Here is a 119,999-nt window from a genome sequence, read left to right on the forward strand (position 1 = left end):
ACCCAACTATCCCGCCATTTGTTCACGTCGCTCCCTCCCCCTCTTGTTCCCTCCATTACAGCCCAAAACCTCCAACTAGCAGTACACAGCTGTCAGTACTGAGTGAAGCATAAGCAGCGCAGAAACACAACGGAGGAACATCCCAAAAGTAAACAAAAAATTTAAGAAAGAATTGGAAAAAGGGAATGGCCACAAGGGGGAGGGCACCAGGAGTTCTGGGAGAGTTGGGAGAGTTCAGGCCCCCGCACAATGTGAAAACATGCGAAACATTGGGAGGATACGTATCGTTCAACACAGAAACCGTAGCCAAGCGTTTTCCAATTGCACATGCCCCTGCTCATGGGAGGAGGCTGTGTGAGTATTCTGAGGACCTGATTGGCACAGGTGTGAGCATTTTCCCAATTAGCACAGGTGTGGAGGGTTCCTAAACATCCATCCATCCATTATCTGAACCCGCTTATCCTGATCAGGGTCGCAGGGGGACGGAGGAACATCCCAAAAGTAAACAAAAAATTTAAGAAAGAATTGGAAAAAGGGAATGGCACCAGGAGTTCTGGGAGAGTTGGGAGAGTTCAGGCCCCCGCACAATGTGAAAACATGCGAAACATTGGGAGGATACGTATCCCAGCAGCCTATCCCAGCATACATTGGGCGAAAGGCAGGAATACACCCTGGACAGGTCGCCAGTCCATCGCAGGGCACACACACCATTCACTCACACACTCATACCTACAGGCAATTTAGACTCTCCAATCAGCCTAACGTGCATGTCTTTGGACTGTGGGAGGAAACCGGAATACCCGGAGGAAACCCACGCAGACACAGGGAGAACATGCAAACTCTGCACAGAGAGGCCCCAGCCGACGGGGATTCGAACCCAGGACCTCCTTGCTGTGAGGCGGCAGTGCTACCCACTGCACCATCCGTGCCGCCTGGTTCCTAAACAGCTCAGGAGAAAGGAAACATTACATGACATTTTATCCAAAGCGACGTACTGAAAAGTGAATATCAAGGTCATAGAACAAACACAACAGGTCCGATAAGGTACAATTCACAGATGATCGGTTGTAAAGCCAAGGACGTAAGTCTAGTACACACTCACATGTCAGGTGGAGGGGATTTATATATTTATTTATATACTGTTTATATATATGAATATTTAGCAGAGTCTAACACTCCGCTTAAGCTCTCTCTCTCATTTTATCTCTCCTTGCTTTTCTTGATTTAATGGCTTAATGGCCTCCCTCCCTTTCTCTTCCCCTCTCTCTCCCCCCCCTCTCTCCCCCTCTGCCCATAAACAGTAAACTGAATTGTTCCAACATCTTGAAAAATAAGTTGTATTTAAGAGTGTTTCAGTACATTCCATATCCTTGATGATTGTCCCTGATTCTCTTCCTCTCTTTTTCCTCCCCCTTTTCCTTGTTCCACTCCTCCCCTGAGGTCCCTTCTTTTCCCCTCTGCTGTCCTCCCTCTCTCTGTGCAGTTCAATGTGTAATTGATTTGCCGGTACATTAACCCTCCCCACTGGGAATGCCATTTCTCTCCCCTCTCTCTCCCTCTCTCTCTTTCTTACTCTCTCTCTTGCTGTATTCTGCCCTCTCTCTGTCTATCTATCTATATATCTATCTATTCCATTTCTCTCCTGGTAATATACAAAACAATTAGTACTGCATTGTAAATTAACTGGAATAGAATCCTATCAATCTGTTCAGATTTCTGATTGCATATCAGGTTTGGTTACTTGGCAACATCACCAAAACCACTTAGCCAGTGAAATCTCTAAGCACTAAATTACTTTACTGAATAATGCACTAATTATATTAAGTGCAAGTTTGGGAATATCATTCATTGAGTGGGGTGTAAGTGCATTATTTGCATTTCTTATGTTTCATTCATTAGTGATTTATCATGCTCTATGTGTGTGTGTGTTTGTGTAGTGGTACATGGCTGTGTGTGTGTGTGTGTGTATGTTTGTGTAGTGGTACATGGCTGTGTGTACGTGTGTGTGATTGTGTTGTGGTACATGGCTGTGTGTGTGTGTGTGTGTGTGTGTGTGTGTGTGTGTGTGTGTGTGTGTGTGTGTGTGTTTGTGTTGTGGTACATGGCTGTGTGTGTGTTAACTAGACTCAGGAGGGGGAGTCTAATTAACACACACAGATGCAGAATTGCTTGTGATGTCACTGACATCACAGCAGGAGGACGATGAAGAGGAGGAAGGCGGGAAGTAATGTTGAACCACAGGCACCACAGAAACAGAATACTCTTCTTTCCCACATTCTTTCAAATATAAAATTCCGTAAAGTAAATATTTTATTCCTTTTCATATGAGGACGGAATGTAGGACAAGGAGAGGAACATAAATGAATGATGTGTAAATGGACCTTGTTTCAGTGGGAACACTCAGTGCTAAAGATAGAGGCTCGGCATGTTCAGCCCACAGCTAGGGAACTCCAATCCACTCACAGTACACCACTCTCAAAGGGGTTTACCGCAGGGCTGGAATTGACCTACACCAGGGCTGCTCAACCCTGTTCCTGGACATCTACCGTCCTGTAGGTTTCCACTCCAACCCAAAAAAACCACTCCTCATTCAATAGCTATTGATGTTGTTGTGCTGCAAATGAGTAGAATTGGGTGAGCCACATTAGGGCCGAAATGAAAAACTACAGGATGGTAGAGCTCTAGGAACAGGGTTGGGTGGCCCTGACACAGAGAACCCTGTTTCAGGACGGCCGTACCTGTTTCAGGATTCCATTCCTACTCCTGCACTTAATTGTGTAATTAACCAGATAATTTAAGGATCTGACATGTTATTCTTATTATGCTGGAAAGTATACTCGTGTCCCCATGTGAAGTGATTTACTGCAGTCTAATCCACAAGTGAACCGGGATTGGCGCATTCGGCTAATTAGCTAATTAAGCCACGATAATTAGTGGAAACAAAAACCAGGTGTGGCACTGCGGGAACAGCATTCCCGACCCCTGTCCAAATTAGCCAGAACAGGACAGAGAAAACAGGCAACTGAAGTCAGCCATTCTATTAGTCACTACGTCTTATATTGCATTATTTAAAAGGCTTGTCTTTGTCTTGCTGAAGCTGGACAGGGCAGTGGTCCTCACTCACTCCTGGTCCTGGAGAACCGCAGGCTATACTGGTTTTTGTTTTCGCCTTAATATCAGCAATCAATTCAGACCCAAGAAACAAGGTGAGATGAGACAAAATGGCTTTAATTGATTAATTAAACACCGAGTAACAACAGAAACCAGCCCTGTGGCTCTCCAGGATCGGGAGTGAGGACCTGTTAATCAGCCCAGCCAGGACGTGCTCCTAGTATTGGATGACATCATCCAGTTTCTCTATTTGCGACATCATCAGTCTTTGCTGGGCTTCTCGCTGGCCGCAGTGAGGCATTGTGGGTAGAGAACTGGGCTTGCAACTCAAATTTGGGGGGTTTGATTCCCAGTAGGAGTCTGCCATTGAACCCTTCAGTGAGGTGCTTAGCCTGACTGGCTGCACTAAATAACCCAGCTACTTACAGTAAGTGGATTGTATGTAAAATGATAAGAGCGAATATGAGGGACATCCTGACATGTTCCAAATGTGTTTAATGTCCTCATACAGAAATGTAATAATCAGATATTGTTTTATAACCACAGTTATAAACAGGAGTGTCTTCGTCCAGATCTGTATATGCAGCAATGTGCTTCTGTGTACTCTAGATGTTAGGTTAATCTATTGAATACTAACACCAGAGTGATGTTATATTAAAAGGTTCATCTATTGAATGCTAACACCAGAGTGATGGTACATTATAAGGTTCATCTATTGAATGCTAACACCAGAGAGACGTCATATCATAATCTTAATGTTTTGAATGCAAACACCACAGTGCTTGTTTGCGCAGCTCGTAGTGAACAGACAGCATGTTTGTGTCGACCACAAGGACTGCAGAATACTCCAAGAACAGTGGAATTAGTTGGCTGGCAGCAACAGGGATGTTTGTTTGTGAGACAGCCCCGGGGTAAATCTGTTTTTCAGAGAATGGGTTCTGTGGAAGTGTCAGGGCTGCAGAATCCTCCTCAGACACCTGCTTCTTGGTTGTGGAAGCCAAGCATGGAGTCAGGTCCTTTTCACTGAGCTCTTGAGAACAGCAACCTCAGGCATTCACAGTACTAGAAAGGTTTGCCTCTGTTTACTGATCTGACATTTGCAGTTCATTATTTTTCATCAGTTGGTTTCACACTGGATGAATTTCGCTGAACTATAGTGCTTTTGCTTTATACTGTGTGTTTTGACATGATCTATATGCCAAATGTGTCCTTAATTGGTTAGCATAACATGTCATTAGTGAAGTCATCAACTCATACTTGTCCTGATTACTTAGATCCACCACCTTCAGGGGAAATTTGATATATATTGCCCCACGTTGGGTTAAAAGAAAACTCCAGATCTTACTTCCTGGAATAACAGTGGAACAGGGCAGAATTCTCTCTCATTAATTGTGAGGCAGAACCGGTTTATCACATACATCAACAGCCACTGGCTGTTCATCAATCATAATCATAACAACACTCATCAGCTGCCAATTACCCTTTACCGCGAGTGTCATGGTGTCCAATTAAAAACAAAAGCAAAAGCAGGACACAATTCCATGGAATAATTGTTGATGCCAGACAGGGTGGTTTGAATATCTCAGAAACTACTGATTACTGATTTATATGCACAACAGTCTCTAGATTTTGCAGAGTATTCTGCGAAAAACATGACATCCAGTGAGCAGGTTAATGATAGAGATCTGAGGAGGTCCAGACTGGTTAAAGCTGACAGGAAGGTGACAGTAATGTAAATAACCACACATTACTACAGCGGTTGATGTGTCAAACATCAAAGTGGATAGGCTACAGCAGCAGACCACTTAATTAGTCAAAAAAATAAGTCCTAATAATACCTAATAAAGTGCTCACTGAGTGTATGCTGTGGATGGATTGATGTCCTACGACATGGTATGGGCTTCTGGGCGGCTCAGGCTGTAAAGGCTCTCGTTTTGAGTTTTCTGTGACTGGATGTTTGAGTCTTGGTCGTGCCATTTCCGGTGAGGCCACAGTTCCGCGTTGGTGAGTCAACAATTGTCTCAGTCTCGCCGGGGAATGATTAGAGACACACAGACACCTGCACACACACAGACATTGAATATTCTTTGGGAAGATAGGCAGTATGTGATTGGTGTTTGCAGTGTGAAAAATAGTGAGAATAGGCTATGGATATGTGTCTACAGGTTTATCTGCAGCCCTGGAGGGCCATGTTTCTTGTTTCTTGTGCTTTCCTAACCACCAGTGGCCAATTTAAGCCTTGGTAACAGTGTTTTAGCCAATCAATGGCTTTATTCGATCCCCTGAGCTAGGATATGGACTAGGTAAAAAGAATGCATTGAGAGAGACACTTTGGGTGTGCCAAACCAGCAGGAGTAAAGGTATCGACAGGTGGAGCAAATTATGTAGACAGCCACATGCATGCATATTTAATTCCAGATTTTAAATTTTAAACATTTTCAATTTGAATGTGTGCATTAAAATATAAACCAAATTAGCTCAATGTTGCAATGACTCCATTTCACCTATGTTTATCAGGAGACAACCAGGCAGAAGATTGTGTCTACCTTGTTCACTATCACAGAGCAAATAAAGGCCTGGTTAACAGAGTATTTTTATATACCACCCCATCCCCCCCTTTTGTTTAATAGCGTAAGTGTGAAGTGGGCTTATGTGTGATGATGACTCATCGTCTGTCAGCGGAGTGGGTAACAGTCCATGAAATGCAGCGCGCACACACAGAGCGGCTACACACTGGCTCCACACACCCACCTACACCCCCAGGCTACACCTCCCTTCCCGCAGGGGATGACATAGCAGCAGGTGACGAAAACCAGCGATCATCAACGGCCAATTCCTATAAAATGGAAATTATATGTATTTCCGGACCAGAATAATCAGATTAACCATATGTAATTGTTGTCTTACAGTACACATATGTGGTGGTGTTTGTTAAGTTGCGTAATCGTGTTAATTGTGAAAATACTCTTAATCAAGCTGAAGAGGGTGCAGTAATGATGGAACTCCTCAGATCTTTAATGAATAATCATTCATCAATAAGAAAGAAATGTTATGTATATGTATACAGTACTGTGCAAAAGTCTTAGGCACCTGCATAACATTCTGTAGAGACAAGATTCTTTCAAAAATAATTCATTGAAAGGTCCTAAATAAACATACTATACATTTTATATTACATTTGAGTATTTTAGCAGAATAGTTAAAAACTGAATCAAATCAATATTTTTTGTGACCACCCTTCGGTGTTAAAACTGCATCACTATGATAGCCAACGCTGTCCTGCAGTTCTATAAGACAAGCATGTTGGAGAACTTGCCACAGTTCTTCTGCAGGCTCCTTGCTTCTGATCTCAGACAGCCTTGATCAAGTTTTTATGTAAAAAGTAGTCAATTGCTTACAGTAATATGTTATTTTTTTAAATTAAATACAAAAATTCAATCTTTTGGAAAATGAATATTTGGAAATCTCAACTGTGTTATTTTATACTAACATAAATGAAAATAAACATACATATAATAAAGTCTAGGGAACCTTAGACTTCTGCACAGTACTGTGTATATATACAGTACAACAGATGAGGTATTGTGAGAAATGCTGTTTGAAGCACAGGCTGCTTGTGAAGTGGAGCAGGCAGGAAAAGAACAGTGCATGAGACAGCAGGGTAGTGTGCCCTTTCTGCGTCTGGCTATTTTTGAACATGAATCTTAATTCCGGTAAAGTGACAGGGTCACAGGGTCAAGCCGACAAGAAAGGGCTTTAGGGGAGCCATGTTTGTAGCACAGCTCCACAATGTACTGAGAGTATCAGCCTTCACCTCATCTACCAAACCTCTTTCACTTTCCTTCTCCCTCTCTCAGCCTCATGATGTTTCTCTTATTCCTTCGCTTTTCTCCTCATGCTGTTTCCCTCCCTCTCCTTTGCATTCTCACTCTCTCTCTCCTTCTCTCATCCTCTGTTTTGCTCTCTCTCTCTCTCTCTCTCTCTCTCTTTCTTTCTTCCATGACTGAAATCATGCGTGCATGATTCAAAGCTGATTTATTGGGAGGACAACCATACCAGTATTGCCAAAGCATGTATAAATAATACAAGTTCTGAAATGCATTTCAGATGTATTTACTACATAGATATTCGCTGTCTCACTCTCTCAGTACGCTTTCTTACAGATCAGAGAGTGATCCTGGAGTGTCCATTGGCACCAGTGTCTGTGGTTCTATCCAGGGTTAGCCGTAGCGTCAGTACTAATGGAGTTAGGCTGTGTGAAAATCACAGTGAGTGGGCAGTGGGCCCCCATTCTGTCTGTGTGATAAGCGCCAGGCTAAGCCCCAGGCTTTAGGACCCTGTGAGCCAGTCCTGACACCGTAGTGTTGCTGAGAAAAGGGGAAAAGGAGAGGGAGAGAGATAGAGAGAGGGAGAGAGAGACAGGGAGCAAGAGAGTGACAGAGAGATGGAGGAGAGAGAGAGAGTCGCTGTCCCTTCTCAGTACTTGTGACTGAAAGTGACTGAAAGCTTAGCCTCCACAGGAGAGACTTAAAGCACCAGAAGCCACATACATACCCTGCTTTAGTGGGATTATAGCGTGCGGATTCCATCTGCGGCAGAGAGATAGAGAGAGGGAGAGAGGAACACCAGGAAAAAATGCTGGGCGGGTGGAAAAGGTGAGAAGAAAGAGGAGACAAATGCACAAATATATACAGTGCTGTGTTCCTATTGGAATACCCTTCTACACATGCAGATACATCTGTAAGAATGTTTTTCAAAATGTTGTCAAACCACACACAGCAATACAACTGACAGGTCCCTTCTGTGTGTTACTGTGTAAAACTTAAAACCAATACGGAGCGTACACAGCACACACTCACAGAAATGTACACAGATACAGTCACACAACCACGTGTACGGTTGTCTCCCCCTCACCTCTCTCTCTGTCCTCCCCTCTCTCTCTATCCCTCTCCCTCCCTCCCTCTGTCCCTCTTTCTCTGTCCCTCTCTCTCTCTCTCTCTCTCTCCCTCACTCTCGACCGCCCGGAGGATGTGGTCTTGCATCACACCGCGTGTGGAGCCGAACTCGCTGGATGGTTCAGTCTGGGACGCAGGATTCTACGTCTCTCTCTCTTTCTCTTTCTCTCTCTTGTGACCCACCGTTCCCCTCCTCCCTCTCCACAGTACTTCACTCGTTCAGTGGATGGGCAGAAGACAAAGAAATATCCAGCCGCACTGAGGTAGGTCTCACCTATCTTCCATTTATTGGAAATTTTCTTTTTTTTACAGTCAACCAAATGCAGGCTCAGCTCGAGAGTCTCTTGCAGGTAAAAATTGTAATTGTGTAGAATTCAGCGGTTTCCTGTTCTTCTGCTGCTATGGGAACGGAGACCTCAGATGGAATGTTCACTAATGAATTGTTATCGTGGGCGCCCATCATCTGGAAAGTGGCGACAATTAGCATTTATATGAGAAACGGTGTCATCGCGTGATTTACAGCGCGCGTCTCCTGGAGCGAAGGCACGCGTGTGTGTGGTTTTGCCGTTGCCAGTACTAGTATAGCGGTCTGGTGTTGTTTGGGTCTTAATTGGGGATCTCTGTGTAGTTCTGGAATAAACTGGATACAACACAAACAGTGGGAACACAAAAGGATGTTGCGGAGATCGTAAACAATAATGCCTTTATTACCTGTGGTTTAATGGTTTTCTGTTTTTTCCTTGGGTGCTTTCGTGTGAATTCATATGAATTCATGACACAGATAGAGCAGTGTAATGTATGTGTTTGTCATGTGTAATTCCATACTGGGCGGCTGAGGGGTTGTTCTGTGGCTGTTGGGCGATTGCACTGGATCCGTGGGGAGGAAGGTATTACTGCTGCAGTGAAGGAACACTGGCTTTCCTGCTGATGAGCCTCAAAACACACTGTTTACTGCAGCCAATATACAGAGGAACACACACACACACACACACACTGTTTACTGCAGCCAATATACAGAGAAACACACACACACATCCTCACACACACACATACACACACACACTGTTTACTGCAGCCAATATACAGAGAAACACACACACACATCCTCACACACACACACACACACACACACTGTTTACTGCAGCCAATATACAGAGAAACACACACACACATCCTCACACATACACATACACACGGTTTACTGCAGCCAATATTCAGAGAAACAAACACACCCTCTCACACACACTCATACACACAGCTTACTGCAGCCAATATAGAGAAACACACACACACATCCTCACGCACACACACATACACCCTCACACACACACACACACACACTGTTTACTGCAGTCAATATACAGAGAAATACACACACATCCTCTCTCTCACACACACAGACATAAACACACACACACTAAAATACACACACACACACTGTTTACTGCAGTCAATATGTAGAGAAACAGTGTGATCGTAGAAAAATGTGGGCATTCACACACACATATATACACACACATACACATGCACATAAGCACACACATTCACAAATAAACACACACACACACACACAGACATAAACACACAGGCACACACACATAAACAGGCACCCACAACCACACAAACAGACATAAACATGTACACACACAAACATGAGCTCTCACATGCACACAGACATAAACATGCACACATACAGACATAAACACATGCACACACATGCACCCACACACAAACACAAACTCTCACACGAACACAGACATAAACGCGCACACACACACACACACACACACACACACGTATACACACATTCTCTGAGCCGTGCTCAGTGTCAGGGGCTGTAGATGGCTGTAGATAGATAGATAAAGCCCTACATTGGTGCTCTGTAGTAGTACAGTAGCGTAGCTCTGTGACACAGGGAGGACTCATTACAGCGGAGCGGCACTGCAGGAGAGGTGTGATTGTTCATGTCGCTCACGCCGTGGAGGGGCCCCAGCCCTGACTCTGCTGGGCACAGCGGGTAACGCAGCCTCCAGAGTGGACCTGGGACATTTGGAATCAAACCTAGGGGTGATAGTGACACGGGCTTGGTTGTAAGCTGTTTTTATCTAATACGCTCAAACTCTTCCCAGTCAGTAGCAGAAAAAAAAATGGCTTCAGGATTTCACAGAGATCAGGAATGAGAGTCAGAGATGGGTGGAGTCACAGCGGAACCCTCACAGTCACTGAGTCAGAGAGGGGTGGAGTCACAGCGGAACCCTCACAGTCACTGAGTCAGAGAGGGGTGGAGTCACAGCGGAACCCTCACAGTCACTGAGTCAGAGAGGGGTGGAGTCACAGCAGACCTCTCATAGTCACTGCACAAGCAGAAAAAAAAGAAAAAAAAAGGAACAAATCAATATTTCTGACAAAAGGATTGCCCTGGAGCAGGGAAGAAAAAACACACAGCTTAGTCTTAACTGAATTGATAGAGAGAAAAAATGAACAACAATAAACGTGGGTACAAACTTGTATGCATATCTACAATTAGGAAACACTAATTGCATGTCTGACCTACACAAACACCACAGAGTAAGAACTGGCCGATGCTGCTACCACAGCCACAGTGGAGTGGGCAGCCATCTGTTAACCAGGAAACAAAATGGCAGCCATCACAATGCAAAATGTGAATTACTCCTCCATTTTATACTTATCGCTACCTCATGTGCTGGCCGCGATTATGACTCTGCTTTGCTCACACTGCAGTGCTTATTTTGTGGGTTTGTGGGGATTGGCTGTGACTGATATTTTATTACTGTCACATGCAGATACACACACATAAACGCACACACAGTTCAATGCAAGGCCAAATTTGCATATAAATGTAAGCGCATGCAAACATGCACAAGCACACGCACACGCACACACACATATGCGCGCAAGCCTTGCCCCAGGCAAAGAAAAGCAGAAAATGAACATCTCCACTTTAACAGTACGTTGGTTCCAAGCTCCCCTCCATTTCCCATAATTCCCTCCGCGGTGTGTACAATAGCACAGCCGGCGCTGAGTGGAATGAGCCTGGGGCGGGTGTGGGGAAATCACCCATCTAGAATGTGTACAAAGGGAGCAGTGCATTATGGGAAGGGGGGGTCGACTGATTTATGAGTTAATTTCTCCACACACACACTCACACACACTCACTCAGAAAGCCTGATACAACTATGACGCAATTCCCCCCCAAAAAAGCTGCGTGTACATGCTTACACCCCTACAAATAAACACAAGTTCAAAAACCACATGTGAACATCCAACATGTGAGGAGTACTATAAAAATAAGAGTATTTTTTCAATATAAGTATAAGGTGAAAGCAGAAAAGGGTAACCAATGTGATTTCAATGTAAAGTCACGTTTCGTTTTATTACATGTGATAATTGTAGTTCTTTTTTCAGGGAAAATGTGAGGATGCAAATTACTCACTGTGGCCTATTCTCATTTTTCATTCAGATGTGTGTTCCCATGTTGCTTTTTCCAGAGGTGAATATTTTAGTTCAGATGTGAAAATGTTCACATGTGAAAGCATGATTTTTTCATGAGGGTATATTTACAATTTACATTGGGCCTTTGGGTATTCCTACAATTCAATCATTTTGAAATATAATTCCCTCTATTTCCCCTGTTCCCCGGTACAGGCTAATAATCCAAATCCCAGTTATAGCATACTGGAGCAGTGGATAGCCTCCGGTTCCGTGACTCAGCTGTGTGAACATTCACAGAATTACAATTTACTTATTCATAAAGTCATAATAAGAACACGTTGAGTAAACATTATAAATATAATTCGCAGGATGAAAAAAGCCTCCCAGCAGGCGATATTACTCAGTGGCGCGTATTAGCCGGTCGCCCCGAGCAATTCTCTCTCCCGCGCGTTTGATAGCGGCTGCAGCGAGGACCGCTGAGGGCTGTGCCCACGTTTTCGGAAACGACGCGTCGCACCCCACCCCCGATCGCTGCTATTCCCGCTCCCGGCTCAGCGCGTTATACGTCACGTCCACTACGCGGAGACTCTGTGGGTGTGAGTGAGAGAGCGTCGTAACCACGGTGATGGAGTCTCCTGTCACCCCTCCTTTCACACTGCTGAGGTGGGGGCGAGCTGACTCTGTCCCCGGGGTTTTAGCCCCCGAGGTCCGGGAGCACGTTAGCCTCCGGGGTCCAGGAGCACGTTAGCCACCGGGGTCCAGGAGCACGTTAGTCCCCTTGGTCCAGGAACACGTTAGCCCTTGGCGTGCAGGAGCACATTCGCCACCGGAGTCCAGGAGCACGTTAGTTCCCTTGGTCTAGGAACACGTTAGCCCCCTTGGTCCAGGAACACGTTAGCCCTTGGCGTGCAGGAGCACGTTAGCAACTGGGGTCCAGGAGCACGTTAGCCCCCTTGGTCTAGGAACACGTTAGTCCCCTTGGTCTAGGAACACGTTAGTCCCCCTGGTCCAGGAACACGTTAGCCCTTGGCGTGCAGGAGCACGTTAGCCCGGGGGTCCAGGAGCACGTTAGCCCCCGGGATCCAGGAACACGTTACCAGGTGAAGTCAAAACCAAGTGGGAGCTGGAGGTGGGGATGGAGTTGAGAAGATCAGTCAGGAGTGTAGGGAGAAAGTGAAAAAGTAAAGGGGCATGTGTGAAAGAGAAAGGGAGAGAGAAAAAGTCTGTGTGTGTCCATGTGTGTGTGTGAGTTTATATGTGTGAGTGAGAGTAAGAGAGAGAGCGTGTGTATGTGTGAGAAAGAGTGTGAGAGAGAGAGAGTGTGTGTGAGAGAGTGAGATTCTGTGTGTGAGAGAGTATGTATGTGTCCATGTGTGTGTATGAGAGAGTGTGTGTGTGTGTGCGTTTGTATGCGTGAGTGAGAGAGTGTGTGTGTGCATTTGTGTGTGTTTGAGAGTAAGAGAGAGAGCGTGTGTATGTGTGAGAAAGAGTGTGTGAGAGAGAGGGAGAGTAAGAGTGTGTGTGTGAGAGAGAGTATGTGTGTGCGTGTGTGTGCGTGTGTGTGTATGTGTGAGAGAGAGTGTGTGTGTGAGAGAGTGAGAGTGTGTGTGTGTGAGAGAGAGTGTGTGTGCGTGTGTGTGTATGTGTGAGAGAGAGAGAGTGAGTGAGAGAGCGAGAGAGAGAGAGGAGTGCTCTACAACAATGCTGGTGATGTTCCCTGCTGTCCTTGCTGGGTGACTGGATGCTTTATTGACAGTGCAGGACACATACAGAGCAGCAGCACAGAGCACAGCTGACCTAGGCCTGTATGGTGGGTAGTGAGAGTGGGGGGGTTGTAATAAAGCTAAGTGCATCTCTTCTGGAGAACAGCACTGGAGCATTTTAAGAGGTATGATAAATGTAATATAACGTTAACCATGAACGCTGTGTGTGCCTGTCTGTGTGTGTGTGTGTGTGTATGTGTGTGAGCGCGTGTGTGTGCATATTAATATATGTATGTATGTGTGTGAATGGGTGTTTGTGTGTGCGTGTCTGCATGCACGGGAGTGTGTGCGTGCGTATGTGTGTGCATGTGTATGTTAATATATGTATGTGTGTGTGTGTATGTGTGCATGCGTGGGAGTGTGAATGTGTGTGTGCATTCATGTTAATAGATGTATGTGTGTGCGTGTGTGTATATGTGTGTGTGTGTGCATGTGCATGCAGGGATGGGAGTGTGAGTGTGTGTATGCGTATGTGTGTGCATGTCAATATATGTATGTATGTGTGTGCGTGTGTATGTGTATGTGTGTGTATGTTAATATATGTATGTATGTGTGTATGTATGCGTGTGTGTGTGTGCACGGGAGTGTGTGCATGCGTATGTGTGTGCGTGTGTGAGTATGTGTATGTGTGTGTATGTTAATATATGTATGTATGTGTGTGTGTGTGTGTGTGTGTGTGTGTGTGCACGGGAGTGTGTGCATGCGTATGTATGTGCGCGTGTGAGTATGTGACCATTGCAGATGTAAATCAGTGCCGTACACTCCTGAGGCTTTGTATTCGTACCCAGAGCTGTGAGAGAGAGAGATAGTGTCTCTGAGGCAGAGCGGGGCTGTTTACATCTGAAAGCTCAGACACTTGAATTATCACTCCAGATACCATGGCTCCGTTCCATTACAGCCCAGCCAGAGGACCGCACGGCAAAGACACAACAAAGAGACACCTACAGAGGCAATACCGCACACAGTCTGCCATAAATCAGCACTTTCTTTCACCAGGGCTGTGATATCTAGGCAGTATATTTAATGTAGGACGCCCCCCTCCACACACACACACACACACAAACACTCACATACACACACTCATTCTCACTCACTCACTCACGGACCTGTTATTGGATGCGAGACGCTGTACCGAATACTGATCTGTTTCATGTTTCCGTGATTACTTTTTGTGTGTGTGTGTGTCTTCTAGTTGTGTAATAACGGAAAAGAAAATTACAAATGGTACGGTGGGCTTGTGATTTCGTTAGCGGTAATGGCGTGTTTGTTGACAAGCCTGCTCTCCACATGAATGAGATTTGCCCCGCATGTTATTAATGATCTGTCAGCGCGCTATTAACATCGCTGAATGGCAAAGTGAACCACTGACATGTTCATATTGTCCCTACCATCAACTTGCATCTGATTAGCATTTTCTCCCCCGGTTATTATTATTCATTGAATTGATTTCCAGGCTTCCATTAGTATTTGTCGCCTGGATTCATTTGTTTAAAGATGAAATGTTTAAAAATATACATTTAGAAATCCTGGGCTAATTCTGTGTTCTTTTTTTGTTGCTACTTGGTGTCTGCTTTTGAAAGACTGACTGGTTTTTGGAGGCTTAAATTCTCTATCAAGCTCTTCCTTTAGACTGCAGCCATACAGATTCCTTTTGCATCAGAGGATTAGTATGTTCACATAATACTACACTGCCACCTCAGTGGAGTATCGCTTCATGCCCCAACTGAAAATTCCAGCTAAGGTATCCAGGTATTCTAGGCAGGTTAAAAGCTGGTTTCAGCTCTGTTTCCTACACTTCTAGCTGGTCATAGCTGGTCTGTGGCTGGTCAAGGCTGGTCTCTAGCTGGTCAAAGCTGTTAAGAGTAAGCAGGCGCTCAAACTGGTGCACTACCTGTCTTTATAGGCTGGTTAGCGTCCAAAACACCTCCTAGACTGGTTTAAGCCAGAATTTCCAGCAGGAGCAGTAAATTAAGAGGGCTCTAATGCCGAGGCTGGGGTCAGTGTGACCTCTGGAGGCTGGTGGACAGGGCAATGGAAGGTTCCATTAAGGGACTTTAATAAATCATTTAGACAAGACTTAATTTGTCCACATTTGTAAAAAAAAAATGCAGAATATGCTTTCTGCCTATACTTCTGGGATTCTTATGGGAATGACCAGATCCCCCAGCTAGTACAGAATACTCTCGCAATGTTACTGGAATGTTTTGTCAATGCTATAATATTGCCAGTACAGGTAGCAATGTTGTAAGAATATTTTGTGGTAGCGGTAGCCAGAAAAAATCAACCAATCGTGGTTCAGTTTGTCAACTTTCAACATAGTCCCTGATTGGTGGTGCTCCTCTTTTTTCTCCAAGTGAGGCGGACAGGCTCATTTGTGAGTATGAGGCTGTGGTACAGAGTCCCCGGAAATAAACACAGTATCCTTACCCAAGGCCACAGACCAGACCTGGGTCAAATACGTAATTGTTTTTTTGGGATTCAAATACTTTCCTACACTATACTGACCTGCTGAAAAAAACACAGCTCAAGCTAGGTTTTGAAACAGCTGGTAGCTGGTTGACCAGTTCAGACCGGCTCTATACTCAACATGGTTTAGCTGGTTGACCAGTTCAGACCAGCTCTATACTCAACATGGTTTAGCTGGTTGACCAGTTCAGACCGGCTCTATACTCAACATGGTTTAGCTGGTTGACCAGTTCAGACTGGCTCTATACTCAACATGGTTTAGCTGGTTGACCAGTTCAGACTGGCTCTATACTCAACATGGTTTAGCTGGTTGACCAGTTCAGACTGGCTCTATACTCAACATGGTTTAGCTGGTTGACCAGTTCAGACCGGCTCTACACTCAACATGGTTTGACCAGCTCAAGCTATTTTGAAACATAGCTGGTCATTTCAAGATGGTCATAGCAGGATTTCACACCTTGCCTGGTGTTTTGGAACCTAGGAAGTACTCAACCAAGAAGGACAAAACCCTGCCTTCTTGGTTGGCTCAATTGCACCAGGCAAGATCAACTGAGCACAGATCAAAGTATTTGAATCAAAAATGATTACTTGCAGGTGTCGGGGTGTCAGAACACTACGGAGAGGACCGGACACCATTGGGAGTGTTTGAGAGTTGAGTTGGTGCGTGAGCGTCTCCTGATAATGACAGGGCCAGAGTTCCAAACGCCTGGTTCTATCCATCACACCAGGAGTCAATCTGGTTAGGAGAGGACGTCTGGTGACCGACACACAGGAACTGCCCGCAGGCCCTTAATGGGCAATCTAATAGACAAGAGGGAAATGTCAGAGAGATGGAGTAATGAAGGGGTCAGTGGGAGAACAGAGTTAAAGAGTGGCTGGGAATGGAGAAAATGCACCATCAATTTATTTACAGTTATTTAGCCGATGCTTTTATCCAAAGCGACTTACAGTTGATTTGACTAAGCAGGGGCCAATCCTCCCCTGGAGCAACGCAGGGTTAAGGGCCTTGCTCAAGGGCCCAACAGCCGCATGGATTGTATCGTGGCTACACCTGGGCTTGAACCACCAACCTTCCGGGTCCCAGTCACTAGGCTTCAGGCTGCCCCTCTATGTTAGCTGCAAGGGTTCTCAGGTTCGGCAGCGCTAACGGTTTGGGAACCTGTTCATGTTATCATCAGGCAGGTCACCTACACCAGCCATTTTTGAAATAAGATTGGACACCCCTGATTTCGAGCAGCAGAACCCATCCCCTTTAACTGCTGTGACAGGTGCTCCTCCTCAGCTTCACCCTCAGCTGTCCCGCCTGCTGTTTCTCTGGGGCTCTGCGCTGTCAGACAGCATCCCAGAATAGACTCCACATCATCGCCGGGGGCAACAGCTCCCCCACCCCACCCTTCGCCCAATACACCTCACACGCCCCCTTCGCCTGGCACACCTGACTATGATTTCATGATATACTGCAAATCAATCGTGGAAGTAGAAACATGATATTCCAATTATTTCTGACAGCATTTCTCTTGATTTTTTTTCCCAACAGCATCACGGAACTGAAGAGGCAGTGGGGACCATCAGACAGAACTGCGGCGGACACATCCTCCCCCGTCCTGAGCCCTTCCCGAGCCACGCTCTGGGCGCAATAAAACTACAAGTCCCAGAGGAGCATTCGGATCAGAAACGCAGGCCTGCAAATCAATACCGGATCTCTTAAACACAGGCCTGTGAATCAATACCAGAGATTGCTGATTTGTTCATCAACATTACTTCCCCTCAAAGAACAAACAAACACTGTGTACCTGAAAACACAACAGAGGAGTCTGTTACTCTGCTTTTTCTTGAAATCTGTTGAAGGAGAGAAAAGAGCTAGTTGGAGAGGTGTGGGGTGGGTGGCTGTACCCCAAAACACCTTCCTGCTTCAGGTGATTCCCTCAGCACCATTTTCAGTGCCTTCATTCTGAGCGCTTACCCCAGCCAAGGTTCTTGTGTCTGTAAATGTTTCTGCGACTTGTTGTCTGACAGAGGAGTCAACCTGATATCAAAGGACAGGAAGTCTTTCCTTTTGGGCTTCTATTTTTTCTATCTTCATGAAATGACAGGTTTTAAATAATGCAGTTACATTTCTCAAGGTGAACCTTGCTTTTCACATCAAGGGCTGTGACCATAATTCTAAATCAAAGTAGGTGTCTGAGAGAAGTTTGCCCTTTTTGATCTTTATTGGGGTTTACACTACTGTCCTATTTCTGTTAAATTGGATATTTTGGATATTTTATCATTCAAATATACATTTCCGATTAAAGTCATAAAGTCCTCGGGCTTGACTCAAGAATATGTCTTGATATGTGGAGAAAAAGGAATCCTGTGATAACTGTTCAAGCTTTTTCACAGCAGTGAACTGTCTGTAAATGCAGTCTGATTGAGACCGTAGATACCTGCCATTGCAAGAAAAAACATATTCCCTTTGGGCATATTCCTTCCGAGCTTGTGCAGTATCTGTATTTGTATCTGGTTTAAGAACAACAGTCAATCATTATTGCATTATTGCCATTACCCATGGATTGTATCCAGCCCTGGCGCTGAACTCAGCTGGCAGCTCGCGTATTGAGGAGTACGGAGGGCAGGGGCAAACTCACCGGTTGATGACGTCATATCCGCTGGAGCCGCCATTCCCAGAGCAGAATGGAGAGTCTAGATGAGCTGGAGCACCCCCTGCTGGCCGCCAGCCCCACACACTGCGGCGGAAATGGCGGCGGTGGTGGCGGCGGGCTGTTCAAGGGCATCCTGATGAGGTGCGAGGAGGAAAATACGCTGCCCCCAGTGGCCTGGAGGAGTTACTGTGGCCCCACCGAGGTCCATCAACAGCAGTTCCTGGACCCGTGTTCCCTGCCCAAGACGCTGGAGTCCTTCTACCCGCCCGCTTCAATATGGGGCAACCCTCAGTCCCTGGGTCTGCACAGTAAGGACTACCTGGAGACGACCTTCGTTGACCTGGGGCCCGCTTCCCCTCTGGACAGGAAGCTGCTCAGGGAGATGAGGGACGTCCACAGTGTGTCCTACAACATGGATGACGAGGACGACCTGCTGCAGGATTATGAGGTAGTGCTTCGAGCGTATTTGCGTAACACACACAAGCATGTATCCTCAAGCATGTCGTTATCAAGTCAAGCAAAGTGATCGTCATTTTTCATCATGGAAATTCTTATGGTGACAGGTTCCGGGCCTTAACAACAAGCAACCAAGTCATAACATGACAGGCATTTCCCAAATGACAATGAGGTTTGGGCTGACAGGTTTTGTTAGACGTTTGAACAAAAATATATAACTTATGTAGGAATAAAAAATCAAACAAAATATAAATATTTGCACAATATAGTCTATACTGTATATAGTATATGCATAGTCAATCCTGTTCAGTAAAGAAAAGAATGAATGAATCTCTTTAAAAAGTGCTTGAATGAACAGGTCCCCGTAGCTTCTTATGCCTGTTCCAGTTCCAGGCAGCCAGTTCCTAAATATTTGGGTAGTGATGTCTCCTCTCTGCTTCCTGGGACTGTGAGTCCAGTGCCCTCATGTGATAGGGGTGGCTTTGGGAACAAACAAATACACAAATACAATGTTAACATGAAAGTTTGAAACAGCAACTTAATACCGGTTGTAGTGTGATAAAGACTTGGACAGCGCACTGGAAAATTTAATTACAAGGCGGATCAAATGTATTTTATCAGACTAAATTATACCTTATCAGAGGCCATTTTATGCCAAGAATTTTGCTGTGAACCTCAAGTAAGAGAATTACCTTGAATGCCTATGGGATTTAAATAGATATCTCTCCCGAATTAGCACGGAAGACTCAAGCAATTCTCTCTGCTGTTGCGAATTCGAAGCCAAGATGGATGCTCAGTGTTTTTTGATATGGGCATCAGTCCAATATAACAGCTTAACTAAATTACAATAGTTCAGTAGATGAATCAAATACACAAATGGTCTGTTACATAATTTTTATGACGTCCAAAAAATATGCTCATTTTGTAAAGAAATAGGGCGAAATGTTCTGAATATCTAATATTCTGAATCTAATATTCTGATATCTGAACTAGATTATATGAGTACTTTATTAGGTATTTATTAGACCTCTCTCATTAACAACACATTTCTGCCCACATAACTGCTACTCACTGGATGTTTTTTCACACCGTTCTCTGCAAATTCTAGAGACTGTTGTGCATGAAAATCTCAGCAGATCAGCAGTTTCTGAGATACTCAAAGCACCCTGTCTGGTTTGAATACCACAGTCAAAGTCACTTAGATCACATTTCTTCCCCATTCTGACATTTGGTCTGAAAAACAACTGAACATCTTCACCACATCTGCATGCTTTTATGCATTTAGTTGCTGCCACATGATTGGCTGATTACATATTTGCATTAACAAGCTGGTTGATAAATAATAATTGGTCACTACTAAACATCAGTATTTTACAGATACATACACAGCAAAATGTCCAGTGTTAATTCAACTCAAATGTTAATTTCAGTGAAATAGGGACCATACTGTATGTACTCCACTGAGTTGATTTAACACAGAACCATTCACTGTGTAGTGAGTTCCGCTCAATTAAAAGATTAGAGGGCAGTAGTCGTGTACAGCAATGCAAATGGACACGCAGCTGTGTGTAATTAGAGGTCGTTTAGCAGCTAATGGAGATGACTCAGGTGCAGCCCTGGAGTGATTGCTAATGGCAGATAAACATGAGGAATCATGGGAAGGGTAGTGACATCACACTCATGACTGGGTAAAAGGATGAAAAGCCACACTCAGTCCGTAAGTACAGTGTACAGATGATAAATCATCAATCTAAAACACAGCAAGGGGCGACATTGGCTCAGGCGGTAAGAACAGTCGTCTGGCAGTCAGAGGGTATGTGTGTGAGTGCGTGTATGAATGGGTGAATGAGGAGCATCAGTTGTAAAACGCTTTGGATAAAGGCGCCATATATATATCCGAACCATTTCACATTTACAGCAGCAATACAAGAATGCACCCATAATGGAGCATTTAATAATGCACGGTTACTGATCTGTCAGATATTTTTAGAAAAGGTCTATAAATGTGTAATTAAGATGAAGTTAACAAATTGAGAATACTGCACCGAGGCTTTGTTACATTTCAGTATTGTTGCATTTCCAAAATGTGGATTTTGGAACTCTAGCAACCCTGCCATCGAATGTATGCATTTGTTGACTGTGTTTGACGGCTCATCATCCCTAGTTAACTTGTGCATAATGCTGTTATTGATGCTTCATTACAGGTGTATAGCATTGCAGTGTGGTGGAAACTAGCGTAGTTCACTTCCTTTGACACATTGCCCATACACAGCGTTGGATATCTGCTCAAGCAATCATGTTAAGTGCATCACTTTGCCTGAGAGCCGTATGCATTGTGTTTTTGAAACAATGCACCGCCATTAGCCCAATTGTGTAGCTCTTTAGCCAATCAGTTAACTTCAGAAATTTAAGTAATAAAACGCAAAAAAACAGTAAACAATGAAACCCCTCTAGCCATCATTTTGACACCCCTCCGCTTTGCATTCAAGAGAGTGGTACACAGTAAGATAATTTTTACTGGGTACATGTGAGGCTCTGTGAGAGTTCACACTGGACATTTTAATGTGTAACAATGCAGAATACTAGATCCAAAAAGATACAAACGATTTCTCTGCTATTATTCAGGAAGAGCAGGCAGGCTCACCCCTTCATTGTAAAAACCAGAAACATAAATTCCCTATTACTGTCCCCATGGTAACCTGGAGTAGCAGAGCTAATAAGATCGATAATGCGAAGAGTGACACCCGCTGGAGTGGTCTGAGCGACCCTGGGTTATTACCCAAGCTGACTTGACGCTCGTCAATAAATAATTTTTCCCCTGAAGACCGTGGTCTCCACTTCATCATCGCTGTCTGCCGGTAAAGTGCACCTGATAGCAAACCGACACGAATGGCAACAGCGGCGATCGATTCGGGAGGCAGGAAGCGTTTTTGGAGAATGACTAAAAGACCGCACCGAGTGAAACTCCCATCTACCCGCCCAAAAATCCCTGCGAGCTGCTCTTTCAAATCCATTATGAGACGGCACAAATTTAATTCCCTCTCCGCTGCTTTCTTTTTAATCTTAATAGCTGACATGGAAAGCCGTAGGCAGGATTGGAAGGTTCTGGAGGGGGTTTGGGGGTTTTGTTCAGCATACGGCTAAATGAGGTGAATAATTCATAAACCACATCTGATAAAGGCCATAAAAAAAGCATAAAAACAAAACCAAGAGACAAGAGAATGTGTGTTTTTGAAAATATGTGAAATATACCCGGTACAAACACAGCCCAATGTCTGTGGCTTCTTCCTGCCTTGTCAGGACTCTTCGAGTGAAGACTTCAGCGACACGGACAGCGAGAGTGACTTCCCACTGATGATCCCTCAGGACTACCTGGGACTGGCCTTTTTCTCCATGCTCTGCTGCTTCTGGCCCCTGGGGATTGCTGCATTCTACCTTTCCCAAAAGGTAACACACAATACAGCCAGCTTCGCTACCCGGTCGGTCTAACCTTTCAGACCCATACCCCTCAACAACCTTTTTTCTATCCATTCATCCATCCATCCATTATCTTAACCCACTTATCCCACAGGGGGGCTGGAGCCTATCCCACCATACATTGGGCGAAAGGCAGGAATACACCCTGGGCAGGTCGCCAGTCCATCACAGGGCACATACACCATTCACTCACACACTCATACCCACAGGCAATTTAGACTCTCCAATCAGCCTAACGTGCATGTCTTTGGACTGTGGGAGGAAACCGGAGTACCTGGAGGAAACCCACACGAACACGGGGAGAACATGCAAACTCCACACAGAGAGGCCCCGGCCGACTGGGATTCAAACCCAGGACCTCCTTGCTGTGAGGCGTGCTTCCTTCTAGCAACATAAAAAAACTGTTTTAATGATTTTTCTGAATTGTTCACCTGTCAACATAGTCACCCAGTCATTTCTATAAAAGGGTCAATTTGATTCCATTTACAATTCTTTTTGCATTTTTCCCAAAAATACGTAATAGCACATTTGACAAACAGAAACGTATTAATAGTCTGAATAATATTTATATACATTTTCTCATTTTTAAAAATGCATTAGGGTTGAAAAACATGATTCTCGCTTTCTATGTTACTGGACTAGTGTTAGAAGAATTGTACATTGTATTTTGTGTTGGTGCTGATGTGAAATAAATCCAGAGTGACAGATGGAATTAGAAAAGGAACAGATGGGAATGTCTAAAGACCGGGAAAACAGAACGAATGGGGCAATGAAAGGAATATTGCACGGTTGTGACTGAAAGATAAAATGTTCCGGGCACTGAACTGTGAAGCTATTGATCTCTCTCTCGTGTCCTCTGAATAAGGTGAAGAGAAGTCACTTGTCATAATTTTACAATGCTAATTAGCCTGACTATGTTTGGCTATTTCATATGTGATCACATCACGAAGACCCACTACTGGGGGTGTGCTTTGCTAATCAACCATCGATCAATTCCTTCTTTTCACCAAGCATCCTCTCATGTAGGCGGGGTGCCATGCCAATCAGTGTCCAATGTCATGGCAACGGTTTAAACTTAGTATAACCATAGCAGGAAACCTAACTGTAAACCAGTAAACTGTAGCGTCACGTTCCAGTCGCTGACTCCCCACATAACAGCAGTTCAAAATATGACCACCAGACAGAGGGGTTAATGATCTTTTGAACATTTACACCATTTTGCTATTAAACTATTAAACGTACCCCCCCCCCCACTTTAATTAAATTGAAGCGGGAAATATTCCAAACATGGGACAAGGTGTATTGATTTATACTCAGTGATGGGCAGTTTCATTCCTGGAGCACATGGGGGTATAAACAGGATTACAGAGTTAGCCGTAAACCTAACCTACTTAGCTAGGCTTTCTCATTGCAGTGATCCAGCTAACTCTGTAATTCTGATTTGTGACACAGGCGCCTGGAGAGTTGGTGTGTGCGCAGGTTTTTGTTGACAGAAATTGCCCCTCTGGCTCAATTAGCTAATCCTGATACAATTTAGCAGTACACTTAGCTCAAAAGCTAAACATATGGTTGCGGTAATTAAATTAAGAGCAGAGTTTGGCATGAAATCCTAATACAGATATGGCCCTCAACGCCCACCCCAGCTGGAGCCAGGATATTCCAATCCACGTTTTCTCGATTCCCCCGTCTTCACCTCCTCTGCTTGCTTCCTTCGCCGCCTCCCCTGATGGGTGGAACTAGGAGCAAGTGAAGGAAGATGGTGAAAAATAAGCGATTGGAAAGAGCCCTTTCAGACTCATTAGCTGATTGAGCCTGGGTAACCGGCGACAGCAAAAACCTGCGCCGACCCTCCAGGACTGGAGTCCACCTCTGAGTTCACAGGTGCAGAAGCTTGTAGCGGGTGAATGTCAGTGGAAATTACGATCCAGTAATTTCCTTTTTTGTGTGTGTTATTTTGTGACCTACCTTGACCTACCTACCCCTGTTTGTGAGCTGTCCGTCATACTGTGTCGTGACTGGGAGAGAGAGGCTTTCGCCAGTGCCACGCAGTGTCGTTTTACCATGTCCAGCACCAGGGTGTGAATGTTTCCTAATTACGCCTGGGATTTAGCCAGGATTACAGGGGGATTTAGAGGGATTATAGCAGCAGAACTGTAAAATGGCCTGGGGAGCATTAATGTTTGGTGAGTCTCTCTCTCCCTCTCTCTTAGCACCTCATTCTCTCTCCCTCTCTCTGTCCTCTCTCAGAATAGAACAAGAAAACTCAAGTATCAAAGAACACATGCAATCAATGCATAAAAGGCAAATAAAAAAGCTATGAAAAGATGAATTAGGTGGAAAAGTAAAATAAACAACATAGCATTCCTATTCCTAGAATTTTAGAACAAAAACATACATTTTTCTAAAATAAAAATGCACCACCCTCTCCCTCTCCCTTGTTCTCTCTCCCCCTCTCTCTGTAAAATGAAGCATTATAAAGCAGTGATATTTTCAAAGTTGTGACCTCCAGCTCTCACCAGTAGAAGGCGGGAGATCAGCATGTTTGTGTTTGACTTGGGAGATCAGCATGTTTGTGTTTGATTCAGGAGATGAGCATGTTTGTGTTTGACTCGGCAGATCAGCATGTTTGTGTTTGACTCGGGAGATCAGCATGTTTGTGTTTGACTCGGGTTATCAGCATGTTTGTGTTTGACTCGGGTGATCAGTATGTTTGTGTTTGACTCGGGTGATTAGCATGTTTGTGTTCGACTCGGGTGATCAGCATGTTTGTGTTCGACTCAGGAGATCAGCATGTTAGTGTTTGACTCAGGTGATCAGCATGTTTGTGTTTGACTCAGGAGATCAGCATGTTTGTGTTCGACTCGGGTGATCAGGATGTTTGTGTTTGACTCGGGTGATCAGTATGTTTGTGTTCGACTCGGGTGATCAGGATGTTTGTGTTTGACTCGGGTGATCAGTATGTTTGTGTTTGACTCGGGTGATCAGTATGTTTGTGTTTGACTCAGGTGAACAGCATGTTTGTGTTTGACTCGGGTGATTAGCATGTTTGTGTTCGACTCGGGTGATCAGCATGTTTGTGTTCGACTCAGGAGATCAGCATGTTTGTGTTTGACTCAGGTGATCAGCATGTTTGTGTTCGACTCAGGAGATCAGCATGTTTGTGTTCGACTCGGGTGATCAGCATGTTTGTGTTCGACTCAGGAGATCAGCATGTTTGTGTTTGACTCAGGAGATCAGTATGTTTGTGTTTGACTCAGGAGACCAGGATGTTTGTGTTTCACTCGGGTGATCAGCAGGTTTGTGTTCGACTCGGGTGATCAGCATGTTTGTGTTTGACTCAGGAGATCAGCATGTTTGTGTTCGACTCAGGAGATCAGCATGTTTGTGTTTGACTACTTCCATTCTCACCTCGCCCCAATGTGTCATCCACTGAGCGGTAAATTACTATAGATCTGAGCAAAACGTTGCTTTACCCACAATGCACTGCTAACTAACAACACTTCAGGACTCAGACTGGGTTCAGATCAATGGCCTTCGTTAAAGTTTAATTACACTCATAACGAGCAGCCTCGGGTTATAGATTTCCAATACTGAGAACTGACCAAAAGAGGGGGAGAGTGAGGAGGAGAGAGGGGCAAGAGAGAGTGAAAGCGACAAAAATAAATGAGGCTGATATGTTCACATTACCAAAATACCCACTCACACGCACATGCACAGAGAGTTTTTTTTACAATTACACTAACATACCACTGAGACACACACACAGCATTTTTACTTGTTTATGTTTATCCCATGCTCGCTGTGTTGAAGCTTTGGCAATACGTATCTACATCATGCCAATAAAGGTAATTTGAATTTGAAAGACAGAGGGCGAGAGAGAAAAACGTATAGATATAAAGAAAGCAAAACAGAGAGCACGATAAAAGAAAGATACCCAAGTGTAAGGAATACACTGAGGGAGTGGCAGTTTTGTCTCTTGTGTGGCGTTGCCTATACATTCTCTCTTCTGACTCGCTGCTGTGTCTCCGCCCCCTCTCCCCTCCACAGACCAATAGGGCGTCAGCGCAGGGGGATTTCCAGGGTGCCAGTGTGGCGTCTCGGCAGGCCCTGTGGCTGTCCGTGCTGTCAATCATCTTCGGCATCGTCACGTACGCCTGCGCCGTCGCTGCCCTGATCTCCTACCTGTCCGGGAAACCTCCCTAAAGGACCCCCACACTCCCACTCAACGTCCCTTTTTAACACCCACCCCTCCCTCAACAAACCCCACCCCCCAACTCCTCTAACATAAGCAAAGGTAACTATACCCCCCTCTTTCTCACCTGGAATACTCAGTTCATCATTCACCTGGACACCGGATTTGCCTGGACATGACCTGGAAACTACAGCACTGCGTCTCACCTGGAGAGAATATGGGTCACTGTATTGGACGTCAAACATGCTATAAATATGGGGCTCAGGCACATTCAGGGAGGCAGAGAGAGGAGAATTTAAGAAAGGACAGGACTGAAGTACGAGCCTGAAACGGGCCATGACCAACATGGCCGCCTCTCCAGTATCTGCTCCAGCAGTAAATGAAACATTAAAGCCTGCTTTAAGAACAGAGATAACAGGATGATTAATAGAGCTTCTCTAATCCTTCCTTAACTGTGTGGCCAGGGAAGGGACACAGTCTCATTAATTTGTGTCTCTCTCTCTCTCTCTCTCTCTCTTTCCCAGAGCTTGCTTACCTTTTTTTTGGGGGGGGGGGGGGGGGGGGGTGCGTGAGTGGTGTTGTTCAAATGATCCACTGACTGCAAGGGGATCTGAATTGCCACTCAGCTAAATCCCAATAGTTAAATTCACTCTCAAAGTACAGACAATATATTATTAGTTCTAGCTTAACAAAAAGGAGGGTATATTTTATGACTCTTTGAGAGTCATGAAGGTTCAGCTCCCCTTCCAAAAAAAAGTGCCAAAAAAAGAAGTGTTTGAGGAAAGTGAAGGAGGAGAAAAAAAAGATTGAAAAGATTGAAAAAAAAAAAGATTTTGGTCAGAAGAGTGCGAAAAATATCAGACATATCCCCGGTGCAAGAAAAATACAAATATATATTTATATATTTTAAAGATGAAAGCTAATGTAGTTTTTAAAAAGCCAGAAACTGACACATTAGGACAGAAATCGTGTTTATGAACTTCCGTTTGGAGAAAGTGTGTTTACGGACTGGTCGTTAGGAGAAAGGGTGTTTACGGACTGGCTGTGGGCAGCGATACTACGGAATGCGCAGAATGTGGAGTCATAAGAGAGTGAACAGATGCGATCGAGATGCGGTGCTCTTCCAACCTCAACAAATAAAGCCTCCCCGCACCCCAACTCCCACTTTCACAATTCGGCTGTCGACATCATCTCAGCCGGAATCTAATCGATGCCAGCATCTCCTCGTTTCACCACAAAATGATAATTCTGCTCTTCGCGCAAGATTTTTTCCGCCCGTCCGTGAAAGGAGACGAACGCGTGAAAGGAGAACGCAGGTCCTCGGGGATGTGACGTAAACCCGGGATGTCAATGTGCAACGTTTGAGCGGAGGTGACAAAGCGGGGAGATTCGTCTTTCCTTCCAGAGAATCTTGAGACTGCATTGCACACACTTTCTCCCTTTTCACGATGAAATATGCGTAGCTGAAGTGTTAATTTGTCCTTTCAAAACTTTACTGGCAGGAGGACAGCGGTACATCCATCCATTGCTCCATCTGGAAATATGACATTGCCTCTGACTGCAATTACCCTGAAGCTGACCAAGCAGCTCCTTGCACCCAGAAATGGGGCAGAGACTCTTAGGAGATGCACGCTCTCCTTCCTGGGTTTTTGCACTAAAAACAACACCATAACCACGGTCACTAGGGGCTAAATTAGATGTCACTAGATTGTGAAGAAAACGTATTTTATACAAAATGGGTTCAGGTGAATTGCGTGTTTAATGTGTCAAGTAGTCTCCCCCATGTTCTATGAGTGGTTTGAGTTTTCATACAAGACATGTAAAATGACGTTATGGGGTTAATTTCACTGAGACATCATCCACCTCTTGTGGTTGATTGATAGGAAGGAACTGTGATATCCTGAGACATAAAATGGTTGTGCAGCATTCCAGGCAAGAGAAACAATGCACTGTTCAGGAAGGAAACTCATTAATCAACCACGAACAAAAACGTCATGGCAGACCATCTGACTGCTGCATCCCAAACACATCCAAGAGTGGGAAAGGACGTGCCAGGAACAGCGATAACCATTTCAATCAGTTTCCGTCGATCAGCTGACACACAGCAGAAGACTGTGAATACAGTGTCACACTCAACACGTCGCTTAAACAAACACAATGACTAAGACATGAATACAACGGCAGGTAAACTCAAGATGAAAGCAATGGATTCAAGGTATCAGAAAAGGTATCTTTTATTCCCCTGGTCTCAGGCCAGCTGCTGTCCATGTTAACGTGTATGTAAATATGCAATTGCAAAATCTATCAAATAAATGCACTTGATTTCAATATTTCTTCTTTCTCTGTAAAAATACAGACGAGCTGCAGTGTGCTGGTTATACAAACTGAAACTGCAGGAAGGCCAGCCAACCAACTGAGCAGTTACTGAGTCACACCATGTTTTCACATTTGCTCCTTAGGAAGGATCAGAGAACGTCTGTTGCAGCAAAGGGAGAGAAAAACAAAACAGAAAAAAACAAAACAGGAAAACACTCATTTTCTTCTTATTTTATTCAATAAAAATAAAAAAATAACACAGACCTGGGTCAAATATGTATTTGAATGTGCAGGTAACATTTACAGTTCTGTTCCTCCCTTAAAGTCACCAGTAATCTGTAGGAATTTTACAGGAATCTAAAATGAAGGCATTTGAAATGCAGCCTTTGACCCAGGTCTGGTAAGGAGGGGGGAGAAAAGAGCACGGATGCGGTCAGAGGGTCTTGGAATACCGCCGTCTGACAGAGTCTCTGTAGAACTGGAAGATCTTCTCTGAAGCCCTCTGACTCACAGCTATACACTGCTGCAGCTGCAGGAGGGGGAGAGGAGTTAAAGCAGGGGGACACACTCTTGCTCAGATAGTGGCACACACACAATGGCCCACACACACAGAGGGACACACACACACACACTCACACCGAGACACACACACACACACACACACACACACACACACACACACACACACACACACACACACACACACACACACACACACACACACACACACACACACACACACACACACACACAGTATGGCACACTTCACTCTACGGTCTCCACCACACTGTGCCTAATCCTGCACTTAAGCGCACAAACACTCAGCTAAACACCGAGCCTCAGCCGTACAGGAGAGTGCCTGAGAGAGAGCCACGTCGTCCCAAACGCCAACACCGCCCATTAGACACGGCTTAAGAGGTACACTCCGTTCAAGCGCAGGGAAGTGCCGTGTATTATTCAAGGAGTAAGAAAGTTACACTGACCTCATTCACTGAAAACGACCCTTTGGTTGATGACATCATCACTCTGCGCTGCGCACTGTCGATCGCAAAGGTCATCACAGCGCGACTATTCTGGAAAACAAAGATCAGCATTCAGCTTTAATGAATAATATGGAATCAAGGGCGCAGGAAAAGCAGGGTCCGGCACTCTATGGGGACAGAGGGTATCAGAGAGTATGTGTGCAGTCAGCCCCTACCACCCAGTACCAACACAAAACATTTGCACAGCATACTTATATACTCAATGCACTGGATATTTAATTTCAGGCTAAGATCCTTGCTCAAGTATACCAAGTATATCAAGTATGGAAGTGCCCCATCTGGGAATAAAAACCAGCACCCTCTAGGTTCTCAACCCAGGACTCAAACCCCAGTGAGAGCAGGGTTCAGAGTCCAGGACCCTAAAGGCTGATTTATAGTCTGTTGCACAACCTTTTCAACAACTGTCGTGCAAAATATACATGAAAGTGTCACACACCATTCTGCATTTATACCTCTGCAAAGGTCTGTGATGAGGGTTCTGTTGTGGCAGTGGCAGGGTGTGGCAGTGGCAGGGTGTGGCAGTGGCCGGTGTGACAGTGGCAGGGTGTGACAGTGGCAGGGTGTGACAGTGGCAGGGTGTGACAGTGGCAGGGTGTGACAGTGGCCGGTGTGACAGTGGCAGGGTGTGACAGTGGCAGTGTGTGACAGTGGCCGGTGTGACAGTGGCAGGGTGTGACAGTGGCAGGGTGTGACAGTGGCAGTGTGTGGCAGTGGCAGGGTGTGACAGTGGCAGGGTGTGACAGTGGCCGGTGTGACAGTGGCAGGGTGTGACAGTGGCAGTGTGTGACAGTGGCCGGTGTGACAGTGGCAGGGTGTGACAGTGGCAGGGTGTGACAGTGGCAGTGTGTGGCAGTGGCCGGTGTGGCAGTGGCAGGGTGTGACAGTGGCCGGTGTGACAGTGGCAGGGTGTGACAGTGGCCGGTGTGACAGTGGCAGGGTGTGACAGTGGCCGGTGTGACAGTGGCAGGGTGTGACAGTGGCCGGTGTGACAGTGGCAGGGTGTGACAGTGGCAGGGTGTGACAGTGGCAGGGTGTGACAGTGGCCGGTGTGACAGTGGCAGGGTGTGACAGTGGCCGGTGTGACAGTGGCAGGGTGTGACAGTGGCCGGTGTGACAGTGGCAGGGTGTGACAGTGGCCGGTGTGACAGTGGCAGGGTGTGACAGTGGCAGGGTGTGACAGTGGCAGTGTGTGGCAGTGGCCGGTGTGGCAGTGGCCGGTGTGGCAGTGGCCGGTGTGGCAGTGGCCGGTGTGGCAGGGTGTGACAGTGGCAGTGTGTGACAGTGGCCGGTGTGGCAGGGTGTGACAGTGGCCGGTGTGACAGTGGCCGGTGTGACAGTGGCCGGTGTGACAGTGGCCGGTGTGACAGTGGCAGGGTGTGACAGTGGCAGGGTGTGACAGTGGCCGGTGTGACAGTGGCAGGGTGTGACAGTGGCAGGGTGTGACAGTGGCAGGGTGTGAGAGATCAGCGTAGCACCTTCTCCTGCTGGGCCGTGGGGTCAGTGATGATGAGTCCGTCCGGGTCGATGGCGCAGGTGACCCCGCAGAAGAGGCAGCCCATGGGGAGCCCGGCGTCCATCAGAGCCATACAGGCTGCGTTCAGACTGCAGGACAGGAGCTGGGGCAGGATCAGGAACCATACCGCCCAACCGACCCGGTGCCCGCAGACACGGGGCTGACACTCAAAAACTCACAACACAGTCCCCTCTCTACAACTCTCTCAGGCTCTCTCCATTTCTCTGCCTCCCTTCTCTCTTTACTCCTCCCTCTCCCTCCATCTCTTATGAACTTTCTCTCATTCTTCCTCTCCATCCCTTACATACATACACACACACACACACACACACACACAAAGGATACCGAGCCATCATCATGAACCACCTGAAGCACGAGAGAAAGGGAGGAACGAGGGTGAAGAGTGGAGAGGAGGGCGGCCTCACACGTCTCCCGCACGCACTGCTCTCTGGCTCGTTCTTTCACTCCTGAGAAAGATAGGAGAGAAGGAGAGAAAGAGAGAAAAGTTATATACATGCAGGTCAACACAAAGGCAAGGTGACAAACCAAACTGCCAATGTTCCCAAAGGAAGATTTTCTGCATCTTGCTGCCACCTTGTGGTAGCAGAGAAAATTGAGTATATTTAGTTGATTACGACATCAACCAGATTAATCCAGTTTAAATTGGGTTTGCGTTTTACCTATCCCACAGAAACGTCTGATCTTTCACTTCCTCTTACATTTGTACATACATGTTTCAGGGATGTTAACCAATTAATATACGCCGCATCCGTCATCTCCTGACGGAGAAAGCCACCCAGCTCCTAGTCCAGGCGCTTGTCATTTCCCGCCTGGATTACTGCAACTCCCTCCTAGCCGGTCTCCCAGCGTGCGCCATCAAGCCCCTCCAGCTGGTCCAGAATGCTGCAGCCCGCTTGATCACCAGTCAGCCCAGGTCGGCTCATGTCACCCCGCTTCTCATTGGCCTCCACTGGCTTCCTATTGCCGCACGCATCCGATTCAAGGCCCTAGTGTTGGCATTTCAGGCTGCTAAGGGGACTGCCCCACACTACATACAATCCCTGATCACTCCCTACTCCCCAGCTAGACCACTCCGGTCTGCCAGCTCTGGTCGCCTTACGATTCCCTCTCTACGGGCACCTGGCGGTCGAGCTGCACGTTCACGCCTGTTTTCCGTTCTGGTTCCTCAGTGGTGGAATGACTTGCCTACCACTGTCAGGACAGCAGAATCCCTCCCCCTATTTCGACGCAGACTCAAAACACACCTCTTCAAACTCTACCTTAGTCCCCCCTCCTGATTTACCCCGCCCCCCCCTTCTGATACCCCTATCCCTGTCTAACCCCCCCCCCAAAAAAAAAAATTGCACTTATATGACGACTATATGTTTAGAACAGCAGTCCAGGTGTATTTTTCTAGTTCTGGATGTGATGCTTTGACTTGTGGTAGAACCTATGCACTTGTAAGTCGCTTTGGATTAAAAGCGTCTGCCAAATGAATAAAATGTAAATGTAAATGTAATTATTTTATAACCATGTAATGTAAGAGTTCATAGCGAGGACAACTGACTGCACACAACAGCCACAAATAGACCTGTCAGAACAATGTGTTCGTTTTGGATATGAAGAGCCCCACGATTGAGTTTTTAAAAACTCAGGCATATTCGTGTTTAGATTTTTTTTTTAAATACGTAGGAGGAGCTGTAACGTTATGAGTATCGGAGCTGACGTGACGAATTTGCTTGCTGCAACATGGTACAGTCCGGTCGTAGTATGGACTCGGTAACTGCTGTGGTAGTACTTCACCTGCTAGCCCCACTTTTGGCTGGATGACGACCTCCAGAGTGGCCCGGTCATAGATCTCCTTACTGACCTTCACCTCTGCTGGTCCATACACTCCTGCCAACACGCTGGTGTCTCCTGGCAACAACAGGCATTCACAGTGACTGCGATAAACTAACTCGTCTTCACAAGCTCACCCTGTTCCTAATGACCACGTAATTGTTACTCTCGAAGAAACTGGACACATTGCGGAGTATAACTAGCGACTAAATTAAAAGCACAGCATTTACACGCGAATTGTGAAGTTCCTTGAGAGCAAGTAAACAGACAATCTAGTTTCATCACTAGTATTAGCTATCTTGCTTTGCTAGGAAGGGAGTATTTTTTGGATACAGCTCTTCGCCGATTGATGTTCGGACAAATTGTAATTACACATGCATATACGCTTTACACACCTTGTACGAACGAGGCCGAGCCATCGGGTCGTGACAAAAGGTTCTGTTCACAACCAAATTCCCGAAGTGAAAGCGTAGACTGCCCATCAACTTCCATCGTGCTTCCGAGCAGTCGCGATTTCATCGGCGCGTGTATATGACGTAAGCAAGCGCCAACGCATAGACAAATCGCACCAAAGGGACAACTGTGGCGTATGAGATAGTAAACATGTTGGAAAAAAAGATAAGAATAGTTTTGAGCTTATTTTGAAAACCATGTATTTCTGTTTTATATTTATTTTATTTATTGCTGTTTTCGCCTTTTCTCATATGTTTTCAGTTTGTGATTTCAGTTTTTTTTTTTTTGTCTAAAAAGGGGTCCTAATATATTACTTCTTTAAACATTTTTGGAGAAAATGTATTGAACAATACTATTGAAGGCAGTGAGAACCAAAAAATCATTCCCACAATTGGGGTAAAAGTATGGCTAATAAATAGAAACACTGATAACATAATTCTTTTTAGAAAAATTGAAAGGTGTCACAATTTATATTTTTTTACTTTTGCAAAGCATAAAAGCATGTTTGAAGGCTAATTGCATGAGTGTTGATGCTAAAATTAAACTTAAACTGGTTTGGAGAAACATTATTCTGCAAAATTACTTCTGATGGTCAGTTGTTACAGTATTTGAGGTAACACGAACTGTGTCAGTCTTAAACACGATGGCACGACGGAAGGAGCTCTCTGAGATTGTTCGTAGCCGCATTGTGGCTTTACATGAAGCCGGTTGGTCACTTAGAAAAATTTCTGAAGATGATAAATGCAGCCATGGCACTGTAAGAAACACCATCAAGCTTTTCAAAGAGACCGGTTTGTGGAAAACTAGTGGCAATAGAGGTGCACAACGAAAGTTAAGCGCCTCTGATGTTCGTTATCTGTATATGACAAGTAAAAACAATCGGCGGTTGACACCACGACAACACCACGATCTACTATTTCCAGACGCCTGTGTGATATTGGTCTGATGGGTCGTGTTGCAGCCAAAAAACCACTTCTTAGAGCTGCCAATTTGAATTTGCCAAGAAATTCAAGGATTGGACACCAGCAGACTGGGAACAATTCTTTGGACTGATGAATCAAAATGATAAATTTTCTCATCCAAACACAGAACTTATGTGCGCCGTAGGGTTGGAGGACGTTTCAAAAATGATTTTTTAACCCCTTCAGTAAAACATGGAGGTGGCAATGTTATGGTTTGGGGTTCAGTCTGCTCGAAAGGAGCTGGTGATCTCATAAAAATTGACAGAATCATGGATCAGAAGAAGTATCACAGCATCCTTGTGAGGCATGCATTGCCATGTGGAAAGAGACTGATTTTATTTTCAACAAGACAATGATCCTAAACACACTTCTAAGTTGCGCAAGAACTATCTCAGTCGAAAAGAATCATCTGGTGACATAAAAGTTATGACTAGGCCCGAAGTGAAGACCTTAATCCGATTGAGCAAATCTGGGATTTGCTAGATACCAAGATTAATAAATCTGTTGTAGCATCAAAATAATCTCTTTGGAATTAACTTCAAACCATATGGAATGGTTTAACGAGTGAAGAAAGAAAAAAATATGTGAATAAGATTAAATGCTGTAATCAAAGCAAAGGGTGGCCACACTAGATATTGACTATTTTTGTTTTCACAATATATTGTTATCTGTTTACTTATTTTCATCTACATGAACCAATATTACATTAAATAAATACTTGAATAGTTTCTGATTTCATCTTCATCGTGTTAATACTTCCCTCCTCCTTCTCAATACTTGAGAAAACTAAGTTGCTGGTGGAACTGCTGGGCTGTCTTCCCTCGAAACAGAACAAACCCCAATGCCCGCAGTAGAGTGATTGGTATACTGTGCTGTCGGACTTGGCGTCTTTCACATTTGAGATTAAGCCAGGGTCTTCACCTACTCTGGTCATTAAAGATCCCAAAGCACTTATTGCAAACATGGAGTTGCTTAGTGTCCTGTTATCATCCTGGCCACCGAATGTTAATAATTAAATAATAATGATACAGTATTTTTATCCCTCTATATGTCCATCGGATGCGTGTGGTGAGTGTTTGGATGCAAAATTGTTGCTGGGCTTTATCCATGGGTGCTTGGTGGGGGTTATGGTTAAGTCAGGGGTGGGAATCATAAAAAACATTTTTCAATCAATCAATCAATCATTATTGATCACATACACGTGATGTACAAGGCAGTGAGATGTGCTGTTCCCATATGTAGCCATCACTCAAACAATTAAACAATAATCGATTTTGGAATAATCAATAAAATAATTTGGACTGAATTTAACATGAGTGTAAACATCACTATCAATCATCATCTCTGCTTAATTATTGACAATTACTTCATCTGCTTAGATTATTGAGATAGAGCTAGTGGGATAACTGTTTGATAAGGGGCTTCACAAAGAGGCTATAGTTACCTCCAGCTGCCAGAGGACTGAAGTACAATCAGTGTCTGTTAATGAGCACTTACAATGTGAGAAAACCAGGGGAAACACACTGGTGGCCCAATAGTCATGGATAAAGTCTGGATAAAGTCTGGATAAAGTCATTCAGGAAGTAAAATTGTTCTGCCGTATTAGGTTTTCCCCGTTGAGACAGTCTCAGGATAATATAGGTAGCTGAAATCCAGTTTGGCTAGTTTGCAAACATCGCGTGTACTGAGGTGGGTCGAATTTGAATTTTGAATTTGACATTGAATCATTCAGGGCCATTGTGCTGACATTATGCTGTATGGCTACATGAAGCTTCTGATATCACATCCATTGGTTATTATTTCTGAACACAGGTCAGGTATGAGGCTGACGTTATTGTAGCCCACACTGCTGCATGTATCTATTGTTCGACAATTGTAGCCGTAATGTAAAGTCTAATTGGAAGCAATTACGTTACCTTTATAATATAATGCCATTTCAGACTTGATGGTTCCTACAATGACGGCGCGTATCACTAAAATGCAAAAAATAATAATAATAAAAAATTAATAATAATAATAATAATAATGGTAACAATTTAAAGACACCTGGATAGAGAATAAATTAATTTATGAATTCTACAGAATGTTGATTTTGCACTTAAATCCGCCGCAAGCAAATTGTCTGTTTAAACATGCAGCTTTGCATCCATGAGTCACATTTGAGATAGACATACCACTTCAGTTAATCCCTTGATTGACATGGAGGGGATGGCGCGTGAACTACGTTAATGTTATTGTAAGAAGTCAGCTGCTATTTATTCATTCATTTTACCACGATTAACCAGTTTTCTGTACAGAAACAAGGCGTAGGCTAATAAGAAAACGCGCTTTCAGTGACAGCATGTATTCCCGAACAAGGAAGAAAATATGCCGAAAGGTAAAATGAGTAGGGTGTGGGAGGCTTTTACTACTTTGGCAAGTACGTATATTATATCCCCATAGCATTAGACTACTTGAGGTTGGCAGATCCTGCACTTGAACAGTCCTAACACCATGGAAACAGTCAGGGGTCTGAGGAAGTTGTGTGGAATTGGATACCGCTTTATTCGCCAAAATAACGGATTGAGAGACTCTTCGAAATTATTCCAGTACAGGGCATTCCGTGTTAATGTGAGTGCTGTTATGCTTGTCATTTTTGTCACACGTCACAATCATAGATTTACTGTGATATTCATTAGCGAAATAAGCCAGCTAACGTGGCTCCCAGTAATTTCAACATATTCAGATACAAATTGCTAGGTACTTTCCGTGCTCTGTTCATAGTACAAACGGATCTTTTTTTTGCTTAGACATTGGATTCATCCTATATTGTCTTCTATAGCCTAATGTGGACTGTCCGTGTTGCCTGGTGGAAAAAGAAAATTCAGCAGTTGCTTTATGAGTTTTCTTTTCTATGATGTGATGCTCCCACAAAAAAAGAATTCCACTGAATAATGTAGTATATTGATTCATATCTATCATTAAATCTGTAAACTGAGTTAACTTGAAAGGTTTAGGTTTTGGCCGATTCCTAGAGTAAAACCGAACTGAATCGTTAATTTAATAGCAGTGAGTGTGGATTCTAATATTATGTTGGGCCTAATCTCAACTGTTTGTTATTTTCTACTTATAAATAGAGACCTCTTTGATATCGAAGGGTATACTTGCTGGGCAGTTCAGCAATGTGCAGTTTGCTTCAGAGAAAGTGACTTAGCGGATACCGTTGAGAATCTTTTGCAACACCTTTCGGGAAGGTATCGTTTTCTTTCAGGAATCAAGTTCGTTTCTCCAAAGAATTACTCGAATGTAGTAAAACTATTATGTAAATTTAAAACATGACATATTGCATTTTGAGGAAAAATAAAAAGATGACTTGCTCTAGTGCAAATGCCCTAGGTTTCCTTAGTGACTGTCATGTTCTATGAAGGCAGTTGATTATTCGTTTTTGTGCTATCCGTACAGAATCCGTATTGCATGAGAGTTTCTTGAACAATATTCTCCCAAGAAGTGGGAGTCTGTTTGGCCATATTTTTCACTGAATCTGCTATTTCTAAAATACAGTTTCCTGGTGCTTCGGGGGAATACACGGACCAGCTGGAGTTTGTGGAGCCGGACGTGACCGCGGGGATTCCCGTGTACCGGGTGATGGGCAGGAATGGTGAGATCCTCGCCCCGTCTGAGGACCCTCAGGTACGGAACGCTGCGCAATCACCGCTTTCACCACGCCCAGGTGTCACGTTCACCACTCATTCTCCGCCTAAGAAAGAGAGAAATCTTATCTTATTCCCGCTGGGTTTTTACAGAAAGCTTAGTGTATATCGAGTCAGCTTCGGTGATAGTTATGAGGATAGGGCTATTGTGATGGATTAAGAATAGGATGTATAGTGAGTAAGGTTTGAGCACAGTGGATATGAATTTGCATAGTACTTGAGGGATAACATAAAAAATAGTGTTGGGTCACAAAAATGGAGGTTCGGCTTACAAAAAAAGAAAGAAAGAAAAAATCTTATTCCCCTTGCTCTTCTGATAGAATTGAATACTAGTCAAATAAAAGTTATGAAATAAAGTATTGTAATCCAACCCAATGCTACATAATTATAATGTTAATGTTTTAAAAAACAATATTATCCAGTCTGTTGCAGAACACAGGTAACGCCCCTCCATGTCTCATTCCCCCAATCCTAGTCCCTTCACAGGTAACAAGATGGAAAAACTCTTTCGCCATTTAACGCAATCTGACTGTGTTTTGACCCTTCCTTTTTTTTCCTGGTTTAATCACCATCCAATATCTCTCTGTGTGTCTTCCTCAGTTTCCCCAGGAGACAGTGGTGGATTTCTATAAGAATATGACCTTGTTCAACACCATGGACAGAATCCTGTACGAGTCTCAGAGGCAGGTGAGATGCCAGTGAAAATAAGTGAAAATCGGTATAAAAGTTTATAAAAGGATGAAACTGACCACACTATTCTGTCCATAATGTTGGACATGTATACAGTGACGGTAATCTAAAATATATAAACTGATCAAAGTAAAAAGAAACTCATAAGATATTCCATACTGCTTGACAGAAGTTTTCTTCCAACAAACATGTGGCTAAAAGATTCCATAATTTTGGCATATTGCCTTGATCTTGAATGGTGTTGGGCCAACTTCTGCTTTTAATTATGTCATAAGTTTAGTCAGATCTCAATCTCACATTCATATAGGCGCTAGCTGTAGCCGCAGACTGTGAGTGTACCCTAAATCTTTTACTTTGCTCCTGTACAGGAGTGAACCAGTGTGGTTTAGAGCTGTCAACTAAGGTAACTGGTTGGAACAAAAACCATGACTGAGACCAGCTCTCCAGGATGGGAGTTGTGCACCACTGTCTTGCAGCATAACCACAGGTGTACACGCTAATTGTAGCAGAACTGCCAACCAAGTTCTGTTAATGAGCACTTAATGGGTGACAGAAAATGTATAAACTAATATGCATTTTAAATGGAAATGACCTGTGCTCTTATGTCAGCTGTTTGGTTTAGAAACAGAAATGTGTTTTGGCAGTTCCTGTCCAATTAGCTTGTACACCTGTGGTGAATCTGTACAGTTGGGTATTTAAGATTGTCACTGGCACACGGCATTGTTTCCCTGGTGAAGACACCACACTGAATGTTTGAATGTTTTCTGCTTGTCTTAACTACAAATCGTGAGTGTAGTGTATAGGTCTCCTGATGTAGTTTCCCACCTATATCACGTGAAAAATAGGAGTTTTGTCTTGACAAATGGGTTACAGCCTTGTCCGTGTCCTGCATTTGTCATGCATTATTATTATTATTATTATTCTCATTAATTAAGCCTTTAATTTTTTTTGTTAAAGGATGAAAGTGAAATTTTAAAACTGACCTACAGTACTAAGTTGAAACTGCTTGCAAAATGTTCAGACCACTTATTTGTCAGAGAGTTATTCCCCCACAAAGGAAAACTGGGGCTTAGTATACATACTGCATATCAACTGCTAAAGGGTGGGGTTGGAGGAGACAATACATGAGCTGAAGGGCATGTTCCCAACATTATATAGTGTGTTCTTATGAAATCCCATCCTTGGGTCTCAGGCCAAAAAAGAGGATCTGCACCAATCATAGCAACCAGCAGTTGTAACCAGTTACCTTAGTTTTATTTTTCTGACAGCTCCATAAACAACATTGGTTCACTCCTGTTCTTGAGCACAGTATAATCTAGGACACACTTGTGGTTGGTTCATACAAATGAACAAGTCAAGATATGATTGAGCTGAGTAAATAAGAGCAGAAGTTGGCACCAAATACTGAAATGGTTTGTCCTTTGTTGTGCACTGCTGCGGTAGTGCAATCCTGATGACAATTGGTTCATTCTTTCTGGCTAATTCATGACGATTCCTGTAGAGATCCTGGAAGTGTAGCTGGAAAAACAAACATCAATCACAACTGGCATTGTTCAACTGGTTGTTCACAATGTACTAGATAATTGGTGGAGCTCCTCCCTTTTGTGAGGTGGTCACAAGTTTCTCCAAGATGTGACTGCTATTTCATTCTGTGTTATCGGTGAAGCTGAGAATGAGGATGCTGCAGGTTTTGTTTAACCTGGCAGAGAGCCCTCTGACAGACTTAAGGCCATTGTGAGAGCAGACAAGAAGTCTCACAGCCTTTACCCAACCGGTCTACCCCAGACAATGATGCTATCGATTCAGGTGGACATCAGACATTAAAGCTCTCTGTTTTGAAACTGGCTTTTCCTGTTGTCATAGACAGGTTTTGTGAAATCTGCGGTGGGATAAGATCAGGAAGGTGTTGCGAAAGGGTAGCTTGCATGGTTTTTTTGGTTTTAGGGCCGGATCGCGTTCTACGCCACTAACTTTGGGGAGGAGGGCACACACGTCGGCAGTGCGGCTGCCCTGGACCCCTCTGATCTGGTATTCAGCCAGTACAGAGAATCAGGTGGGCACCCGGTTATGGTCCATACAGTACATGAATATACATGAAGTTTCTCACTGAACCAGTTTCCACGCAGACAATAAAAACTGTTCTCTCCATTCTCTCATGACGGGATACATGCCGTGATAATTAATTAGATTAAAGATCCAATTATTAAATTGGTCCCCCGTTTCAAATTGTAATACGCCCATAAGTGACCGATTGTGGGAGGGGAGAGTGAAGTCCTTTGTGTCACATCCCAGATTGACTCCTGTCTTCCACATTTGGGTTGTGCTCAGTGCAGTTACCCAGCCAACTCTGTAATCCTGCTGTGTGAAATGGTTCCCTGGTCCTGGGCTGGGGGTTTTGTTGAGCTTCCTGTCGGCTGTTCCCTGCCCTTCTCTCCAGGAGTCCTGCTCTACCGCGGTTTCCCGCTGGACCTGTTCATGGCGCAGTGCTACGCGAATGCGGACGACCTGGGCAAGGGTCGCCAGATGCCCGTCCACTACGGCAGCAAAGAGCTCAACTTCGTCACCATCTCCTCCACTCTGGCAACCCAGATCCCACAGGGTGGGCCTGTCTGTCTACCACTATGTTTAACAGCAGAGAAAACCCCCTAAATGATCTTTTTTCAACTTGCAATTTGATGACAAAGTTTGTGATGAGTGACAGGTTGTTTCTTCATGCAAAATAGATTTGGGGTTTAAAATTCAATTAAGATGCTTTATTTTAGTGGTTGAGTGAAGGCAGCTCATTTTTTTACCCTTAGAACAAGGGTTAAAAGATGATGTGAGCCACCCATGTTTGGTGAAACAAACTAGTTTGTTATGACTAGCGCCACCTAGTGACAATCAGGTAGGCTGCACGGTGTGGGATTAGGTGTGCGTCCCAATACTTAAAAATATATCCTATATATATATATATTCTCTTTGCCCATCTTCTCCTCCTTATCAGAAGTATGGGGGGAGGAGAGGAGGGTAGAGCATAGAGACGGCCCCTCGTTCGACAGCCCGTTGCCCGCCCCGTCTCACCCCACGTCCTGCTCTGCTGTGTTCCAGCGGTGGGGGCCGCGTACGCCGTGAAGCAGGCAAACTCGGACCGCGCGGTCATCTGCTACTTCGGCGAGGGGGCCGCCAGCGAGGGCGACGCCCACGCGGGCCTCCTCTTTTCCGCCACGCTGGAGTGCCCAATCATCTTCTTCTGCCGCAACAACGGCTACGCCATCTCCACGCCCACCAGCGAGCAGTACCGCGGAGACGGCATCGGTGAGGTCCTGACCGCCCAATCTCTCTCCTCCTCACCCCTCCTTACCTCACTCCCTCCCTCTCTCTTTCTCCATCCCTATCTCTCTCCATCATCCCTTTCTCCTTATGTCTATCCAACTCTCCCTCTCCTCTCTCTTTTTACCTCTTAAGGAGTCATTTAGGACATACAGAATTTAGCTCATACAGAATCATTTAGCTCATACAGAATCATTGAGCACATACAGAATTTAGCTCATACAGAATCATTTAGCTCATACAGAATTTAGCTCATACAGAATCATTTAGTTCATACAGAATCATTGATCACATACAGAATTTAGCACATACAGAAGATGGCACTAATGCTGATTACTACTGGCAACTGAACGCAATGGAGTTCTAGAACACCCACTTAGAATCTTGACAATCCAGAAACATTCTGAAGGGCTGAGACGGAACACGGACTGACAGAGCTCAGGGGAAGAGTGAGTGTGGAAATCCCAGTACACAATCACATTATACAGAGGAAGTCATTCTGCTTTGAAAGGGAATCCATAAGATTGAGACAGACCAAACCGTTTATATTTTTATTAAATTAAAAAAAAAAAAGAATAATGACAAGGTGTCAAACAAATGTTCTGGCGTAAATCCAAACATGGTGATTTAAGTCAAAGAAAAATGTACTTAACTACAGTAATTGTGCACAGTGCTTCCTCATACGTCTATCTGATCAGGACATTGGCTGCAGGATGTTGTTTGTTCCTGCTGCCACACATTCTTATCGCCCTGACAAACCCACTCGCCCAGGTGCGGGAGATTCCCCCCTCCGGTGTGTGCAGGTTCAGAACCATGACTTGCAGTCTGTACTTCAGCTCCTCATACAAGTTTTCTCTAGTATTAAAGTGTACCTTTTCATTGTGAAAGGTTTGCTCTCATTTTCTCTTTTTAGCCAGGGATTAGCTCAGTGCTTCTCACCCTCGGTCCTCGGAAGTTGTGCAAGAAAATGACTGTAAATTGACTGTTTAATTAACGCAAATATTTTCACATTTCCGCAATCCTATAGAAACCTACTGATTTTGTTTTTATGATATAGTACATTAAAGTTAGTCTGACTGATTGAAGTTATTGGTATGCGAATGTGTTAAATTTATTTCTTAGCATTTTATGGAAAATGTATTTATATATAATGTATATATAATAGACTACATAAGTGTCTAGATAAGAACAATTCACAGCATTCCAATATTGAACAAAGACCAGCGTATACACTGTGTCACAAAGTGCTCTTGGCAGGAGAAATACAGAGAAAAGGCCAAGAAAATGGTAACAAAGGCTTTTATTTTGACAGGAAGGGGAAAAATACAAGACAGTAGACGGATTGGTACAATCACTGAAACTAGGCGCAATAAACCAGTTGTGCACAACTCCGATCCTGGAGGGCCGGTCTCCATATTGGTTTTTGTTTCAACCAGTTACCTTAGTTTTAGTTTTCTAACAGCCCTATAAACTAGGCTTCTGTACTTGAGCAAAGTAAAATCTTTAGGGTACACTTGCAGCCTGTGGCTGTGGCTGGTGCCTATACAAATGTCAGATCAAGACATGATTGAGCTGTGTTAATGAATACGGCCCTTGTTGTGCACCGCTGCAATACACAAAGAGGAACACGTCCAGATTAAGCTCATTTTTGGCACCTGTATGCAAGAAGTGCTAGAATCATCCACGAAGAAATCTGAGATAAAAATGGAAACAGTTGTATATTTTCTGACTTTTTATACAATTACAGGGGTTTGAAATGCAACACTTGCAGTTGGTACAGGACTTCTGAAAACATAGCATTATGTTTATTGCACGTTTACTGTTTAACCCCACCAAAATAGAAAATAAAAAAGCTTACGGTATCAAGAGGAAAAAAGGTTAACTGGTTTTTAAGAGATGTCAAACACTGACCCCAAACATAGAAGGAGGGTTAAATACCTGAATGGGCAGACGCGTCAGATGCACTAATAAAATGATACACACAGTTATAACCTTTACAAGCATAAATTATACGAAGACCAGAGTGCTGGCGCCCTCTGGTGGACCCCAGCTGGAACCGTGATGTAGTGCGTCCCCAGGAACTAGGTTGAGAAAGACTTGATTAGACCACAATAGAATGTTTCATGTTGGGACACATGAACAATCCTCAGCTGCTATTCATGGGCTTATCAAGAAATGCAGCTAAAATATCAATTACTAAATGACTGGGCTGGGCTAATTAAAGTCACTGATACAGCTGTCTATACCCAGGTCTGGACTAGCTCTCAGAATCACTATGCTGCTTGAATCCGTGTAGATATTTGCATACTAAGACTGTTCGGTCTTAGCTCATATGTAGAAAGCTCTTCAACAGACTTCCAACTTCCGTCTACCATCGATCTTGCCAGTGGACTCTTGTATCTTGTCGTGTGCACCACCATCTTTGTTGTAAGTCCATTCTGTTCTCAGCAGGTCGAGGGGCAGGTTACGGCATCCCGTCTATCCGCGTGGACGGGAATGATGTATTCGCCATCTACAATGTCACCAAGGAGGCTCGTCGCCGCGCCGTCGCCGAGAACCGCCCCTTCCTCATCGAGGCCATGACGTACAGGTGACCTGCTGTGTCTGCTATACCTGTCCGAGCACAGGGTTTTAATTCCTTGCTCTCTCATTCCTTTATAAAAAAATTTATTTGAAGGATTTTAGTCATTTCATATGAAAACATTTAATGCAATGGTTTGATGATAAAAAAAATTTTTTTTGTTGTTATTCCTAATTACTCCTACTACTTTTTCCTGTTCTTGTTAAAATGCCATTGTATTATATTATATTTTATAAGTATGCCACTGTTTAAGTCCCATTATAAGCCAGCAGCATATAAAGATAGCTCCCTTATGCTCTTCTGTACTCCTCTCAATGTGGCGTACAGATTCAGAATAATCACTGAACTGTAAAATACACGCCTTCAATACAGATAATGTTTCGATCCTTGCCGGTCTTTGTCGGGTCCATCCCGACCAAGTGCTGTCTCGAGAATAAACTCAGGCCCCCGTTTAACCGTCCAATCAGAGCCTGGCACTGACCCGCCCGCCCCCTCCCCCGCCCTCAGGGTTGGCCACCACAGCACGAGCGATGACAGCTCGACGTACCGTTCCATGGACGAGGTGAGGCAGTGGGAGCAGCGGGACCACCCGATCAGCCGGCTGCAGCGCTACCTGACCGCGCGCGGCTGGTGGAGCGAGGAGCAGGAGGAGGCCTGGAGGAAGGAGGCGCAGCAGCAGGTCATGGAGGCCCTGCTGAAGGCCGAGGGGCGACCCAAACCCCACCCCGACCTGCTCTTCACCGACGCGTACCAGGACCTCCCCCCCAACCTGGTGAAGCAGAGGGAGGCCATGTGGCGCCACCTGGGGGAGTACAAAAGCCACTACCCCCTGGACCTCTACGAGGAGTAACCAGGACCACACCGCCAAACACTGCACCTCCACCAGGAGTGTGTTTGACTGGGACCTGGTAGGATAGGGGTTCAAGCCCCAGTGTAGCCACAACAAAATAATCTGTTGGGCCCTTGAGCAAGGCCTTTAACCCCATGTTGCTCCAGGGGGGATTGGCCCCTGATTAGTCTAATCAACTGTAAGTCGCTTTGGATGAAAAGCGTCAGCTAAATTACTTTAATGAGGGGCTTGTCTGATGACACACAAAGTTGCCCTTATATTATAGAAGATTCCCATTGTAATGAATGTGTGATAATGTGTGCTGTTGAGCAGAATTAAACGTACAGGAGTGTACTGTCTCGAGGAGAGTGGACAGTCCTCTGTTACGGGGTGTAACACAGTTCTCTCACTGGTCTGCCTTGGACAGTAAGAATCACAAATGGCACCTGCATCATCCAGGCCCTGTATGGGAGGGTGACAATCCAGGTGACCAGGGATTATACCCCCCCCCCCCCCCGAAGCTCGCAAACTCCAGTGGTTACCAGAGGTATTGCAGTTTATTGAGCCTCTTGTGCCAAAAAGCCACAAGTCCACTCAAAACTAGGAACAAAACCACGGTCAAATTATATTCTTTTTTACAGTACATTCAATCATAAAATGTCTTCACACTGAACTATTTACACACTGAACACATGAAATCTTCCTCTGACACTCACTGTGTGAGTTTAGCTGTATGTGGCTGGCAAGTCGCAGCTGAAAAAGAAAGCGCTGTAGGCCAGCACGTTGCAGGGGAAAAATGTGGATGTCCCAGCTCTCCCACTTTGGCTGAGTGGTTCGCACACGGGACGCAGTGTTTGCACGGAGCGGTTCCCACGGCGATACCACTTCTGCATGAACCCCGCGGGATGGAGTTGGGTGAACCCAGGTGTGGCGCTTGGTGTGTTTACAGGTAGTGAATTAAAAAAAGAACAGATGATGCCCTACAGACTGCACTGCACCATGGGATGAAGCCCTTTAGAAGTATATAAATGTATATGTAAATATCTATTATGGTATTACTAAAGGTTATCTTACTATTTGTACTTCCTGCAGTAACAGTACACATTGGTCATTATACTTATTGATACTGATATTATAGGGTTATAAGTAAACTTTGGACTTTGGACATCATAAAACCCATCATGAAGCCCTGCAGCTAATAAAGTTATTTTGAAACCAAATAAAATTGAATTTGGAACATTTCAGGTACATCACAAACAATTGAACTACTAAGGGACAGGGTTGGGAACCCCTACTGTACGATAACTTTTAGGTTGGTGTGCCCTTTGAGTACCTGCCCCTCAAGTGGTCTCAGTGGTTTGAGTCAGATAAAACTTCTAAATAAAACCTAAACCTAAAAATTTCCACCTGTTTAATTAGCTCAAACGGATACTGGCAAGTAGGCAGCAACAGCGTCCACTGTGTGTGGCAGTGGCTTGGTCAGTTAAATTATGAAAAAAAAAAGATTAAATACTAAATCATGAATTACTTAATCTCCATCTCCAGTCTAATCTCCATTACACAGGAGAAAAAAAATTATGTTGTTGGATTTAGTGCCTGATGGATAGGGGCTGGGAAAAAATCAGGTTTTCTATAATCGAGTGACTGACTTGCCTTGTTAAAACGTGCCTCTGTGAGATTTGGCTTACGCAGTACGTATGAAGATACAGACAGCTGTAACAACATAGCAGAGCAAACAGCTACGCCGAGTCGGCTTACACTTCAAATCCATGCTAGCTAGGGTTACACTATACAAAAAATGTAAGCTAAGATTCTCAATAGAGAGAATAGAGTAGTCGACATAATTTACACTATTAGCTATTTTTGCCAACCCTTGTCCCTGCCATTGTTGGCGGAACAGTTGTTACCTTTCGCTATTCGCCTATGAGTGTTTCAGCTTCTTCATATCCGTGCATCATATCAGTTTTTTTCTCATGTAAGAAATATGCCGGGCAAGTAGCCTACAGCCCAAGCTGCACTGCTATAGACTCATTTTTTCATACACTGCCACTATTACGGGAACGTGCACATCTGTTGCTTAACAAAGTCCATCTTCACCAAGTTGGTAACCACCTTCGTAGTAGCAGTTAAGCCTGATAGCAATTGCTTGGGTTTGTTAAGCCAGGTTATCCAAAGAAACCCTGGGTTAAACTCCCTTCATACAACACCCCCTCGTAACAGTCGCAGTAATCATTAGAACACCCCACCAGTCCGGCTTCAGACCTGGCCACTCAACGGAAACCGCACTCCTCTCCGTCAATGAGTCCCTTCAGGCTGCATGAGCAACCTCTCTCTCCTCTGTCCTGATCCTTCTTGACCTCTCTGCGGCGTTCGACACGGTCAACCACTCCATCCTCTTAGCCTCCCTGGCATCTACAGGGATCTGCAGCACAGCCTTAGAGTGGATCAAATCTTATCTCTCTGGCTGGTCCTCCAAAGTGTCCTGGGCTGGAGGAGTGCAACCCCTCGCCCCCTTGTTACAGGAGTCCCCCTGGGCTCAGTCCTCGGACCCCTCCTCTTCTCCATTTACACAAGATCCCTTGGCCCCGTTATCTCTGCTCATGGTATCTCATATCATTGTTATGCCGATGACACCCAACTCTTTCTCTCCTTCCCCCCATCAGACACACAGGTCTCCACCCGTATCTTCGCCTGCCTGAGAGACATCCAGAGCTGGATGGGCAACCACCATCTAAAGCTCAACCCAGGTAAGACGGAGGTAATCTTCATCCCTGCTCTAACCTCTCCCTTCTCCGATTTTTCCATCTCACTAGGGGATACCACAGTGACCTCATCCCCTAGTGCAAGAAACCTTGGAGTGGTGATGGACAACAGGCTGTCCTTCTCTGAAAACATTGCTACGATGACCCGGGCATGCAGGTTCTTCCTGTACAACATCCGGAGAATCCGACCCTTTCTCACCACCTACTCCACTCCTTGTTCAAGCAATGGTCCTGTCCCGCCTGGACTATTGCAATTCTCTGCTGGCTGGCCTTCCAGCATCTGCCATCAGACCCCTACAACTGATCCAGAATGCTGCATCCCGTCTGGTATTCAATGTTCCCAGACATTCACGTCACCCCCCTGCTCAGCAACCTCCACTGGCTGCCTGTTATGGCTCGCATCAAATTTAAAACTTGCTCGCATACCAGGCAGTTAAAGGATCAGCCCCTGTATATATTCAATCCCTTATCAAGACCTATACACCAACAAGACCCCTCTGTTCTGCCACTTCGTGCCGTCTGGCGCCTCCCCCTCACCACACCTGCACTTCACGCTCACGACTGCTGTCTGTCCTGGTCCCACGGTGGTGGAATGACCTCCCGGTGGATGTCAGAATGGCAGAGTCTCTGACCTCCTTCAAGCGCAGACTGAAGACTCATCTCTTCAGGCTACACCTTTCCCTCCCTAACTCACCACCATGATTAGCCTTAGACTGTATGGCACTTATGTATAGATTACACTAGGACTCTGAACTGTACTGTCCTCTCAGGTCCTCTTAGCACTCATACTTGTGTTTGATTTGCACTTCATTGTATGTCGCTCTGGATAAGAACGTCTGCTAAATGCCATGTAATGTAATGTAATATAATAACACAGCAAAACATGCAGCAGATAAAACAAGCTCAAAGCCTGAGCTGGACACTCTTAACAATGACAAAAATGAAGTGAGTGAAGTGACAAACGGTGTTGATTCAGTGCAGCAGATGGTATTTATTTGGCAGCTTGTTTGTTTCCACAGTATTCCTGACATAGCTAAGAGAATCAATACATTAAAGGCCTCTGCCATGTCAATCTCAAAGCTTAAGTGCCCTATCGTAACCATGATGATTCAAAGGAGGAAGAAAATGTATAAATAGGAGTTATATTTGACATTACATTCTGGTTTCATGGGAAAGCTGTTTTATCACCAATATAATGTTTATCACCAATATTTGTATTCTTAATTTTTTTTAAGTGAGAGAGGGTCCAGTTCCACTTCTGAGCTGACAGGCCAGACAGGGTCAACCCATATAGTTTCTGCCACACACGCTTAGCAACTTCAGGATCCAACTAAACTGGGCTCGTCTGGTCTTGTTCCTATAGACTTCATAAAGTCATGTGCAAAACACTTTGTTTGTTTGTTTGTTTGTTTGTTTGTTTCACCAGCTATTCGTCCTCAGTCCAGCATGAAACATTTCCAGCAATTAAAAAAAAAAAGTAAACTCAAGGGAAAAAGTCATAAGATCCAGACAATTGGAGGGTCAGTCTTAGAGGCCTCAAATCTTCATTATATAACTAGTTCAATTATTTGCTGAATCAGGGCTGTGGGTTTGCAAATAAGGTAAATAAAGTGAAATGTGTAATTTGTTGTCGAAATAGCTATTGCTGTTTAAATTCTGTGCTTTAATTCCAGCTGTTTCTTTGAGGTGCTTGGCCTTATTTGCCTCTGTAAATATTACACTGTAGAGCAATACCAACTTGTAGACTCAGAGCGATAAGGCTGCTGCCTTCACCAGGCTTCACCAGCATTTCTAATCAGCCATATCAGATCAACAAAGGCAGGTTTCAAGGCGAAGGTCACCATTCAAACAGAAATTTGACAAACATTAGGCGTTTGTGTGAAAACACAAGTGAGGCACGTCCCTGAACTGGCCCTCCGATAATGTGAGCAATATCTAAGTTGGAGCATCCATGGCCTGCCTCCCGCTGGCTGCTAGGGTACGGCATCCCCAGGTGATAGCGTGAGAGTCATTTAAGACCTCTTGCGATCAGGTTCTCGGAGGAGGGGGGAGGGGGGTGGGGTGAAGAGAAGGAGAACCGGAGTCCCAGTAGGTCAGCAGGTCAGCAGGGGGCTGTGCATGTCCCTCCAGAGTCTGAGCATCTGCTGTGGGCTACGCTGGTGGACCAGGATCAGGGCCCGGTGCACGCAGGCATTCTGTCGGTCCTCCTCCCGAATATCGAAGGTCTGGAAGCCGCTGTGGGCCACGGGGGTGATCCCCAGAGCCTTGAAGCACATCGCTGTGTAGACATCATCGATGGGGAAAAAGGGGATGAACCTGGAGAGTGTCAGGAGCGGGCGAATCAGGGAGCCCGAGAACAGGAACCCGCCCCCTCCAGCGTAGGCCGGGTAGGCGCCCTCGTAGAAGCTCACGGGGACGTAGTACTTGCTTTTGGCGTCACGGAAGGGGCTGGCATTGGTGACTACATGGCCCGTGTAGAGCCCGGCGGCTTTGGTGGGATCCAGGGAGTGCAGGAAGGCCAGAATGGCCGGCGTGTTGGCGAAGACGTCATCATCGCCCTTGAAGATGAAGGCCACCCCGGGGCAGCTTCTGGCGGCCCAGCTCATGAAGGCATTGTCCTTCAGTGTCAGGTTGTAGAAGGACTCCCGGAAGTCCCACTGCAGGATGTCCCGGTAATGGAGCGCCTCGAAGGACACCAGGGCACCCAGGTCCGGGTCCTCAGGAGGGGAGCGACCCAGAAGGAAAATGGTGCGCACTACCACCCCTCCCTCATATCTCCCCTCCCGCCCCCAGGTCTTCCGCACTGCCTGCCGCCTCTCAAAGTTCTGGGGGATGGACTTAATGGCAAGGAGGAGGAAGGTTTTTCCATCCCACTCATCAGAGGTGCACTTGCCCGGCTGGTCGATCAGGATCGGGGGGTCCCGGCACTCCATGCCCTGCAGGAAGACCTGGTACAGAGGCGGGTAGGTCCCAAAATCCTGGATGTTGGTCACCAGCCTCTCCAGGCTAGTGGTGCCACAGTCAGGCCAGCCGAGGATCTTGTTCTCCGTGGCGTTTCCGCTCGAACCCGACTCCAGCAGCTTCAGGAGGGCATGCTGCCTCCGGTTCCAGTAGGCACTGCTCTTCGGGACGTCCTGTATGAACTTTGTGGAGATCAAGATGGAGATGCCCGTTGCCTCCTTCTGCTGCGGGGACCTGGAAGTAGTCTGTGGGTGACCAGTGGTCATCGCTTGTAGCGTAGCGTGTAGTGTAGCGTGTAGCGTAGCATTGCGCCGGGCTGGCACGACAAGAACTGTGTTCGCCGCCTCCACAAATGCCTTCCGCCGGTGGACCTCTTCCAAGTTGAGGGACGAGTAGAAGAGGACGAGGGCCAAGCTGCTGGCGATGACCATGGCCACCATGACTTTGGTTCGCCACATCTTTGAAAGAGAGAGGGAGGGAGAGAGAGAGGAGGGTGGTGCTGGGGAAGAATAGATGAGGAGAGGTTGAGACAAGTGAAAGATGGGGAAAGGGGGAGAAATTTGGAAGTGACGTCCGCCCTTTTCTTATTGGTTGGCTCTGAGAGGTTTATTAGGTCTGGCTTTTGCTCCAGTTTCCTTCCCCCCTGTGTAGCTGACTCCTGGTCTCCTCTCTCTCACCGTCTGGCTCAGATCACACAGCCTCACCTAACAACTGAACATAAAAACAGCATTGTGAGTGCCTAAACACTGGCTCTTGTAGAGGTTTATTTTGTTTTTTTCAGTCACCCACAGGGTTATGGAAATTGGTCACATGGTGCACACTGTCTGAAGGAAACTACACTCTCAAAATAGATGTTTTAAAAACAACACGTCATTTTTTGTTTTTAGACAATACATAAGGTGTGTCTAGATAAAGGGCAACACATCTTGTGTTACACACAGATTGTATTAATAACTCACTACAACACATAAATTGCATATTTCTAAAACAAAAGCAGTAACTTTGACACAGGACATGCTTAAACCCAAAAGAACTAACAAAAAAAGTACTAACAAAACAAGTGTTACATATTACCACTTTGTTTCAAATGTTTCAGATCAAACTAATTTCAATATTAGTCAAAGACAACACAAGTAAACACAAAATGCAGTTTTTAAATGAAGGTTTTTATTATTAAGGGAGAAACAAATCCAAACCTACATGGCCCTGTGTGAAAAAGTGATTGCCCCCTAAACCTAATAACTGGTTGGGCCACCCTTAGCAGCAACAACTGCAATCAAGTGTTTGCGATAACTTGCAATGAGTCTCTTACAGCGCTGAGGAGGAATTTTGGCCCACAGCATCAGCATTGGCCACAGCATCTCAATAGGATTCAGGTCAGGACTTTGACTAGGCCACTCCAAAGTCTTCATTTTGTTTTTCTTCAGCCATTCAGAGGTGGACTTGCTGGTGTGTTTTCGATCATTGTCCTGCTGCACAACCCAAGTTTGTTTCAGCTTGAGGTCACGAACAGATGGCCGGACATTCTCCTTCAGGATTTTTTGGTAGACAGCAGAATTCATCGTTCTATTTATGGCCATAATGGCTCTCACTGTGGTTCGCTGGAGTCCCAAAGCTTGAGAAATGGCTTTATAACTTTTTCCAGACTGATAGATCTCAATTACTTTCTTTCTCATTTGTTCCTGAATTTCTTTAGATCTCGGCATGATGTCTAGCTTTTGAGGATCATTTGGTCTACTTCACTTAGTCAGGCAGGTCCTATTTAAGTGATTTCCTGATTGAGAACAGGTGTGGCAGTAATCAGGCCTGGGTGTGACTAGAGAAATTGAACTCAGGTTTGATAAACCACAGTTAAGTTATGTTTTATGTTTCACTTTTTCACACAGGGCCATGTAGGTTTGGATTTTTTTTCTCCCTTAATAATAAAAACCTTCATTTAAAAACTGCATTTTGTGTTTACTTGTGTTGTCTCTGACTAATATTTAAATTTGTTTGATGATCTGAAACATTTAAATGTGACAAACATGCAAAAAAATAAGAAATCAGGAAGGGGGCAAACACTTTTTCACACCACTGTAAGCTATTTTGATAGTGTATATTCTATCAGAACATGGCTTTAACTGTGGTTTGACTGTGGGCTCTAATTTTGCTGTGGTGGTGAGATGGCTCACTTTCCTGTTTGCAAGTTAAGCGCAGAGTAAACCGGTACTTTACAATAACGATGAGCAGCAAATTCAGGAAACTTGATCTAGCTTAGGTTCTTTAACAAAAGGAACCAATTTTGTAGCTCAATGATAATCAAAATTAAAAAGACAACTGCTAAATGCTGTTTTAAGGACCTAAAAGGGTCTGAAAAAAGACTTAATTGCATACTGCATATTTAAAAATACCCTCAAACCAAAGGGAGCGTAGAGTGTTCTTAGCAATGGGTTTAGTCGTGTCCTTGGTGATTAATTACAGAGACAAACACGATCTCAGCACAAGAACAATCAAGTTTTTCACACCTGAGGGAACCTCAGCTGGGAGCTTGGAGACAACGACATGCCAAATAATCCCCCACAACCTCCCCCCACCACCACTCCATCACCCACTCCAGGCACAGTGGAAGCCAGTGGCAAGCACCATGTGCACTGCATGTAGGCAGCTACACTTCAAACAAATTGTTCCAATAGTAACCCTATGATTGCATAGAAGAACCCCATTGAATTAAAGGATTTCTTTGTTGGGCAAATGGTTCTTTGTATAGCAGTTTTCACACATATGACAGATGGTTCCCTAAAGAACTAAACAGGGTTCCCCTTTGGAATGAAGCTGAAGAACCCTTTCAGAACCATTTTTGTCTTAGAGTCTAAGCTGAATTCTCCCAAATGTGTTAACCTAAGTGAACCTATACATATATACAAATTCATTATACTGTATATCGCAGGCTACAATTGTATGCACCTAGAGGGTACTGCTCCAATGTCAAGCATTTGTCAAGCAACCAATGTCAAGCAATTCCTGAGAGTGAAGGTTACAATAACTGTCTCTCTTGATTTGGCCACACTATTGCTAATCTTATCTACACCAAGCTGTACATAATTTGGACAAGGATATATATGATTTTCAAGGTTAATATTAAACCAAAATATAAAATCCAAAATAACAACAGCTCTTAAAACAGGTTAGGAAGGATTAAGCAGCACATTAACTGGTTAATGTGAGTCGGCTAATGTGCTTTCTTTAATTCTTAAAATGATTTCATAAGGCTATCGGGACAACAAAGTTATTCATAACCCTATCTATCCTCGTGCCCTTAAGTAGTGCATGTCGAAAATAATGACCGGACGTACGCAGATATAGACGACATCCTGCTAAAATACCCACTGGTTTCTAAACAATTAAATTAAAAGTTACATATAATTTTGTATTAATGTATTTTTTCTTCTTTTTCTCATTAGTATTGTTTCAGGCAGCAAGTAAAACGGTCATACAAATTATACTACCGTTGTCAAATTAAACATCCTCGAGGTATACATAACTAAATAAATGTAATTACTTACCATGAGAGAGGGAACGGCCGTTCTTCTGTTTGTACTTATTCATCGTATGTGATTTTCAGTATAAAAGTATAGAACAATTTGGACGCTTGGATTAATCGCAAGAACCATTTATCCTCAGCACGCTTCCGTGTTGTAACAAGGCGTGCGAAAATCTTGTGAGAACGCAGCACTCCCCTGACATACAACGTTTACTTTACGGGTTTCGATTCAGGCTTCTGTCAAATTGGTAGTCGATCCAGGCTTGTTTCATTGCGCGATATGTCGTCGCAACACCCCATACACCACTGTATATGTTGCTTTTCGTTCCATCCAGTTGCAAAACCAGAATTTCAACATACTGTTAATTTTCTTAATTAGGTTTACCATCATAAGCCACGGTATGGCAGAAATAGCTACGCATCCGTAAAGAATAACAGACATGTTCACGTTGCGCTTATTGTGCTATTATTTGCAATTACTATTACAAAAACGGCTAGAACTAATTTTGTGTGTAAGGCGGTTGTTTTTGGATTATCCTGCTGCGGATAATAATTCGGCTATGTAACAAGTGAGATTTGTCAACTATGGCAGAAGTCAACGTAACAGCACAGATTTCAAGATTTAGGCATAACAATAACGGTGGAGCCTTTTTATTTAGAGTGGGTGATTTCTAGCCTTGTGGAAATGTAATTAAATACACGACAAAGGCCAAGGACACAGGATAAATGTGGCATACCATGCTGGTATTTTTTATTTATGCCTATTTATTTTTAAAAAGACCAGTCCCTCCACTAACAATCCAGTAAAGCAAACTGTTAAACTGATCAGAATTTACTAATTATTCTCCAGTGAATTTAATTCAATTGAATTAATTTAAATTGAATTAAATTCTGAGAAGTTGAGCAGTTTACTTTACTGTGGATGGACTGGTCTTTAAAAAAAATATGTAAATAAATAGGCCATATAAAAAATAGCAGCATGTTATGCCACATTTATCCTGTGTCCTTGAGTTAACCCTTGTCTTGTATGTAATTACATTTCCACAGGGCTGGAAATGACTCACCTTAAATAGAAAGTCTCCAGCATTATAAAGCTTCTTGATTGAACTTTAGACTCTAAATGAATACTTTTTATGTTGAAACAACCTGTCCTGGGACTTCAACGTCCAAGGAGACTACAAAGCAATTATCATAATTTTTGTTTTTGTACATTACATGTGTGGTGCTTAACTTCGATTATAAAATACTCTGATCTTATCATACCTGCAGACTTATAAAATACTTTGTATAAGCTCTTTGTACCCTGATGCTGTACTGCTTTTATAAAATACAAAAAGGGGCAACACTTTTTCTAGTCACTCGAGGATACATAATCAAATTTCATGTTGAAAAGGTTATATTTACAGGGTTTCCCCTGCTGTTATACTTCATACTCAATTTAATTATTTTTTTTATCCTGAGGACAAAGCAAGGTAAATACTATGACAGTAGGTATGTTGTAAGTCCCTGTCCTTCAAATCATAATTCCCAAGGGCAGAGAACTGCTGGGTTTCCATGCTCCCTTTGCCTGGGAGTCAGGTGTGAAGACAGTCTGGCTAATCAGTAACACTAATAATTACACAGTTAATTATCTGAAAGGAAAGAAAACCAGGGCCTGATTTAGATTTGAGCGCCAGATTTGACTATCCCTGTTGTACTCAGAACCCACAATGATGGATTGGCCCATTGAGCACATTGTAAAGATCACATGCAAAAGCAATTCAATGTGACTACCCTGGTAAAATGAGGGTTCATTAAAATAAAATAAAAAGCATTAAACAATGGCAACATCAATGGCTAAATTCAAAACGATAAATTTGGCACTTGTGGCAGCACGGATGTTGCAGTGGGTAGCACTGCCGCCTCACAGCAAGGAGGTCCTGGGTTCAAATCCCGGTCGGCCGGGGCCTCTCTGTGTCAAATTTGCATGTTCTCCCTGTGTTTGCATGGGTTTCTTCTGGGTACTCCGGTTTCCTCCCACAGTCCAAAGACATGCAGGTCTAAATTGCCCATAGGTATGTGTGCCCTGCAATGGACTGGCGACCTGTCCAGGGTATATTCCTGCCTTTTGCCCAATGTATGCTGGGATAGGCTCCAGCCCCCCTGCGACCCTGTTCAGGATAAGCGGGTTAGGATAATGAATGAATGAATGAAATTCTGCACTACATAAATACTTGAAAAAGTGTAAAAATGGTGGGTGAAAGGTGAAAAATATCCTGCTGTTCCACATACGTACTTCAGTCGTAAGGGACTGTATTGTACTGATTATACAAATTCAGTGTCATGTTTCAGCACTGGGGTATGAATTTACAGTGTACACTGACAGCTCACAGGAAGCAGATTAAGATCATGCAAAGCATTAGTCTGCAAGACATGCGTGCGGTAGCTACGTTTGAATGTGTGCTTGTTTGGCCACCCCTGCAATGCATCAAGTGGGATGTTACCAGCACATTACGTGACTCCTACTCCAAACCCTGCCAAATGACCTTCCACTGTCCTTTTGCAGCGTGGAAAAATCCCTATCTCTGCACATCCACCCAAATAGTCCCTCTACCTTCCCATCCACGTTGCACCTCACAGGGGCCTTCTTACCAAGAGGCAGCATTAACAGTACACAGAGCCTGAGCCTGCCCCTTCCCCTTCCCCCCGGGGTGGGGGGGCTCTTTGGGGAGTGTCTGTTGAGGTACCAGAGAGCAGGAAACTGTTTCTCAAGCTCTCCTCATCCGCCCAGCGCAAAAACACAACCTGCGTGTGGCCGACAAAGATTTTACTCAGATAATAGGCTCGCAATAAAAACCTACAGGTTGGCAGATCTCCAGGAACAAGGTTGGGCAGCCCTGCTCTAACTGTTTAATGAGGTGTGCTTTTTTTATGGTTGGAGTGAAAACCTACAGGATGGTAGATCTCCAGGGACAGGGTTGGATAGTCCTGCTTTAGCTGTTGAATGAGGTGTGCTTTTTTAGGGTTGGAGTGAAAACCTACAGGATGGCAGATCTCCAGGACCAGGCTGCCCTGCATGACAGTAATGTCTGCAGATCGCACTCTTTTGGTTGTTGATAAAGGAGATCCATTATCAGCACAGATCTGTTGGGTATTTCTCAGTAATTCTTGCACAAGCTGAAAAGTGGTTTGCTATGTAAAATGGACAGGGCCACAGGAAACTGTTGACACATGAGAGGAGGGCAATCTTAAGGCCACAATGACACTGAGGAAAAATAAATGGGGTATGAATGATCATGTGGACCAATGCAAACGGTATCCAAATGTGAAACTGACATAAGTGTAAATACTGCATTTAACTGACTATTCTTGTTTGTTTTTACCTTTCAACGTATATATATATATTTTTTTTTTTACATCTGCATGATGTACAGCACTGGGACCTCAAATCTCAGCCACAGAACCTGCAATATAACCTGCCACGTTTCAGTCACATGCCAAAGATGGACTGGTGGAAACGGAGTAGAATGCAAATGTGCAGGCACAAACATGATTAACATGAGGAAGTTACACAATAAGACTTAGACTGTGATGTCAGGAAAGCTGTAATCATGCAGTCAGGTCAAACCAAACTGGGGATGTGGTTGTGTCAACTCAACCAATTCAGTTAGTTTCACCTCAACAAAGATAGGAAAAGTGGGCTACATAGGCGACTTACTGGAAACAGCAGATACCGGGCTAAATCGCCTTCTTGTTCAGTAGCCTAGCTGCTTTGTTCCTGCTACAGAAAAAAATACTTGTTTTTTTTTTCAAGTCTACATAAATCACTGGTTGTCTGTTTGGTGCCCAGCAAACGGTGTTGGCTTCATAGACAATTGGAATACCTTTTGGGGGAGACCTGGTCTTTTGAGAAGAGATAACCATACTCTCGATCTGGTCTTAACTTGTGACACAGAAATAACAAACATAGCAGTCATGCCTAATAATCCTGTCTTATCAGACCATTATTTAATTACTTTTCAAATTTCACAAGTTTTTCATGTGTCACCAGATCCTACTTTCTACTTTAGCCATAAGCTTTCCTCCAGGACTGCAAATGCTTTTATTAATGAGCTCCCAGACTCGTTTGTGCACTGGCTCCAGCCAAAATGCATACACAACGAGCATTAACTCAATTTGATCAGCTGACTGACAACATAAATAACATACTTTGCAGAACCCTGGATACTATCGCACCTCTTAAGAAAAGAAAAGTTGGCCATAAGAAATGAGCACCTTGGTACAACGACCATACTCGTGCTCAAGCAAGCTTCACGCCAACTTGAGTGCAAATGGCGCTCTACGAAATTGCAGGTATTCCTCCATGCCTGGAAAGATAGCCTACTAACCTATAAACATGCCCTCTCCACAGCACGTTCATCATATTTCTCTACCTTAATTGATGAAAATAGAAACAATCCTAGGCACCTGTTTAAAACTGTTTCCAGATTGACTAAGAATCATGTTGATCCCTGTGTCTCAATATCGTTTGGTAGCAATGATTTCATGAATTTCTTTGATGACAAAATTTTAAAAATCAGGGACAAGATTCAAAGTTCTTCTGACACCCCTCCTATAGGGTCTGTCCTTCCATCCACTCAACACATAGATGCACAATCCTCGGAACGACCGATGGCCTATTTGAACTCTTTTACTCCAATAGAGCTCATTGAATTTAATACCATAGTTCATTCTTCAAAATCTTCTACTTGTCTTCTAGACCCTATCCCAACAAAGCTTTTGAAGGAGCTACTACCAGCGATTGGAGCACCACTCCTACATATCGTCAATGCTTCTTTAGCATCTGGACACATACCACAGACTCTTAAACTTGGAGTCATCAAACCACTTCTAAAGAAGCCAAACTTAGATGTGAATGATTTGTCCAACTACAGGCCCATTTTCGAATCTCCTGTTCCTGTCTAAAGTACTAGAAAAGGTCATTTCAAAACAACTTTGTTCATTTCTGCACCCCAATCATATATTGGAAGTTTTTCAATCTGGTTTTAGACCCTTCAACAGCACTGAAACAGCCCTGGCCAAAGTACTCAATGACCTACTCCTCGCTTCTGACATTGGCTGTATCTCTGTACTTGTGCTTCTAGATTTAAGTGCAGCATTCGACACAGTTAATCACCTGATCCTGTTGGATAGACTTGAAAATCGTGTAGGCCTTCGTGGACAGGCTCTCTCTTAGTTTAGATCATATCTATCGGATCAATATCAATTTGTGCACTTTAACAATGACTCTTCTTATCAATCCAGGGTTAGATACGGAGTACCACAAGGATCTGTGCTTGGGCCCTTGCTTTTCTCTCTATATATGCTTCCCCTGGGACAAGTTATTTGCAAACATGGCATTAACTTCCACTGCTATGCTGACGACACACAGTTGTATTTATCAGTCAAACCTGAGAAAGTTGTCCAGCTTTCAAAAATGGAAGCTTGTCTTAAAGACATAAAGAAATGGATGAATCATAACTTTCTTTTGTTAAACTCAAATAAGACTGAGATAATGGTAGTGGGGCCTAAGTTCTTGAGATGTAAATTATCTGATGATATTCCAAACATTGATGGAATTTGCATCACCTCAAGTGCTGTCATCAAAGACCTTGGAGTTACTTTTGATCCAGATCGTGCGTTTGATGCACATATTAAAAACATCTCTCGGGTTGCTTTTTATCACTTAAGGAATATCTCCAAAATTCGGAAGATACTGTCCCTAAATAATGCAGAAAAGCTAGCACATGCATTTGTTACCTCAAGATTAGATTATTGCAATGCTCTTTTGTCTGGATGTGCAAATTCCTCTCTGAAAGGGCTCCAGCTAATTCAAAATGCAGCAGCTCGTATTCTTACTAGAACAAGGAGATTTGAGCACATCAGCCCAGTGTTCGCTTCACTTCACTGGCTGCCTGTTAAATTCCGAATAGATTACAAAATACTACTTCTGACTTTTAAAGCCTTACATGGGCTTGCCCCTCTGTACTTAAAAGATTTACTTCATCGTTATACTCTCTCACGAATACTCCGTTCGCAGGGTGCAGGCCTTCTTGTTATTCCTAGAATAACTAAAAGTTCCATAGATGGCAGAGCCTTTTCCTATCGTGCTCCTTTCCTGTGGAACAAATTGCCTGCTCATGTTCGGGGTGCAGACACTATCACCTTATTTAAAGCTAGGCAAAAAACGTATCTCTTTAGTCTGTCCTATAGTTGAGGGGAAGGAGTGGGTGGCTGGCAGTCTCTGGTGGACTTGGCGGTCAGTGCTGTCAGTGGATCATTGTTGGTAATGCTGTGTTAAGTATAACCAGTCATGGTCTGGTGGTGACCGTCTCAAGCCTGCCCTCATGGATGTGTTGGCCACTGCCTCTTTTTCCCTTAGCTACTCTGCCATAGCCTTATTCTGCCGGGGTTCTCCTTATTGCATGCAGGTACCTCTCCCTCCTGCTGTGATTGACCAATTACTATCTGGACCCCCTAACAATGTTACTTTCCTCTTCTCCCCACTCTGGGCACCTACCCGGAGCGCTAGCCCAACTTTCCTGCGCACCCCCTCCTGGCCTGGAGCTCCAGCCCAAGACCAGCCGCACAACTCCCTCCTGCCACTGCTGATTCAGCTGTAGCACCAAGGCTGTCCCCTCGCCTGACAGTGCCACCCATTGGTGTTCCTGCCATCTGGGCTTCAAGTTATTGGACATTTATGTACTTTTATTTAATCTGGTTTTCTGTTTAAAACCATTGATTCTACAAACCGGTGTCAACCAGCAGCAGATGGGTTCCCCTACTGAGTCAGGTTCTGCTCAAGGTTTCTTCCTGTTTTCAGGGAGTTTTTCCTTGCCACTGTTGCCAGAGGCGTACTCTTGGGGCCCGGTTTCTAATTCGGTAAAGCTGCTTTGCGAAAAAGGCCCTTTGTAAAAAGCGGTATACAAATAAAATTTAATTGAATTGAATTGAATAAAATGGCTCAACCTCTGACTTTAGCCAATGCATGCTTATCTAGCACAACTAGGCAGAAACCTGCTTTTTCTTCCTACAACAAAGAAAACCATGGGCATAGATTGACATTTCTATGCCGTCATGATAAATGATGAATGGAACAATAAATAACAAACGTTGGGGTGGATCTCTTTTTAAATCAACTAAATGCCACATTCAGTCTGTTGAGTTTGCAAAACAACATGCCTTTTTTAAAATTGTTCATTCATGCATTCAGTTTTCATTATATGCTGTCACGTCCCGTGTCTCAATGTTATGATTCACTTCTTGGTTTCTTCTATTGGTTATCTGTATCTGGATTCCACTTCATGTTTTCCGTCTTCCCTATTACGTGCCCATGATCCCTGCAACATATTTGTATTTCCTCTTTGGTAATTGTCTCACCTGTTCCTCATTGTCTCGTCAGCTGTCCTGCATTTAAGCTCAGCTGTTTCTGTGTTCTGTGCCAGATCGTCTTGTCTTTGTGTCATTACTTTATAGCGGGTCTCCCCAGTCCCATGTCCCCTGCCCACAGTCCCATGTCCTGTGCCCCCAGTCCAGTCCTACCTCCCCATCCCCGTCCCCCAGTCCCTCGCCCTCCTGCCCCTCTGACCGATCTCTCAGTTCAGACTCCCTCCTGGTTCTGGACTTCTCTCTGCCTTCTCCACATTGTCCTGTTTGTCTGGACTTAGACCCCTGCCTGGACTTGGTTTCCATTTTGCCTGATGTGTACATTTTTGATTGCTGGAGATTGACCTGGTTCTGTGTACATTGGATTAAACCTGTAATTTATTACATCCTGGGTTCTGCATTCTGCTGTCTGTTCTGGCCTCACGGTGGTGGAATGACCATCCTGCAGATGTCAGAACAGCAGACTCTCTGACCACTTTCAAATGCAGACTATAGACTCATCTCTTCAGGCTGCACCTTCCCCCCCTCACCACCATGATTAGCCTTGTGTATTTATATTTAGCTATATATAGATATTGTTGTATTGTATTGTATTAGATATTGTATTATTGTACTCGGGGTATTCTAGCTGCCAACTGTGGTATGCTATTTTGTAATTTGATGTATTATTCAAGGGTTCCAACTGTATCTGTAATGTCACGCTAGGACTCGGAACCATACTGTCCTCTGGGGTCCTCTTCACACTTGTTCCTGTGTTTGAACTGCACTTCATTGTACGTCGCTCTGGATAAGAGCGTCTGCTAAATGCTTTGTAATGTAATGTGCTTCTCATTGGTTCCCTGACTATTTAAATTGTTGTTTGACAATTGAATGGTGTTCTTTGCATAAACTCACTGAGCACTTTATTAGGAACACCCAATTTTTAATGTGATTATCTAATCAGTCAATCATGTGGCAGCAGTGCAATGCATGAAATCAGGCAGATATGGGCAGGAGCTTCAGTTAATATTCACATCAACCATCAGAATGGGGGAAAATGTGATCTAAGCGACTTTGACTATGGAATGATTGTTGGTGCCAGAGTATCTCAGAGACTGCTGATCTCCTGGGATTTTCATGCAAATTGTCTCTAGAGTTTGCAGAGAATGGTGCGAAAAAGTAAAAACATCCAGTGAGCAGCAGAAATGCCTTACTAATGAGAAAGGTCTGAGGAGAATGGTCAAAGCTGTCAGGAAGATAATGCAAAGAACCACATATTACAACTTTATGCAGAAGAGGATCTCAGAACAACGCATTAAACCTCTAAGTGGATTGACTACAGCAGCAGAAGACTTAAGACTGAAATATATGTCTAATCAATACCTAATAAAGTGCTCATTGAGTGCTTATTAAATTTGACACAGAATAGCTACCATAATTGTAAAGTGTGACCAGTTTATGCTACAAAAGGACCAAATTCCACAATTTGGTTGCGATTTTGTTGGAGACACCATGAAACAACTGGGTTGCATTACTGTCAATTTCTGCACAAATACCAGTAAGTATCCCGAGAGAGAACTCAACCGGCTTTTAGCCGAAAAGATAACCAGTAATACAGCAGTGTGTGCGTGCCAGTTATTCCTGTGTGAACTTCCTCTGTAGTTAATTACCAGTAGGTTTGCTCAGACTGATCTCCTCTCCCTGTGCTTGGGTGCTAGGATATTAGCACTCTTCTGTGTGTTTATGTGTGTGTTTGTGTATGTGTGTGCATGTGCGTGTTTATGTTTGTGTGTGTATGTGCGTGTGTTTGTGTATCGGTGTGTATGTTTGCGTATGTTTGTGTATGTGTTTGTATGCGTATGTGTGTGTGTGTGTGTGTATGTGCTTGTGTATGTGTGTTTGTATGAGTATGTGTGTGCATATGTGTTTGTGTGTGTATATGAGTATGTGTGTATGTTTGTTTGAGTATGTGTGTGCTTGTGTATGTGTGTTTGTGTGTGTATGTGTTTATGTGTATTTGTGTGTGTGTATGTGTGTATACGTGTGCGTGTATGTGTGTGTGGGTATGTGTTTGTGTGTGTGCATGTGTAAGTGTGTGTGTGTATGTGTATGTGCGTGTGTGTGTGTGTATATAGGGGCAGGGGAGAGCTTGAACTTGACCTTCATGCTTCTCATTCTCATTTCTGTTTCTATTCTATTTTTTAACACACATTGAAAAGTTTTCATTTGTACTAACCTCAGTCAAGAGTTTAATTGATAAGCCGTATACATGACAAATATTTATTTTGTGGACTTTAAACCTTAGTTTAAATCCTCTATTCCTTCAGATACCATATCTATGTGGGCCCTGTTTGCTTAATAACAAGCAAACATTAAAGTTATTTCACCAGGTGAAATATTTACTCCAACAGCACTGCAATGGATGACTGCAAGGATTTCACTTTCAGCCAAGGCCATGAGGGCCGAGGCTCCGGTCTGACCCGTTTTCCCGAGTTTTCCATGCTGTGTGCTCAATAGTGCCCCAGAAATCCTTGGCATTCCACTTCACAGTGTTATGCTCCTTTGCACTGGAGTCCCTGCATGCCCATGGCTGGCCCCTGCAGGTGCAGCCAATCATGTGCAGCACTCACCTGGCCAGAAAGGAGCTGGATGCTGCTGTCATTTCAAGAGATTTACTCTTTGTGTTTTACCCTTTACCAACATTAACTGTTGTATCCTTTTAGTTTCAGTTCAACTTTTGTGGTTAGGGTTTCTTGTGCAAGTTGACAGATGGTTAGGCAGGTTTTTCTTTTTGTTTGAGCACTTTTGAGCATTTTTCAGGGTATCGGTCGGAGTCGGGAAGCTTGGTTGTGGAACACCTTTCGGAAAACCTTTCGGTTTTCTTGCAAGTTGGGGATAGACTTTTTCTGTGCGTTAGGTTTGGAGTAGTTAAGCTGTCCTGTGTTGTGTTAGCCACGGTAATTTCGTTTTTCGTGTTCAGCTTCTTCGTATCATGGTTTTTTACTTCGGTTTTACTACTGGTTGTGGCTCAGAAGTGACTGCAATGTGCAAATAATGTCACACTGCATTCATAAGTGGCACCAGGACAATGCATGTCTCAACAAGGCCTTTTTTATTATTTTTACATGACTGGCATTTTTTTTGCAGGCACTCATACCCAAGGCGACTCGCACAACAGCATTTTTACTCCTGGGTGGGAATTGCTGGTATTTATGCTATTGGAAGAGTGGAATGCAATCGGTTTTGTAATCGGTGTGCAAGGTTTCGTTGTAGGAGCGATTCCTTCCGGGAAAGCTGGTCGAGTGTGGGAATGGCGTGAGTCTGCACAAGCTCTAGCCACTCTGAAGTATCCTGTAGGTGGCACTAGAGCCTCCGGCTAGCTGTGCTGGTATAAAGGAAAGGTGGCCTTTCTCGATCATTGCTTCCTTTTCTGAAGAATAAAAGAAGGATCCTGCATTAATCTATTTCAGGGATGGGCAAAGAGGGTCGTATCTGTTTCTAGATTTCAGACCAACTCTCTTAATTAATAAGAGACGGATGGTGCAGTGGGTAGCACTGCCACCTCAGAGCAAGGAGGTCCAAGAAGGCCTCTCTGTGTGCATGTTCTCCCTGTGTTTGCGTGGGTTTCCTCCCACAGTCCAAAGACATGCAGGTTAGGCTGATTGGAGAGTCTAAATTGCCCGTAGGTATGAGTGTGTGAGTGAATGGTGTGTGTGCCCTGGGATGGACTGGCGACCTGTCCAGGGTGTATTCCTGCCTTTCGCCTAATGTATGCTGGGATAGGCTCCAGCCCCCCTGCGACCCTGTTCAGGATTAGTGGGTTAGGTTAATGAGTGAATGAATGAATGAATGAACTGGTGGCAGCAAAATTCTGCATACACACTGGCCCTCCAGGACTGGGGTTGCCCATCCCTGATCTATTTTAAGCTTTATTCCGTGCTAGCGTGTAGCACAGGAGTGTCAAACTCCAGTCCTGGAGGGCTGCTGTGTCTGCTGGTATTTCTGGTTTCCTTTCAATTAGCAGCCAATTAAGGCATTAAGAAGAAGGTGTGTTCATCAAACCACAACACTGTTTATCCCTCCTCCTTATCTGTGAACGCGCTGATGTTGAAACCCCACCTATGCCATTAGCTGTGGCAATTAGAACCAATTTTCAACCAATGAGCTTGAATTATTGTAGTAATAATAATTGTGTCGGTCCATGAACTGTATATTTTGAAACCCGAATTAAAGGACTCTAAACACAGGCAGAGGATGAGTCAACATATCAGTGAGCCTTTTTCAATGATAGGAAGGGATTTACAATGGTCTTGTAACAATGTTTTTACACAAAAATCTTATTTACTGTACCTTTAACTACTGAATTAATCATGGACTTCAAGAACCTGAAAAGAAGAATTAGGTGTTTTCGTGCTGGGATAAAACTAAAACCTGCACCCACACCAGCCCTTTTTACATAAGATTGGACACTGTTTTACACGGTTGTGCTGATGCTCAAAGCGCTTTGTTAGTGTTGGGAGTGAAAGGCTGCAGGACCAGGGTTGGGCAGCCCTGCTCTAATGGTGATCTTGGAAGCGGTCAGTGCACAAAACAGGCCAGTACGCTCCTTTGCGAATGAGAAGGAGTTACATTTTTGCACCCTGAAGTTTTTTAATTTTTTTATAATGACCAAATAAATAATATTTAATCTGAGACCACTATGTACCCCACTTTCTACAATTGCAGTCCTAGAATTTTTATTTTTACATAATTATGCCAGAGGTTGCTCTGCATACAATTTTTTTTTTAAGTCGCATTGTGCTACATTGCAAATAACTTAATAACATTGAGGTCATTTTTTTAAACTGATCAAATTAAAGACTGTGGTGGTTGATTCATAATTGTTCCCCGAAACTGAACATAATATAGTTTTGGTTCATGAAGTTATCATTGCCTTGAATTTCATCAGTAACTTCCAAGTGGTACGTTTTAGTGGCCAGGTGCCAGGTTTTAGTTCCCCCCTCCCCCCCTCTCTTTATGTAGTCGTTTGCAACATAGCACAATGTTAATATGGAACCTCTAGCCTATTTTTCCGATTAGAACAGCCTACGCAAGTTCGCTAGTGCACAATGTAGCCGAAGCACACAGGTGGCGAAGTCCTCGGCATACATAGGAAGCTGAACTTCCAATGTTGGAAAGATTACGCTGAAAGCACATTGAAGCTGGCGTAGAGATAGGTAAATAAAATAGACGCATTAGCGAGTTTCATTGATCGTTTTAGATTTGTGTATTAAAACTATTGCTTGGTAAAGAGCGAGTGTGTAGCGTTAGCCAGCTGGCCAACAAACACCCATGATATTTATAATTACAAGGTCATATCTTGAAATTGAAAGACTTCAAGTAGGTATAACCAAATTGGACGATTTAACAGGAATCCGGTAGTCGAGCCAGAGTCTGTCTCTCTGTAAGTTACTAAACTAGCTAACAGATAACATCCCCCCCAATGATAGAAATAGGTCTTCTGATCGCTAGCAGGCCTATTCGTATATGCAGCATTAGGTCATACATGTTGCTGAACGTAACAGAAAACAACATTGAAAGACAACATTGTATCTTCGGACTTCCACTGTCGGGTGAATCGGTTTCTATACTGGATCTTATTTCGTCTCATTACTGTGCCCTAAAATAAACCTTCATAGCCCCACCCAAAGGATAAACGATTTGAAGCACTAATTCAAATTCAACCAATCATTGAGCATAAACAAGACTTAAAACCACACCCCTTACAAAAAAAATCCAGACAGTGTCACTCAATTTTTCAAAAACCAATCAACGCTTTAAAATAGGCAAGTCAGAGCCGCCCAATTCTTTGTGACGTTATGAAGAGTCCACCAATAAAAATACTGTTTTTTCAACATGACCAGGCAGTTACGTCAGGGGTAGGCTTGGGACCCAAGAAGAGGTTCCTTCATCATTTGCCTGATATTGAATCTTCTATGCAGAAAAAACAGGCTTCTCATTCACAGAACCACCTCTCTTGTTTCTGTTTCTGTTTCAGATTCGGATTCACAGTGAATCAGGCCTTATCAGTGGGGCAGCCTGTAGCGTAGTGGTTAAGGTAAATGACTGGGACACGCAAGGTCGGTGGTTCTAATCCCGGTGTAGCCACAATAAGATCCGCACAGCTGTTGGGCCCTTGAACAAGGCCCTTAACCCTGCATTGCTCCAGGGGAGGATTGTCTCCTGCTTAGTCTAATCAACTGTACATCGCTCTGGATAAGAGCGTCTGCCAAATGCCAATTATGTAATCAGTGGCTTTTCTGGCTGAATAATTCCCCTCAATTTCAAATCAAAGCAGAGATGGTCCTGAAGAAGACATTTCATTCTGTCTTAATGAACTGCTAAAGATACTCTTGCCTGAAATGATTCTTACATATGTCAATAATTATAACAGCAACATCAAAATTAAATAAAAAAAAGAGTGTGTGTGAGGGGTAGGGGGGTTAAAATAATCGTCCTTGGGTAAGTTAACTCATGTACATAAAAAATACATTCAACCTACACTCCCAGACAAAAACAAAATGAAAAAAGAAAGGCACAGTATATCACCTTGAACTGCACAGCACCTATTGTATGTCACAAATAAGCAGAAACAAGCATCTTGGTTACCCATCAGTTTATAGTAAGCAAGTTGAATCCAGACACAAGCTACCAGCATCTGTGCCGTACTATCCTCAAGTGGAGGTCCACGGTCTGTTTTTTGATGGGCAGCTTATACAGCGACTACCAGCTGGCATTCAGGGAAATATATGAGCCAAAGATCTCAGTTCACTTTCGACAGCTTCATCCCCGCCAGGGAGAATATCCTCCCCTTTCCACTCCCCAATAGTAGGGAAAACAGTACGGTCAGAAAGAGTATTGGTCAGAAAGAGTATGATTTTCAGCAAACGCTCATAGCAGACCAGGCAGGGAGGCTCAGACTCTAGAGGACCTTACTGTATATTCGCCATTTCACCAAGGGCCTCAACAACTGTCTGAATGGCCTTCATTAAATTGAAGAGCGACACACACACACACACACACACACATAGAGAGAGAAAAACCTTGACAAAGCCTTGACAAAAATAAAACAAATAACATGGCAGACTGGAAAGCACCCACCAAAAGAATATTTTAGAGATGAGAGGAGGTGGAGAGGTTAAACATACCATGTACGCTGTCAATGTGAACTGCTGCCTGCAGATATGCGTGTGAGTGGGGAAAAAACGTGGTGCAGGAAACATGAACAGAAATGTGGAGCCCACAAATTCTGTAAATAGCGGAAGTCAGAAAAGGGGAACAAACAATCATCCAGATGTCAGGATATGTCTTTCAAGATGTCAACAGTCAGATATTGCATCATTTTAGTAACGTCTAGGTCAATGCTTAATATTTAGTATGTTTAATATTTCATCAAAAAAAGGTTTGACAATCTAAATATTTAACAATTTTCATTTTATTGCTTGACATCAGCTTGTAGTTCAACAATGATTTTGCTACATGACAAAATTATAATAGCTCTATTTATTTATAGTGACATTGTATTTTGTCATTTTTAATACTGCAATGGGCAAAGACAGGATATTAAACAGCACATAAAAACAGCACATGAAGCCAATACCAAGCATATCTTCAAGTGAGAAAACATAACTTTGCACCCAATAAACTTGTTTTTATTTAACAGGCGAATGTAGTGGGCCCCTCTTCCCTGCCCGAGCGTTGCTCTGTCGGGTCCTGTATGGGAGCCCGTGCGGGGATGTCCTGGAGACCCCGCGCTGCCTGCACCTCTATCGTCTCGGGTGAGTTTGTTACAATGTAGCAATTTCTCTATAAATCTGTATAACTCTAGTAAAGACGCAACATTTGCACACTGCAAGCGGAACGCAAACTCCTCGTCTACCTCATTTAAAACGACAATATCCAGCACGGTCAGGCTAATGTGTTCATTTTACAACGAATTCCCAAGCATACCCCCCGGTCCAAGAGTATTCCAACATTAACTCATATTTAGCTTGGATATAGCTACGCAATTGCTTTTTGAGAGAAGCCTGGACATATAGTTGCAATTCCTGCAGCTTCAGCTCCGATAATACAATGGCAGATATTGCTGTCAAATACCGGCTATTGCATTATAATTCTACATGCCAAGCGTTGGTCTCCTGCGCTCAAGTCTGTTTTTATATATTTATATAGCTAGCTATCCAAAGCTAACTGTACAGCTAGGTAGCAGGGTGCCCATTCGTTTAGCTATTGCCTGTTGTGAGGTCAAGACAGGTGACGAAAACAAGCACTCTTGGTATTACAGTTTTCTATGGGGGAAAAAACACGGCTATCTGAAAATAAAGTAGTGGATATGCTGGTAGATGGATCGCACAAGCGCGCGCTCATCTTTCGCCTCCCTTTCCCGTTGGTTTATCTCCATTGTCTCTTTTTGATGCGCTGAGAAGCAATAGTTTATCAGGAGGCAGCAAATAAGTTTTCTCTGTCACTGGATTGTCGTGCAGTGTAGTTCAGGCAAAGATGGGTTACTTTCGTCCCCGCCTATTTCAACTGCCTCCAGAACCTTGAGTCGACTAGCCTTCTGCGCTGAAATAATATGTTGGCGAACATTTCAAAGTGATAAATTGGCGGAGACGTTCCAACGCGGAAGTCGTGGTTTACGATGTATTACTAGTGGAATTTGGGAAATATTTCGAGTGGTACCTGGTGGTCAAAATAACCGTACTATATGTTTGACAGTTGCATTTCAGTTGGAGTTTCCAAAAATCAGTTTGACCCTCATGCTCATTATTTCGGGGGTTTACACGCCATTCTTTTGCAATTGGAGTTGCTTTTCTATTAATTTGCATAATCCGCATGGTTAATACACGAAAAGGTTTGGTTTGCTTACAGTCAATTAAATGGGATGTTCAGTTCCTTGAACGGGCCAGAAGGATTTGCTTTTGTCCAGTGATGCCAAATGGGAATGGAGAATATATTTAGTAATTGAGTAAATCCTAGTAAACAACCCAATCACCCATATTTCTTCAGCCAATAGTCTGCTAATCAAATGTCATTTTGTTCATGACCTGCGGCTGGAATAATTTCTAAACCTGTGATATCATCTATAGCCTGCAATGTGTCTGTCCCGTTTACTTCATGCAAATCTGTGCTCAAACCTGTAACTGGAGTTGTCTTGTGCTCGAATTACATTTGTGTTAACTGCTTGCAGGAATTCTGTCAATGTGCGCAGTGTTTCATTCGGTATGGCATGCACAGTCTCGTTTGGGAAACCAAGACGCGTAAATTGTATTTATACGTCGTTGCATTTGGGAGGAAAAGCAGGGAACTCATGTTCCATCACACGACTATGTTTTAAAGTCGGTGCTGAAAGTATTGTCCTATGGAACGTGCTATACTGTTTCTGTTCATATTCAGTTTCATGTGACAAGGTTTGTTATTAGTGGTGCTATTAATAAACCTATTATTAAACCGAGCTCAAAGCGATGATAGAAATGACCTTCATGGACGGCTGTCGGTGCCAAAAATAAATTCCTCCTCCAGAAAAAGAAAAAGAAAAAATAGGCACTGGCAACTTTCTAATGTTTTACACAGAAAAGCTGTAAGGTTTTTTTTTTTTTTGTTTTTTTTTTAAAGTGCCAAAATATACAAATGCTTGTCACTGGGGTGGTACCCTGTGTGTACCTTTAGTATTTTGGAGTACATTTGGGGAATGTTGTTCCTTAAAGAACAAATGTTTCTCAGTTGTACTTCTATTTCTGCGAGTTTATAGTTATAAATGATGTATGCATTATGTAGACAGATTAGTGCAGTAGATGTATGGAAAATGTAACGTTCAAATTTAATGGTAAATGTCCATTCCTAGAGATTCTTCCTCCAAAGTGCCAGTGAAAACAAACATTACTTTTTTTTCTTTTCTTTTTTTTGTGTGTGTGTAAAATTGAATATTGAATCGAATTTACAGTACACTGTTCACTTGTTACTTTGCTATGTTTAAGGTTTTGTGTCTGTCATTGTAATAGAATGGTTATCAATTGCCTTGTGTTGCAAACATCTGTGCAGTTGTGCATCCACTAGTGAAAGCGATCGTTGTTAAATGAGTTGTGGAATTGCGGCTTTCTAAAGCAATTGTACCCAGGAGATTAGTATGTTGGGTTCAGATCCCCAATGAGTTCCTCCTGTTATATCTGTTCACTGTGTTTGGTTGTGTAGTCTCTGTGCAAATGGTGATCTAAATGTGTCAAACATATCTCCCAGGATCATGGAATGTCTTGGCCAATTATTGATCATAATGCTGTAATTATTCTGTGTCCTTCCTTAAATAGTGTGTCAATAGTGCTGCTTTCACTTAAAGTGAGATGTAACTGCCTGTGTTTCTCCACTCTTCTTCTGTTCACCATTAAAGCTGGCCTGTCCCTTTGTAGCAATACTGTCTGACCCCAAATCCACCATCACACCCAACAAAAAAATGAATGAATAAATAAAAATAAAAAATTAAAGAAGAGTCTGTTTCATGTGATTGTATTCTAATGCCTTTAGTCAGGGTGCTGTTTTAAAATGTTTTTTTGAGTCTGTATAGCTAAAATCAGACTCCCTGCACATTACATGACTGTGTTATTTCAGGTTTTTGGCTGGGTGGGCTTATTGTTATTGATGTTAAGAAGCATGATGAATTGATTAAGTGTGCGTTATATCTGCTCATTTCAGTTTTGCGGAGAATATGCCTTCCTCACATGAGCCAGCAAGGAGAAGTTTGCTTAAAACAAACAGGTTAGACCAGAGCTGAGTATCCTTATTTTATCTTTCTTGCTTTAAAGCTGATCTCCAAAAATAGTTTTTAAGCAAACTGCTTGTGTGTATGTGATCTTGTGTGCGTCTTAATCGAACATTCTCATGAAGAACATTTCAATGCTGATATAACACTTGCTGCTGGTAATTGAAAACACTGATTTAGAATTTTCAGAAAACATTACCAAAAACGTTCTCCACAAACAGTTAACCAGTGCCATTACTTTGCAGTTGACATGGATGATGAAGACGGCAGGTGCTTGCTAGATGTAATTTGGTGAGTTTTTAGCCATCTTTATCACAGTTCCTCTCACAGCTTGACTCTCATCAGACATCAGTTTATCTGTCATCAGAAGAAGCCTTCTTACTGCAGTCTTGTCTGGATGCCACAGATAAGATTTTCCACATAGTTTCGCTTTCAGACTGATCACTCTATACCTGAGGAACCACATTTGTAGACATCTGAAGAAGAGTGCATTAATTATGACAGGGAAATTTGGTCCAATGGACAATTATACCTGTAAAATTATAAATTTTCACTCTAGCGTTTGTCATTGCAGTCATGTAGTATAACAGCAAGAGAACTGGCCTTGCAAACTAATAAATAAATAAGTAAAGCCTGCTAAATGCCTGAGTGTGAATGTCATTCTCAATGAGATCGTTCTCTCCCACAGCGACCCTCAGGCACTCAACGACTTTCTCCATGGATCAGAAACGCATGTAAGTGTTGGCTGGGATCGCACGGGCGGGCTTAAGGGATGGAGATATTGTTTTTCTCCTTCCACAGCAGAGCTCTCCTTGACAGTGTGAGGGTCAGCTCGTGCTCCAGTTGGACAAGGTTTAAAAATAAAATAAAAAACATGGCTGCTCTTCTATGTGGATTCAGCAGTCATTTACAATGCAAAAAGACTTCAGGCTGACTGCAATCAGACAATTTGAAAGAAAGAGAACTCAACTCTTTATGCTTCAATATACCGTTTATTTTGGATTTGGCATATTGGTATAAAAAAAAAACTTCTATATATTGGAGCAGTCTCTCTTTCAAATGCATATGTCCATGTCATAGACAAACCCTTACCTTGCTCAAGTGCTCATAGTGACATACTCAAAGTGACCTGGGGTGTGTACCATGAAGTAGGATTACTGCGTTAGCTGGATGACTACATGCAGTAAAACCTGGAACAGCACATTTTCTGTCAGTCCATGTTCCACATTTGGGAGGGTTCTGGGTTTTGCTCAGTGTGGTTATCCAGCTAACTCAGTAATCCTGCTTTCTGATGCAGGCCCCTGGTACCTTCTCCATTCTTCCCTAGGTTTTCTCTCTCTCTCTCTTCCCATCTTTCTGTGGTTTGCAGGTCTTCTGTAAAAATACATCATCTGATTTGTTTTCTGCCCCGATTTTCTTTTAGATATGTAAACAATGACAGAGTACTAACCTCCTGTCTCCTGTCCTTTTTCACCCTTGTCGCTCCATCTTTCCTCCTTCCTTTCCTCCTGTCTTCACTTGATTCCTCTTTTTGTCCGGTGTTCGGTCTGCTCGCTTGCTTTCGCCCTTGTCTCCGGATCCATGGCTATCCCTGTGAGCCTGTCGCTACCCTCTCCGTGTCCCCTTCTGTCCGTCTGGCCATCTGTCTGTCCCTTGGTCCTTCTCTGTCCTACCCTTCACATGTCGGTCTATAGCTGGACACCGATGACCTTTTGGATGGCTCGGCTGACCCCACCAGCTCCTTCTTCTCCGGTGCTGGGGTGAGTAACCCCCCCACCCCCATCCCCGCTTCCCCCAAAATTCTCCTATCTTTGTCTCCGTTTGTAGCATGCCCCTGTTTCGTACCCTGGGAATCTTGCGTGTCCAGCCCCAGGAGCATGGTCCACTGGGCACCCACTCTGACTTCATCCAAGACCGCCTTTCCTTGTGCCTGCTGGTGTCCTCTCTTCCCTCTCTTTGCTCCTTCCTTCCTTCCTTCCTTCCTCCCTCTTCTCTTTCCACTGACCCATTAAGGCCATCTCGCTCTGCTGTTCTCTCGCCCGATTCTCTTTCAGAACTCCAGTGGTGCATTTTGCCGGGTTTCCAGTTTTGCCCATCATGGTTTGAGTGAATGCAGTACATTTTGCTTGTGTTCTAATTCTCAGTGTTTCTCCAGCTTGGCTGTTTGGCTGTTCAGTGAGCAGGCCTTGCGCTACTGCTTTTTCATTTTTTATTTCTCTGTCTCCTGCTTCTGTCCTCCCCCCATCCACCCACCCACACTTCCTCTTCCTGCGTCCTGCTCCCTTTTCCCCAGGTCCACGTACCCCAGGTCCAGCCGTCCAATCAGCTGTCGGTCAGCGACCGGTCGGGCCTCCCCAGCAGCAGCAGTGTGGACCTGGACTTCCTGGAGGATGATGACATCCTCGGGTCTGCGGCCAGGGAGGGTGTGGACGGGGCCAACCACGAGCCCTGCGACATCCTGCAGCAGAGCCTGGCCGAGGCCAACATCACAGAGCAGAGTCTGCAGGAGGCCGAGGCAGAGCTGGACCTGGGCTCCTTCTGCCTGCCCGGCCTGACGCAGGTGGTCCAAGCCCTGCCCGACCCCAGCCTGCCGGGGCCCGGAGGCCCTAACGCGGTCGGGGTTCATCTAGGCGGTCAGATCTTCCACAGTCCGACCCCCACCTCCACGCCCACACCCCCTAGTGCTGCTCCAGACATGCTGGGCTCGGTCCTGGCCCACCCGGGTCTCCAGCTGCAGCCACAGGTCATGAACAAAGCCATGACCGTCCAGCCCTTCATGCAACCTGTGGGCCTGGGGAATGTCACTCTGCAGCCCTTATCCAGCCTCCAGGCCCTGCCCAATGGGAGCCAGTCCGGCCACCTGGGCATCGGGCCCATTCAGGTCATGGGCCAGCCCACGGTGATGGCCATCAACCCATCGGGACAGCCCATCCTGACCAAAACCATGGGTGGGTACCAGTTGCACCAGGCCAGCCCGGACACTGGGGGTGCAGCTGCTCAGACGGGTCTGGGCGGGGCCGTGCTGGGGCCCGGGGGGGGACTGCTGATCCAGGGTGGCAAGCCTGCTCTGGGGTCCCCGGCTCTGAACGGGGCCAGCGTCAGTGTTGGCGGCGTTGCCGTTAGTGTTAGCAGCGCGGTGGCTAGCACCGCGGGGGGAGCCATCTCCACCTCTGCCGGGTTGGTGGGGTTTGGCGGCACCTCCCTTGGAGTCGGGACCCCCCAGCAAGCTCTGCCCCCCGGCCAGATCATGCAGAACGTGGTCATCCAGCGGACGCCCATGCCCATTCAGCCCAAACCGCCACACGGCGGCGCTGTTCAGACCAAACTTTACAAACCGCAGCACATGCAGCCACAGCCACAACAACAACAGCAGCTTCCAACGCAGCAGCTCCCCACCGCAAACTCTCTACAGGGCGACGCCAGCAAGGGTGCGGGGGTGCCTCAGCAAGGGCAGGTCCCGGTGTCCACTGCCCAGAGTGTGGCCTTTCTGACGGGGAAGCCCGGTGGTAACGTGGTACTGAGCACCCAGGCCGGGCCCCAGACGGCTCAGTTCCCCCAGGCGCTGTTCAAACAGCAGGGCCCCCATGCGCTGGGGAAGCCCCTCAGCGTCCACCTGCTCAACCAGTTCCTGCTACCCCAACTGCCGGGGGGCGGCCAGATCCTTGCCCAGCACCCTGGGGGCCACATCATCACCAGCCAGGGCCCCGGGGGCCAGATCATCGCAAACCAGATCCTGGCCCCCAACCAGAACCTCAACCTGGGGCAGGTGCTGACGTCGCAGGGCCCCTCTGGCACCGCCCACATCCTGTCGGGGCACATCCAGCTGCAGCCGGGGCAGATGGGACACCCGACCCTGTTCCAGGTGCCCGTGTCGCTGGCCCAGACACAGGCGCAGACACACTCGGTGGCGGCCCACCCCCAGGCCGTCATCCAGGGCATGCCCATTCAGAACTCCCTGGCCATGCTGGGACAGGTGGAAGGCCTGGGGCCAGCGGTCAGTTTGCAGCCCCCTCTTCCTCCACCTCCACCTCCTCCTCCTTCGCAGCAGCAGGCTGGCCTCGTCCCCCTCGGAGGGGGACCAGCGATGGCCCAGTGCCAGCCCATGGACAGCGTCTCAGTGGTGGGCGGAGCCGTGGACCAGCAGCCTGCTCACCTTGCACAAGCCCCGCCCCCTCCGTCGCTGCAGCCCCCACCACCCTCGATCCTGACCGTGCAGACCACCCCGTCTTCGTCCATCTCCATCTCGGTCCCCTCTTCGTCCTCTCCGTCCTTGTCTTCCTCCTCCTCCTCGTCCTCCTCCGTGCCCCCCGTCTCTGGCTCTTTGGCGCCACCAGTGGCCCAGCACAGTCCCGGGAAGCTCTTCCTGGCTCCGCAGGGCTCCGGAATGTTCCTCAGCCAGGAATCCCTGCAGATGTTCCTGCAGCAGGTCAGTGTCACCTCAGTTTTGTCCGTTTGCCCAATGTTAAATTTGACGTAGCCTGGAAAGCCACTGAACCAACCCAGTGCCCCAGTGGACAGATGGGGACACTGTGCCGTAGGTGGTGCCGTCTTTCATGTCAAAAGTAGGGCCCTTAGTCATTGTTGTTATTAAAGATCCCCTGGTGTTCCTTACTCATTTTGATTCCCCAGGTCATCACTGCAAAAGAGATAGAGTTTTCAGTTGAGAAACTTACCTGCTTGAATAAAGGTAAAAAAGTAGACCATTTTCTTTGTGTTCTTAACCGCTAAACTTTTGCATTGTGAACTGAAAGGCAAATCCGATCCTAAATCAGCACATACCGATCCTACTCTGCAATACATATGAATGAATTGGGGTCCTGAGTTTGCGTTGACCACTGCTCCCATGTTAAAGCCATGCCCTCGCCCACATTAGGACCAGAAGCGCCAATCAGAGAGCGAGCCCAGCCCTTCAGGGTGTGTCCCTGCGTCTGTCATCGTCAGCAGTGGCCACGCCCATTCAGACCTTAACAGCCTATCAGCTGAGACGGGGCCAGTCCAGAGTCCCACCCACTTTCATGACCACACCCACAAGGCAGCAGTGGTTCATCAGGTAGACATGCCCCCTCACCCCAGCCCTGCCCCTTGTTGCTGCTGTGGTTGCTGATAATCCTAGCACTGTCTCTCGGTAGAACTATTTAACTATCTTCATTTTTCTCTGGCGATTGTCCCTTCTGTATTCATCTTTCTTCTACCTATATCTATATCCCTTGTACTTCTTTCCTGTCCTAATAAAATGCTTAAATTAGCCGCAGTTACACACGCGCTCAGTGACACGCAGTTGGAGATATCATCCTGATATCTGCTGTTTAACAGCATGTTGGTTGTGCTGCTAATGCTAACACTAATGCTCTGCTGAGTTGTTTTGGCTTTTCGATGTTATTGCGCTGGTTACCTTCTTGTTGGTGAAGTACGATCAAAACACCACAACCTCAGTTTGTGCAGTGCATGCAGCTCGCATTGGTTTGAACCCACAGGACACGTAAACCCACACACGTTTTTCTATTGTTTATGCTGGCATTTCTGGGGTGGTTTTTGTACCGTTTGTAGGCAGGCATGTCATGGTCCACATTGAAGACAACTTTCCACACATCTGTCTCTAGACACATCTTTCTGCATGTCTTTGCATCTCATTTTCTGACCCCCACCCCCATCTGTAGACCCCTTTATTTAACCCCCGGTACATACTCTAGAGGGCCACCTCAACCCCGCACCCTTTCCTCTTCTGTCTTTGTTCTGCTGCACCCCGTTTCTTACCCATCCAACCCCCCCAAGGCTGTAACATATCAGTTCCCACCTGGTTTCCTCCTCGTGAACACGCCCCCACCAACCTTTCATGTCACCTTCCAAGAAGATCACCTTCTTCCATCATAAGATCATGTACTTGCATCACAAGATCACTTCCACAAATCACAAGATCACTTACTTTGGTTTCAAGATTGCTTCTTTGATCACGAAATTGCCTCCCTAGGTCATAGTATCATCTCCTTAGGGCATAAGGGTCACCTTTCTAGATCAAATCATTACTTGGTTTGATCAATGAATCACCTTCCCCACAAGTTCAGCTGGAGATCACAATATTGCCTCCTACCTGTCGATCACAAGATCACCCTGGGTTAAGAACATCACCTCTAAATCACAGGATCACATCTAGATCACAAGATCCCCCTTTAGATAATAATATCACCCTCACTGATCACAAGATCCAATCCAGATCACGTCTAGATCACAGTATCATCTTTCTAGATTGCCTCCACGATCACCTCCCTCAGCTTTTGGATCCTGATCCCCTGCTCTGGTTAGGTGGTTTCCCTGGTAATCACCGAAAGAGGCGTCAGCGCACATGCTTACACCTCAAAGGACCTGCAAACTTGAGTGAAAAGCAGCCAAGGCTCTTTAAGAAGAGGACTGTTATACAACACCGGCTTTGCTCTTAAAATGTTTGTGTGTGGAAGAGAAAATAATGGCTTCTCTGTATCCTACGTTCAGTGCTCATAAAATGTAGTTAATATGAAGTAGGTTGTTATAGCTTTACTATAACACAGAAATGTCAGACAGTTTCATAAAACCATATAAATTTGGCAGGGAAGCAAGCTGCTTTGATCTGCTGTTGGTCTGTTGAGTATAATTTCTTTATTTGCGTCTTTTATATATGCTTGTTTTCTGACGAGGACCTTTAGACCAGTGCTTAGCCATTCATCTGCAATTGTGGTGTCCTCATTGTGGCTTCATGTTATTCCTGCTGTGTGCTGTTTTCCTATTTTCCAGAGCTTGCTGCAGTATCCTGCGTACCCACTTTCCTAAACCAATATGGATGTGTGCGATTAGGCTGTGAAGTCAAATGATAATCCCCCTTGTTTTTATTGCTGAATATTTACTGCTGATATATGATGATATGAATAAGGATTTGATTATCCTCTCTAGTAACAGTGTGTATTGGTGGAATTGGTTACAGCCTCTGCTGTAGTTGATTCCATAATGAAATGACAGTTTCTGAAGTTCTGTAGAATACGGGATGGTCCAGCTTTCTGATAATGACAGTGCTGAGGATTCCTATATCGGGTGTCAAATGTGTATCATCCACAGCTGCCCTTCTGTGCCCCCCAGATCCCCTCTACAGGCCACCAGCAGCAGCTGAAGATCCAGAGTGCATCCCCCTCTCAGCTGGTCCCTGCGGCAGACAGCCCTCAGCCCTCCCAGGCCTCCTCCCTCATTCTGGGTCAGCCCGTCCATTCCCCCCAGCCCCAGACCCAGTCCCAGCCCCCGGCCCCGGCCCCATCCCGGTCCTGCACCCCCTCCTCCCTGCCACCCCTCTTCATCATCCACAACCAAATCGGGGGTTCCCCACAGCCCGTGCCCCCTCTCCAGGCCCCGCAAACGCAGCAACCTCAGATCCAGACCCAGATCCCGCCGCAGCCACGCCCACCCTCTCAGCCCGCCCCTTTCCAACAGGATGTGGGTGTGGTCTCCGTCGGCCCCGCCCACTCACCCAAGCCCCCCGCGGCGCTGCCGGTGCAGTTCCAGTTTGCTCCCTCGGGGGGCACTGTGGTGCATAGCTTGACGCTGGAGCAGCAGCAGACCCTGCAGATGGTGGGAGCTAAGCTGCAGACGCTGTCTGCCATCGAGCAGCCATCTGCACAGCAAAAACAGCTGCTGGAGAAACTCCACCAGGTACCACACATCCTCCACCACAATCACTAATATGGTAAATGGACTGCATTTATATAGGGCTTTTTTCAGCAACTATAGCTACACAAAACCCTTTGCAGTTAATGCCTCTCATTCACCCACTCACACACATACCAATGGCAAAAGGCAGCCGTCCAAGCTTGGCAATTTGGGCTCAGGTGTCTTGCTCTAGGACACTTTGACATTTTTGCCCAGAAGGCCAGAGATCGAACCTCCCACTGACTGCCAGAAGATTACCTCCCAAGAGGAGCATTCCCCACCTTCTGGTCCTCTTGGTTGGCTCAATTGCACCAGGCAAGATCAATTGAGCACATGAAAGTAATTGAATTCATAACAATTACATGTTTGACTCCAGTGTTAACCCTTTCAATTCCAAGCCGAATATGAAGCGGTTCCACACTAATCCCCAGGGGTTTGACTTTGCTTGAGAACATTGAGGAAATTTAGTTGGGTTTTAAAAGGGGCTCAAAACAATAGGTTCGCAGATTTGGTGAAACGGTATAAGGTCGGGTGCCGTATAGCACTCTTTGGATTTTACGGTAGTTATGCTCGAGTGCAACAAGGCGCTCTGGGGACTGAAAGAGATATCCTTCTACAGCCACCTATCTGCTCTATACTACAATCATGCTGCAGTGGAATTTCAGCTGCCTACGATCACTTATAGACTAATATCAATGATCACCTTGCAGCTGTCTACTTCCCTGAGGGACTCTGTTTATTATGCATGACCTAGCAAGCTGTTCCACACTGAGTTGGTTGCCAGTGTGTGTAACGGGTTGTCAGGCTGTGTAAGGGGCAGACACCCTCGGTGTGTTTGTGTTCAAGTCCAGGCTTGCCGTGCTAATGGATGCTCGAGGCTGAATGATGAGCCAGGATGAGCGGAGTTGCCCGTTTGTGTTATCGCATACTCTTATGCTCTCGATACAATGACAAACATCACTGTGTCTGTGCAGAACATGCGGGGGGAGGCGTGTACACTGCTCTGGATTTGTCAGAATCTTCACTTGTTGCCCCACCTTCCCTCCCGTAGGTCCAGCAGAACATCATCCTCCAGGCCAAACAGCAGACTGCAGCGCAACCGGCCTCATCCAATCAGTTCAGTGCTCCACAGGACCCGCCCACCACCCAGCCTATTGCATCATCAACCTGCGCCACCACCCCTGCTCAGCTGGCCTCCCTGCTGCAACAGACATCCGTGCTGGTGAAGACGCCATCTACAGGTTAGGCTCTTTCTCGCACCTTTTACAATCAGAAACAAGTTTAGGTCTTCAAAACGAGGCGTGTGGACTCCTCAGCAAGTCGAAAGACTTGAATTTAGCACTTTAAGTCCGAAATGCTGTCAAAAACACTGCAGTTCTCTGGAACAAGCGTGAGGTCCCTGCAGACTGGAGGTGAATGAGGAGCCCTGATTTGGTAAATGGTCTCCACTCTTCATTGTATATTTTGTGTTCTTGATGTTTTCTATCTACAGGATCCAGTGAGGTTAAATTGTTTTCAGGGGCCTCGGGACCAGTCGTGGCTACAGCCAAACAGGGAGTCACTCCTAATGCCCTTGCACAACCTGTACAGGTGAGAAACACACTTGTGTACACACTCTCACACCTGGGGGATTTCCAGCGGTGTCTCAAGGTGGAAACACGATGCAATCTCCCTCCCTCTCGCCTCATGCCCCCCTCCCTGCCCCGCTCGTCTCCCTAGGTGAATTCGGTCGGCAGTGTGACCGTGGGTACTGCGGCTCTGCAGATCAAGGTGCTGGGCTCCGGACTCACTCAGCTGACCACGCCCCAGCCTGTTTCTGCCTTTCAAACACAGGTGAGCTTGTGCACAAACACACACACACACTCTCTCTCTCTCAGTGCATGTATGGTGTTCGGGGACCATTACAGATAGGAATGAGTGATAAATTAAGTCAGTGTGATGCGTCTCTGGGCTCTGTGCTGTTGATAATGTGTCTGACACTGCACCTTCTTTCCTCATGAAGACTACAGCTTTGAAGATGCCTTTCCCCATGGAGCACAGCAAAGAAGCAAAGTAAGTACTCACAAGTTTGTGTGTGTGTGTGTGTGTGTGTGTCTGAGTGTGTCTTTAAGAGACAAGATAATGTAGCCTTGTTTCATATATTTTTGTCATCTTGTGTACCATTCTAAACCATTCATGCTGTCCATCCTCCATGATGCCGTCTGTCTGTCTGTCCATCTACAGGACGCTGGAGCAGCTGAGGAAGCAGCAGGGCTCAGTCTTGCGGCCAGACTACAGCACGCCCTTCCGCTCCTTTGAGGATGGCGTACAGCGGCTGCTCCCCTACCACCTGTACCAGGGCACCCTGTCCACACCCCAGGACTTCCATAGAGGTACTGACCTTAACCCAAAGGCCACAGAGGTACCATTTTTATCTTACAGGCTACCGAGGTACTGGCCGTATCTTACAGGCCATAGAGGTACCAACCTTATTTTACTAGGCATAGAGGTACCTGCTTCATCTGGTATCAAGGCACCATTCTTATCTTTAAGGCTATAGAGATACCAACCTTATCCTACAGGTTATGGAGGTAACAACCTTATCCTACAGACTATAGAGGTACCAACCTTATCCTACAGGCTATAGAGGTACCAACCCTATCTACGGACCATAGAGGTCAGACGTCCTGCTGGCCATAGAGGTACCAACCTTATCCTACAGGCTATAGACATACCAACCTTATCCTACAAGCCATAGAGGTACCAACCTTATCCCACAGGCCATAGAGGTACCAGCCTTATCCAACAGGCCATAGAGGTACCAGCCTTATCCTACAGGCCATAGTGGTACCAGCCTTATCCTACAGGCCATAGAGGTACCAGCCTTATCCTACAGGTTATGGAGGTAACAACCTTATCCTACAGACTATAGAGGTACCAACCTTATCCTACAGGCTATAGAGGTACCAACCCTATCTACGGACCATAGAGGTCAGACGTCCTGCTGGCCATAGAGGTACCAACCTTATCCTACAGGCTATAGACATACCAACCTTATCCTACAAGCCATAGAGGTACCAACCTTATCCCACAGGCCATAGAGGTACCAGCCTTATCCAACAGGCCATAGAGGTACCAGCCTTATCCTACAGGCCATAGTGGTACCAGCCTTATCCTACAGGCCATAGAGGTACCAGCCTTATCCTACAGGCCATAGAGGTACCAGCCTTATCCTACAGGCCATAGAGGTACCATTGTTATCCTACAGGCCATAGAGGTACCATTGTTATCCTACAGGCCATAGAGGTACCAGCCTTATCCTACAGGCCGTAGAGGTACCAGCCTTATCCTACAGGCCATAGAGGTACCAGCCTTATCCTACAGGCCATAGAGGTACCAGCCTTATCCTACAGGCCATAGAGGTACCATTGTTATCCTACAGGCCATAGAGGTACCATTGTTATCCTACAGGCCATAGAGGTACCACTGTTATCCTACAGGCCATAGAGGTACCATTGTTATCCTACAGGCCATAGAGGTACCACTGTTATCCTACAGGCCATAGAGGTACCACTGTTATCCTACAGGCTATAGACATGCCAACCTTATAATAAAGGCCATAGAGGTACTGTCCTTATCTTATATATCATTGTTGTACCGTCCATCTCTTACAGATAGTTACAGTCCTTATCCTTATCCTTATGCGAAAGTGGTACTGTCCTCCATAGAGGACTCATAGATGTTCTCTGTGTGTTTGTGTTTGTCTTTGTCTGTGTGGTTTCTAATCTTATTATCTCTGTTCCAGTTGATGAGGAGTTCCAGAGCGTCTCAAATCAGTTACTGAAGCGAACTCAGGCCATGCTGGATAAGTATCGCCTGCTGCTGTTTGAGGAATCCAAGGTAACTACCTGTGTGTGTGTGTGTGTGTGTGTGTGTGTGTGTGTGTGTGTGTGAGAGAGTGAGAGTGAGAGTGAGAGTGAAAGAGAGAGAGAGAGAGAGCGCAAGCATACCTGTCTTCCTCTCATGTTTTCCTGTTTTATGCAGAGGCTGGGACCCTCAGCAGAGATGGTGATGATTGACAGAATGTTCATTCAGGAGGAGAAGCTGGCTTTGAACCAGGACAGGGTTCTGGCTAAAGAGAGACCAGGTACACATGGGTCTGACTGACTGACACATCCACACCTCTCACCTTCCTCTGTATACCAGTAAATACACATTATGCACATAGACACACACACGTACACACATGCATGCACAAATGCTCTCTGAAGTCAGTGCTCTCTCTCTCTCTCTCTCTCTCTCTCTCTCTCTCTCTCTCTCTCTCTCTCTCTCTCTCTCTCTCAGAAGAGTATGTGGCCAATTCCTGCTCCCTGGAAAGTGTTGCTGTAAATCTACAGCACCCCCTGCCTGTGGAGCCTGGTACTGCAAAAGCCCAGAGTTTAGCTGTGGGAGGAGGAGCCACTGTGGGCCCCTCCCCTGCATTGGCCACACCCCATTTCACCCCCACCAAGCTGGTGATAAAGCAGGCTGGGGGAGGGGCATCGGTGTCCTGGTCCACCAGCATCACCCCAGGCGGGGCAGCCCTGGCCACGGAGCCTGCCAGGCAGAGTTCATCCTCCAACCGCTCGGCCCCTTCAGACGATGACGCCCTCCCCCAGCGCAGCAGCAAGCCGCCGATGAAGACCTACGAGGCGCGACGGCGAATCGGGCTCAAGCTGAAGATCAAGCAGGAGGCTGGCCTGACGAAGGTGGTCCACAACACGGCGCTCGACCCGGTCCATACCCAGATACCTCGACAGAACCCGGTTCAACCGTCCACCGCCACGCCGCAGCAGGACCAGCAGCAGCCTGCGGCTGCTGTCCCCCCGGCTACCCTCGTCATCAGGACTCCTCCCCTCGACTCCGCGCATCCCGTACCCGCTTCCTCCTCCTCCGCCACGCCCCCCATCGCCATAGCAACCACGCCGCCGCCAGTCCCCACCGCTTCGGCCACGTCATCGCCCTTGTCGTCATCGTCCGCCTCTTCGTCAGCTCAGGTCAACGGCACCCTGGAGCACCATCGCCACACCCCCACTCGAAACCCATCGCGCCCACCCCCCATCCCGACCTGCCGGCTGCCACTCCGCAAAACGTACCGGGAGAACGTCAGCCCGCCCAAGGGCCGAGACCCCGCCTCCCCCCCTCGCGAGCGGACGGTGATCGCCAGCGTCAAGCTGGAGAAGCGGGGCGGCGGGAAGGGGCGAAGCCAGGCGCGCACGGATCACGGGCCGGGGGCGGGCCCGGATCCGGGGGGAGGCGGGGCTGGCGATGCCCAGCGGGAGGGCGGCTCCTCCCCGGGACTGATGAAGGACCTGGCAGAGGTGGAGGAGGTGTTGTACCGCGGGATGATGAAAAACACGCACCGGCGACACCACAGACAGCACGCCGAGCCGGGGGAGGGGCACGGGGGCGTGGCCGGGGACGGGGGCGGGCCTCGGTCCAAGCGGAGTAGCGGTAAGAGCAGGGAGACGCGCGGGGGGGAACGGTCTTCCAGGAGGGACGGTCCCGCCTCTCCCGGTGCATCGCCCCGCCCCTGGGACCCCTCCCTCCCCACCAAACGGCGCAAGTCGGACTCCCCGGACATGGACAACGCCAGCTTCTCCAGCGGCAGCCCCCCGCCAGACCACTCGCTCAGCGAACACCTACAGAGCGCCATCGACAGCATTCTCAACCTCCAGCAGGGGGCGCCATCGCGGGGCGGCAGGGAGGGCCGGACCCCGGGGCCACATCCGTCCCAGCAGCCCTCGGCCCACCGCCCGGGCGCCCCCTCCACCTCCTCACACAGACTCCCCGCCTCCTCGTCCTCCTCATCCTCCTCCTCGCTCTCCCAGCGCTCACAGCTAGGGGGCGCAGGGGGGCGGGGGCACAACGGTAGCTTTGTCTCCCGGACTTACAGCAGATAACAGCCCCTCAGCACTGTGTGTGGAGGGCACTGAACAGAGTCCACCTGCATTTTCAGTGTGTTTGTCAATTTCAATTGTTCTGAACAAGAGAAGACACTTTATTTTTTATTTTTTTGGTTTACAGATTTTACCCTCTTGGTGTACTTTAGAGTGTTTGGGGTGGGAGGTGAGGGTCAGAATTAAGATTTCCTTCAATCTTTCTTGGTATCAAAACAGCCTCGCGAGATATCAACCAGGCCAGTAAGAGTGAATAATTTTGCACCTTTGACCAAATATCAGTATTGCCATCGATTTTTCTGATGTCACTGTGTCTTGCAGCACTTTTTTTGTTGCCTTCGAACCTCTATGAATCCATCAAAGTAACCAACTGCTCTAGGAGAGATAGCTATGATCTCTTCAGACTGAGAAAATCTATCACTACATGTACCTTCATTTGGAGCATTTCATGTTTTTAAACACTAAATGGCAAAAATGTTTGTCGGTATCCTGACTAGTTAAGGATGCCAGTGATGGGAGGGTGTGGTCCCATAGACCTCAAAATGGGTGGAGCATCAGAGAGCTGTCAATCATCGAATTACTTGAACCAATCAAATTGGCTTTTTCTTCGTGGCAGATCAGTATGTCTGATTCGGTTCCAATTGGCTGATGACATGTTACTCTACCCATCTTTGGATTCATGGTACCTCATTCCCCATTACTAATGGGGTTTGTGCCACCCAGAACTGTCCAGAATTGTTGATGTGCACCTTCAGTGAAATGGGAAATGAGAGTGAAACTTCCTCTGGCTGAAATGGGGAGTCAGCATAGTCAGTTTCCCCAAGGTCCCGCTGTCACCTGATCACTGCCTGTCTGTCATTCCTCACTTTTTCATTTCTGTTCCGTTTGCTTCATCACTCACTCGCCTGCACAGTGTTGCATGTCTTTTTCTTGTGTGTGTGTGTGTGTGTGTGTGTGTGTGTGTGTGTGTGTGTGTGTGTGTGTGTGTGTTTGTTTTGTTGTCATTAAGTTAACTGTCACTAAGTGGCAGTGTTGGGATCTGGCTGGAGAAAACCGTGTTCGGTCTCGTGCTCTAGCCTATAAAATCCCCCAGTATAATACAGATGATATAAAGAGCATGTTCATGTTGATGCTTTGTGATTCTGATTCTGATTCTGTCAGAGAGTGTGTGTGTGTGTGTGTGTGTGTGTGTGTGTGTTTGTGTCTGAGTGTGTGTCTGGTTCTGTCACGGTGAGTGTGTGAATGCGTCTCCCCGGCTTCCTCTTTCTTTAAGCGAAACTCTGCGGAGGCCCTCCTGTTGTTCTAGACCTGCTCTAGAGTGCGCTGCTGAGTGTGCTCATACAGTCCCAACTGTCCTGCTGTGGTTTTACTCTGCTGACACAACGTCTGAGGTTGAGTTTGGGTTGGTCTAATTACAGGAAGGGTCGCCTGTTGCACTTCAAATGGTCTGTGGACCAGAGGCAATAGAGGCACGGCACTCGGCAAGCAGGACCAGACCTAACAGTGAATTTGAAACTGTCAAGTTTTTAAAATGTAAAAAAAAAAAAATTGTGACCATTGCTTTCATTTTTTAAGTTATTTTATTGTTTTTTTTTATTTTTTTTTATTGCCTCGCTTGCATTAAAAACAACTGCACTCACACAGTCCTAGCTGAGATGATGTGCTCCGAATACGATGTATGATTCATATATACTGTATATATATATATATATATATATATATATATATATATATATATATATATATATATATATATACACACACGTTTACTGAGCGTCTTATTAGGAACACTTGTACACCTACGTATTCACTGCTGGAGATCTGGAATTTTCACACACAACAGTCTCTAGAGTTTACTCAGAATAGTGCGAAAAACAGAAAACACCCCGTGAACGCCAGTTCTGCAGATGGAAATGCCTTGTTGATGAGAGAGGTCAACGGAGAACTCGTCAAACCTTTAAGTGGATAGGCGACAGCACCAGAAAACCAATAAGTTAAAAAAAAATGTCTAATATCTAATAACATGCTCAGTGAGTGTGTGTATATATATATATATATATATATATATATATATATATATATATATATATATATATATATAGCACATCATATGTACAAGCTGACCACACTGAAGGTGCCAAGCACAAAACTAGTAGACCTAAGACCTTCACAGATCACGTCCATAAGGCATTTCTGCTGTGCGACCAGACTCGTAGTGCAGAGAGCGAGACAGTGACCAGCCAGGCTCGAGTGCTTTTATTCTCTCTTTCTCCCTCTCTATCTCACGCTCTCTCACTTTACAGTATGCCCTTCAAACTCTTCACACACATGAAAGCAAATGAACTGAGAAGAACAGAACAAAACATTTACAAAAGGAAAGAGAATTTGAAATATAGTACTACAGATTAATTTTGTACTGTATTTATTGTGTATAATGACACTTTCTTTTTTTTAAAAAAGAACTGTACATTTAGTATAACTGTAAATTAAAACTTGCTTCTTTTATGAAAGAAATGTGCATGGTCTTCTCTTTGGTGTGCGCTGTTGGAGATTCCCACTGCCACTGCAAATTGATAAGTACACAAGTTGTTTAATATGGCGGTTCCTGGACTGGTCAATTGTCAGTCATAGCAGTCTCCTGTAATACAGATGGTTGCCACTGGGTGGTGCTAGAGAGTTAGCATGGTGAGGCAGGGTGTGGCAGGAGGGGTGGGGAGATGGGGAGGAGGGGACATGGTTCTTTTCCCAAAGCTATGCAACAGTGTCATGTGAATAAACGCATGGAAAATAAATGGATTATATGAAAACTGTAAACATTGCTGCGCTCGCTAGTAATGCGTTTAGAACGGTGTGAGCTGAAAGCATGGCAGGGGTCTGACTTGCACTTAGGAAAGCTTTGACTCTTCCTCAAATTATTTAATGTACAACTCCCCCCCCTTCCCAACCAAAACACACACACACACACACACACCACCTCTTCCCTAGCTTGAGTAGTTTTTTGGGTTTGACCCTTGGACAACAGGAGAGAGAGTGAGAGCTAGTAAGAGGTGGAGAGGGAGGGAGAGAGTGGGAGAGAGAGAGAGAGAGAGAGTACTCTTTCAGCTCTTTATGTTTTCCCTCAGCCTTTCCAGTTTGTGGAGAGATCCCTGCCAGACAATCGTATCAGCTGAGACTGATTATCCTGTACTGGAAAACCATCATTCATCACACACACACGCGCACACACAAGAGTACTGGCTCCTCAGTTAGGACTCAGTGGGTGCGAGTTTTCTGATGAGTGCCCACACACACATGAAGACGGACGTGGTTCTGCAGAGTTCTGCTTTTAGCTTCTGAGATGTGCGAGTCTATGGCACGAGGTACCAGCTGCTTTTTAACACCGTGACCACAAGCCACTTTTGTGGGGGTTTTTTTCTTTTTTGGGTTTGCTGCTGTTCTGCTAAGCATCTGATCCCCATTTTGAGGTAAGGCACTTGACCACCTTCCTGTTTTTTTATTATCTGTTTACTCTGTAAAAGTGTCAAGTTCAGTCTGGAAAGTTTTGCTGAAAGAAGCTGGTTGGCTGCTTATCTTGGTCGAACATATGAATGGACTGCTTTAACACACTCACCCTCTCTACTTCTCCCACCGACACATTTCTTCCTTTATTAGTGTTGTTAGTTAATAGTGTTTGATGAGGTCATGTGGGATCCTTTCCGAAATGGGCTACTAGTGCCGGTACTCTAACATACTAGTTATTGTGAACCACGCCTGTGGTCTGGTAGTTGTATGGCTCCGTTTGAGTATTGCTCCAACAAGGGTGTGGGTTGGAAACTGAGGGGACTACATGTTCTGAAACAATGTATGCATTCATAATCCTGTTTGTGGTTGTGCTTTGGATAAAAGCGTCTAAAAGGACGCACATCTGGTTATCTGTCCATAACGCAAACCACTGTCCGTAACCGCTGGCCCTGGCGTTTCGGGGTGTACAGTGAGGAACCCCAGCCCTTGCCCTCCTCTCAGGAATCTGCTGAAGGAGTGTTCACAGTAGGGGCATCTCTACATCTGTTCTGTGAAGAATCTCTCCCTCGCACTACGCCCCTCTCTCTCTGTGTTCACTTGCCTCCTCTCCCGTGGCGTCTCTGTTTTGGTGAGGGGGTGAACGTTACCCCACCGCACACTGCCCAGTTTCTGGAACGTTCTCCTGGGTACTCCCTGCACACATACTGCAGGCGTTTGTGAGTGTTATGTTCAGGATGTGTTGTGCCTCACCCTGCTATGATTTCCCTATTTAAATGAACGGGTCCCTCACTGGGGCGGCTGGGGTTATCCTTCACAGCTATCCCCGAGGGCTGAGTGGCCTTTCTGTGTGAGCCTCACCTGAGGCTCAGGGCTGATCAGAGGAGGAAGAGTGCCTCTGACTGTGTCTGTGTGTGTGTGGGCCTGTGCTGGGTGTCTCTCTTGTTTGTCTGCCTGTGTTTACCTGTGTTCTCCTCTGCCTGAAATTGGTTTAGCAGGTCACAGCAGGTCGTGATATACTGCTGCTGTTCTGGGAACAGCCAGGGGGGAGTATGTGCCATTGGTGTATGTGGAGGAATGGCTGCATGTGTGTGTTTGTGTGTGTGCATGTTTTTATACTTGTTTGTGTGTGTGTGTGTGTGTACGTGTAACTGTGTTTATACTTCTGTGTGTGTGTGTGTGTGTGTGTGTGTGTGTGTAATTTTGGGTGTGTGTTCACCCGGGTGTGTGTATACCTTTATACTTGTGTGCGTGCGTCTGTGTGTGTGTGTGTGTGTGTGTGTGTGTGTGTGAGAGATTTTGGGTGTGTGTTCAGTAGCGTGTATCGCCTTTATTCAGGCTCACGGGGACAATGCACTGTGCTTCCCCTGTGCAATTCAATGAACTCTGTGATGATTCCACACAGGAAACATTAGCGCACAGTGGCTAACACACCCTCCCTCCACCTCCAGCCTGACCCCAGCAATAGCCATCCCGTAATATTTCCACTAAAAGATAGGTCAGGTGTGAAACAACTCGTCTGTAATACTGGATGTTATGAACTCTGTATTTTTTTCTTTCTTTTTTCGTTTTCTTTTTCAGAAACCAAAAAAACACGTGTGATGCAAATTTGAATTGTACTGAACTGAAAATAGAAGATCAACACAATATTTGCAGCCAAGTTTTACACTATTATCCACTCTTTGACATCACAGACAGACTAGAACAAAACTTCTGACACCTAGAGAAGGCATTCACTTGTCAATCGAAGAGAGAGAAAGGGTCAGTGAGTAGTAAGACGTTGGTCCTCACTAGGTCCTAAACATACAAAGTTACCTCTTGGATTCACACCACATTAGACACAGGCACAAAGCTCTTGACTGGTGGGCACACACACACACACACACACACACACACACACACACACACACAAAAAGTCAGAAACAGTCCACAGCGCCCCCTGCAGGCTCACGTCACCATGTCTCGTTTGGGGAGGAAAGGCGGGAAGAACCAGAAGGTCCAGACTCCGGAGGTGATCCGGACGGTCACAGAGGGGTTGAAGTCTCTGTACCGGCAGAAGCTGCTTCCCTTAGAGCAGCTTTATGGGTTTCATGACTTCCACTCCCCCAGTCTCGAAGACGCCGACTTCGACAACAAGCCCATGGTGCTCGTGGTGGGCCAGTACTCCACAGGGAAGACCACCTTCATCAGGTAGATTCACCAATCCGAGGCCTGTGCGGCTGCTGCCTGACCAATCATGTATCCTTAAACGGGATTAGATTTAAGGCTAGTAGGAGTTAATTTGTGTCATTTACTTTTACACAATGTGGATCTCATAATAATAAATCTTCCTGAATCTCTTTATCATTTTACGGAATGCAAGTAGCAGAGACTGGGTTATGTTTGTGATATGTGGGAGGGTCACATGACCAAAAAAAAGGGCACATAAATCACACACTTTCCACTGAAATTCTCCCATGTCAAACTTAACTTGTCACATGCATAGTTGCGTTTTACTGTGTCCATGCAGTTGAGCTGACATAGGCATGTTTAAAAAAAATGTAATTCCATATGTGAACAGAAGTTCAGGCAATGGGGCAAATCTGCACATTAAGTGTGTTGTAGCCGCTGAAAGTTTGGTAACCACTGATCTGGAGAATTCCTCTGAATGGATATGCAGGATTACATGTAGCAGATCTTTGTTAACCTTGCACAGTCTCTGCCCTGGAGCACATAGCGTTCTGACAGGTACGGAATGCTCCCTGCGGGACTGTATGCTCAAATTCTGTTACAGTAAAACATCCCACTGTTCATGTTCATTATGTTTGATAAATGTAAATTTCTATGGATAAGTGGGTCTACTAAATCCCTACATGTAAATTTGATTAAACAGGTATGATAGTGTAGGAATCAAATAGTTGTGACTTCACCTAGCAGAGAGGACCACCATCAGCATAGAGTAACAATTGATAGGACCATGCCAACAGCAAGTGGTGGGTATTACTTCCTGAATACCCACCAATCATCATCTCTGTTGTTGTATTGGTTGTTACCAATGCATTCTGTGATTGGTGTAGCTCCTCTCTGTAGTGTCCTGTCTGTAAGGTGATTTTTGGATGTCCTTTCAGTACCCCTGTTGTGTGACCCCCCCCTCAGCTACCTCCTCGAGCAGGACATCCCAGGGAGTCGTGTGGGTCCAGAGCCCACCACGGACAACTTTACCGCCATAATGCACGGCGAGGTGGAGGGTCTGATCCCCGGGAACGCCCTCATCGTGGACCCCAACAAGCCCTTCCGCAAACTCAACCCCTTCGGAAACACCTTCCTCAACAGGTGAGCTGGCCCGACCCCCGGGGAAGGCCCCCCGGGGAGCGTTTCCTGTGTCAGCCGGTCCCAGCACTCGCTCACACACCGCGATAAACACCTGGCTGAAATCAGCGGCCCGTGTGGGAGTGTGGGGGGGAGGGGGTTTGGGAGTGTGGGGGGGTGTGGGGGGGAGGGGGTTTGGTCTGTGTGAGAACCATGTTCTGACGCTCCCGCTCGGCCTTTGAAGGCAAAACAAAACAACATGGCTGAAAAAACAAGGGCGGGAGGAATGGATGGAGCCAGGCAAAGAGGACAAGCTGAGCACCCTCTTGGGAAGAAGAGAGGGAAGGAAGAAAGTGAGTGAGAGAGAGGGAAAGAGAGAAATGCGTCAGTTTTTTCGTCTATGGAATGCCAAGTCTCTGTGCCAAAATTATATGGGGAGGAGGGTCCTTCCTTATTCGTGGAAAAAACAGAGGGAGAAATCTCCAGGGAGGGGACACACAAGTTCTTAAAGCGAAACATGTCTCTGTGTGTTTTCTTGTGTGTCTGTGTGTGTATGTGTGCGTCCATGGGTTTGTTTGTACATGAGATTGTGTGATTGTTTGTCAGTGTGTTTGTGTGTGTGCGTGTGTTCATGGGTGTATGTGTGTGTGTGAGAGTGTTTGTATATTTATGTGTGTGTGTGTGTGTGTGTGTGTGTGTGTTTATTTGCATATGCGTGTGAGTGCTTATGTTCACTCATCTAAAGAGGGGAACTTGAAGAGGAGTGTTAAAAGCTGTGAGGGGGAGAGGAAACAGATGAGATCAGAGGCATGAACTGGGGGGGAAAAAATGTAGCAGAAAATGTGCGCTGAAATACTTTCCCCGTTTCCCATGTTTATCTTACAGGCTGCCAGGCCAGCCTGGAATGCCTGCACACGCAAGCTGTGACAACACGCTTATCTTCAGCTCAATTCTGCTGAGATAAGCTCTTTTCCTAGATCACCTACTCTACCTGTATCTGTCTGGAGTGACCGGGGAGTGAGGCCGTGTAGTCTTCCATAATGGGTCAATCCTGTTGTCAATCACTCAAATGTCAAATCATTCCGAAGGCTGCACTCCATGGCAAAGCGCAAGGATTGGTTGGTTCGTGTCAATGTGTCACTGGTAACATGTTATAGCCGTGCCCATTTCTTGGCATTTTGGTTTCATAGCCTCATGGTCTCATTTATAGTGGAATATGATTCTGAACTTCAGATTCCCAATTCACTCTGGTTCAGCTGTGATCCCAGAGGGCCACAAGATAGGCAGGGTTCATGTTTCTACCATGCAATCAGCAACCCAGAAACAAGGGAGCCCTTTTTCGACTGCCTTTTAATTAAGTTTGTGCTGGGTGACAATGAAAACCAGCTGTTTCCATGGCTCTCCAGGGCCAGGTATCATATCACACGGCACTTTAGAGTAGGAGTGCTGATCTATAAGCAGTTTAGCCTTTTGGCTCGTAACAGAAAGGTTATGGACTTGAGAAATGGATCCTCGATCCTACTGTGAGATGCTTGATGAATATGGTCTGTCATGAAGCAGGGTTACTGACTTAGCTGGATAAGTTCCCGGAGTAAACCTCGGAACACTTCCTTTTAATTCAGTCCACGTTCCAGTTTTGTTATTTAATTTCTTAGCTGATGCCGTTATCCAAAAGCGGCTTACAGTTGATTCTACTAAGAAGGAGACCATCCCCCTCTGGAGCAATGTGGGATTAAGGGCCTCGCTCAAGGGCCCAAAAACTGTATGGATCTTATCCTTATTGTGGCTACACCGGGGTTTGAACCACCAACATTCCAGCTCCCAGTCACGCACCTTAGCCACTAGGCAAATTGTGGAAAGGTTTCCAGGGTCTACTCAATGAACTTATCCAGCTAACTCAGTAATCCTGCTTTGGGATATAACCCCCTGGTCTGATTATACAGGGTATGTTCACTCGCCTTTGTGAAGGTGGTGCTAGACCACTCCAGAGGGTCTCTTCAGCCTCAGCCTCCAACCCCATCTTGGTCTCTGAGGTGTGGGTGACCTTGCTGGTATGACGTTTGTTTTTTTCCCCTGAACTTCCTGTCCTGGGAAGCCCGTCGCTTGTTACGGTCTCTGGTAACAGGAAGCTGCCGTGTTGTTCTAAGAGGCAGATCATTAGGCCGCCTTATTGTTTGATTCTGGCAGGGCCGCTGATTTTCCTTCAGGAAGTCGAGCTCGGTGAGGGAACCTCTTCCACACAATGGAGCCCATTGGTTGAGTTCCAGCCCGGGCCTTCAATTGCATTAACAGGCATCAAATTGCAAGCTTCGGAACTGTTTGCTGGTTGACACTGTTAAGACAAACAAGCAATCAGTTGAGCGTTCAGTTTCAAAGCTGTGGGACTTCTGCTTTATTTGGTATTCCAAGTCTCTGCCTAGACATATTATTGTGTCTATCAAAACTTGTTTGTTAAACTCTCGTTGAACTTACAGTATTACAGTAGACACATATTTTGTTGTGCCGTTGCATTTCTAAAATACATTTTAGACTTGCATAAACATGAAATCTGTTTAAGTGAATACATAAAGTACTATAAATCTGTGATAGACCATACACGCCCCCCAATTCCCATCTGATCTCATCTGTGGGAAGGGATATTGATGTAAACATCCCTGTTTACATTGAAAGGAAAAGCCTTCTGGAAGAATGCCAGGGAGTTGCAGAGATGCGGTTTCAGCAGGCCTCAGAGGTGCAGAATGCTTTCACGGCGGCTCAGTGTCGGTGACAGCCCCGAGAGTGCGAGGGAAATCACTCATTGTTAGGCCTTCTGCTGGAATGTGAAGGCCTGCTGCACCTATGGAGAAGCAAACAGGAAAACGGGGACTAAGAATTCCAATCATCATCCTAGTTAATGTTCCTCTTAGTGACAATGTCACTGAAAAGCTGACTTATTTTATTCAAATAATCTAGGCAAAACTGATCTGTCTGTGTGTCTATTGGGGGGAAGCTATATTTAGAAGTAAGAGTGTGTCAATAATGCAAAAGGTCGTAACCTGATTTAAAATTTAAATGAGCTCGGGTAGTCTCTGCTGACATAAAACGATTGGAATTTTGGTTGAATTTGCCTGGGAGTCGAATCAAAAGAGATCCTGTTTGGAATTAAACTGAAGTTATCAGTGAGGTAAGGGAACAAAACTGTTACAATTTCAACTGGACATTAATATGGTTTGCCTGTGCACTCTGGGACAGTAGCCCAGTTCTCCTTCATACAAGGAAGAGATGACCAATCAGTGAAGGCTTTCCCCTCTTCCCCTTGTGTCATAGGTTCCAGTGTGCCCAGATGACCAATCAGGTGCTAGAGAGCATCAGCATCATCGACACCCCTGGAATCCTGTCGGGGGCCAAACAGACCGTAAGCAGAGGTGAGTGTCTCCATTGGGACCAAAGAGTTTGAGTGGGGAAGTTCCCGCTTACCCAGTTTAAGTTTTGTTATTAGAACCATGAACGGATATGAAGTGTGATTACAGTGTAATTTGTTGTAACTTGATCAAGTTGAAGCATAATAGTTGTATCAGACTACAAAGGCAAGTCTGAGGATTACCGATGCCAGTGGCAAATGGAGTCTTTTTTTAACGGGGCTTTTTGGCAGAGTCTGAGGAATTTAGAATCACTCTGTGTCACAATCCTGCCTGTCTACAGTCTCTAACAGAGCAGCTGGGATACGTATTGGCACAGAGAGGGAAAACAATGGAATGAGAGCGAAAGAGAGAGCAGGCATGATCAATAGAGGAGAGGAGAGAGGAGTGTGAGGGCAGAGAGAGAGATTGGGATCAGAGAGAGAAGGTGATGGATAGAGAAGAAATGAGTCAGGGGTGTGAGGAGAGAGACCGAGCAAGGAGAGACACAGAGAGAGAGATTTGGAGAGAGAGAGCAGGGGTGATGGATAGACGAGAGGAGAGAGGAGTGTGAGTGAGGACAGACAGAGAAAGGGAACAAGAGAGAGGAGAGAGGGAGATAGATATTTGGAGAGAAAGAGAGCAGGGCTGATGGATAGGGGTGGAGAGGAGAGGGGTGTGACTGAGGACATAGACAGGGAGGGAGAGAGGCAGAGAGAGAGCAGGGGTGATGGATAGAGAAGAGGAGAGAGGGGGAGTGGCGGTCAGAGGCAGAGGGCAACAGGAAAGAATGTGAGACAAGGGAGAAATGGAATGGAGGGAAAGTTCAAAAAAGGCCAGGGGTGTAAAGGGAGTATGTCTGTGTGACATTCCCATTGGGAGAACGCCACACACACACACACACACACATACTGCCTGCCCTCCCAAATGCACTGCAGCAGGGCCCAATGGTGCAGGGCGTATCACGATGTCTGAGCACATACCCCCAGTGAACCAGCTAACCAGCCAATACGCCTGTACTGTTACACATCTCTTCCTGAAACGTGCTTTTGTGTGCTCAAATCCAAAAGGCAAGAGAAATATCTGACCTCACTTTACTGTAGACTTGCATTGGGTGAGTTGGTGTTGATTGATTAGAAAATATCATTGGGGCGACATTAGAAGTAAGAGCGGTCATCTGGCAGTCGGAGGGTTGCCAGTTTAATCCCCGGCCCTCTGAGTTTGCCAAAGGATCCTTGAGCAGGACGCCTAACCCCAATTGTTCCTGACGTGCTGATTGGCGTGTGATGGCTGCCTTTTACCATCTATGTCTGTGTGTGTGTGTGTGTGTATGTGTGTGTGTGTGTGTGTGAGCATGGGTGAATGCAAGGCATTACTTATAAAGTGCTGTGTGAACTGTGTGTCTAAGCTGGCACATCCCCAGTGAGGCCTATCACAGCTATAGTAAGGGCCAGTTTCACAGACACAGATTAAGCTTAGTCCCGGACTAAATGCAGAAGCTCCATTCAAAATTGAATTTCATCTCGGACTAGACTTAATCTGTGTCTTCGAAATTGGCCCCAAATTCTGTTCGCATATAATAAGGGCGAGACTGACTGTCTTGGTCGGGGGTCAGCAAGTCTGGTTCTGGAGAGCCGCAGGGTGTGCTGGCTTTCGTTTTTACTTACTGTTCGGACTTAATTGATCAATCAAAGCAGTTGAATAAACTGTTAACCTCAGCGTATTTCTTAGGTCTGAATTGGTTGCTGATTTTAAAATGAAAACATAAACCAGCAGACCCCGTCAACCCCGTCAACCCCTGACCATGGTTCTGGTTTAAACCTGTTTCCCGCCCCCCAGGCTATGACTTCCCGGCCGTGCTTCGCTGGTTCGCGGAGCGGGTCGACCGCATCATCCTGCTCTTCGACGCCCACAAGCTGGAGATCTCGGACGAGTTCGCGGAGGCCATCGGGGCTCTCCGCGGGAACGAGGACAAGCTGCGGGTGGTGCTGAACAAGGCCGACATGGTGGGCACCCAGCAGCTGATGAGGGTCTACGGCGCCCTCATGTGGTCGCTGGGGAAGGTGTTCGGCACGCCCGAGGTGCTGCGTGTCTACATCGGCTCCTTCTGGTCCGAGCCGCTCATGATCACCGATAACCGCCGGCTGTTTGAGCTGGAGGAGGAGGACCTGTTCACTGACATCCAGAACCTTCCGCGCAACGCTGCCCTGCGCAAGCTCAACGACCTGGTGAAGAGGGCGCGCCTCGTTAGGGTGAGTGGGACTATCTCTCTTGTACAAGACCAGATAATCTCTTGGTTTATTTTGCTTTATTTTGACAATAGTGGTCACGAGGGTACAGCTTGTGAAGATGAGCAGGCCAGGAGGAGGGTAAGTTCTTGTGCTAGACCAGAGCTACTCAACTCCATGCCCTGCAGGCCGCAGTGTCTGGCGGCCTTTAATCGAACCATGAGCTACAGCTCCTGATTTCACTAATTGCTTTATTATCTGAACCAAGCAGGTAAATAGTAAATTAAAATGTGCTGGTGTAGCACACTGTAGGAGCAAATATTGCAGACACTGGGAGACATGGAGTTCAGTTGTGCTGTACTAGACGATCTCTCTTACTATCTTGTTTTTCATCTATGCTTTTATAATCATAATAATACAAATAATTCCTTGCTTCTCTGTAGTGCTTCTCTCACACTCAAGGTGCTTTACAGTGATAAGGGGGAAACTCGCCTCAGCCTGGGTGATGCATGGCAGCCATTTTGTGCCAAAATGCTGACCAGACTTCAGCTGAGGTGGAATTGGAAAGATTTCTTGAGCCAAGTAAATCTTTTTCTTGTATTTCTTATGCAATTGATGCATATACAGCCTTCATGTATGGATCACAGACTGTATGCACGTGACCTATAATGCTACTGCTTGCGTACTTCACACTAACCTCCTGTCTGGCCTGGTTTTGTCATGGCGATCTTGCCAGCCTGTTCCACACAAGCCTCTTCTGATGAAAAATCTGATGTGAAATTCTGTCACGCAAATAAAAGCGTCTTCAACATTTTTTTTTTTTTTCACAGAGCAATTTTCATTTGCCTCAGTTGGAAAAAAAAACTTGTTTATGGAGTTGAAAAATGACAGTCAGATGTTTTCTGTTGAAAAAAAAAAGAAAGTCACAAGATTGTGGAACTTTTCCATTTCTCTGTTTGCGTGCGGTCTTCATGGATACTCCCTTATTTATTGCGCTGGGGGCTCTGTGGGAATATTGAGATTGTGAGCGCATGCTACACTTTTAAATTCTGATATGGAGCGAATTTGATCCAAAAAAAGCTTGAGGTTTGTCAGAAAAGCTATATAAACCAAATGCACATAACTAACTGCATGTCATGTGACAATAGAATCTGACTATCAACCAGGGAGGACATTTAGTGCAGCATTATACAATATCATTGAAACTAAGTTCCACAGAACTTTACCGTTGCCTAGTTGAGTCAATTCAAGAGAGATTAGAGAAGGTATCAGATTGTATTGGATACTGCATAAATGGGACAGTTTGGACTGGAACTTTGTCCAGCTATTCAAAAAACACTGTTGTGATGATACAGGTGGATGGTGTCTCCTGAAAAGAACACAAAATCTATGAATTATTGTCACTATATGATCAGAACAGAGGGCTGGAATTGCTGGATCCTAGCAGGTGCTTTCACCCTGTGTGGTAATCTCCAGTAATGCTCGGTTTGGCTGGAACACTGTGGCCTGGTAGCCAGAGAATGTGGTTCTTTCTGATAAAGTGTACTTTTCTGCTCAGAGTGTGAAATTAAATCCCCACCCCTCCATCACAGCAAAATGTTCAGTGTTAAATCATGCATGATACAGTACTGACAGAGTACATTTCATGCCTTTCAAACAGAATGCTTACCTGAGTACTTAAAAACAAGACTATGTGAGCACTTTATTAGGTCTTGACTTATTTCTTAGACTTCTACTGCTGTAGCCTGTCCACTTGGAGTTATAATCCATTATGATATTGTAATGTGTGGTTATTTGTGTTACTGTCACCTTCCTGTCAGCTTTGACCAGTCTGGACATTCTCTTCTGAAGTCTCTCATTAACAAGGCGTTTCTGTCTGCAGAACTGCTGCTTTGTTTTGTTTGTTACACCATTCTTTGCCAACTCTAGAGACTAGTGTGTGAGGAAAATCCCAAGGGATCAGCAGTTTCTGAAATACTCGAACCACCCTGTCTGCCACCAACAATCATTCCACAGTCAAAGTCACATAGATCACATTTTTTCCCCACTCTGATGGTTGATGTGAAAATTAACTGAAGCTCCTGACCCTTATCTACATGATTGTATGCATTGCACTGCTGCCACACAATTGGCTGAATAGTTCGCTTGAATAAGTATGTGTAATAAAGTAAAAATGTTCCTAATAATGTGTTCGGTGAGTGTCTTTATTTCTTCGAAATAAAGTCTTGTTTTGTCTTGGTCATTATTTTTGTAACTGTGCTATAAAAACCTTTGAGTGTTCCAGTCTTTAGACCTTTGTTATGGAATCCATTGTTATGCGATTGAGTGGCAGTGTAGTACAATGCTTAGGGAAGTGCGCTTATAGCCTAAAGATTACAGGTTTGATTCTGAAAAAGGACACTGTTGTTGTATTCTTGAGCAAGCTACTTGGCCTGAATCCCTTCAGTATGCAGTATAACCAGCTGGATGTACATGGATACTGTGTTAAAATGCAGAAGTTGGGATAAGTTGCTCTGGATTGATACCTGAAATATAACTAGTGTCTTGGCTGTTGAGTTATCGGTCTATCTTTCTTAACCCATTTAGTCGTTTTTCGAAGACAGTGTCCTAATCTAGAACAGAGGCAACCTGTATGTACATGACTAGGACCCGGTGTAGCTATGATAAGATCCATGCAGTTATAACCCCACTTTGCTCCAGAGGTGATTGTCTCCCTGTTTAGTCTAATCAACTGTAAGGAGCTTTGGATAAAAGCGTCAGCTAAATAACTGTACTGTGATGTCATGTAATGTAGATCTCCACTCCTTTCAGTTACCAGTATTGATTGTTACATATAAATATATAGCATTATAATGTTCAGTTAAGACCTTATTCAGTTACATCTTAAAGAATTAAGAATAGCTAAAAGGCTAATGTTCGCATCCCCATTGGACCCTATACAGGTGAGTTAATGCTGAATATGTTCCTTTGTTCCCCTGTGGTCAGGTTCATGCCCACATCATCAGTTACCTGAAGCAGGAGATGCCCTCAGTCTTCCGGAAGGACAACAAGAAGAAGAACCTGATCCACCAGCTGCCGGTCATCTTCTCCAAGATCCAGCTCCAGCACCACATCTCCGCGGGAGACTTTCCCGACTGTGGCAAGATGCAGGTCCGTCCGGGTCTGAACGCAGAGTATTTTATACATGTACTGGGCTTTAATAAGAGCAGGTGTAGCACTGGAATGTGTTCTAAATTATAGTGCTTGTAGACTTGGAGTTAATTCAATGTCAATTCAGGAAATCAAATTAAATTAAAATAATGAACTGGACAATGTCCATAATGTATTTTTATCTAGAAATGAATTAAATTTCAGTTAATTTGGACTGGGCGGGGGGAAGTGGATTTGTAATGACCAAATTCAAGTGGGGCCTTACCAACCTTAGTTGTCTCCCCTCCCCTCTCCCTTATCTCTCTCCCTTTCTCCTCCTCTCCTCCTCCCTTCCTCTCATCCTCTCATCCTCTCCCCCTCTCCCCCTCTCCTCTGCCTGCAGGAGAAGCTGATGGTCCACGACTTCACCAAGTTCAAGGCCCTGAAGCCGGGGCTGATGGTGGCGCTGGACCAGCTCCTGACGGCCGACATCGCCAAGCTGATGCCCCTGCTGAAGCAGGAGGAGCTGGAGGCCGGGGTACAGCAGGGGGTGCAGGGCGGGGCCTTCCTGGGCACCCGGGGCGGGCCCTTCCTGGAGGGGGACCCCTTCGCCCAGGCAGAGGAGAACGGGGAGGAGGGCGGGGGCGGGGAGGAGGATGACGAAGACGGGGCCTGGGTGGTGACCAAGTACAAGCCCAAGTACGATGAGATCTTCTACAACCTGTCGCCCAACGAGGGCAAGCTCAGCGGCACCAAGGCCAAGGACTGGATGGTGGGCACCAAGCTGCCCAACTCGGTGCTGGGGCGGATCTGGAAGCTGTCGGACGTGGACCGGGACGGGATGCTGGACGACGAGGAGTTCGCCCTGGCCAGCCACCTGATCGAGGTGAAGCTGGACGGGCACGGGCTGCCCCCGGAGCTGCCCGCCCGCCTCATCCCCCCCTCCAAACGCCGGCACAAGGGCTCCGATGCCTAGAGACCCCCCTTGGCCTCCCCAGCCACCTCCCCCCCCCCGCCCCAAGCCCCCTTCTCCCTTGGGTGGGGGGACGTGCACTGAGCCCCCTTCACGCTGTGCATTCCCAGCTAACACAAAAAAAACATTATTGCAGCATTTTTACAATGTCAGTAAGGTTGTGTAAGGTTGTAGCGAACAACGTGACATGCTTTAAACTTTCTTTAGGTTGTGCAATGTTATGGAAGCATGATCATGTGCTTTTTATTCGGTCGCACATGTCATTTGAAATGTTTTTCTGCGTGATTCATGCTAACAGTATTCACATCAGAGCTGAAACTTTTGCCTGGGTGTGGTAAAAAAAAAACGAAAGAAGCACTGCTACAATATTGTTCCTCGCCAAAAACTTACACAGCCTTACTTCACTGTGACTTTGTAAAACATTCAAATAGTTGTGCTCACTTGGAGCTTATTTCCTGTACTGTGGAATCTTGTTCAGCTGTCTGTCTGTGCCACCCTGTCGGTTTGTCTGTCTGTTTTTTTGTGTGTTTTCCTTGGCACGTTGTCCAGAAGAAGGGCACCACAGATTCCATGGACACATGCCTTTCCCTCCTAAGCACTTAGCATTCCTGTGCGGTTCCTCTTGTCCCCTGTCTGCGTAGACCAGGGGGGCACAACAAGGGCTGGTCTATTTCGGGATTTGATCCCATCTTGGTTGTTGAATTGTTGAATTAGCCCATCATTTCTGTGGTCTACCATTTCTACTGACGCTGTGAGCTACTGACACAGACTGTAGCCGTGTGCTTGGTCCAAGCATTTTACTGTAATCCTTTACAGGATTGAACAGTCAGTGGTGTATGCAGACATTTATTAAAATCATTTTGGGGAAATTGCTGGAGCAAAACCAGGATACACACCCGGCGTACGGGAATAGAGGTGTGTCGCCTTGGCATAGGGCAGCATCAACACGTACTCGCATATGAACTCCACATATAACAACCAACTGCTCCACATGACACCAGCTCCATTACGAATCCCTCCAAAGAGCTGGCTGGCTTTGCTGCAGTGTGGGTCTATTTCTGATTTCAATCTTGCCTCGTATTGAGTTTACATTTTAGCTACATTTATTAACAATCCGATGTGAAATGTGTTACTGCGGTCTAATCGACAGGTGAAACGGCATCGGTGAGTTGAGCTAATTTGCTAGTTGAGCCAGGGGCAACTGGAAACGCAAATCAGTGTCTGCACAGAGCTCCAGAAATGGAAGTGCCCACCTCAGTGATTGGGTCTGTTCTGAGAGACAGGCAGTGCCGTCCAATCCCCAAAGAAATCGGGCGGGCAATAATGTGAATTCCCGCTATGCTGGTGCTCTGGCGGTCTCTAGCTCCGAGCAGCCTTGTTTTTTCTGGATATTGTTTTTTTGCCCCTGTGGGCCTCCCCTTGTGAAAATGCACCTGTATGAACAGGTTGCAGAATGTGACAGGTGTGTGCCTGAAGTTCACAAATCACCCTGGCCAAGGACATCTGCTCAGAAAATATGTAGCCCTGTGTACGTGTGTAGATGACCCGCATTGGGTGCGGCTTACTTTACCACTGGTAATTGTAGCTGTTGTGTTAGTCTCAGGACCATGGTGAGACCCCTCACCTGGCTCCTGTGGCCTGGTTGCCTGGTAACCAATCTGGACATCCAATTAGACAGGTTCCACAAACTCTTCCTGCTTGATCGCTCAAAGAATATACAGGTATGTAACTATAGACTCTTTTCCCCTTTTTATTATGTTTTTATTCTGAGTAACTATTCTCCATGTACTCCAAAAGATTGTTTTACGGAACCTAAGTGACTTTCCTGGACAGGAATGTTTCAGTTTGGACACTTCAGGAGATAACATAACATAACAATTCTCATATTGTTACTGACTACTGTATAAAGCCTCATGATTTGTGTGCTCACTACCATTAATACTCAATAAAGTTCTTATTTTACACTACTCGTGGGCATTGGATTCAATGGCAACTGTTCAGAATGTTATGCAAGACATTGCATACAGTAAGTGTGTAAAGGAAATAACGCTGACTGCCCTTATTTTTTGTGATATTATTATATTGTTGGTGGGAAAAATACAATGCAAATCAGTTTTCCTGTTTCCTGTCCAGCTTTTGATTCAATATTATCATTATTTGTATGTATTTATTTAACAGGGACAGTGGAATTTGAGCATGAGTTTTGGCACATTCACTGTAGCACCAGTGTTGGCTCATTCAGGTTCATTGTAATCTGCAGTCTCTGGGAACAATACTGCAGAAATGTTTCAAAGTAAAATGGAAAAAGCACAGAATGAGGATTGGATGAAATAAATATGTTTGTTAGGATAATAAGATAATTAATTATACATATAGCCTATGAAAACACATGGAAATATGGGAAGCTGAAGCACTTCTCATGGTTTCAGTATAAAAGCGTCTGCTTTCAAATGAATAAATTACATTTCTGATCGCACACTCCTGCAAGTATCTCATACATGAGCAATGTGCCAAATCTGCAAAAGGGTTATATAGCATATGCACTAAAGCTCACACACACACACACACACACACACACACACTCACACACACAGCACACATGTCTGTCTGTCATATAGTCTAAAACAAAAGAACCTGCTGGGACTCACAAACAGATGGTCAGTTCAAGCAGTGTAAACATGGGGCTAGATGGATTGTGAGACAATCTGTTAGTGCCCTATTCAGCCTGTGGTGAGTGAGAGGGAGAAATTGTGTGTGTGTGTGTGTGTGTGTGTGTGTGTGTGTGTGTGAATGCATGCATGCAGTGGTGGAAAATAGAAAATGGCAGTGTGGGTTTTGGCAGTGAGAGGGAGTGTGAGTCACTGCTTATCTGGCCTGTCACCGAGAGACCAACTGCACAGTGTGTGTGTGTGTGTGTGTGTGTGTGTGTGCTGTAGAGAGAAAGGTAGAGAATGGTGAAAGAGTGGGGTGGGAGGAGTTCACTGTGTCGTCCAGATGCCCTCTTCTTCTACTCCGTGGAAAAAAGAAAAGGCAAATGGAAAAACAACGGCAAAGAAGTCCTTTCCCGCGAGCGCCCTCTGGTATACTGTGACTCACTCGCCAAGAATGCGCTGGGATGGACAGCGGCTATTAATATCACCCCCCTGAGGTCCGCTAAGTTTCCAACTGCTTGGAAACAATGCTTTCCTGTATCTGTGTATCTTATTTATTCATTTATTCATTCATTTATTTACACAATATACTGGGTTTATGCCCTGTCGGGATTTTCATTCGCAGTCAACTCCAGTCCCATTGGAGTGTCGCGCGTGAGACCTAAACTGAACTCTGATTGTGAAATAATCAACTTGATTTCTGTGCATGCTGCTGTCTGTGCTTATAACATCTGATGTGGCACCAGTTAAACTTCTGTTTAGTCCCACTGTGTGTCACTGGCTTGACCCTGAAACCGGGGAACACGCTATGAGAAAATCTCACTTTGGCCTCTCACTGCATTTTTAAACCAGTCAAATGAGGCCTACTTGCAACACAGTTTCATGTGCATTGTTGAACAAAGTTAACAATCCCTTTTCCTCTCCCTTCCTTTTCTTTTCAATAGAAGAATACTGTCAACGCAACGGTGGAAAAGATACAAATATCTGCATTGTCTCACTCGCCTGGCAGCGCTATGAAACGTTTCCAGTGGGCTGACATTTTTCCTTTGGCAACAGACGATTATTTTTGTGTGGTAGCCCACAAACATAATTGTCAGAAGCATGCTAAGTCTAGTTCGCTGGATATTGAAAGATGATACTATTTAAGTCTGCTGCCTCTTTCCTCAACAAGGATGAACAGTTATGCTCCCTAATAACGGGCTTGGCAGTGTTTGGCCTATTTTGGCAGAGCCTGAGAAACAAAGTGGAAGAAAATAAACTCAGCATTTCCTCTCCAAAGTGGTGGAGTGAGGAGCACGAAATGCTGTATGTGACCCTGTCTCTTGTGTCCCACGTGCGGTTTGGGACAGTCGGAACGAAATCCCATTGTCCGTTTGAACTGGGGTATCCACATACGTCACGGAGCAGACGTGAGGGAATTCCTCGTGGTTTGGTCGCTGATTCGCTCTGATTGTATGGTGTACGAGCGCCCTCTGCTGGCGACAGTGGATTATTTACGCCTATTCAGACTGGGCTGGGGTTTCCTCTGGGTCTCATTGGTGGATTTCTTTGTTTTTTTACTCAAAAGTGAAGTAGAGAATCAGTTTTTCTTTAGATTCAAAGTTATTTATATTTCTCCTCTTCTGAGTCATCTCCACGTGTGTCTGCTCACTTTAAAGTATATTTCAGTATATTTGATCTTTTGTAAAATTTCTCACAATACAAATGCTTTTAAATGTGGCCTGGCTTCTGCGATAGCCTATTGTAGAATAATTAAACCTATTAAAAATCCGCTTCATGAGTGCAAAATTCAAAATTAATTCATACATTGTTCCAACATTGTTTAGTTTTACAATAATACAAAACATTATTGATTACAAAATTGTATTTTACTTTATTGATGACTCCATCATTTCTAGTTAGGTAGGTTTGAAATACCTTTCCCCTGTTTATCTTTCTATTTAGAATTCCGAAATGTTTTAGAAGAAGGAAGGGAATTCACGTTGCAATACTGCCCCATGTGTTTAAACGTGAACTCGTAGGAAGAATAATATTTGCCGTATTCCAGTCAGGAGTTTAGCATAGCAACTACACATTTTTACGCCAATGACGTTTACCGTATATTTGCTGACCGGTGTCGTACAATTTGCAGAATCATTATGGCGACTGTTCTGGGAGACACTGCGGGATTATATGAAGATTTGAAAACTGAATGGAATCAGAAAAATCCGAATTTGAACAAATGTGGCGACATTTTGAATGAACTGAAGGTACAGTTGTTTAAATTTATATTGATTTCCATTCACCGAATACAATAGGTGGCCAAGAATGAACAAGAATCGTTGACTGTAAAATGTTGAAACTGACATCCTTAACGAGGATATTCAGTCTTGTTAGCTAACGTGGGGACGCTTCCTATAAATTAGCTTTGCAGAAATTATTAACTAGATTAGTAGTATAACATGGATGCATTTGATCTGCTCTGCAATTTCTGTATTTTCTTCTGACCGTGAAGAATTCTTACCCTACAGTCTGGATAGAAATGTCACTGTTCCAGTCACATCTGTGCAGAATGTAGCTAGCTAAAACGTAATTTCAATGTTTGACAACATTCGACAACATTGAAATTAGTTATAGGTCGGTAACATTAGCTGTCTCATTAGATCTGAGATCTCTACAATACTGTCAAGATCATTCTCTGTTAATGATCTGTGCTACAGGTGACAGGTGTAATCAATGCTCTCGTAGCCATAGTAACATTATATTAGCAATTTCAGAAACATCTGAAACAGAAACATCTTCCAGGGTGCAGGTCAGTGCATAATGGCAAGATTCGTGTTGCATCATCACCTGGTTAGCCAACAGCATAATCAGACACTGAGCTGAACTGGCTCCGTTGCCTAATTGTTGTAGTATCACTTGGCTAACATCGACCTGTTTTCTCATGTACGGTTATATCTATAGATCTCTCTGCTGGAATTAAATTTTTTGCCAACTTCGGGGACCAAGCTTACCGAACAGCAGCTGATATTAGCGCGTGAGTGGTTCAACTTATTACAGAAAGTTTGTTTTTGTGTGAGGTTGCATATGAGAATGCTTAGTAACATCCTGAAGTCAAATGATTTCGTTTCCCCAAAGGTTTATTTAATATGACGTCCTTGGAGATGAATGCCATAGATGGTTTATACTCTGACGTGTGCGATCAAGAATGTTTAATATGTTAATGTGATACAAGTCTTGATTAAAACAGGAAGTCACAGCTGGTACAAGGGCACATGGGATCTGTAGTCTTTTGGATAAGAGGTATTTTGCGTTTGTGTTTATTTGCATTCAGGTGATGTTCTGGAGATTGGCGCACTATGTGGTATCCTCAAGAAAGAAATCCCTTCCTTTGAGAGATACATGGCACAACTGAAGTGCTATTACTTTGACTACAAGTATGTGTGTGAACTATTTATGTCTCTTTAATGTCTGCTTCATTTGCTTGTGATAAGTTGAATGTTTGTGCTGCATCTGTGTGGTGCCGCCGTTTTGTTGCCATTGTGTCTATTTGTTTCTGCCTGAATGGACCCCAGTTCTGGAGAATCACAGGCTGTGCTGGTATCTGTTCTCTAAAGCTGGTTGTGGAATTTAAGGCCAAAAGAAAAAAACAGGCACACCGTGGACCAGGGTTGGGGACCCCTGCTCAGTTAACCTGTTAACCCGTCCTCTTCTCTCCCAGAGAGGAGCTGCCAGAGTCGGGCTACATGCACCAGCTGCTGGGGCTGAACCTGCTGTTCCTGCTCTCCCAGAACCGCGTGTCAGAGTTCCACACCGAGCTGGAGAGGCTGAGTGCCCGGGACATCCAGACCAACGTCTTCATCAGGCACCCCGTGTCCCTGGAGCAGGTGCCCTGGCCTGGCCCCCATGCCCCCTCTACTCATCCCATACACCCTCTAGTCACTACATACCCCCTCTACTCTCCACATACCCCCTCTACTCACCCCATACACTCTCTACTCGCCTCATGCCCCCTCTACTCACCCCATACCCCCTCTACTCACTACATACCCCCTCTACTCACTACATACCCCCTCTACTCACTACATACCCCCTCTACTCATCCCATACACCCTCTACTCACCCCATACACCCTCTACTAATTACATACCCCCTCTATTCACCCCATACACCCTCTACTCTCCACATATACCCTCTACTCACCCCATATACCCTCTACTCACCCCATACACCCTTTACTCACCCCATACACCCTCTACTCACCCCATACACTCTCTACTCTCCACATACCCCCTCTACTCACCCCATACACTCTCTACTCACCTCATACACCCTCTACTCACCCCATACACCCTCTACTCACCCCATACACCCTCTACTCACCCCATACACCCTCTACTCACTACATATCCCCTCTACTCACCCTATACACCCTCTACTCACCCCATACACCCTGCTACTCATCCCTTACCCCTACTCACACCACTCCCAGCTGCTGTGTTCTCAACATCTGGAGCTGAAACGAGAACCATTAAATCTGAATAGTTCTGAATTCTAGAATCTGTGATCCAGCTTAGTACCTATCTATCTAAGTAGTTACCCTCCTTTTTCAGATTTCTAAGGGGAAAACTGCATTGTTCAGTAATAGTTCCACTTCCTGCTACATCACTGCAAGTGCTGACTGTAGATGACTGTAGTTACCCGAAATCCAGCAAACTGGCAGGGCCCTGATTATGCACTGTCCTGTAGTCCTGTTTTACTCTGTGTTTCTAAACCGCTCGGTAACAGAGGGCTCTCACAGTTAAGAGATGCAGATTTCTGTCATTCTAGAATCCATTGACATTTCTTTCATTGACAATTTTCCTTTTAGTACCTGATGGAAGGCAGCTACAATAAAGTCTTCCTGGCAAAAGGAAACATCCCGGCTGAGAGCTACACATTCTTCATAGACATTCTCCTGGACACGATTCGGTGAGTGGGAGGCATATGTGCGTGTTTGTGCGTGTACCTGTGTGTGTGTGTGTGCGTGTGCGTGTGCGTGTGTGTGTGTGTGTGTGTGCTTGTTTGTGTGTGTGTGTGTGTGTGTGTGTGTGTGTGTGTGCGTGTGCATGTGCATGTGTTTGGGTTTTGGCACGGTGTATTGGCAGAGGTTCACTCCCTGCTGGTGTTGACAGGGATGAAATTGGCGGCTGCATCGAGGAGGCCTATGAGCAGATCCAGTTCACTGAAGCCCTGCGCGTCCTCTTCTTCTCCTCCTCTGCCAAGATGGCCGACTACGCCAAGAAGGTCAGGACTGCCTGCTCTTCATCACAGTTTGACCTAATCCCCCTCTCAGTTCCCCCATACCTTAAACTGGGGGTCCAGACCTAACCCCCCTCTCAGTCCCCCATGTCTTATACTGGAGGTTCAGTTAGTTAATGCTGGAGGCTGGCCTCAGAGCCCTGGTCTATGTTAGAATAGTGTGTGTAAATGGTGTTTTATTGTATGAGAAGGTAAAAGTCTCCCTCTCCCTCTCTCTTTCCCTCTCTCCCACTCCCTCCCTCTCCCTCAGAGGGGCTGGGCTCAGGGCTCGGACGGCTGCTTCTCGTTCCGCTCGCAGCAGAAGCAGCGCACAGAGGAGCTGTGCATCCCCTCCTCACAGCTGGCCCAGCAGGTCATCGAGTACGCCCGGCAGCTGGAGATGATCGTCTAACAGAGACACGTGCACGTACAGTACACACACACACACACACACACACGCACACACGTGCGCAAACACACTTCCACACACGTGCACTGATGATTGAAACGCCTGGACAGGCTCACTCAGAGCTGTCCTGTCAGAACTACCGACATCACCCCGGCCTTCGTCCTCCATGATTCCAGAGACCACTGCTAACGTTCACCCCGGAGGCTGGACTGTTCAAACCTCCGTGCTCTACACCCAGATCGCCTTGACTTTGTGTGACAGCACAGTAGACAAACTTGCTCTAATACTTTGATATTCATTTGCTTACATCTTACAATTTTCTTCTTTTTAAATATGATTATTAGTGTTTCTTTGGCACGTGCTTGTGTGGCCGTAGCAGCCGGTAGACTGCCCCAGCCCCATTCGGAGCTGGACTGCTCAGAGGAAACTCTGGTACACAGCAGTGCCATCCTGACACAGCTTCCTCTGCTTCTTCAGTTTGGGGGGAATTTAGTGCCTAAATGCGGGGGCCTAACAGCTGTGCAGATCTAGGCTTAGCAACTAGGCTACGGGCCACCCCAGGCTGTAGTTTACTTCAGAACTCGCACCTGTTTTGTGAACTGCAAAACAATTGATGCGTGTTTTTTGCATTGCAAAAATACAAATCCTGTTACTCCGTCTGTGATCTGCTCCACAATTGGTTATGAGCTACTCTTCCTCTATTGGCTGTGGATAACTTAATTTTGATTGGTGCGTTACACATGGATTTTTTCCGCTCTTGCACATGGAAATTTGTATTGCAATTGATTTGTAGTTTGCAATCGAGATCGGTAAAACAGAATTTCTATTTTTGTGATGCGCAAGACACGTGTGTATTTTCTAAAATGTGTGTAAATAATATTGGCATTTAATCCATATCCATATTTAAGGGATTCTAAAGAAAGAATAAGACTGACACAAGGTCTGAGTCGCCTTACCCTGCAGGGACTTCGGAAACAAGTGTCTACCAATCACCGTTGGCCTTGCTCTTACTAACACTCATTATGATTGGTGCAGCTCCTCTCTGGGTTCTATCTGAAAGGTGGTAACCACAGAGTGTTCTATGGTGACGAAACCAACGTCCTGTCCCTACTTTATAGTCAGGGAAACCAGCAGTTCCTTGTTATTCGCTCTCGTGTTGTTTGCAGAATCACTCCATTCCCATGCCCTTGCCTTGTATCCTAGCAACTGGCAAAGTGAATTGCTATGAGTTTTTTTTAAATAGTTTTTTTTGTTATTATAATTTTTTGCCCCCTCCAAAGAAAGGTAATACTTCAGATGATCTGCAACCAATATTTATTTCTGAGGTTCACGTGGCTGTAATGTGAGAATTGAAATAAAATAAAAGTTTTTCCACTTCCTGTCAATTTCTTTGTAGTCTTAACCTATACAATATTATGAACCAGCAGTTTGTCTGAACACATTTTGCAGGTAACTTCTACACCATGAGCATTACTTTCATTTTCATTGACAACTCATTCCGAGCATGGGCAGGTTACATGTGAGTATATGTGCCTGTGTAGCGGCACTGTTATAAATGCTCTTGAGTGGTGGTATAAATGACTGTAATAAGCTATATAAATGCTATAATTAGTGTTGTTATAAATGTACTATAGTGTGTTATATAACAAATAGTGTTACAAGTGCACGACTGTATGTAATAAATACAGTAGTGAGTGTTGTTATAAATGTACTGTAGCATGTTATAAATGCTATAGTGATTGTCCTATATATATATGTACTATAGTGTGTTATATAAATTCTATAGTGAGTATTATATACTATAGCATTTTATATAAATACTATGGTAAGTTTTGTTATTAATATTATAATGTGTTATAAACACCAGTAATTTATGCTATAAATGTACTATAGTATGTTATATAAATGCTGTAGTGAGTGTGATAAATGGACTATAGTGTGTTATAAATGCTATAGGGAGTTATAAATGTCCTATAGCATTTTATATAGATGCTATAGTGAGTGTTGTTATAAATGTACTATAGTATGTTATAAATGCTATAGTTAGTGTTGTTATAAAGGTACTGTAGTGTGTTGTGTAACAACAATCACTATAGTGTTTATATATGTAATATAGTGTGTTATTTAAACGCTATAGTGATTGTTATAAAGGTACTGCAGTGTGCTATATAAACACAATAATGAGTGTTATAAATATACGAGTGTGTTATATAGACGCTATAGTAATTGTTGTTATACATGTACTATAGTGTGTTATATAAATGCTATAGTGAGGGTTGCTATAAAGGTACTGTAGTGTTATATAAATGCTATAGTGAGTTATACTTTTTCTATAGTATGTTATATAAATGCTATAGTTAGTGTTGTTATAAAGTTACTGTAGTGTTACATGAACACTCGTGGGCCTTCTTCACTGACTGTAAGCTCCGTCCTGCTTCAGTATCATTGCTACAGAAGCTGCCAGCGTTGCCGTGGTGACCCAGGGTGGCTCGCACAGGTAGTTTGGCCTCACATTTAACCTGGATGTGGGAAGCAAAGGTACAGGAGGAGAATGAGCCAATGAAACGCAGGTGGCACCGAGGTCATGACCCCTTCTAGAACTGGGCATGTGGCTGGTCAGAATGGTGGGAGGAGTCCAATCTGTATGAAGCCAGGATCGAGTACCCAGTGTGTGAGCCAATCACACACAAGAATAAAAATCTTAGCTTCAACTCTGAGTGTGCTTATGCATATACTGCAATATACTGGAAAACTACAAGCTATTATCTAGGTTAGGGGAGATGTTGAGACCTTAGAATTAAGGTTCTAACTGGATTTTGAGACAAATTATAGGGCACTAAATATATCTTTTTTTAAAGAATTGAAAAGCTTGTTTCTGCTTGGAGCCCATTCACTTTGGAATCTTTGAAGCTCAATATTTAAAAACCACTCAGAGTGTAGATAAAACCTTGAAATTCTAGTCTCAAAATAAGTGGGGAAAAAAATACAATATTGTGAAATCTGTTATATTTTTACATGATTTCGGTATATTGCAGCGTGAGAGTAATCTGGGCCTGAGGGAGTCTGAGGGACAGGAAGCGGGCGCGGTCACTCACCAGCGCGTGACGTTGCGGGGCAGCTCCGCACCACTCTGATGCCTGCAGCGGGTCTTGCGCGGGCAGCCCTGTTCAGTCGCGAAGGGCAGCCAGCCCCCGCTGGGCCGCTGGGGACGCTCGGGGGAGGGTGGAGGGGAGGGCAGCGTGGGGATCACCTCCTTCTTCTCCTTCTTTACCTTCTTCCCCTCCTTTTTCTCCGGCCTGGCGGTGGGCACCGCGGGCGTCTCACTCTTCACAAGGTCAAACGGGATCTTGAAGCGGAGTTTTCTCCTGGGCTTGACCGGGGTGGCGGGGGAGTCCGGGGAGGTAGGGCACTGCCCCGCCCCAGGGCTGGGGGACTCAAGTTTGGGGGCCTCTGGTTTGGGGGGAGACACAGCGGACACAGGGCTAGCCTGCTCCCTTTCTTCCCTCTCTTCCCTCTGGATCTCCGGCTTGTATTGGGCCACAGGGAGCGTCGGCGCCCCCTTCAGGAACTGCCTCTTGGCCTTTAGGGTGAGGGGGCTCTTGCGCAGCCTGTTCCAGGCATAGGTGTTCTCGGCTGGGGTACTGCTGGTGTCGGTGGCGCTGGTGCTGTTGGAGCTGGAGCGCACCTCCGGGATGATGGGCAGGGAGGAGCTGCTGGGGGTCAGGCCCAGCTTCTGGAGACGGGACGAGTCAAAGGAGAAGGTGAATTTGGGCTGTGGGGGCCCCGTGGGGATGAACTGGGTTTGTGCCTTAGTGCCAGTGCTTGGTGGCTTGGCCTGGCTCGGTGGCATGGCCTGGCTTGGTGTTGTGGCCTGGCTCAGTGGTTTGGCTTGGCTCGGTGTCGTGGCCTGGCTCGGTGTTGTGGCCTGGCTCAGTGGTTTGGCCTGGCTTGGTGGCGTGGCCTGGCTCAGTGGTTTGGCCTGGCTTGGTGGCGTGGCCTGGCTTGGCAGCTTGGCCTGGCTCAGTGGTTTGGCCTGGCTTGGTGGCGTGGCCTGGCTTGGCAGCTTGGCCTGGCTCGGTGGCATGGCCTGGCTCAGTGGTTTGGCTTGGCTCCGTGGCGTGGCCTGGCTTGGCGGCTTGGCCTGGCTCGGTGGCATGGCCTGGCTCAGTGGTTTGGCTTGGCTCCGTGGCGGGGCTTGGCTCGGTGGCGTGGCCTGGCTCGGTGGCAGGGCCTGGCTCCGTGGCGGGGCCTGGCTCAGTGGCTTGGCCTGGCTCAGTGGCTTGCCGTCGGGCTTGCGTGCGCTGGTGAAGGTGAAGACAGCCGGAGCTATGGGGGAGGGCCGGGGGGGCGGGACTCTGAAGGCGGGGCTGGAGCCCTGGATGCTGAGCTCGGGGCTGCTCTCCCCCAGCGGTTTGGCGGGATCGGCAGGCGACGGCGTGTCCTGGCTGGCCTCTGCGCTCGAAGGGGCCTTCCCGCGCCGCGCGGCCGCCATGTCGCTCTGCCGCTTCCTGAGCCGCTTGACCCTCCGCTCACGCTCTGCACTGCTTACCGCCCTTCCTGCGCCCCCCTGCCCCACGGCCGTGCTGAAGGTGCCCTGAGCCCCTCCCGCAGACGAGATCAGCAGCAGGAGGGAGTTCTGATCGTCCGCCGGGGGGGGCCCAGCCGTGGACGGCGCCTGCTTCACCGCGGTTTTACTCGCCGACTGTTTCTCCAGGCCGGTGGTGGACACAGGGCCTGTGGCGGAAATAGGTCCAGTGGGGGAAACAGGGCATGTGACGGGAACAGGGCTTGTGGCGGAAATAGGGCCGGTGGTGGGAACAGGGCGTGTAACGGAAACAAGGTGGCTGGTAGAAACAGGGCAGGTGATGGAAGCAGGGCGGGTGGCGGAAACAGGGCCTGTGGCAAGAACAGGGCCTGTGGCGGAAATAGGGCAGGTGTTAGAAACAGGGCGGGTGGCGGAAACAGGTTGCATATTGGAAACAGGGCACATAGCAGAAACAGGGCCGGTGGTGGAAACAGGGCCGGTGGGGGAAACAGGGCGGGTGGCAGAAACAGGGTGCATAGTGGAAACTGGCCTGGTGGCAGAAAAGGTGAACGTGGGGGGCGCTTTCGCCAATGGCACCAGCAAAGCGGACTTCTGGTTCATGGGTTTCGTCGGAGAGGGGGTCTGTGGGGCTTTAGCGTCTCTGGCGGGAACGAATGGGCCCTTTTCTACGCTCACAGATTTTCGAGCTACATGCTGAGACTGCAGGGATGCTAGGAAAGCATCAAACTCCAGATTCTTAGCAAACTGAAACCTGAGAGACACACAGATAGACACAGAGACAGACAGACAGACATGGGGTCAGGCTTGCATGAAACTATTAGATTGCTCCTCTGTTACAGTCTAAACAGACTGGGGTGAAGCCCATTTAGTCCAATATCTGATATTGTTTAAAAAACCAGATGAGTAATGTGCCTGCATCCAGTGCTTTCTCCGCTGCTCCACTGTTCCCCAGCTGCATACTGAACTAAGGTATAAACCAGGCTCCGTATTATAGCAACATCCTAACTCTGAAGTCCTCTCTTATCTGTATAGAAACCATGGCCATTTCAGCTAAGACCTGATTGAAGAAAATAACCATTACAGAACAAACAGTAATTGCTCATTACTCTGTCATTAGTGCTGCTCATCTGGATTTATACTGATGGATTATATCAATATTCATACTGTATTTTATATTGAATTGTTCATGTACTACTACTGCTATTCCAGGGGTGTCTTGTCTGATTGAAAAAGGGCCGTTATAAAAATTTCTTGCAAATGATAAGAGCATGTTATCTGAGAAAACTGCACCTAGAATGCATTCTGCTGTTTACAATGTGTTTTTTTTTTCCTACTAGCATTGTTTAAAGTGGTTGCGTACTTCAAGCACAGATTGTGTAGAGCCACCAGATATTCCACTCCTGTCTCCCTAAATCTGTCTCCTTAGCATTGAAGCCAAAATGGACATCATGCACTGTAACGTGGCATAAATTGAGTTACCACGGGAACATCCTGATGTTTGGAAGCTGAGAGGACAGAGAGAACGATGGATGGGAGTATCTGGTGATCATAGGGCAGGGATAATCAAATCATGGTCCTCAAGGGCCAAGAACTGCTGGTTTTCCACCCTCCCTTCACCTGGAAGTCAGGCGTGAAGACAATCATTAGTAGTAATTGTTCAGTTAATTACCCGGAATAAAATAAAACTGGGGCTGGATTTGGATTGGAGGGCCAGATTTGATGATCCCTGGTGTAGGGTACGTACACTGGGAGCTGATTGGGTGTTGGGACAGGAGGAGGCGGACTCACCGGGGCTGTACTAGACCTGGAGGTTTCTCCAGCGGGGTGAAGTTGAGGGGCAGTTTCTCCCACAGCTGGACGTCGGATTTGAGTGGGTTCCTGTCGCCGCTCTGGGGCGCAGTTTCGGCCGGTGGTGGGGGCAGGTGAGATGTGGGAGGGGGAGGCGGAGGGGGAGGGGTGAGCTCTGCCCGGGCGGGGGTCTGCGGCTGACCCCTGGGTGCGGGAGAGGCCGGGGACGGGATGGGGGGTTTGGGCTGCTCCACCAGCGCCGTGCCCCAGGGTCTCCGCCAGTCCTTTCTGATCTGGGGTGCGGGCAGGGCTGGCCTAGTGGGCTCCCTGGTTTTTTGGGGATCGGTGGAGGGCCGACAGAGAGTTAGGGAGGAGCTCTCCTTCTGGGGCAGGGTAGGCGGGATGGTGGTGAAGGTGCGCTGGGGCGGGGCGGGGCTCTGGGATTTTTTGGGCGGGTCAGAAGGCTTGGCTGGTAGTTGAGGCTTCTCTGGAGGGGGTGCAGCCTCAGTGGAACTGCAGGACGTTTTGGATTTGAGGCGGGAGCTGTCCTTGCCCGAATTTGCAGCGGGCGTGGCAGCAGCCGACTGCTGAGGGAAGAACAGGGACTGACCCATGCTCCGAAATCAGGGCTGTCCCGCAAGAGAACAGGAGGTGTCAGGGCTGTCCCACAGGAGAACAGGGGAATCTGAGCTGTCCCACAGGAGATCAGAGGAATCAGGAAGCAACTGCCCACCTTACTTCACTCAGTTGCCCTGTGGGGGTAAATGAGGGGCACATGATCAATGTTGAATCTGAGCTTTGGACAGACAGACATTGGGCCTTCAGTTTGCCACAGGTGCTAAGCATAACCTCTCAAAAAATAATCTATGTACTAATTTCCCAACACACGCACACACAAATTCATAATAACTTTCATAAAACATTTGGACCATTGTTTACAGATGTTTATGTATGTATGTAATGAAATTTCACCAGCGTCCATGCTACGTATGTCAGAGATGCGAAGCTGAGCTGAAGCAGATAAACGCTGTTACTCCCCAGCAGCGGAATCGTGTGGAATATCACCAGCTTCAGGTCATTGATTAGATTTGCGAAGCCATTGCCCTTTTAGCACATTCGTTTCCTGCCTATTGATTGTGTCTAGACCTGCAGGAATATAATCTGGAACTCGACAATATACAATAAGTATGTGCAAACGGGGAAGACTTGGAGAGAATACCTTTAATGCATCTGTAACTGCATCAGCTTCTCCTCGCCTGTAACTTAAATCTGAAATCAGGACTCTGATCCTAAACTTTAGACGGCATAATAACTGGGAATATGGGGAGTTGCCGAATACGTAACGTATTCGCAATAGGTTTATTGCCCTGGGCTTATAATATTAAACTGCAATTCCTGTCTTTATTATGAATTGTCCATACACATTTGCCTTTCCCATTTGAGTAGTAAATTTAAACTGAAATACTTGATATAATTGATGAGCTATTAGCTTTCAAATGTTCCTTGGCGAGCTAACGTTAGGTAATATGTAGTTAGCTAGCCTAACTAGCTAATGTTACCGATTGAATAAAATAAGTTAACACTGAATAGCGAACGTTAAGTTAGATAAAATCACTAGCTAATGTAACGGACTTTACCTCTGCCTCGAAATTAATTGTAGCCTACGCAGAGCACAGCTACCGTCCGCATACACCTGTCACACGTGATCTTCTGCAATCCTGGTATTTTTAAATGTTTCAGTCATTGAGCGGTACTGTTTTTCCTACTTTGTTATTCTGCAAAGTCTGTAAGTTACGGAGAAAACGTTATCGTTCGGAGATATTTCGAATGAAAACAGTGGCGCTGGGTCATTCTAGGCGCGCGCGCTGTGGCATTAACTTTACTGTCGAAATCCCCATGTTTAATAACCTACTTCTGTTGAAAACACATTTTGCTATATATAGCATTATGATTCCGTATGTTAGCTGTGAATACCGCTTTGCTCAATGAAAAGCCCACTATTTTTTTACATCCACCTACGAACTATCCATTCATTCTTTCAATGTTAATTTTAATCTCGGAGATAGTTCAGCTAATTAGCCTTGACTATACATTAACTTCTATGCTGATTGTC

The 119,999-nt window shown here is 45.6% G+C and overlaps 7 protein-coding genes across 10 annotated transcripts; 5 read left to right on the plus strand and 2 right to left on the minus strand.

The window, feature by feature from the left end:
* The first annotated feature begins 3,471 nt into the window (after positions 1-3,471).
* Positions 3,472-27,031, plus strand: tmem91 (transmembrane protein 91). 2 transcript variants are annotated; one of them, XM_061218333.1, is made up of 5 exons: positions 5,040-5,115; positions 8,139-8,329; positions 17,286-18,838; positions 22,147-22,293; positions 26,371-27,031. In XM_061218333.1, exons 3-5 carry the CDS (start codon positions 18,422-18,424, stop codon positions 26,524-26,526), a joined length of 720 nt encoding a protein of 239 aa, XP_061074317.1. In that variant the 5' UTR covers positions 5,040-5,115; positions 8,139-8,329; positions 17,286-18,421; the 3' UTR covers positions 26,527-27,031. The 2 variants fall into 2 exon arrangements, with proteins under 2 accessions (XP_061074318.1, XP_061074317.1); XM_061218334.1 differs by lacking the exons at positions 5,040-5,115; positions 8,139-8,329 and adding an exon at positions 3,472-3,538.
* A 1,700-nt stretch (positions 27,032-28,731) lies between these two features.
* On the minus strand, positions 28,732-33,777 carry exosc5 (exosome component 5). The gene is made up of 6 exons (XM_061217539.1): positions 33,622-33,777; positions 33,191-33,304; positions 31,733-31,854; positions 31,350-31,490; positions 29,815-29,904; positions 28,732-29,360 (listed from the first exon to the last, which is right to left on the minus strand). Exons 1-6 carry the CDS (start codon positions 33,743-33,745, stop codon positions 29,265-29,267), a joined length of 687 nt encoding a protein of 228 aa, XP_061073523.1. The 5' UTR covers positions 33,746-33,777; the 3' UTR covers positions 28,732-29,264.
* Positions 33,778-34,910: 1,133 nt separating this feature from the next.
* On the plus strand, positions 34,911-46,102 carry bckdha (branched chain keto acid dehydrogenase E1 subunit alpha). The gene is made up of 8 exons (XM_061216353.1): positions 34,911-34,940; positions 38,182-38,310; positions 38,931-39,017; positions 40,965-41,073; positions 41,458-41,619; positions 42,108-42,314; positions 44,781-44,919; positions 45,418-46,102. Exons 1-8 carry the CDS (start codon positions 34,911-34,913, stop codon positions 45,758-45,760), a joined length of 1,206 nt encoding a protein of 401 aa, XP_061072337.1. The 3' UTR covers positions 45,761-46,102.
* Positions 46,103-49,468: 3,366 nt separating this feature from the next.
* Positions 49,469-69,631, minus strand: b3gnt2l (UDP-GlcNAc:betaGal beta-1,3-N-acetylglucosaminyltransferase 2, like). Of its 2 annotated transcripts, none has more exons than XM_061216948.1 (2): positions 69,553-69,631; positions 49,469-52,173 (listed from the first exon to the last, which is right to left on the minus strand). In XM_061216948.1, exon 2 carries the CDS (start codon positions 51,918-51,920, stop codon positions 50,595-50,597), a length of 1,326 nt encoding a protein of 441 aa, XP_061072932.1. In that variant the 5' UTR covers positions 51,921-52,173; positions 69,553-69,631; the 3' UTR covers positions 49,469-50,594. The 2 variants fall into 2 exon arrangements, with proteins under 2 accessions (XP_061072932.1, XP_061072931.1); XM_061216947.1 differs by lacking the exon at positions 69,553-69,631 and adding an exon at positions 55,005-55,482.
* Positions 69,632-69,741: 110 nt separating this feature from the next.
* On the plus strand, positions 69,742-88,471 carry bicra (BRD4 interacting chromatin remodeling complex associated protein). 2 transcript variants are annotated; one of them, XM_061217963.1, is made up of 17 exons: positions 69,742-69,806; positions 70,068-70,182; positions 73,091-73,153; positions 73,403-73,448; positions 73,846-73,891; positions 74,852-74,917; positions 75,451-77,583; positions 78,031-78,207; positions 80,262-80,825; positions 81,874-82,063; positions 82,315-82,412; positions 82,542-82,655; positions 82,825-82,874; positions 83,046-83,194; positions 84,607-84,701; positions 84,846-84,948; positions 85,146-88,471. In XM_061217963.1, the coding sequence occupies exons 2-17, from the start codon at positions 70,122-70,124 to the stop codon at positions 86,741-86,743; spliced, it is 5,553 nt and encodes a 1,850-aa protein (XP_061073947.1). In that variant the 5' UTR covers positions 69,742-69,806; positions 70,068-70,121; the 3' UTR covers positions 86,744-88,471. The 2 variants fall into 2 exon arrangements, with proteins under 2 accessions (XP_061073947.1, XP_061073948.1); XM_061217964.1 differs by lacking the exon at positions 74,852-74,917 and having other exon boundaries at positions 69,743-69,806.
* Positions 88,472-89,818: 1,347 nt separating this feature from the next.
* ehd2b (EH-domain containing 2b) lies at positions 89,819-105,190 on the plus strand. The gene is made up of 7 exons (XM_061216994.1): positions 89,819-90,204; positions 91,820-92,428; positions 93,374-93,550; positions 96,833-96,930; positions 98,743-99,155; positions 102,117-102,281; positions 102,664-105,190. The coding sequence occupies exons 2-7, from the start codon at positions 92,196-92,198 to the stop codon at positions 103,234-103,236; spliced, it is 1,659 nt and encodes a 552-aa protein (XP_061072978.1). The 5' UTR covers positions 89,819-90,204; positions 91,820-92,195; the 3' UTR covers positions 103,237-105,190.
* Positions 105,191-107,980: 2,790 nt separating this feature from the next.
* Positions 107,981-112,937, plus strand: psmd8 (proteasome 26S subunit, non-ATPase 8). Its single transcript, XM_061217269.1, has 7 exons — positions 107,981-108,133; positions 108,828-108,900; positions 109,198-109,300; positions 109,585-109,750; positions 110,734-110,834; positions 111,038-111,149; positions 111,415-112,937. Exons 1-7 carry the CDS (start codon positions 108,023-108,025, stop codon positions 111,553-111,555), a joined length of 807 nt encoding a protein of 268 aa, XP_061073253.1. The 5' UTR covers positions 107,981-108,022; the 3' UTR covers positions 111,556-112,937.
* Positions 112,938-119,999: the final 7,062 nt, after the last annotated feature.

This window comes from Conger conger, chromosome 13 (genome assembly GCF_963514075.1).
Source record: "Conger conger chromosome 13, fConCon1.1, whole genome shotgun sequence".
In the NCBI taxonomy this organism is placed as follows: domain Eukaryota; kingdom Metazoa; phylum Chordata; class Actinopteri; order Anguilliformes; family Congridae; genus Conger; species Conger conger.

Coding starts and splice junctions, on each gene's coding strand:
- ehd2b (XM_061216994.1), top strand. CDS start 92,196: ATGTCTCGTTTGGGGAGGAAAGGCGGGAAGAACCAGAAGGTCCAGACT. Junction 92,429..93,373: donor GGGAAGACCACCTTCATCAG/GTAGATTCACCA, acceptor CCCCCCCCTCAG/CTACCTCCTCGAGCAGGACA. Junction 96,931..98,742: donor CAAACAGACCGTAAGCAGAG/GTGAGTGTCTCC, acceptor CCCGCCCCCCAG/GCTATGACTTCCCGGCCGTG.
- b3gnt2l (XM_061216948.1), bottom strand. CDS start 51,920: ATGTGGCGAACCAAAGTCATGGTGGCCATGGTCATCGCCAGCAGCTTG.
- bicra (XM_061217963.1), top strand. CDS start 70,122: ATGGGAGCCCGTGCGGGGATGTCCTGGAGACCCCGCGCTGCCTGCACC. Junction 70,183..73,090: donor CTGCACCTCTATCGTCTCGG/GTGAGTTTGTTA, acceptor TGCTCATTTCAG/TTTTGCGGAGAATATGCCTT. Junction 73,154..73,402: donor AGTTTGCTTAAAACAAACAG/GTTAGACCAGAG, acceptor ATTACTTTGCAG/TTGACATGGATGATGAAGAC.
- exosc5 (XM_061217539.1), bottom strand. CDS start 33,745: ATGAAATCGCGACTGCTCGGAAGCACGATGGAAGTTGATGGGCAGTCT. Junction 31,491..31,732: donor TGGTTCATGATGATGGCTCG/GTATCCTTTGTG, acceptor ATCCTGCCCCAG/CTCCTGTCCTGCAGTCTGAA. Junction 29,905..31,349: donor CCACGGCCCAGCAGGAGAAG/GTGCTACGCTGA, acceptor TTTGTTTTCCAG/AATAGTCGCGCTGTGATGAC.
- psmd8 (XM_061217269.1), top strand. CDS start 108,023: ATGGCGACTGTTCTGGGAGACACTGCGGGATTATATGAAGATTTGAAA. Junction 109,301..109,584: donor TGCTATTACTTTGACTACAA/GTATGTGTGTGA, acceptor CTTCTCTCCCAG/AGAGGAGCTGCCAGAGTCGG. Junction 110,835..111,037: donor ATTCTCCTGGACACGATTCG/GTGAGTGGGAGG, acceptor TGGTGTTGACAG/GGATGAAATTGGCGGCTGCA.
- tmem91 (XM_061218334.1), top strand. CDS start 18,422: ATGGAGAGTCTAGATGAGCTGGAGCACCCCCTGCTGGCCGCCAGCCCC. Junction 18,839..22,146: donor ACCTGCTGCAGGATTATGAG/GTAGTGCTTCGA, acceptor CTGCCTTGTCAG/GACTCTTCGAGTGAAGACTT. Junction 22,294..26,370: donor CATTCTACCTTTCCCAAAAG/GTAACACACAAT, acceptor TCCCCTCCACAG/ACCAATAGGGCGTCAGCGCA.
- bckdha (XM_061216353.1), top strand. CDS start 34,911: ATGGATCAGAAGAAGTATCACAGCATCCTT. Junction 41,074..41,457: donor CAGCCAGTACAGAGAATCAG/GTGGGCACCCGG, acceptor CCTTCTCTCCAG/GAGTCCTGCTCTACCGCGGT. Junction 41,620..42,107: donor GGCAACCCAGATCCCACAGG/GTGGGCCTGTCT, acceptor GCTGTGTTCCAG/CGGTGGGGGCCGCGTACGCC.